We start from the raw sequence: 141,724 nt of genomic DNA, 5'->3' as shown, positions 1-141,724 counted from the left end.
TAGAGCCAGTTATTCCTGCCCCTGTGCTGAGAGGAGGTGTATTCCTTACCTCTTGATAGAAATGATCAATTCCACTGATTTCTTCTTGACATTTGATAAATAAGCAACAATGATCAATTCTGCACAAAGAGAATCAGCTGGACAACTCATCTCTGCAAATGTAAGAGCAGCTTAAATGCTCATTTTCACACTCTGGTTAGTTGCAATTTTTCTGGGATACATCCTTGTCGGAACAACCAACCATTAGCCGGGAAGGGGAAAGGAGCAGATGTCATGATCATCGGTTAGAATTACCGACTTTCCTTACCTCTGAACAGGTAACTCCCTCTTTTTTATTGCTTTATTCAGTACAGCAACTTCTTGTGCCCTTTCGAGAGGTGACGATTTCATCCATTACATTTCTTCCACCTGAAAGTATGACCAGAACCATTGACTGTTAGGGCAATGGCGTGTTTTATTTTTTACCTCCTTAAAAGGCTGGATCTGCTAATTCCTTCCTGTATCCTACAGCCATTTGTCATCCTTGCATCTCAAAATATGACCTGCCTCAAAGATCAATGTTTGACAGAGTATTTTTGTCAGGCAACAAATGTCAATGATTAGTCCTTGGATTCGTTTTGTAACGGTGAGTAAAATGCACACCCTCTGTGGAATGAATGGCTGTATTGGTTTATCTTGTTTCTCTACATACAATCAGCTGTTTTGTTACACATCTAGTAGGTATAAGTGGTTTCCTTATTTTTGACTAGAAGAAGTAGATATTTCTGTAACCTCTCAGAAGCTTTGGTTCTGTATATTGCTTTATTCTGACGAAACTGCTGGTAGCCTTTGACAGCAAAGGATAGATTCACTTCCTTCACCTGAAAGTACGTTCAGATTGGTTAGTTTCCACTCCATTGCTAGGAGAAGGTGCATCCCTTACCTCTTGATAGGAACAGTTTCTCTGATTACTAAAGTGGTACAATAAGAACTTCTGACAGACAAGCTGCAATGATTCAATCAACGGAAGCCGGACCAAGTGCAGTGTCGTCTCTTGAAAGGTGAGAACCAAGCTGATGCCACCTCTCAGCTATGGCCACTTGTACCCTTTCCTTTCTGAATTGTACAAATGCCTCCATTATTACCCCTAGTCATTACACCTGGCTACTTTGCCTACGTCTTGACAAAGGCAATCAGGATTCTACCTCAAGATAAAAAAATCCGTCTAGGTTCTTACTCCCATCCACTTCCTCTGTCCTTCTCCTTTCTCTTGTCTTGCAGCCTCTTTGCCCATTCCTTTTCCATGTGTGTCTCTCTCTCCTCTCCCAGTCCCCTTCCCTCTTTCTTCTCTGTCCCTTCCTCAGTTCCCTGGTGTTTTTCTCACTAACATCTTCATTTCCCCCTGCCCCCTCCGCCATCTGATGCCTCATTTCCCTTTCCCCCCAGTCTTTTCCCTGCCTTGTTTCCTTCCTCCTTACAAGAATTCTTTCCTTCATCCTTCTGTGTGTCACGTTCCCTTCTTTAGCAATGGAAGCAGGTTGGTCCCACAAGGCTCTGCTCCAACACCCTGGTCCCTGTACTCAGACACAGAGGCACAAGCCATGTAATCTGGGCGACATCCTGGTGTGAAATGCTGCAGCCCGTGGTGGCTGACCCAACAATCACTGCATCACAAGAGAGTCACGGGTCATCGTCACCACCTCCTCATCTGGGCAAAGAGACCTACCCCACGTCCCGCTAGGGGAGCTGTAGGGGGAAGGCTCTGGCTGGCTCTGAACTCTCAAATGAGTCAAATTACACTTCAGATCTAGAGTCACCAGCTCTGGCCAATCTGCCCTGGAGGAAAATTCCTTCCTGACCCCAAACAGGGCGATCAGTTTCACCCCGTGCATGCGAGCCAGGACCACAGTGGGGAAAGGACCCACTGGGCACTAAGGTTAAACACCCTGTCCCAAGCCCCTCCAGGGGATTGTCTGTGTCCCAGTACTAACCAGTGGCTAGTGCTTTCTTCTTTGCTTCCATCCCAGCAGATGGGACCAGTCGCTCCCCTTAGCCCAAGAGGTGACGCCAGGCACCTTTTGAACATTATTTCTTGAACACTGACCACACTGGCTGTGTTTCCCTCATCTGAAAGTCTAACCAAAGCCACTGACAAGCAGGTTCATCATCTCCTAATAAAGATGAATCCCCTGAGGTCTGCCATGCCCCTGAGCTACTCTTAGATCCTGAGATGTGTGATCAGCTGTAACAAAACCTTTGACGCAACAGAAGTTAACAATTTTGTAGAATTGATTATATGCTCATTTGGTAGACTTACCAAATGCTTCTTACCTCTCCTCAGAGCCAATTCTGTTGCTTTATTGAATGAAGGGTCTTTTTCATGGTCTCATATCTTATGAGATCTAATTGTCCTTTCAGGTGTTGGATCTGTTCAGCTCCATTCCTATTCCTTTGTGCTCAAATCCTGAGTGTCTGTAACTCTTCTCCTGAAAAGACAAATCAGCTTCACAAACTAGTTCCTGCAAAGCACAGCTGTGGCTGTAGAGATCAGCATTTGACAGGTAACTTGTTTGCTTATTATCAGTTTTACAGGCCCATAAATATACACGATGGATCATGATCTCCTCCATTAGGCAATAAGAAAATCCTAAGTTCTCACCTCTGTCAGTGACGGTCTCCTGCATTGTGGGTTTGTAACTTGACGGTGTTAAGGGATTGTCTTCCCATTCTAGTCAAGGAAGGCAACTTTTTCCCCTCTCTGCAGGTCTGGGAACATGTGTTCCTGTATTCTTCAGTAACATGACTGCTTACAGTCTTCAACCCCTCGGAGATCAGATCAGCTGCATTTCTTTCACCTGAAGGGAAACCAGATCCATTAATTTCTCCATTATGAGGTGAGTTCCTTACCTCTTGGCAGCAGTGATGAGTTTCACTGGTTTCCTTCCTGTAGATATCTCAGATCTTCTCGCAACTTCCTGAAGTTTTCACACCCTCAAAGTTCAAATCAGCTGCATTTCTCTCATCTGAAAGTATAACAGGATCTATTCATTTCCACTTGAATGATAAAGAAATCTGCTTTTTTCCTTCTCAACTCACATGCCTGGTTCAGCAAGTTGCATTTGCATTAATCCCTACAAGAGCACAACAGCCCTCTGGTCTTCTTCCCTCTGGAGATGTGCAATGTGTGACCTATTTATTTGGTCTGTAAGTGTTGCTTTAGCATGAGATTCATTTGACAACCAGGGAAACTTCAATGCTTACCTCCATGTCTGTGTTCTGCTGACTTCCTTCATGTTCAGATTTGCAACTAGCTGAACTATTTGAAGTGACTGTTTGTTTTCTGTTTGTTGTTCCTTGAAATAACAGCATCTTCTCATTGGAGTCCTCCATGGATTGAGCAGCTGGCAAGTCCATGTTGCTTTGTCTTGACTCTGCTTTTCACACTCTCCCCGTGACATGTAAGGTCCACCACAGTTCTTCTCCCTGAAAGAAAACTCCACACCACTTGATATACACATGGATGTTTGGAGACTGGTATTGCTTACCTCCTTGCCCGGGACAGCCACTTACCCTCACTTCTCCCTGGTAGGAATGGCCACCTGGTCTGTTCAAATCTCCAATTAGCAAAACCTGACGATTATTTATTATTATTACTCATTACTAGTTATGAAGAGTCATCAATAGAAATGGTTCCTTACCATCCAGATCATGAGGCTTCTACAGACTTTTTCGTGCTCACCTACTTGTCAATGATATTTCACCAAAAAGCTTTGATTCTTCGAGGTACAGCCAGCTACACTGGTTACAACTTGAAGCATATAATTGGCTGCTTTCCTCTTTCTCAACTAGAAGAAAAGATGCTTTTCTTCCCCCTGGCCAGATATCGTTACCTGTCTGACTATTATTAAATTCAGCAGCCTCTTATCTTCCCCCGCCCCCTTAATGGTCAGACCTTCATTTCACCTGAAAATAGAAAAAGATCCAGTTATTCCTGCCCCTGTGCTGAGAGGAGGTACGTTCCTTACCTCTTAATAGAAATGATCAATTCCACTGATTTCTTCTTGACATTTGATAAATAAGCAACAATGATCAATTCTGCACAAAGAGAATCAGCTGGACAACTCATCTCTGCAAATATAAGAGCAGCTTAAATGCTCATCTTCACACGCTGGTTAGTTGCACTTTTTCTGTGATACATCCTTGTCGGAACAACCAACCATTAGCCGGGAAGGGGAAAGGAGCAGATGTCATGATCATCGGTTAGAATTACCGACTTTCCTTACCTCTGAACAGGTAACTCCCTCTTTTTTATTGCTTTATTCAGTACAGCAACTTCTTGTGCCCTTTCGAGAGGTGACGATTTCATCCATTACATTTCTTCCACCTGAAAGTATGACCAGAACCATTGACTGTTATGGCAATGGCATATTGTATTTCTTACCTCCTTAAAAGGATGGATCTGCTAATTCCTTCCTGTATCCTACAGCCATCTGTCATCCTTGCATCTCAAAATATGACCTGCTGCAAAGATCAATGTTTGACAGAGTATTTTTGTCAGGCAACAAATGTCAATGATTTCTCACTGGATTCGTTTTGTAACGGTGAGTATAAATGCACACCTTCTGTGGGATGAATGGCTGTATTGGTTTATCTTGTTTCTCTACATACAATCAGCTATTTTGTTACAAATCTAGTAGGTATAAGTGGTTTCCTTATTTTTGACTAGAAGAAGTATATATTTCTGTAACCTCTCAGAAGCTTTGGTTCTGTATATTGCTTTATTCTGATGAAACTGCTTGTAGCCTTTGACAGCGAAGGATAGATTCACTTCCTTCACCTGAAAGTACACTCAGATTGGTTAGTTTCCACTCCATTGCTAGGAGAAGGTGCATCCCTTACCTCTTGATAGGAACAGTTACTCTGATTACTAAAGTGGTACACACAAGAACTTGTGACAGACAAGCTGCAGTGATCTAATCAACGGAAGCCGGACCAAGTGCAATGTCGTCTCTTGAAAGGTGAGAACCAAGCTGATGACACCTCTCAGCTATGGCCACTTGTACCCTTTCCTTTCTGAATTGCACAAATGCCTCCATTATTACCCTTAGTCATTACACCTGGCTGCTTTGCCTTTGTCAAGATGTAAGCAAACAGGATTCTACCTGAAGCTAAAGAAATCAGTCCAGGTTCTTACCCCCATCCACTTCTGTGCTTCTCCTTTCTCTTCTCTTGTAGCCTTTGCCCACTCCTTTTTCATCTCTCTCCTCTCCCAGTCCCCTTCCCTCTTTCTTCTCTGTCCCTTCCTCAGTTCCCTGATGTTTTTCTCACTTACTTCTTCATTTCCCCCCTCTCCTTCCTTATCAATACCTCATTTCCCCCTGCCTGCCTTGTTACCTTCCTCCTTACAATAATTCTTTCCTTCATCCTTCTGTGTCTCATGTTCCCTTTAGCAATGGAAGCAGGTTGGTCCCACAAGGCTCTGCTCCAACACCCTGGTCCCTGTACTCAGACACAGAGGCACAAGCCATGTGATCTGGGCGACATCCTGGTGTGAAATGCTGCAGCCCCTGGTGGCCGACCCAACAATCACTGCATCACACCTGAGTAGCGGGTCATTGTCACCACCTCCTTATCTAGGCAAAGTGACCCGTCCCATGTCCTCCCAGGGGATCTGTAGGGGGAAGGCTCTGGCTGGCTCTGAACTCTGAGTCAATTTACACTTCAGATCTAGAATCACCAGCTGGGGCTCTGTCTGTGACAGTGAGTTCCAGGGTCACAAACGGCTCCTTTCCCTGTGACTTGGATGGAGTGGGGCTTACGCAGCCCTCACCTATGAAAGCTTACGTCATAGTTCCCTTCCCCTGCCTGTCTCCACCTCTGGGTTTGTCTCGGTCACCACCCCTCCGGTGAAATGTTCCACTCCCATCACAGTGGGCCAATGCTGAGCAGGGCTGAGTTCCTGCATCTCCCTCAGGAACCAGTGGGAGCTGCAGGTGCCCAGCCCCTCTCAGGACTAACCCTGTTGGCTGCATTTCATGGCACTGTGCTGTGCCCTCCACCAGGGGACTGACAGCCAGCGCCTCCTGTACAGGGGAATCCAGGCAGGGGTTTCAGTGTTAGCTGGAGATGGGCAGATACCAGACCCATCACTCCACCCTTCCATGATCGCTGGGGGCTCTGATAAAAGGACACCTGTTATTGGCTGTGTGGGCCCATACCTTGTCCTGGCTCTGTCCAGGTAGCTGGCCCAGCAGACTTCAGTCAAACTGCCCGAAAGACCACAGACTCGTTTGGTGGCAAAGGCGCTTGGCCATCTTTGTCAACAAAGCACTTGTACTCGCACCCCATAGACTCTGCGTGGACACTGGGACACGGACGCCCATGAGAATGGACCAGCTCAGTCAGCAGTGGGACTTTCCACTGCCCCCTTGGCCAGATGTGCCTTCCGTGACCCCTCTTTTATACACTGATACAGACAAGTTGTGTATTATCCCTCTGATGTGGTTAGTTACCATCCTGTAGCTGTGAGTTTGAACCCTAGGAGGGGTCAGTGTGTCCCTGTAACATCTTTGGGGAGTGTATTTATTCTATAACTCTGTAGCGGGGTATTCTTGTTCTACCCTTCTGGAATGTTTTTCGTTAATAACTAGTGCATAGTATTTATTCAGCGTGTCTCTGTTTTAGCAACACCAGCCACATCCTTACCAAGTTCATGTACTGGACAGTGAAGGTGTAAGCAGGCATGTGCTTTGTAGCAGGGCCTGACTCTTGTTCATAGTCTGACTGGCTGATTTTTGGTTCAGGCCTCATCTTGTACCAGGCCCTGTGTTTCAGGCTCTTTCTGCTACAACACCCATATCTAAACCATCCCAGGTTTGGCTTTGGTTATCCCAGCAGATAAGTTTGCAAAACCCAAGACCCAAACAATCTCTCCCTTTGTTCTTTAGTGTTAGGGCCTCTCCAGCCTCGTTTGTGAGTGAACCTCCCTGTAACTTCGGTTGCCTGGAACTCCCAGATCTTGACACCTTGACCCCCCAGGGCAGGAGCAACCCCCATTGATTTCCACTTGGAGATACTCTTACCCTCCAGTCAGCATCAAGCCCCAGCATTGCTGGTCTGAAGCTTTCAGAAGTTTGGGCTTATAGAGTTTGCGAGTGAGCAAAGAGTCAGCTCTGGAAGTGAATTCCACCACAACCATTTGTACTTCACTGTGTGGTTTGGGTTCAGTCTGATGATCTAAGGACAATGTTTGTGAGAACTAGAGATCTGTCAGCAGGAAGTGGAGATGAAACAGAGTTGTTCAGGTGTATTGTATAGGGAAGGTGAATGAGAGCTAGAACTGAAGGGGGGGGAGTGGGAAAGACAGATCTCTCCATGGCCTCTGATTGTCTCACTCAGAAACATAACTCCATAAAACACAAGCAGGAAAGAAGACAGAAGTGGCATTTTGCTTACTTGGTTTAGGTTGGATATTAGGAAAAGCTTTTTCACTCAGAGGGTGGTGAAACACTGGAATGCGTTACCTAGGGAGGTGGTAGAATCTCCTTCCTTAGAGGTTTTTAAGGTCAGGCTTGACAAAGCCCTGGCTGGGATGATTTAATTGGGGATTGGTCCTGCTTTGAGCAGGGGGTTGGACTAGATGACCTTCTGGGGTCCCTTCCAACCCTGATATTCTATGATTCTATGATTCTACCAGTTCAGGATGTGCCGCAGTGTTCCTTATGACCGATTTATGGAAATATTGGACACTATGAGGTTGATGCATGGGGCATATTTATAGCGTTACTAGTTTTTCAGTGTGAAGGATTTTGGTAACTGGAAGACCTGATGACTTTGAAACAAAGCTAACCATTATGGATAAGGCCTTTCGACCTAATTAGGGCCCTGGTTACCCCACGGCCAGCTGGGTCTGTGTTCAGGGGCCTATTCTATATCCTTGTGCTCTGCGTGGGTATAGCAGGCTGGAAATTTTTGCAGCAGCTTCATTCACCTTGTTAACAATATTTTGACTGAACTGAATATGAAGAAAGATCATATATATAACCGTACTTAAAACAAAGATACATTAGATTTATTTTACTAGTGTTTTTACACCCATTTTACTTTTAGACCCAAACCCTATAAGTTAAGCAGACTCTGCCTTTCTCAGAGGAATTAGTCTCCCCCCCGCCAGCAATCTGAAGTTCAAGTTATTCCACAAGAGACAGGCCAACCTGGGCCCAACCTCTCCCTGATTCAGTACCTTCCTTTCCAAGCTCTGTCATGTTCTCACTGCTCTGCGCTTGGGCTCCTCCCTAGCCCTGCTGGGTTACTCACCTGCCTCCATGGTCCCAGCTTTCACCCACTTCTCCGTCATGCACCAAAACCCCCACCCCCTTTTCGGAGTTTACTCTCCTCCTTCTGAGGCCAGCCTGATTTCTGCCTGCTGCCAGCAGCTCTGCCAGGATTAGTAGCTGAGCAATCGCCTTACCATGATGAGAGGAGGTGCAGAGCAGACAGCAATCATGGATGGTGGGTGCGCTTCACTAGGTCCAGTAAGGGTTTCATATCATTGCACGTTTCCCAGCTTTCTAGGATACGTAACCCGGCCTGCTGGAAGGATCAGGAGAAGGAGAGGAACAGGCTCCCACTGCTTCATGTAGTGACCCAAGCCCCGCTCTGCTCACCCCAAGTATCAACCCTGCTCTGTACAATACCAAATTGTCATTCTTGGCCCCACTAAAGAGAGAGGGAGAGACGCCCCTCAGGTGGCACGTCTGGTACGTGACACGACACCAGGTCCCTCAACAGCTTCTGGCCATTCACCAGCCGGCATCGCTCCTGCACTCGAGCACCTGCTCCAGCGTCCCTGAAGGGAAGGCGCCTCCAGCGTGAGCCCTGAGATGGAGCCCAGCTCCAGCCTTGTTGGTTGATGCCCCATTTCCCGCTTCACTGAGCGGGACGCAAAGCCCAGCTGCCCCAGATACCAACTGAAGCTCCAGCAGCTCCCAGCTTCCCCATTCCAGACCCCGTCCTCGAACCCTGACCATCCCCACAGAGCCAGCCCAGGGTTGCCATGGTTACCTCTGATGGCCCCTCCTGGATTGTTCTGCTTCTTCCAATGCTGCTTCCTGCTGGCCAGATTCCATCGCGGGAAATAATGAACTTGAACTGTTGGAGCCCCTAGACAGTAGTGGCATAAGCAAAAAATCACCCAACTAGGGGTTAAAGAACTGCAAGAGACTCCAGAGTTTTGACCCTGCCCTCGGCAGAGTTCAGGGTGCTTAGTTTCTCCCGCATGCTCCACTCAACTCCAACCCCACTTCGTGTTCCAGCCGCTGTTGCTTCTGGGCTCCATGGGTCTCTTTTGGGTGTGTCCCATCCACCCTACTGGGTCTGTGTGCAGAGGGGGCGCATTTGCAATTTAAACTCTCAATGCCTTTGCTCAAATCCCGATTCACAAATGAACGGATCCGCCACACAGAGAACCACAGCTCCAAGGCGCACCGGGGTCCCCCGAAGCCTTTGCAAAGATTCCAGACAAAGCCTTGAGCCAGATCCTCAACGTAGCTCTGCTGAATCCAATCTTATACCAGTTTACAGCACATGAAGAGGTGACTCTGAGTCTTAATTGTCTTGACCAAACGGCATCTCCCAATACTCTTGGCCCTCCCAAATTATTTGTGTGGCAGGAATTTCCGAAAATAGAGCCCTGAATATTGGCTAAAAGCCTCTGTAAATGATCAGGTTCTAGGGCAGAGGTGGACAAACTATGGCCTGTGGGCCACATCCGGCCCGCGGTACCCTCCTGCCCAGACCCTGAGATCCTGACCCGGGGGTCTAGCCGCCAGCCCCGCCCCTGCTGTTCCCCTACCCCCGCAGCCTCAGCTCAGGGTGCCGCCGACGCAATGCTCTGGGCAGCGGGGCTGCGAGCTCCTGCCAGGCAGCGCAGCTGCAGAGCCTGGCCGGACCCGGTGCTCTGGCTGCGCGGTGCGTGGCTGGCTCCAGCCGGGCGGCGCAGCTGCCTGTCGTGGCACTCTGGGCGGCATGGCTGTAGTGCTGCCAGCCACCGGTGCTCCAGGCAGTGCGGAAAGGGGGCAGGGAGAAGGGGGGGGTTGGATAGAGGGCAGGGGAGTTTGGGGGGGTAGTCAGGGGGTGGGGGTGTGGATGGGGTCAGGGCGGTCAGAAGGCAGGGAACAGGGGGGTTGGATGGGGCAACGGGAGGCAGTCAGGGGCAGAGGTTCCCGGGGTGGTCAGGGAGAAGGGGTGGTTGGATGGGGCACGGGTCCCCAGGGGGCAGTCAGGAATGAGAGGAGGGGTTGGATGGGGCAGAGGGAGGCAGTCAGGGGCAGGGGTCCAGGGGCGGTCAGGGGACAGGGAGGGGTGAATGGGGCAGAGGTCCAGGAGGGCCATCAGGGGACAGGGGAGTTGGATGGGGCAGGAGTCCCGGAGGGGCCATCGGGGGAGAGAAGTGGGGGGAGGGTCCCCCCAGGGGGAGGGGGCGGGCCATGCCTGGCTGTTTGGGGAGGCACAGCCTCCCCTAACCGGCCCTCCATACAATTTTGGAAACTCGATGTGGCCCTCGGGCCAAAAAATTTGCCCGCCCCTGTTCTAGGGTCTGACCCAGTTTCAGGGTAACTGCACCTGTGTTCCTCCTCTATGATCCACGAAGGGGCCCCACTTAGTGATTTCTAGCTCCTCAGCCATCATCCTTCTTGGCCAGAGTCTGGCGTCTCTCTTCCTCCTGACCGGAGCGTTCGGGCGGCACAGCTCCTGGCTGGGGTGATATCCCCAGCGTGCCAGACTGCCTAAAGGCCAGCACCTGGGGCACTGATTTCTTTCCTGAGGCTATGCCCACCATTGTAAGTTACCACACAGCTCTTTCTAAGCGAGCACATTTATTCTTAAGGGGAAAGCAGTACAGAGAAACCACATTAAAGCAAAGAAGAACCTATACGAATGCTAAGACACTTACCAGAGATCATCCCAAATCCAGCCTCTGGCTCTGGAATGTGTCAGTCCTTCAAAACCCACAAGTGGGTTTCTCCCGTAGTTACAGATTCACAACCATCTCAGATTCAGAACCGGAACTGAGCCTGAGCAGATCAGCCTGTTTCTTTATACTCTGATTCTGTAGAGTAGGTGACCTGTGCTAAACCAGGAACAAAATATCTAACCCTATCTGTGCATCTGTTATGCTCATCACTGTGGAATCCAGGCACCATGTACACAGATAAGTTATATCTATTTCTGTCTGCAAGAGGACCTGGCACAATGTGTTGCAATACAAACAAGACAGCCAAGTGCCTGCATTAAATGATTAACTATTCGATGTTTACTCATTTGTAACCACTATGCCCATGTAGGAACTTCCTGGGTATCATTTTGCTACTAATTACATCCCCTCAGAACTTCCTCTTGGGTGAGAACACAGTTCTCCCTGCAACAAAAGCACAGGCACATAATACATGAGCCAAAGGAAACGCTCCACTAACTATGAGCAATATAGGGTCGGTGATACACAGCTGAGCAGTTCAGATGCCATCCAGGAGAAGGCAATGGTGCAAATGAACCGTGACCAGTTCCTTAGAACAGTCCATTCCAAAACAAAATAACAACTTAGCACTTAAGTCGCACTTCACATTTTCAAGGCACTGCACGCATATGTGCTATGACTTAATTACCTAAATATAAGGACTAATGTACAATTAACCTGACCAAACCATGTCTACAAGAGACACAAGTTACAAAAGCTTGCCATCCTGAGTTAGATGTAAGCGGAGTGCATCTGCGCCCACCTTACCGCCCCTTCAACGACAGGAGCTGGGGAAAGTGTTGATTTTTCAGCCCCACCTGTGTCTGGAAAGCGCCCCGATTCGCCTTTCACTCCCCATAGTGTACATCAGGGCACATGTGATCAGATATTGTTTGCATTTAGGAGAGTGTTCAGAACGTAGTTACTCGTGTGAAACTGCAGGAAGGGGGAGTAGATCGGAGACTCTTACAAACAGAATTCCAGTGGATCTGAAATCCTGTCAGTGACCTTGGTGAAGAAAATGAGAAATAAGTATGCACAGACATAGCCACGAGAGGGAGCCCACATAGCAGAAACACTGTCAGAGGCTGGTGAAACATTTAGGTTTTGTCTACACTAGCGGTTTTGTCAGCAAAACTTTTGTCAGTGCGGGGCGTGAAAAAACAAACACCTGGACCAACATCCATTTCACCGACAAAAGGGCCAGTGTGGACAGCGCTGTGTCAGCAGGAGAGCTCGTTGGGAGTAGTTTAATTAGGCCAGAGCGTTCTCCTCCCAGCACAGAGCAGCTACACAGAAGACTTTACAGCGGCACAGATGTGCTGCTGTAAGGTCCATAGTGTAGATACACCCTAAGCAGGAAAAGAAAGTTTCTTTTCTAACGCATTGCAAAGCAAGAGCAATGTAAATCTGACTCCATGTCAGTCAGGAGACGACCCATTTAGTGGCTCTGCATTATTAAAATTACCACTTAAGAGCATGCACTATAGTGAGAGGATCTGTGTCAGAGGGTGAAGTTCCAGTATTTGGAGAAAATCCCAGATTTTACCATCAGATTTGCTCTAGTATGGATAGAAATGGCAGCACCTGTCAGAGAGGGCTGAAAATCACGACTAGGAAATCAAAGTGAGCTAGGCCCAAATCAGTACCCTGGATCCCAATACACAGAAGTGTGTGTGTGTGTGTGTGTGTGTGTGAATGAGAGAGAGAGAAGAAGTGTGGTAAGTGTGTGTGTAAAAATCCAAACCCAGATCTGTTCCACAATCTCACATTTAGGTGATCCCTATCTTCATAATGAACCAAATTAAAACCCCAGATTGACACGGCCCTGAGGGACTTGGGGGTGTTTGAAAACTGGACGCAAAGTAACTTTAAGCTTAATGCTAAGGCTCATACAACTGGCTAGCTCTCTCCTCCAGGGTCCAATACCAGTCCCGCCTTCTCGCGCTGAAGGTAAGGACAACAAGCAGCCAAGAAGAGGAACAGGTCTGTTGATGGCAGTCAAGGAGAGGAATGTATCTGCCACACAGGGAGCCAGAAGAAGACAATGTACAACCAGTGCTGGGATGGGGATACAGGGAGTGGGTTACCTTTTCAATGGTAAAAGCATCCAGCAGTGTTTGCCCGTTCAAATCTCTGCATGCACAATTGCTCCCTTGACGGGGCAGTTAGATACATAACCCATATCAGGCCTGATCCTAGATGCACTGAGCATCTGAAGCCCCCCACTGACTTCAGTGGCAATTGCTGGGCTATGGCTCCTCTCAGAAGCGGCCCAAGGGGTGCCCAGATGCAGGTTTTCAAGCAGACAAACTCAGGTACCTGTAAATATTTGCAGAAGCATTTTTAGGGCCCAGGAAAATGTTGGCCGTAAAGAAGAACATTTTCTAAAAAGCAGAAAGTGTTTTTTTAAATGGTGACGAAGGAATAAGATTTAACTAATGGAATTAAGCAACAGGGGAACAGGGTCGGAGAAACAAGTTAGTAACTGTTATGATTAAAAACCGACACTCAATTCTTGCTGCTTAACTCAGTAATTAGTTGATATTAAAATCTCATTTTGGTAACAGTGCATAGTGAATATTAATAGATCCCCTATTAATAATGCATTTTAATGGTGCAAGAAGGGTTATGTTAACTATAAATATGCAGAGTAACTAGCTTTCACACTAAAGATCTTGCCTGCTGAATAAATCACAGAGGCTGATTCAGAAGGAGCTAATTTGCCTCTTTCATGGATCAGAGTCTAACTAAGAAGACACTGAGCATAAAACAAGCTTGGTAAGGAGGTATCCGTGATCTGTGTTCCACCATTGAACTCAGGGACCTAAAAGGCAGCTACTCAGAAGATCCAGAAACAGAAAGTTGTATGAGAAAGCATGATGTAGTGATTAGAGCAGGAAGTCAGTGCTTCAGTTCAGGGTTGTAATAAAGGTGCCAGACACAGGAGTGCTGCGGGGAGAGTGTGGAGAAGGGGGTCCCAGTCACTGACATGGGCCAGGGTTACAAAAGGGTAATACCACCATCAGATGGCAAAGCTCAATATCCAGTAACTCCAGGTGTCTCTCTCCTTCTTGGGTCTCCAACCGAATGGCCTCACCTGGTTCATTGGAATGACAATGGGCCTTTTCCAAGTGATGTTGCCTGAGTCACAGCACTCCGGACATTTCTGCAAGCCTAGCTAGACATTTGCAGTGCCCTTGATCCCGCTGGGATGTACTGTCGATCGGCAGTGATTCCAGGCCTGGGGCAGTCTCGATCCTTTGCCCCTCTCGGATTTCTCTACCATGACCTTTGCCTCCAGGAGAGTCTGGAACGCTGCCGCCCCCTGCTCAGCTCTCTGCCGGGTTCCCTTCCAGATTGGGATTCAGGAGCCTCATTTGTTCCATTTTTGCTCCGAGGTGCACCACATCGTAGAGTGCCCATAAGGGATTGGTCTATTTCCTGGCCGCAGTCATGTGACACAAATGTTCACGTCAGTTACGGTCTTCACTGGCTGCTGTGGCTACTGTTTCCCAGACCGCTCTTCAGACTCTGCGCTCCCCAGCCCCAGCGAGGTGCAGAGCTAATTCTGTACACCCACCGCATTGTCTGAGCTGCACCACAAACCACCGTCTCACAAGTGCTCCTTCCACGTCTGCATGGCACTTGCTTAGACAGAAAGGAAGGTATTTCTTCCTCCTGTGGCCGTGCTTAAAGCATCGGAGCTTAGATCACCATAGCGTCTAGTCCGCCACTTTTCACAGCTGTCAGAGTGCAACCTGGTGGTTGCTGGGCTTTATTCAAACCTCATGCAGCAGTGTCTTCTTCCAACTGGAGGTCACTCCTGTGAGATGTTGGCTTCAGACTAAGGGACAGGTCAGCTGCTGGTGAGTCAGTAAAACTCTGACAATTTACATTCCCTGGGGGTCTGTCTCTAAGCCCCTAATTCTCTCCTGTTACACCAAGCCTACACTTGGTTAACTCTGTAGAGTCACACAGCTGTAAAGCTGGTAACAACACAGCAGAGGATCAGACCTAAATTATTATCTGCCATAAGATAACAGAGTTTTAAGTGTACAAGAAAATAGAGGGGAAATAAGACAAAGGATTCGGGGCCAAATCCTCAGGAAATGTAAACTGGCATGGTTCCATGGAGAGACATCAGTTCACACTAGCTGAGGATCTGGCCCATGCTCTCAAGCTCTGGCATTGAAGGGCTGGGAAACACAGCTCCAGGGCATTGAGGCATAGCACTGGAAGACTCCCCAGACCAGAGTCTGGCAACCTGCACTTGACCTGTGACCACATCGTAAAATGCCTGAGCTTTGACCCATGTCATGGTGGGACTCTGGCTCTGACCCACCTGCCCTAGCAAGGTCTGCAAGCGGGGTACAGAGCAGTTCCCCAAGCCAGACTGATTTCTGGATGGATGGAAGCAGAGTTTCGGCTGAAGCCTGCGTCAGAGCCCAGGCTTACTGTGCTGTGCAGCCAGACCCAAAGAACCCACCTCAGAAAATTCGACATGAGTAATCTGGCACACACTGGTCAGTCAAGGGTTCCTGAAAGGTTACGTTACAATGAAAGGTCCAGCAGAGATTCCAGGCATGGAATCCTAATGCTGCAGCGGTCATGTGCATTACAGGCGATGCCAGCTTGTCTCCTGGTGAGCCTCAGACAGGACACACGTTAAATTTGTGAACGCATTAAATCGTTCACTTACAAGGGGGTAAATGTGGAGTACTGCCGCCTACTTCAGGAGCGTGACTCCAGAATTATGCCACAACTGAGAGCAGCCTTAACTGCTCCTCTTATAACAGGAGCCTTCAGGATTTCTGTTCCCAGCATGCAACGTTCCATCTTCATCCACGTTCTGTTGAGAGGAACCTGGAGCACTGCCTGCTGGGAATGGTCGTCTCTGTAGGCTGCAACTCCAAAATGAAGCATTATGCCAATAACCTGCCTCCTTCAGGCTTCTACCAAATTGCCAATGTAGCCCTCCTGCTGGGCCAACTTCGAGCCTGCCCTTAAAGCTATTTGCAGAATGGCTCGTTCTCCATTGACTCACCCCCCCCCCCAATCCCATGCAGCATCTGAACCAGGGGGACCTTTCTCTTGCGAGCCCTGTCATGCATCTAAAGGAACGATTTGATTTCAAAAGACGAAGAGCAGTTAGAAGTGAGTTTGCCCGTGTCACCTCATTACAGAGACTCTCGAACCTGTCCCTCATTATTATTTATAGTATCATAGTGTGTAAAGGTCTTAGCTGTGATCAGGTTGTGCTATCTGCTGGATCACAGCCCAATTCCTCAACTGCAACCCCAAACTACCCCCCCCCCCGCTTCTTGTTAGCAGAGCTCACAGAGGTTCTCTTCTTTAGTTAAGTCTTTGCTCACCAGATGAGGCGTCTCACGCAGAGAGAGTCTAACAGCCGCCAAACTATTTTGGTGGAGATTGGCCTTGGAGGCTATATATAAAGATACACACTCGCTGCTAGACGCATGTGGACAACTGTCACCTGGCTCCTTCATGGCAGAAAGGCAGAGCGAGACATGCTCCAGAACAAGTCACAGCCTTTGAAGTAGCTCTGTTGTATTAAGGACACTCCAGCCCAGAAGGAGCAAAAAATAATTCTCATATAATAACGCATCTGGTTCTCTTAATCCCCGACCCCAGAGAAAGGAACTGGTGAAGAGAACTGAGAGTTTGGCACTGTAAAACTGAAAACTCCCCCAGAACCCTCTTTCAACAGAGAACCTGCTGAGGAGACAGCTCACAGCCAGGATGAACGAGGTGTCTGTCCTGGAGAGAACAATCTTCCTACTAGGACTGCTTTGCCTTTGTACAGGTAAGAGGACTGCACCGTTCTCCTTATCAGGACTTCAGTTTAGCCATCCCAGTCTAGTTATAGGGGGTTTGCTCTGGGTCTGACAACTCTGGAGACTGGAATCTTCTGTTTATCCACAGAGCAGGGGACAGCAGTGCAAACTTCCCCACTCCAGCCACGTGCATTAACCCTGCTGTGGAGGGACCTCCCTCTAGCAATGCCAAGGTAGTTCAGCCTCTTCGCCCCATTCATTCCATGGTCCTCTGCTACCTTTAGCTTTCAGCATCTTCCCTTCCCATCCCTCAGTCACTTTACTGTGAAAGGACCCATCCACATTTACAGCCCTGGACAGTGCAAAGGACTTTGATCTCAGCCAGAACCAGGGATGATATTTTAAGGTACCAAAGTGAACACTAGCTGCTGAGCAATATTAGTGGCACATACTGTACAAACGTAGACACGCAGCTGCAGGGGTGACTTTCCTGAAACGGCACCTCTAAACAATCCCCCATAGCATTGCACTGATGTAGTTGCCCCATGCATTTAATTTTGTGTTCCCCGTGTTTTCCTTCCCCTATGCCCCAAACAAACATCAGCTCATGAAGTTGCTGTGATAGACGCAGTACTAAAAACACAGCTAGACTAGAAATCTCTAACTTTCACTCTCCCCCTACCAGTGCACCAGAACAAATTCATCCCACGCTGCAATCAGCTGCACGCTTGCTAGTGACACACCCATCGCTGCCCCAGTTAGGGGGTCCAGCTCCTGAGCTCATAACTAGAATCAGATTTAGAAAAACCTCGGCGGGCTTGGAAGATAAAGTGTTTCAGGACATTATTTTAAATGATTATTTTCTCTTCCTCTTCTAGGCTCTGCAAATGCTGCTGCCCCAGGCATGTATCAGTCCCCGCCCTGCATCTTTGCAGTCATGGGGTCGGAGCCCATTATAGAGTCCAGGTTCCCTCCCATGGAGGCAAGTGGAATAGCTTTTATCTCATGGTACAAAGAGGAGAGGAGACTGATTCCCTCAGACAGGCGCTTTGAGTGGTTTAAAAACTTCACAGCAGGGTCTGGTTCTCTCTGGATACCCCATGTGCAGGCTCAGGATGCTGGAGTCTATACCTGTGAGGTGGGGAACAACCCCTACAACTTTAAAGGGAATGGAACGAAACTGGAAGTTCACGGTAAGCGGGTCCCGGCCCGAGCCGTGAGTTTCCTTTACTCATTTCTCCTTGCCAGCTGACGAGCTGCAGCGTGGGAGTAGAGGGGGCATTGCAGGGAGGTAACGTGGGATGGCCTGATGGATGAACTATGGATGGGGAGAGAGGGAATATTGAGGGGATGGGGATGAAGGGTGCATGGTGGGGGTCAGACAGGCAAGCTAAGGAGAGGCACTGGCTGAGGGAACCACCTGCTCGGACAGATGTCAAGTGACAGCTGTCAGAGATCATAGCCCAAACCTCAATCAGTCCATGGTGCCCAAGTGTGGACATAATAGCAAACCTTATCCCAGCTGAGGGTGTGGACAGACCCAGTGGCTGATGCAACGTCATTGTTTGAAGCACAACTGATTGACTGCTCTAGTGTAGACTCTTAGTGTTGATTCAGTCTCACTTAGGGGAACTGGATGGTCAATTCAGTGGCTAATATGAGTTACCCAATGTAGAAAATTCGGCCCAAAGTGGCAAATGGAGGATCTGGGGGCGCACAGAGGGAGTAGGGCTCATTCTGTGCCAGTTAGGAAGGCTGGAAACAAGACCCGAGCCAAATCCTCCTCAGCTGGGAGAAGAGACCCGCCTGCAGATCAAAGGTAAAACCCGCAAACCATGCTTGAGATCTTAATTCTTGGAATGGGCAAAGGTAATTAAAGCTAATTCCAAATGCTGGCTAGTGGGAAGAGCCCCTGAGAGCTGAGGGGTGTGTGTCCCACCTGCTTTTCGCATGGTTGTTATGGCCTTATTTCTAAACCAACCCTCATAAGACCCAGCAGAAGCTCTTGGCCCCATTGAGGGCTCTTTCGAAGGCAATGTTTTGATTCTGCAAAACTGGGGCTATTCACACGAGCGGGGCTCTGAGCTTGACCATGTCAAAAGAAGCCTTTTGAATTATCTGAGGGCCAAGAGAAGCAGCTAAGAGGTGCTTTAGCTGGTAGCACACACCTTCCTCTCTCCCTAAAGCTCAGGTAAGCCCAGAACCCACCATTCACTGTTAGGGGCTAGGAAGAAACGTCCCTCTGCACAGGTGTGAAGGGGTTACTTACTGGCCAGCATGCTCCCTTGTGACCAGTGCAGCAGGCTCTTCACATCTGGTGCCCCTGTTCATGGCCCCTCTAGCCCTGCGGTTGTTTGCCCCATCTCACAGCTCAGCCCTCCAGCCAGGACACGGATAGTCCCATCCCTTCCAGGGTAGTAAAAAGTCCAGCCAAACAAGAGTGTAATGACTTATGCCAGGCCTTCAGCCCCACCTAGGGCTTAGGGTCCTTGTCCCCCTTGCACCAGAGGGGCTTATACATCCCTTTCCTTGGGAGGTGGGGGGTCAGTAGAAGAATGCAGGCCAGCCCCGGGACCCTGTATTATGCAGCTAAGGTCTGCTGCTACCTCAGACTCACTGCTACTGTCCTGGGCTACTTCCTATCTTCATCTGCCTCCAGACCTTTCACAGAGCAGCTCCCCCCACTCCTTGGGCTGCTTCCTGCCAGTTTGTGACTGTAGCAGAGCCCACCAAGATTCCTTTGAAAATCCCAGCATCCAAAGTGAGACTCTCTGTGTTGCTGATTTATGTTCTAGGTTCAGGTCAGAAACCAGAGAATCAAACTGCAGCAGAAGGGTGTGTTCTTTTTACTGAGCACCAGGAAGGTAATCACTGCTGGGGGGACCCAGGTTGCGGGAGGGGGCAGGATATTTCATTATCCATAACCTATTTCATCATCGAAGATGATCAGTTTTAGAAAACTAGAAACAAAATAGTGACACAAACAGATTTTCAGCCATATCAGGTGTCTAATTTGATCTTGCTCAACCAGATTACTTTGTGCACACAGTTATCCCTTTTGCATGTGCAGTTGTGATAACTGCACACAGACACAATCACATGCACGTTTTTCAGGTGCAATCGCACAGCAGGCCCTGAGGCTACACTTTTAAAGATGAGCTGGATTAACTGTATCGAACAAACCACCCTCCCTTCACTGAACACAATTAAACACAGGCCCAAGGTCAGCTCCACAGCTAGTGTAAACTGATGCTGTTCCACGGATGTCACTAAAGCGACATCAATGTGTAGCAGCTGAGAGTCTGGCATGTGAAATCGGTTCTTCCCTCCATCCTTTGAACCCCAAGCTCCTCCACCTCCAGAAACCTGAAATAAACCACCAAGAGTGGAATGTTTGGAGTCAGCGCTGAAAATTCTCTCTTCATTAGTAGTTGCCCCAGTATTAGTCATTCAGTTACCACAAGGCCGGATGGATGAACTCTTTCTGTAGAATACTCACAGAAAACAACCCCGACCAAGGGCGTAAACATAGTCAGAGCAAATTAAAAATGTAAACCCGTAGTTACAGAAATTATTTTGCAGTATTTAGCCAGCTCTTGAAATGACAGCCTGTGCACTTAAACTCACCCTGCATTTTGTGTAGTGTTTTTATGCACGGTAAGACAGCTGCTGCATTCCACCTCAGAGGTGGCTGCATTTCAGTCATGCGCAAAGCTACTCCTATATTTACAGTGTATAATTTGAGCAGTCAGCCAGAAAAGCACGTTAGGTTCCATTTGGATGCTAGATGCTACATAAGTGAAAGAGCTTTTAATCCTGTGGAATTTCCCTAGTAAACATGAACCTTCGCGCTAAGCCTGGCCTTGTCTACACTACAAAGTGAGGTTGACATAAGCCGCTTTATGTCAGTCTAATTGTGGATGTGTCTGCGTTTAAATTGGTCTCCCACAGCTGTAAGTGCCCCATCACGCTGATCTAGCAGCAGCACCTGCCCGAGCGGTCTTGAGCCAAAGTCAACGTACAGAGGTTGATGCAGTACAAGTGTAGACACTGTGTTACTTATGGTGATCCTACCAGTCTTCCAGCAGGTGTCCCACAATGCCTGATGCTGATCGCTCTGGTTACAATGGTCAGCTCCACTGCGCAGGGGTCATGTAGACTGGAAACCCCTCCCCCACTTTAAAGCCCTTGTGAATTTTTGAAATGACTTTTCCTGGTTGCCTAGCTTGGTGGACACACCTCTATCCGCTCTCTGCTGCTGTGTACAACTGATCATGGCAGAGGCACGCTTCAGCCACGCTCCTCCCTGGAGTAGACAGGAGGTATAGGGGCTCCTAGGCCTGTAGGGAGAAGAGGCTGTGTAGGCAGAGCTCCGAACCTGCTATAGAAACATCGACATCTACCAGCAGATTGCTTGGGGAATGCAGGAGGAGGGTACCATGGGGATCAGCAGCAGTGCAGGGTGAAAGCCAAGGAGCTGCAGGCCGCGTACCAGAAGACCAGAGGCCAACGATCAACCTTGTGCCAAGCTGCAGACCCGCTGCTTTTACAGCAAGGTGCATGCCATCCTCAGCAGAGGCATCCCCCGCCCAGCACCAGATACCTCCAAGGAGCCCAAGTCATAGGCTCCTGCTGTGAACAGTGGAGGAGGTAGAGAAGCGGCGTATGGGGGACGGGCAACTGGGAGAGCCAGCTGTGCAGAGAGCCAGGACACGTTTTTGACTCCACCACAGTGCAGCCAGTCGAGCACAAGTGAGCCCGATGCAGGGGAAGGAACCTCGGGTAAGTGTGTAAAAAAGTTCTCCATTACTGGGAAGCAGTAAAATAGCAGGACACAGCTTTGGACTGTCATTAATTTTCTTGTGCTAGAAGAGGCAGTGGTTCATCCAAGAGAAGTAGAGTTGCTATCTGCTTTTTGTTCACTTTGTGAACTTCTAGAGTTCTGAGGGGGGCAGGGCATGCAGAGCAGTTTGTTTACGTACACAAGGATGTCCCTTGAACCCTTTTGAGAGATCTTCATGAAGCTTCCATGGAGGTTCTCTGCAGTCCTCTGCTGAAGGTTTCTGGGGAGGGCAGCCTTATTTCTTCCTCTGTGGTATGACACCTTCCCACACCAGTCTGTGATAACTTTGGCCGGCACTATTGCAGCACACAGACTAGCAGTATATGGGCCTGGGGGGCTTTGGGACCCCAGCAGCAGCTGTGCTCTCTCTGTGCCTTTGTTACTCTCAGAGGTGAGATATCAGCTAAAATCACTACCACCTGTGGAAAATGGTGCCTGTCTTCAGTGCCTTTTCCTTATACTCAGTTTCATGCAACTGAGCAATTTTCTCCTCGTTTCCTTCACCCTTGGCAGGTCATACTCACCATAGCTGGTGCTGCCAGTGGCACCAGGGTTCAGGAACTCCAAAGCACAAGCATCAATAAGCTTGTCTTAACACTTTAGGAGAGCAAGGGAGGCGGGCAGGGAGTTCTGAGTCTTAAGTTTCACTTTCCGTTCCTACTCTCCTGACAATGGTACCTCTGTGTGTTTTATGTGGCCTCAAGGGGTTCTTCCTCCACACCAGTGGAATGACTTTTTTTCTCCTCCTTATCTGGGACAGAGGATGCAGGAGGCCATGTTCTGTGAGAGCCTTCAAGACCTTGAACAGGGGGCCTGGAGTGTGAATACTGCAGACTGTACAGAGAAGGAAAGAGGGGGCAGGAGAAAGGCACAGGAGATGCTCCAGGACATGATGGAGCTTCTCTGACAGCAAACTCAGAAGCTGCAGGCTTTTGTTGACCTCCGGTTCAACAATCCTGGGCTCAACTCCCATTGCAGTCAGTGGAGAACTGCAGCATAGCTTCTCCCTACACCACCCTCAGCTTTCCTCATGGCCTCAGGGCCTAACCCTACCACTCCACGCTGGGGGAAAACCATGGACAGCCACAGCTTCATCTATATTGACCTGTGACAGCCACAGTTGATGTAGGTGTAGCTACAATGGACATCAATACTCCTTCCTCTTGTTCAATTACTAAGGTTCCTCCATTTTTAAAGGTAAAAAATATTTGCCTTGAAGTTGTTCAGATTATTTTTTGGAGCTGTTTTTGTTAGTGAATAAAAAGCTTTATTTTTAAAAATAATGCATTGTTATCGGTTTACACAACAGAGTATATAATACCTGCTGGCAGTGAAAAGAGTGGTCTTGTACACTCACAACCCAATGAATCAGTACTGAACACTACAGCGGTCATAAATGTACAGCAGACTCTGCAACATTAATAGATAATGGGGCTGTTATATGCACAGATGTGCAGTAAGCACCACACAGTTGCTAACAGGCCCCCAGCCTGCCACCCCAGGTTGAGCAGAATATACCAAAGCACATTACTGTGGCTTCCTGTTAATGTGCTCTTTCAAAGCCTCCATAAGCCGTATAGCTCTTTGCTGAGCTCATCTGATAGCCCTTGTGTCTGGCTGTTCAAACTCAGCAGACAGCCATTCCACCTCCACTGCTGCAACCAGTTTTCCCCCTTCACTTCACAAATATTATGCAGGACACAACAGGCAGCTATAAGCATTGGGATATTTTTCATGCTGAGATCCAATCTGGTGGTCGAACAGCGCCAGCACCCTTTCAATCTACCAAGAGCACATTCAGCTGTCATTCTGCACCTGCTGAGCCGCTAGTTGAATCACTCCTTGCTGCTGTCAAGGTGGCCAGTGTGTGGCTTCATGAACCAGGGAAGTAAGAGGTTAGCTGGGTCCCCCAGGTCATTATTGGCATTTCAACATCGCCAATGGTAATCTGCCGGTCGGGAAAGAAGGTCCCTGCTTGGAGTTTTCTTAACAGTACAGTGTTCTTAAAGATGCAACTGTCATGCACCAACAGTGATGTCAGAGAAGCATCCCCAGTGATCCACCAGCACTTGCATAGCCATGGAAAAGTAGGTCAGTGCAGTTCTCATTTTGGTGTCCCTGCGCTGGAACTCAGTGCAGAGGATCCAGGAATGTGACCTTGTGCATCCAAAAATTCTGCAGCCACTGCTCTTCATCCCAAATCTGCATTATGATGTGATCTCACCGGTCAGTGCTCATTTCTTGGGCCTAGAAGTGGCACTCCACTGTTTGCAGCTGCTCTGTGAACAACCACCACCACCTTGAATTGGTTCTCGCTATGTCCAACATTAAACTGACTGCCAGAAAATCATCACATTCCCCATGAGTCTTCTTCTGGCTCTGAAAATACAGGAGGATCCTCCATCCTGTGTTTGCAACACTCATGACAACAGTGCAGAGCTGTGCAGGTTCCAGGCTTTTGTCAGAGATAGTGGACAGCGACACGTCCTATGCGGATTCATGGAAAATCGAAAATAGGTGTGAAAATGATGGGATAGAGATATTAGGGATGGACAACATTGCATTGTGGGAAGTTGACCTTTTGCTCCCAGCCACCACTGTATAAGTCATTTCTGCCCCACCATGCATTCCCAAAAGACACTGCATTGGATGGTGGCAGGTTGTACACTGTGCCTCAACACAAGCACTCTTGGTGAGTATACACTTCACCAACACAAGGAAACAAGTGTGCACGGGCATAAGTGATGTACTCTCTGCAGCAGCTGTATGCTGACTTAACCTGTAGCAGCAAAACTTGGTAATGTAGACATGGCCTATTTGTCATTAGTAGAGTTGATCAGAGAGAAATGGAAATAAAATCATTGAAAAATGTTATGATTTTTTCCCTTTCTGGGGAGATTTGGTTGGTTGGTTGGTTGGTTGGGGTTTGGTTTAATTTTATTTTCCATCTGAAATTTGAAAAGAAATTGACCAAATATAACTAGACCAAAAACGTGGGAGAAAATGTTGGCAAAAATTGTTCAAATATTTTTCCTTTAAGAAAAAGGTGAAAATTTTCAAGCAGTTTTGTTTTATTTTGATGACTGTTGTGCGTTATTACAAGCCCAACCATGAAATAATTTTACCTTGTTTAGTTATTTGTTCTCACTTCGTCAATGTGTTCTTGACATGAATACCGTCTCTCATCTCTGCCCAACACAGCACCTATGGTTTTGATAGTGGGTCTGCCTCTTCTGTTCCTGCTGACACTGAGCGTGCTCATCATCTGCTCCTTCAAACGGCCAAAATGTGAGTTTGCTCATCCAAGCAAAATGCACCCTATCCAATGAGAGCAACATGCGCACTTCAAATCTTCATCTTAGACAAGGTCCAGAGACTGCAGGTAACACAGACCACAGACTTTACAGCCAACATCAGAAATTGCTTTGCCAACAAAACTTACAGCAAGAAATCCACAATATCTGAGCAAACAAAATAAAACCCTTACAGAGGACCCTACCAGCAAGGGCACAGGGGCTTATTTACACACACAGATTGCACCAGTTTAACTTAAATCACTTCATTATTATTATTTATCTATATGAATTTGTCGTTGCTATTCTGTGCTCCAGGACACTCAGGCTCCCCATTGTCTGTTTTTAGGGTTCCCAGCTGAGGAAAGCTTGAGGAGCCAATTGGATATGCACACAGAGATGTCAACACAACAAGGCAAGAACTCACAAGAAACTGATCCAATTTTTGTCCTCTTGAGGCCAGAGGACTTCACTGTGGCCTCTTCTCTAGATGTGCTCAAGCAGTCAGGTGACACACATAGGAGTCAGGTATAGAGAATAATCCTGTGCTAATGATCCCAAGTGGTCACTTCCAGCCCTATCGTCAATGATTCCAGACAAAGCCAGTGATCCACAGAGGCTAAGGACCCGGTTTCAGCAAATCAGTTCCCTCAGCCCTGGACTCAGGGAGAGTTAAGGGGAGTCACAGGTGCTCAGCTCGTTTGAAAACCAGGCCCTACATCGCTGTTCTACAAGATGCTGAATGCTTCCCTTCAGGATCTGGCCCTACACATTAACCCAGATCTGTATCTCTGCGGTGGGGGCAAGGTTTCCCCGTGAAAAGGCTACAGTCACCATTCTGTGTAACTTACATACTAATTAGTGTTTATTTGTTTTAAGAAGTAACTGCAGGAGTACCCCCCGAGTTGTATTGCATGCCAAAAAGCACCACTAGACAGGCACAACAGAAGGAAAGACAACTGCAACCTCAGGTACAAAGCTGCTTTTCCCATCCCACAGAGCATTACAACAACATCAAGTACCCTGCTCAGTTTCCCTCCCCAAAGCAACCGTCCTGTGATCAAGGCTTTTCATGATCACTTTCAGGCGGCTGGGATGTAACAGAACGTGTCCCAGGAAGAGGAATCTGCAAGGGCGGTAGGTTGCTCTGGATTTGCAGTAGGGCTTTGTTAGGTTTAGTCTGTTATTTTCTAACACAGAAACGCTCTAACTTGCATTTAAAGGTGGGTTAAAGCTGGAGGAGGCCTGGATCAATCAAAATTAAGTGCCCCCCAAAACTAAGTGATACGGGCTGGTGGACAAAACTCATCTCAATGTTCAAAACGTGGGAGGGGAAACGGTAGGTAGTCACTATCTTGGGAATGCAAAACGTGTCTTCAGGGGTGCGCTGAGACTGACTGATCGACTCCTTGGATAGTCAAGGCCTTTCTGTATTTGCTAAGCAGGAGCGGGATCATATTTACCTGGCTAACGGACAGAAGTGACGTGTAAGGGAGGTAACTGCATATCAGTAAGCAGGGGTGAGTTGCATGGAGAGGTAAATTACTCACTGAAGGGTGCTGGAAGATGGTATTAGTCACACTGAGGGCTTGTCTACACTACCACGCGGGGTCGATCTAAGATACGCAACTTCAGCTACATGAATAGTGTAGCTGAAGTCAACGTACTTAGATCTACTTACAGCGGTGTCTTGACTGCAGTAAGTCGACAGCTGACGTTCTCCCGTCGACTCAGCTTGAGCTCCTCATTCTGGTGGAGTACCGGAGTCGACAGGAAAGCGATCAGCGGTTGATTTATTGCTATACTAGATGCGAAAAATCGACCCCCGGGGGGTGTAGACAAGCCCTGATATAGACACAAACTACATTCTGAATTGCCCTCATGTCCTTCACCCCATCCAAAATGAATACTGTGTGAAGCATTCATGCCTCCCATTCTATTCCGTCTGAGAAATAATGACAAATAAGGTTTCAGAGTAACAGCCGTGTTAGTCTGTATTCGCAAAAAGAAAAGGAGTACTTGTGGCACCTTAGAGACTAACCAATTTATTTGAGCATGAGCTTTCGTGAGCTACAGCTCACTTCATCGGATGCATACCGTGGGAACTGCAGCAGACATTATATACACACAGAGATCATGAAACAATACCTCCTCCCACCCCACTGTCCTGCTGGTAATAGCTTATCTAAAGTGATCATCAAGTTGGGCCATTTCCAGCACAAATCCAGGTTTTCTCACCCTCCACCCCCCCCACATACAAACTCACTCTCCTGCTGGTAATAGCCCATCCAAAGTGACAACTCTCTACACAATGTGCATGGTAATCAAGGTGGGCCATTTCCTGCACAAATCCAGGTTCTCTCACCCCCTCACCCCCCTCCAAAAACCACACACACAAACTCACTCTCCTGCTGGTAATAGCTCATCCAAAGTGACCACTCTCCCTACAATGTGCATGGTAATCAAGGTGGGCCACGTCCAGCACAAATCCAGACTCTCTCACCCCCCCCCTTTTTTTTTTCCCGGGGACACACACACACACACAAACTCACTCTCCTGCTGGCAATAGCTCATCCAAACTGACCACTCTCCAAGTTTAAATCCAAGTTTAACCAGAACGTCTCGGGGGGGGTAGGAAAAAACAAGGGGAAATAGGCTACCTTGCATAATAACTTAGCCACTCCCAGTCTCTATTTAAGCCTAAATTAATAGTATCCAATTTGCAAATGAATTCCAATTCAGCAGTTTCTCGCTGGAGTCTGGATTTGAAGTTTTTTTGTTTTAAGATAGCGACCTTCATGTCTGTGATTGTGTGACCAGAGAGATTGAAGTGTTCTCCGACTGGTTTATGAATGTTATAATTCTTGACATCTGATTTGTGTCCATTTATTCTTTTACGTAGAGACTGTCCAGTTTGACCAATGTACATGGCAGAGGGGCATTGCTGGCACATGATGGCATATATCACATTGGTGGATGTGCAGGTGAACGAGCCTCTGATGGTGTGGCTGATGTTATTAGGCCCTGTGATGGTGTCCCCTGAATAGATATGTGGGCACAATTGGCAACGGGCTTTGTTGCAAGGATAAGTTCCTGGGTTAGTGGTTCTGTTGTGTGGTATGTGGTTGTTGGTGAGTATTTGCTTCAGGTTGCGGGGCTGTCTGTAGGCAAGGACTGGCCTGTCTCCCAAGATTTGTGAGAGTGTTGGGTCATCCTTTAGGATAGGTTGTAGATCCTTAATAATGCGTTGGAGGGGTTTTAGTTGGGGGCTGAAGGTGACGGCTAGTGGCGTTCTGTTATTTTCTTTGTTAGGCCTGTCCTGTAGTAGGTGACTTCTGGGAACTCTTCTGGCTCTATCAATCTGTTTCTTCACTTCCGCAGGTGGGTATTGTAGTTGTAAGAAAGCTTGACAGAGATCTTGTAGGTGTTTGTCTCTGTCTGAGGGGTTGGAGCAAATGCGGTTGTATCGCAGAGCTTGGCTGTAGACGATGGATCGTGTGGTGTGGTCAGGGTGAAAGCTGGAGGCATGTAGGTAGGAATAGCGGTCAGTAGGTTTCCGGTATAGGGTGGTGTTTATGTGACCATTGTTTATTAGCACTGTAGTGTCCAGGAAGTGGATCTCTTGTGTGGACTGGACCAGGCTGAGGTTGATGGTGGGATGGAAGTTGTTGAAATCATGGTGGAATTCCTCAAGGGCTTCTTTTCCATGGGTCCAGATGATGAAGATGTCATCAATATAGCGCAAGTAGAGTAGGGGCTTTAGGGGACGAGAGCTGAGGAAGCGTTGTTCTAAATCAGCCATAAAAATGTTGGCATACTGTGGGGCCATGCGGGTACCCATAGCAGTGCCGCTGATCTGAAGGTATACATTGTCCCCAAATGTAAAATAGTTATGGGTAAGGACAAAGTCACAAAGTTCAGCCACCAGGTTAGCCGTGACATTATCGGGGATAGTGTTCTTGACGGCTTGTAGTCCATCTTTGTGTGGAATGTTGGTGTAGAGGGCTTCTACATCCATAGTGGCCAGGATGGTGTTATCAGGAAGATCACCGATGGATTGAAGTTTCCTCAGGAAGTCAGTGGTGTCTCGAAGGTAGCTGGGAGTGCTGGTAGCGTAGGACCTGAGGAGGGAGTCTACATAACCAGACAATCCTGCTGTCAGGGTGCCAATGCCTGAGATGATGGGGCGCCCAGGATTTCCAGGTTTATGGCCGATCCATCGTCTACAGCCAAGCTCTGCGATACAACCGCATTTGCTCCAACCCCTCAGACAGAGACAAACACCTACAAGATCTCTGTCAAGCTTTCTTACAACTACAATACCCACCTGCGGAAGTGAAGAAACAGATTGATAGAACCAGAAGAGTTCCCAGAAGTCACCTACTACAGGACAGGCCTAACAAAGAAAATAACAGAACGCCACTAGCCGTCACCTTCAGCCCCCAACTAAAACCCCTCCAACGCATTATTAAAGATCTACAACCTATCCTAAAGGATGACCCAACACTCTCACAAATCTTGGGAGACAGGCCAGTCCTTGCCTACAGACAGCCCCGCAACCTGAAGCAAATACTCACCAACAACCACATACCACACAACAGAACCACTAACCCAGGAACTTATCCTTGCAACAAAGCCCGTTGCCAACTGTGCCCACATATCTATTCAGGGGACACCATCACAGGGCCTAATAACATCAGCCACACTATCAGAGGCTCGTTCACCTGCACATCCACCAATGTGATATATGCCATCATGTGCCAGCAATGCCCCTCTGCCATGTACATTGGTCAAACTGGACAGTCTCTACGTAAAAGAATAAATGGACACAAATCAGATGTCAAGAATTATAACATTCATAAACCAGTCGGAGAACACTTCAATCTCTCTGGTCACACAATCACAGACATGAAGGTCGCTATCTTAAAACAAAAAAACTTCAAATCCAGACTCCAGCGAGAAACTGCTGAATTGGAATTCATTTGCAAATTGGATACTATTAATTTAGGCTTAAATAGAGACTGGGAGTGGCTAAGTCATTATGCAAGGTATTTCCCCTTGTTTTTTCCTACCGCCCCCCGAGACGTTCTGGTTAAACTTGGATTTAAACTTGGAGAGTGGTCAGTTTGGATGAGCTATTGCCAGCAGGAGAGTGAGTGTGTGTGTGTGTGTGTGTCCCCGGGGGAAAAAAAAAAGGGGGGGGGGGGTGAGAAAGCCTGGATTTGTGCTGGACGTGGCCCACCTTGATTACCATGCACATTGTAGGGAAAGTGGTCACTTTGGATGAGCTATTACCAGCAGGAGAGTGAGTTTGTGTATGTATGGGGGTGAGAAAGCCTGGATTTGTGCTGGAAATGGCCCACCTTGATTATCATGCACATTGTAGGGAGAGTGGTCACTTTGGATGAGCTATTACCAGCAGGAGAGTGAGTTTGTGTGTGTGGTTTTTGGAGGGGGGTGAGGGGGTGAGAGAACCTGGATTTGTGCAGGAAATGGCCCACCTTGATTACCATGCACATTGTGTAGAGAGTTGTCACTTTGGATGGGCTATTAACAGCAGGAGAGTGAGTTTGTGTGTGCGGGGGTGGAGGGTGAGAAAACCTGGATTTGTGCTGGAAATGGCCCAACTTGATGATCACTTTAGATAAGCTATTACCAGCAGGACAGTGGGGTGGGAGGAGGTATTGTTTCATGATCTCTGTGTGTATATAATGTCTGCTGCAGTTTCCACGGCATGCATCCGATGAAGTGAGCTGTAGCTCACGAAAGCTCATGCTCAAATAAATTGGTTAGTCTCTAAGGTGCCACAAGTACTCCTTTTCTTTTTGCAATGACAAATAAGTGACTCAAGATCCACATGAAAGCTAAAACCAGCTCTTAATTCTTGTCAGAGCCCCCGGCAGACTGCAGACTGCCAGACATGAAACTGCCTGACTTCTGGCTCAGCCTTTCTCTCCTGGCTTTGGTGGTCTTTCACAAACCAAAGACCCAAAGTTATGTTGATTCCCTCGCACATCTCTTCTGCTAAGAGTCCATTGTAAACAAACCTTATTAAAATGTCTCCTGCAGGGCTTGGAGTGTATCAGTGAAGCAGAGCTTGGTTCTTTGCTCTTGAGAGTGATCTCAAGGGGTTATCGATGATGACAAAGGCAGAGCGAGTGCTATGTTGGCCTAGATGATTCCAACATTCCCACAGTGATTTAAAGCTGATCTCAGAGATAATGCAGTGGGTTTTGTGTTCTGCCCCAAGAGCTGGGAAGGAGCCTCTAATTCAGACATTATGGTTCAGTCCTGAAGGAAAGAACCATCAGCTTTACTGAAACATATCCATCGCAGATGGCCACCTCCCTAGTGCTGGGCTGGATTCTTCCAGAGATGCTTCTGCTTCATGAAATCTGATCTCGGGGTTCCGGATCAGGAATTTGGAATGAATGGAGTCTTAACTCATTGGGGCTGGAGGAGAAGGGGTGGATAAAAAAAGCAGGTCTCAGTTATTCTTTCCTGGTTCTATAATAGTGAAGACCACCATTATCCCACCCTGTTATTCTGAGCTGCCATTTTCCTCTCCTTTATTTCTCCAGCTCCTCCCTGCTAAAATTGAGCCATCTACATTTCAGGGCCCCATCCTGAAAAGTGCTGAGCGCCTCCTGCAAGGTGTGGAGCATCCTCAGCTCCCATTGAGGTCAATGTGTGTTCAGTGCCTCTCAAGAGGCTTTGATTTCAATTGATTCCTATTGACTTCCCTGGGAGTCAGGTGTCTAAATACCTTTCAGGAGCTGGGCCTGAGCGCGCCGCAGTACTGGGCTCTCCACGTCCAACCTGCTTTGGGGCTCAGCTCTTTTTTAAAAGGCCAAGTCCTGAGAAACTGCTTTGATCTTTCTAATGCAATACCTAGCCTTTTAAAAAGCCATGGCCTGCTTTTGTGTTGAAGACAGCGTCACAAAACTACACACGCAGGCATGCTGCTTTAGGCACCAGGTAAACCAGCATCTGCAGGGACAAAGCATCCTCTTATCGCAGCTCCTTCTCTGCGGTAGAAGCAAAGGAAAATTTGCTAAGGGGCAGATTATAAACTCAAACAGCCCTTCATCCAGGACCACGGCCTCTAACAAATCTCATGAGAAAAAGCGTTTCAAGAAGGCTTTTCCTAATGAGATCTGAGGAGACTTTGTCTGATCAGCAGCCCTTTCTAACTGACCTTTGCTTAAAGAACATTGGTGGAAGATAGACTCAGAGGCAAAGGCCAGTTCTGTATTTGGTGTCTTCATTCAATGAGATCCTCAGACCACGGTCATGTATGTGTTTTGTTCTGAATGTCCCAGACTCCCGCGAACCCAATCGAAGACGGCCTGAATTATAGCTCTCTGCACTTCAGCCAGGAATATCCAGAGGCTGCACACATGGATGAAGAGAGAACACTGTATGCACCAGTGAAGAAAAAGGAAAGGTCAACCTCTGATGCAGTGTATGCCCTGTCATTAGACTAATCAGCGTGGTCCAAGTCACGCTGGATGGCTTATCCCATTGGCAGACAAGCCCCAGTTTTGTCCGGTCCGCGCTTCAGATCTCACTTGAAATAAAAGTGCTCTGCCTTCCATTAGACCCAGTCGCAATCCTCTGAGCAGAAACACGGGTTGCAACGGGACAGTTGCCTTTCTCGCTCGGATAATTCGTTGACACAGAAGCGTACCCACAGTCTAATGACTTTTGAATCTCTGTCCATAGATGCATAACTATTTTCAAGCTTAATGTTCCTACTGTCTGAGGCTGAAGACGTGTGTGCAAGTTTTTTTACACTCGTCACAGCCACCAATAAAAAACAATTGCCAAGATTTCACTTTAATTGGTGAGTGAAGTCCAGCTGTGTTCATATTCCATTCGCAGAACTATTAGTAGGAGGAGTGGAATTATAAGAACACCCACAGGCACTGCTGATATCAGGGCCTCATTAATTATGTGCATGTACAGCCCCTAGCACAGAGATACTCCTTGCCCCAAAGACCTTACCAGCTACGGGGAGCAGGAAGCAAGCCATGGAAAGATTAAGGAATCTGCTCAAGCTCACAGATGTTAAGGGGACATTCGCTCACCAAACACCAAAAGGACACTGCCCAACGCACTGTGGGGTCAGGTTTGCTTATGGTCACATGCTTTTGAATATCGTTGTGGTGTTTTCCCAGATTAATGCTGGGTTCCCTTTCCCCTTTTTGATAAAGGTCCTCTTTTGCTATACACTGACTCAGTGCTTGTGAGTGGGGGAAGTACGGCCCCCTAGAGGTGCCAAGGGGGGTGTTGGGTTTTCCCAGGTTACTGGATGGGGGCCTGAGCCGATTCTGTTTTATATTGTTAATAGGAACCCCTAAATACTGAGCCCAGCCCTTGTTGCTGCCAACTCCACCTGGCAGAAGGGTTACATTTTGGGGTTCACGGAGGTGTGTTCACCTCCCACCCTAGGGAGGGGTAGGGAGAGGCATTGAGAAATGCCTCTGCAACTAGCTCATAGCTGCCATCGCTTCTCTGCCATCTCTCTTCCGCTGCTGCTTCTCTGCCACCACCACTGGCCACCGTCTCTCTTCTACTGCTCCTCTGCCCCGGCTGGCCACTGCTGCGGCTGCTTCTGTGCAGCCACTAGCCCCTGCTGCCACCGGCCACTGTCTCTGCTGCCACCATGTCATGTTCTGCAGTTCCACTACTTCACCCAGCTTGTAACGATCTGAGCTCTGTGATTTCAGCAGGGAGTGGGGAACCTCACCGCCAGTGCAATCTCTAGGTTGTCTTTCACTGTCCCCACGCGAGGTCAAAGGCTTCGCTCCTAGACCAGCTCAGCAGTGCAGTCAGCACTAGGAATCACGAACCGGAAACAATTGACTCTAATCTGCTCTGTCATTGAACACTGGAGAGGAGCAAGTCAAATGGTGTCTAGGCAGAGTCCACCCCACCAGGTAGGAAGCAAAACTTACCCGTGACATCTACTTTCTGAGCAAACGCAAGAAAACAAAACATCGTGCCCAGAGCTCTGACCATCTATAACCCTCTGACCACTACATATAATTCCCAATATGCTGAAGAGCTCTGCAGAAGGACTTCAGAAAAACTGAGGAACCACTTACTGCACCTCACATACTCCAGGAGGGACCCTCTCCAACAAGAAATTATCACATGCTCCCACACACTGAAAGAAAAAAAAATAACCAGAAAAGTTACCTGGAAATCATGGAAGAAATCCAGACCAATGATAAAACATAAATCCTACTGACAGACATCCACCCCAAAAATAAAAAGGGGAACCAACTACAACTTCTTCACAACCCAGAGACCACCACCTCCAGGAGAACCCATGGCTCCTGTACCCACCACATGGTGACAACACAACACCTCATCATCATCAATTCATTAAAACTAACTGGAGATGAATTATCTGTACTCGCTAAGGGACCGTGTGACAGGATCCCTGGGGTGCAACCAGGGACTGTGGGGCCACTGTGCCCCCTTAACTCGCTAATCTGGGCTGTCTCTCACAATGCCATCGGGTGAAAAGCAGCAAACCCCTCCAGACGCTGTTACCACTCAGTACAGATGCATGTGGAGCCCCACACCCAGTTAGATTGTACGAATGCTCCCAGAGGCACTCACAAATCACACAGAGCAAGGCGCCAGCCAAATCCCCCTTGCTCCCAGCCTTGTACCTCAGGAATATACTGTCTTGCACCGCTCAAGGCCCTTTCTTGAGCAATGCACGTTTATTAATTGGTTCAGCACGTCAGCAATGGAAAGTGGACATGCCCCGGCCTTTGTGACGTGATCAGATTTACCAAGCACTTCAGTCAAACTTACCGGTAAAGATAAACCATAAAACAAGTTTATGGATTACAAAAAATAGATTTTAAGTGATTATAACTGCTAGGCAAAAAGTCAGAGTGGTTGCCGAAAAAAGTAAAATATAAGCACACAGTCTAAACTCTCAACCTATAGACTGGGCAATATCTAGATTAAGCAGTTTTTCTCACCCCATGGGATATTAGTCTTTCATATGCTGGCTTTCCCTCTTAGCCTCAGGATCAGTCTCTTCAGCTCCAGCATTCTTGTTGCCTTCAGCGTAGGTGGGGGGAAGAGAAAGGACCAAGCATGGGGCCACTGGGTTCTGTTTTATACCCTTAGTCCATGTGCTTGGAGAACATAAGTCCAGGCATATCTGGTGGGCATTGCTGAGTCACCAGGTAAGCTTGAGCAATTCCCCTAGTGTGGCCTTATCCAAGAGGTCATTTAATTGTAACTCCCTTGCTGGACAATGGCTGTTGATGGTTGTTCGACACCCGCCCAGGCATTGGTTACTTTCCTTGTTCTCGTCTCTGGGAATCGAATATCTGTGTGATTCCCCAATTCACAACATGTATTAATGACAACCATACCACACAATCTCATAACTTCATATGCACTAATGATATACACATTTAGATAAAACAATGGCTTTCGGTAGATCATAACTTTTCCCATAATACCTTACATGGCATGCTTTATATGAAATATCACAATTATATATAAATAATGAATATGGGGGTTACAGGGCCCTCCCTGAGGTATAGAGTGTCACAGACTCAACTTCTGCCCACCACAGAGCCAGGCACCATACTAACTCGTGAAGAACTAGAAGAATTCTTCCACCGACTTTGCCTCACGTAATTATTTCACAACAAAGATGACACAACTCACAATTACCACCGAGAATCATAAAAAAGAAGAATCATCTAATTCAGGGGTGGGAAAACTACGGCCCATGGGCCACATCTGGCTCACCAGCTGATTTAATCCAGCCCTCGAGCTCCCGCTGCGGAGTGGGGTCTGGGGCTTGCCCCGCCCCCGTGCTCCAGCCGAGGAGTGGGGTCAGGGGCTGCTCTGCGTGGCTCCCGGAAGCAGCGGCATGTCCCCACTCCAGCTCCTACGTTTAGGGCCAGCCAGGGGGCTCCACGCACTGACCCTGCCCCAAGCGCTGCCCCTGCAGCTCCCATTGGCCGGGAACCATGGCCAGTGAGAGCTGCAGGGGTGGCACCTGTGGACGGGGCAGTGCACAGAGCCGCCTGGCCATACCTCTGCACAGGAGCTGAAGGGGGACATGCCATTGCTTCTGAGAGCTGCTTGAGGTAAGCGCCGCCCAGAGCCGATACCCCTGAGCCCCTCCCATGCCCCAACCCCCTGCTCCAGCCCTGATCCCCCTCCTAACCTCCAAACCCCTCATCCCCAGAGCCTGCACCCCAAGCCGGAGTCCCCAATCCCCCCTGTGACCCAGCCCTGATCCCCCTCCTGCCCTCCAAACCCCTCGATCCCAGCCTGGAGCACCCTCCTACATCCCAAACCCCTCATCCCCAACCCACCCCAGAGCCCACACACCTCCAGCTGGAGACCTCCGCGCCACACTCCAACCGCCCGTGAGCATTCATGGCCCACCATACAATTTCCATACCCAGATGTGGCCCTCGGGCCACAAAGTTTGCCCACCCCTGATCTAATCAGACACCAAAATGAAGATGAAACCACACTCTTGAACATTACACTGATTGCTTGAGGGGAAAAAATCGACTGTGAAATCCTCAACAACAAAAAAAATCACATCACCACAATCTCTCCAACGCCAAAAGGATGGTGGTACAGTCCCTGAAATCTAACCACCAGATAGTGATCAAACCAGCAGACATACGGGGCACTATGATATCAACCACGATACATACGTTAACGAGGTCAATCAACAACTCTCTGACACCACCTACTATAAAGAACTCCAGTTTGTCCAAGAATTTAAGGATATCATCAAATCCTTCCCCAAACCACTCCAAGAGAAACTCTACAAACTAATCCCACACAAACCTCCCCCAGGATCTTCTACATGTTTCTCAAGATACAAAAACAAGGGAACCCAAGGGAGACACATCATATCTGTCCACAGCACTCTTACAGAAGGAATATTGAGATTCATAGAAACCATCCTCAAACCACTCACCACACCAAGGGCCAGGTGCCTCCAGGACACAAATGACTTCCTCCACAAACTCTGCAATATTAACAGCCTCCCTCAAAACACCATCCTCGCCACCATGGATGTCACGTCCCTATACACCAACATCCCTCAAAATGACAGCATTGCTGTCTGCCTCAAATATTTACATGACAATGAACAACCCTCAGATATCCACCCCAAACACATCGCTGAACTCATCCATTTCATCCTCACCCATAACAATTTTACATTCAAACACTTTGTCCAAACCATGGGAACAACCATGGGTACTAGAATGGCTCCCCAATATGCCAGCCTCTTCATGGGCCACCTTGAAGAAGAATTTCTGGGCAAATGTACCACAAAAACAATGATATACCTGAGATACATCAATGATATTTTCATCCTCTGGACAGACGACAATCTCTCTCAGATTTTTCACCACAACTTCAACCACCACCACCAGTCCACTACATTCTCTCTGGAACACTCTCACACTAGCATCAACTTCCTGGACACCATCATCAGCTTCAGACAACCCTGGACAACAAACCCACAGATCACCACACCTACCTTCGTAAACCCAGTAACCACCCCAAACAACCAAAGAAAATCTGTTATCTACTGTCAAGCGCTCAGATACCACAGAATATGCTCTGAGGACAAAGTCTGGAATATACACCATAATACACCCAAAACCACCTTCACAAGCAAGGACACTCCACCAGAGAGGTAGCTCACATCATGGAATGGGACTCCCAAATACCCAGAGAGAACATGTTTGAATACAGAAATGAACCCCCCTGTGACAGCACACCACTAGTTGTCACCTACCACCCCACACTGGAACCAGTACAGGGTATCTTCAAACTACAACCCATACTCGACAGGGACCCCATTCTGAAAAAAATCCTTCCTGAACCCATTTCTGACCTTCAGACACCTCTCCAAGCTCATCATCCGAAGTAATCTCCCCATAGACCAGGACACACCAACTCAAAGAGGCACCAGACCCTGCCATAACAAATGCAAAACCTGCATCCACTTCTGGACACCACACTTTAGGAAAGGTTGGACAAATGGGAGAGAGTATGCGGGAGAGCAATAACACAGATAAAAGGTTTCAAAAACTTGACCTATGAGGAAAGGTTAGAAAAACAGGGATGTTTAGCCTTGATAGAAGTCTGAGGGGGAACCTGATAACTAGAGTCTATAACAGGGTTCGCTCACCATTCTGATGCCTCCTGCTAGCCGTCCTGGGGATTAGCTCTGCATGTTAGCGTGCCCTCTTCGGGTGGTACCTGGCCACCGAAACTCCTGCTCTAGGACCCACTTCTCTCCAAGGACCGCAGCATCCTCTTCAGCAACACAGCTCTCTGGCCTTGCTCACTCTGTGCTCCCCTCTTCCGGGAGACCTGCAGTCTGCTGTTCAGCCACTTCCCTTAGTGGCTACTGCACAGAATTGTCTGGCCACTTCCTCATGTCCCCAGCATCCTCTTTGCCCTTGCCTAAGGGCCTCAGCCTGCAAATCCCAGCAGCCAGCCTGGAGCTGTCTCTTACTCCCCTGGTCCCTGCTAGCAGCACTGCTCTGTCCAGCATGCTGGTAGTTCTCTCAGCCCTGCAGAGAGACAGTCCTTCACCCCTGAGCTCCCAGCAGAGAACTGAACTTCTCTGTCCTGCAGCTCCCTTTTTATATGGCTGATTGGCTGCCTCCTGAGCAGCCTCCCTAGGGCTCTATTAACTGCTTAGAGCCCAGGGTGGGGCAGGTGCTCCATCAGAGGGTCCTACCAAATTCACAGTTCATTCTGATCCATTTCATGACCAGAGGGTTTTTTAATTGGTCAATTTCACATTTTCAGATGTTTACGTCTGAAATTTCAGGATGTTGTAACCATCGGGGTCCCAACTGAAAAGGTACCCGGAGGGGGGTCTGATCTTCCCCCTGAGAGCAGCCGGGCAGGTAAAGAGGAAGTCCTGTCCCTCCCCAGCCCAGCTGGGACTAGCAGCTAGGAGCCCCCTGCTGCGGAGCTCCCAGCAGCACGGGAGAGATCAGACGCATCTTCACCCCCAACAACCTCCTCCAGCTGTAGGAAGCTCCATGCTGCTGCCTTCAGAGTCCCTTAGTCATCTCTTTTCCAAGCTGAATAGTCCCAATCTCTTTAACCTTTCCCCATATGCTGTTCCATACCCTTAATCTTTTTTGTTGCCCCTCTCTGTACCTTTTCCAATTCAAATACATCTTTTTTGAGATGGGGCAACCAGACCTGCCCACAGTATGCAAGGTGTGGGCGTACCATGGATTTATATGGTGGCACTGTGATATTTATGGTCTTATTATCTATCTCTTTCCTAATGGTTCCTAACATAGTTAGCTTTGACTGCCGCTACATATTGAGCAGATGTTTTCAGAGAACTATCCACAATGACTCCAAGATCTCTTTCTTGAGTGTAGCAGCTAATTTAGATCGCATCATTCTGTATGTAGAGTTGGGATGTTTTTCAAAGTGTATTACCTTGCATTTATCAACATTGAATTTCCTCTGCCATTTTGTTGCCCAGTCACCCAGTTTGCAAGCTCCTGTTACTACTCTTCAGAGTCTGCTTTGGACTTAACTATCTTGAGAGACAAGGTGGGTGAGGTAATATCTTTCTTCGTACCAACTTCTGGTGGTGAGAGATACAAGCTTTCAAGCTTACACAAAGCTCTTCTTCAGGTCGAAAGCTTCTCTCTCTCACCAACAGAAGTTGGACCAACAAAAGATGTTACCTCACCCACCGTGTCTCTCTAATGTCCTGGGAGCAACAGAGCTACAACGCTGCATTAACTATCTTGAGTAATTTTGTACCACCTGCAAACTTTGCCACCTTACTATTTACCTCTTTTTCCAAATCATTTAACACCCCTCGAGATCCTTTCCAGCCCTACATTTCTATGATTATTGTCATCACAAAGGCATAAATGTGCTTTTGCCATTATAATTTATATCACTGGGGGAACAGATATAACCTATACCACAGCAGAAAAGCACTCTTTCGGCAGAGTAAGCTGTGTCTATCCTGGCAAACCGTACTAGTGTAAACCTGGCTCAAGTCACTTTTGAAAACAACACAAGTTTCAACACAGAGGCGTTTGAGAATTTTACTCCAGACCAGAAAATGCCATCAGTGCAAACAAACAAACAATCTAGTTTGTTGTTTCTTTCTGTTTATTTACCACCCCTCTGAGCCCCATCACAATTTATTGATTTTTACCTCTCAAACTATCAACATAAATATTATTGTACACAGCTACAGATATCCTCATTCTATTAGAAAATTCAAGCCTGTTACAAACCTGTCTTCGGTCTATAGCTGAAGCCGGATGTAACCTTTTTAAAACCAGAACACATGCACAGCATGCCATTAACCAGCACATAAAAAAACCCTAGAGAGTTTTATTTGTAAACACAAGGTTTTATTTACACCGGCTTCGTCTACGTGCATTTCAGCTTTTGCTGTAGAACAGTTTAAAAAAACCAAACCAAACACACCATGACAGGGCTCTTACTCTCTCTTCAGCCCTCCAAAACCAGCTTTATTTAAATATTGCACAGACATCGTAACACGCAAACACCTGACCTGTTACTATTCACACCAGTTGCCTTTAACCAAGTATCATTTTTTGATCATCAAGCATTCTTCCACATAAATATTTTACATGCAGCCAGTCTCCATTTTATTTCTCTGTAAGGCCCCGTTCTTGCACACACAGGCCCATGCATTGCAGCGCTGGGGTCTAACTTTGTACAGGCTCTTTGTGCTGTAGGGAGGGTGCGCATCATTTAAACAATGGCTGGGATACCATCAGTATATCAGGGCATGTCCTGCCACGGGATGTTCACGTGACATGGGGTCCTGGCAGCGCATCTATACAAAATAAACCTACCATGCCCACCCCCATACACTTCATACAGCCATTTTCAACTAATATTTGAACACCAGCTTTTACTTTTCACCTGCACCTTGGTCCTTTATCAGCCTCTAACTCAGTGATTCTCAACCTATTTACCATTGTGGGTCTCATCTGCAGCTCTCTCTCTCTTTGTTATGTGGGCCACATCCACACAATATATATACTACCTGTGTGGCCCTGAGGATGTCACATGGGCCTTAGCTATGTGCTGATTGGGCTGCGGGTTGGGAACCACTGCTCTAGCCGAATCCTTTCAATTCTCTTACAAAACAGTGCTTTTCTGAAAGAAGGTTTAGTAATTTACTAGCAATGAAGATGGACAACATGCAGCATTGAGCATTTACATGGATTCAGTCCTTGAGTTAAATGTTTGAGTTAAACACAAACTCTGAAACGCACGTCCTATAAGGAGCAGCTGCTGTTGTGTTAGAATGTAGCGTGTGACCGCAAACAAAAGGTTGTCCTCCATCGTGGAAGGTGGAGCTCCAGCCTCTAGGGGGCAGATCAGACAATGGCAGGCTCTGATTACGGTATTACTTGAATAAAAAGAATTGTTAAATACAAGTTGCCCTTGCCTCAGTAAGAACTTATACCTCAGTGCAATAAACACTGTTAAAACACTCTCTGTGCAAAACACTTGGCACAGATATTCCTGACATCATGACAGGTTTCAGAGTAGCAGCCGTGTTAGTCTGTATTCGCAAAAAGAAAAGGAGTACTTGTGGCACCTTAGAGACTAACCAATTTATTTGAGCATAAGCTTTCGTGAGCTACAGCTCACTTCATCGGATGCTGATTCACATCATCTGAAGTCCAGCTGACAGAGTTATGGCCTGTCAATCATCAGTCCTCAATCATCTTCCCCTTTTCTCATTGTTTTATGCAGTCATATGTGGTGTGACAAAGCTCTGTCCTTGTCTCCATGGATCCTGCGTTTCCTGGTGTATTTCGCTAGCCTCAGAGGCTCACTGTGACCCTCCACGTAGCCCTTCTCTCTCTAGAGGCAAAGCTCACAGCCTACTGAGCCATTTTCATCATAAGCCAGCAAGGGAGGTGAGGAGAAGCAACCCCCCTTTGCACAGTCTCTGTTGTCTCCCAGTATCAGGGATTAATCAGGGGGACAAAGTTGGGGAGCCTGGGCCCGCCGACTACTCCGGGCTCCAGCACAGAGACTCTAATAGTATCAGCTACGGTAGCTGACCTTTTAGAAACAGGATGTGTACAATTCCCTAGGCTACTTCCCCACAGCAGCCTCCACTTCACCCTTACCTCAGGGCCTCCTTCCTTGTGTCTGATGTGGTGTGTACTGCTCAGTCTCTCCAACAGCACAGCTTCCTCCCACAGCTCCTGACATGCCTGCCCACCTGACTAACTGGGAGGCTTTTAACTAGTTTCAGCCAGCCCCTGATAGGCTTCAGGTGTCCCAATCAACCTAGCTGTCCTCCTGCCTTCCGGAAAGATCTTAATTGGCCCCAAGTGTCTTGATTAACCTGGAGCAACTGCCATTTGGTTACCATGGTAACAGAGGTTTGTTTAGCCTGGGGCTAACATACCTGTTTCTCACTACTTTCCTATAGCCATCTGGCCTTGCTCTGTCACAGTGGAAACTCATACAGTTTTAGTTACAGACTCACACCTGGGCTCAGCTCAATGTCAAGTGCCTTCTTTAAAGTTAGATTTATCCTTCTCAGCAGAATTAGCACTGCCCTCTCTTAGACCTTGTCTACACTACCGAGGAAAGTCAACCTAAGTTACACTACTCCAGTTACATGAATAAAGGGCAACAAAAACGATTAGGGGTATGGAATGGCTTCCACATGAGGAGAGATTAATAAGACTGGTTTCAGAGGACTTTTCACTTGGAAAAGAGATGACTAAAGGGGGATACAATAGAGGTCTATAAAATCATGACTGGTGTGGAGAAAGTGAATAAGGAAGCATTATTTACTTCTCATAACATAAGAACTGGGGGTCACCAAATGAAATTAATAGAAAGCAGGTTTAAAAACAAACAAAAGGAAGTATTTCTTCACACAACGCACAGTCAACCTGTGGAATTGTTTGCCACAGGATGTTGTGAAGGCCAAGACTATAACAGGGTTCTAAAAAGAACTAGATAAGTTCATGGAGGATCAATGGCTATTAGCCAGGATGGGCAAGGACAGTGTCTCTAGCCTCTGTTTGCCAAAAGCGGGAAATGGGCGACAGGGGATGGATCACTTGATGATTCCCTGCTCTGTTCATTCCCTCTGGGACACCTGGCATTGGCCACTGTCGGACACTGGGTTAGATGGACCTTTGGTCTGACCCAGCATGGCCGTTCTTATGTTGACTTACTGCAGTGTCTACACCAGATTGCATCAACGGGAGATGCTCTCCCATCGACTTACCTTATCCTCTCGTTCCGTTGGAGTACCGCAGTGCACTCTGTGGTTGAGTTAGGGCTCTTCACTAGACCCACTATTTTGAGCCCCGCTGCATCTATCGCAGAATTGTCGATCACCAATAAGTGTAGACATGGGCATAGTGTCTTGTTGAGGAATCAGGTCTGAGCGAAAGCCACACAGGCCCAGTCCATTTGTGTATGCAAGACTGATGGTGTCCAGAGGGTCCAAGGCCCCTGAAGAGCTGTCATTCAGCACGGACAACGCATGGAAAGTGTGGCTATCCTCCACAAATAGAAAATCAAATAGTCACCGAATTGTGACTGCGGTGAGGTACAAACTACATGACATCACAGACAACTGCCCCATTCACACTTACGGTGGTGGCATAAGGGGGATCTGCCTTGCTATCCCAGAAGCATTAGAATGGCTTTCAAATCTCAAGATTCAATTATAACCGTAGCCTGTTGCGTTTCAAATGCCATATGAAAGAAGAAGATTCAGCTGCTAAGAGATTTAGAATAGAGAACTCTCATAAATTACATTGGTTTAGTGTTACTATGGCTGGCTGTGGTCATAGGCACCCCAAACACTTAAACACATTTTATGCGCAGGTTGCCTACAGCTCAGCACCCTGCACCCTGACGTTGGGTTAGTTTAATAGCAGCTCCACATGCTCATAGGTGGTCTCCCTTTCCAACAGTTCAGGCAATGGAAGGATTTCCTCTTCCTCTGTTTCTGGGCCTGCTCCAGGAAAGAAGGCATCATTCTCACTCATGTCTCCTGATCAGGTTCTGGAATCTCAAAGGTAGGACAAGAGGTTGGCCTTTCACTCCTCCTCTGAAGAGTAGCTGATGTTGCATTTTCTTTGCAGGGCCCTAACTATCAATGGAAGTGAAGCAAACTCCACATTTCTCATAAGGCATAGAATCCATGCTGTCTCTCAGTTACTGGTTTTCATAAATGTAGCTATCAAACAAAATTATCCCATGAGGGGCTCTACTGAACAGCCACTAGTTAAGTGGTTGGTTCACTGCGAGGTTTCCCAACTACTACCTGCCCTGGGGTGTTGTGAGGGTAAATACATTAAAGACTCTGAGGTGCTCAGTTACTATCATAATGGGGGGCCAGATAAGTACATTACATAGACTGCTTCTGAATCCTTCCCCGTAGCCATAAATAACCAACTCGCTTGGACCACTGGATGGGTCTACAAGACCCCAGATCAAAACTGATGGAGGGAGGAAAATATGGGCAGTCCACAGAGGTTGCTTTCATTTCTGTCCTAGCCTTCGGTCAGTGTGCCGAAAGGGTGGGTGTACTCCAGGGAGCACCACCCACCACGAGATTGGATTTAGGGGTCTTCAGATAAGGGATGGGATAGCCGGTGCTGACTGGTCTAGGGGCAGGGCTAAGGACAGAGCCTATGGCCTAGGACAGATGCTAATCAGTCAGGGGGTGGAACTAGGAGGCCACCATCTATGAAAACAAATCTACAGTGTAGAGTACCCCTCTTCCCTCCAGTAATGCTCCCTGGCACAGTAAATTCCCATTTCTGTGAGCCTCATACACAGCAATAATGGAAAATATGTTTTATATTAGAAATTGTGACTGTTATAAGATCAACAATGGTTATGTGAACTCAGAGGCCCCTGAAGTATCAGAAATTACATTTAGTTTTTTAAAAACTGACTAGATTCCAAATTGACTGGGCCCCTGTAACTGAAGTATCCAAACCCCATATTTTATTTAATCCTGACTGGCTGCCATGTCCACACGGAGACCAGATTCATTTGAGAAACCATCTTTACACGTAGGACTTTTCACATGGAAACATCTAGCATCTAGGCAAATATCTAGTCTCTGAGAGGGACCAGCTAACTCTTTTAATCACCAAAAAGCATAAAACTCCCATAACACTCCCAGAAATGCAATATTACTCCATAGAGAATATTTGGTACTGCCCCAAATGCTGATCAGCTTTATGCCTGGAAGCTTGGGGGCTGAAAGCACTTGTGATTTTCAGTCACCTGTGCAAGATGAAGCAATCCAAAAGGCCATTCAAAGAGCTCCTTTCCAGTTTCAAACTATTTTTTATAAGCTCTGTATTTGTTCAAAGATACTTTTAGAAACCAAACAAAAAACAGTTACCAACATCTGAAAGAGCCCCCGTTATGGATCCCCCATGAAAAGGAACTCTGTTCTCCTTTAAACTCGGAGGATACGACAAGCCGCAATGGACTTAAATTGCAGCAAAGGTGGTTTAGGTTGGACATTAGGAAAAACTTCCTGTCAGGGTAGTTAAGTACTGGAATAAATTACCTAGGGAGGTTGTGGAATCACCATCACTGGGGATTTTTAAGAGCAGGTTAGACAAACACTTGTCAGGGATGGTCTAGATAATACTTAGTCCTGCCATGAGTGCAGGGGACTGAACTAGATGACCTTGCGAGGTCCCTTCGAGTCCTACGATTCTAGGAGGAAAAGCCCAGGAGATGCTCCTGCTGAAACACTGTCACGTCAAAAAATACTGCTGTCTAGATGAGCAGCACAGAGGGGACTAACCAACCTTTCGCTCTACAAACTGCTTCAAAAATAAACCTCTTGGCTTTGCCAGGACATTTCTCCGCGGCAGCAGGCCAATTCAGAGTCACTTCACACGAAAGCCTCACGAGTAGCTCCACCACTTCTATATTTGAGGAAGCAAGACTAAGATATACGGAACCATTACGTGGTGACCTAAACAGATGACTCTTTAAATGGGTCTAGTGGGCTATTCTCCACGTAGTTACTGAAGGAGTTTTAAGAAGATGTTTTAAATCAATCTACAGCCATTTTTGAAAAGTAAGAGCCAGATTCCCCCCTGTTGAGTTCGTCTTATGGGAGGACTACCCCCAACACAGAGGGATCCTCTGGCAGCATGAAGCGGATATCATAGCTCCTAATGCACCCGCACCCCCTTCCCTAGTCAGTATAGTGGGCACTTGCCTTGCAGTTTGTGTAAGTTAGCTCACATCTCACTTCAGAGAACCAGCTCAGCACACAGCCACACAATCATAGCATATCAGGGTTAGAAGGGACCACAGGAGGTCATCTAGTCCAACCCCCTACTCGCAGCAGGACCAATCCCCAATTTTTGCCCCAGATCCCTAAATGGCCCCCTCAAGGATTGAACTCACAACCCTGGGTTTAGCAGGCCAATGCTCAAACCCCTGAGCTATCCCTCCCCGACAAGATCAGGGATGCCTCAAAGCACTGTTTGTGTCTTGGCCACACAGGCTCTAACCCCCACAAAATTATAAAGCACTATCACTTTAAAAGAAAATACCTTGTGGAATATGGGGGGATAGAGGCTTTTCTCTCCTTTCCTCAGCCTATGAAGACCTAGGAGAGTTTTTAGGTTGTTGCGATTTTCCTTGCATTTACCTAACTTGCCTGGAGTTGCTATAGTGCTCGTGACAGAACCATTTCTTCAGCAGTAGAGCTTGGAAACTGTTCCAGGAAGCCCCTTAGAGTCCACATGCCCTTTGCCAGCTGGCAGCCTAGGCAACTGTCATGGTGTTTAGTCACTTGAGAGGCTGTTGTATTACCTCAATCTTTTGTATTTACCTCTGGCATCTAGCTGGGACCCACACTGAATAGCACATAGCTCACATCATGGCCTATACTCACAAATCAAGTGTAGGGACGCTTCCCTTATCACCAGGGTTCACATCCTCTCATGCTTCCTGCTGATAGGTGACTAATTCTCTATCTGTATTCCTCCAGCTGCAAACCTGACTTCACTCTTCCTCCTACCCCAAAATTATGAGACAGCCTCCTTTTGAAATGCATGAATAGATGTTCAGTGAAGAAAATTTTGTATTTCTTCTTGAAGTCTTGATTCTGTTCTTTCCTGCATTGAGTATAATGAAATATGTGCATGTGTAATTTTTGCTGGAACAGTTACTGTAGGAGGATGACTACCAAGGTGTGCTCAGTGTTTCTGCTTACAAGTAGCTCAAGCAGGCAGAACAGAGCCAAGCCAACAAGAATCAGCTGAGAGTCAATGAACAGATTTAAACCATATTTAAAGCTCCACTAAGACCAATTTTTAACAAATGCTTTATTTGTGGTCACAGCCTTTAAAAACAGAACAGCCCTTAATCCTAACCCACTACATGAGTTTATTTCAAGTCAGTGCAGGGTAATGACAAGAAGGTGAAGTTGGATCCTGCACTTAAGTGGCTCTAAATAGGATGATATCTTTATACACAAAAGAGCTGATATGAGTGTGTGAGGCGGGAAACGAAGGAAAATAAACGTGGTGAACAACACGGAAGTTCTCAGGAATGGCTCCCTTGTCCTGAAGCTGCAGGGAGGGGAGGTTAGCTACAGCCCTGAAAATCTTTCCCACTGTAACACCGGGTAGGTAAATAAATACTAAAGCACTGTCAAAGGTCAACTTCTCTCAGGGATGGGAAGGAGGTGGTGGCACATAGCGCCCCAACGTTAGGATAATTCAGTAGTTATTGCTATAGACCTTTGTAGGTAACAATCTTCTTTTTAATTAGTATAAGATATTCACTAGCATTAACCCTTATGTTCCCAGTGCTTATTGGATGGAAGAAGGGGCAGCAAGGCAGAGACTCCATATATAATCCACTTTCTACCTAACAAGCTGGACTATTCTCAAACTGCTTGAACGAAGCTTTTACCTTTTCATGGAAGGCGAGAGGGCAGGAAAAGGAGAGAAAGTTTATCACTAGCAGCTTCCCAGGATACTTGGAAATGTTTGCTACTATCCTGTTTGCTAAACTCTGCAAGGGACTTTCACAGGATTCTCTTTGCTAACAGTTCCTACAAATTCCTTTTTGTACATCACATGGAATGACAAACCAGCTCCACGTTTTAATAAACTAAGCCCCCAAAGAGAGCAGGAAATAGGTGTCATCTCAAGAGACTTGAGCAAAAACTAAGCTAACTCCCCAGGAATAAATATGGCAAAGAGTGGTCTGAACTGAGCTCAAAGAGGCATTGGCTGGGGTTCCAGGTACACTCAGACAAGATCAGCCTGGCATCTGATTCCCATTGTACATACCCCTTCTGCCAACAGCACATACTCTGACGGCCAGCGCCTCTCAGTCTTCAGCCAATAAATCTGAAAAACCTAACATTCCATTAACAAGTCTGTATTATGTACATGATAGGAGACCAGACATCACTGCAAATGATCAATTACCCAAAAGTTAATTAAGTCTATTGAGATCACATTTTTAGTTCACATCAGCTCCACGTGCCCTCAACATCCCAACCCACCCCCATAAAGAAGCATTTCCTGGAGAGGGAAATTTAAGGAGATGGGAGGGGAGAGGGGCTCATGTAAGCTCTGAAGCCAGTGTGCTATGGAACTGCTGTGCACCAATGGTGTCTCTGTAACATCCTCCTCTTAGGCATCATGAAGATTGTTCTCAGCCAGGAGTATCTTCTCTCCGGGTTTAAAGGCTGGCATCCCCATGTAGGGGCAGCTGGCACAGCGGAATGCATCCCCCAGGTAACACTGCCAAGACAGAGAGGAGACAAAAACATCAGCTTGTTACCAAGGGCAGACAAAAACAAAGGGCAGGGTTTCCTGGTTTAAGTTCTCTTCCCAATGGGAAGTATTTTGCCCTACACAGAGGTACAATCTGCCCACCAGAGAATAAACCAGCATCGAAAGAATCTGCTTTCAGCCTCTAGCAATCGGCACAAACCTGGTTAGGTCAGGACTGAAGTCTGAAGTAGCCCGGGATTGAACAAACAAAGAATGAGTTTTTCCTGACCACACAAGAATGCAGTCTCTTCAGATTAGGGCTAAAGCCTAGCTGCTGTAACATCCAACTCTTGGGGCTCTCAGTTTCTCCAAACCATTCAGAAAATCCTGTTTCACTTTGAACACAGGTGGCTTCAGGGAGAGGAGATATCTTAGTAAATACTGAGCAGCTCAATGGATTCAAATTCAGCTCAGGTAGGTCATGAATGAGAATCATAACTATATGGAATGGGGAGACTTCAGTCTAGCTCTTCCTAGAGAGGTATCCATATCATAACAAGACGTGAATGTGCGCAGAGCAAGAAGTGGCTGCAAATACAACGGAAGTTACCACAGACCCATCAAAGCCAAATATTACAAAAGCTGATAGCCCTGCAGAGACAGAACGATTGCTTCTAGGCCACAAATACTGGTGAGTAAAGTCAACCCATAGGGAACAATCAGTAACTCAATAGAAAGTACTGTTTTTTTAAACTAGTTCTCAGATAAGAATACACTCTTTCCCTGTCTGTCTATACCACAGGATAGCTGGGAAGGATATTTACATTTCCACAAGCAGATCTGGGCTGCAGGCTCTCTCTCTTCTCCTGCTCCAGGTCCTCCGCAAGGCCACACGTGCTGCAGAAGAAATAGGATTCATCCTAAACCAGTTTGCAATGGCGTTAGCCACTGACTCTACCCACTCCACCCTCTGACATTTCTTCCTCAGTCCTCCACCCACGAGATTACAGCCGCAACATATCATTCCACCCAACGGGCTTTAGAGCATGCGCAGTCACTTACGCATCCACACACGCACCCCCGCTTTATTATCCTCTCTAATGTCATAGCCCATAGCCGTGGTTCTCAACTTATTCACCATTGTGGGCCACATATGCAGCTCTGTGTGTGTTATATTTATTGTGAGGATGTGGCCCACATACTACCTGTATGGCCCTGAGAATGTCACATGGGCTGTAGCTGTGTGCCGATTCGGCTGAAAGTGGCCCGTGGGCCGCTGGCTGAGAACCGAACCACTGGCCCATGTCGAGTGTCGAGTGTCCCAGTTGCTTGAACTTTCCTCTCTCCACCTAGCACATGCGGAAATGCTATCAAATACCAAGCTCTTATTTTAAAATCTACATGCAGTATTTCTCTGGAAGAAAACTGAGGAAGAGTCGTGGTTTTAAAAAGAGCCTGCATGAATCCTGTGGTTGCCCCCAAGTGAGTCCGTGTGTTGGGGGAGAACTATTCATCTCACAGGGGAACATTTACGCCTGGGATATAAGTAAACGGATTTTAAAACTCTCTAGTTACACCAGCATACACCCTTAATGTAGATTCACTTAAAAATAGTTTAAATCTTCTTTAAAAATCAAGTTAGCTTATTTTTAAAAAAATTATCTAGTTATACTATTGCAATTTTAATACACAGAAACCCTTGACAAAATTTAGGAGATTTATGCACTAGAATCTAATTTTTGAAAAATTCTACAAAAGGAAATTCACTTGGCTAACAGATTTCTGAATGTGTTTCTTAAACTAAATACCAAAATACACTAAGGGTTAAAAAAAAGTAAAGATACCAATGAATAATTCTTTGGAAAAACAGCACCATACCCTGCTCTTTTTTAAAGGGCAATGGTTAAATCTGATTTGAAGTCAGCACATTCACCAACACATCAAGTCTTGTACTCACCAGTTCTTGCAGGCTTTCTTTTTACCCAATTCCTTACAGGATGGAGCTTTGAGAGAAGATGGATCTGGTTTCTTCAGATCCTCAGAATCTAGCAACTCATCTGAGTCCAGGAGATCCTGAAAGAGACAACATGGAGGAAGAAACAACAAACGAAGGAAATTGGCTTAACAGGGACACTGCCAATGTTAGATTCAAAGAAATGACAACACCTGGCATAGCTTGTACCTATGCGTCAGAATTATGCTCCATGCAATAAACCTCTCACCATGTAATATTTTTAGGAGTGGTGGGTGAAATTCTGTGGCCTGCATTGTGCAGGAGGTCAGACTAGATGATCATAATGGTCCCTTCTGGCCTAAATATCTATGAATCTATGAATATTAGAGGAATTTTTCCATATGGCTCTCACTCCACCCTCTCCTCTGTAAAGCCCTACTGAGTACTGTGGGTTAAAGTTCATGAAACTTCTAAGTTTTGTGTGGAAAACTAAAACAGAACTTACCATTCCCTCATCATCCATATCATTAGCAGAGAGAGTCCACAGCTTTGCAGCAGCGGGGTCCACAGCAGGCTTGCCTGGAGCCAAAACAAGAGAGACATAGACCATGATCACACATAGCATGAATCAGACCTGCTCCCAGCAAGGAAATGGTTCCAATATCACTCTTGAAAAACTCACTCCCTGCGCAGTAGTGCCTTTTATCATACTGCACCCTACCTGTGGAACACTCTCACTGTTCTCAGAAGCCAACCACCGGCTCTCTCGCTCAAATCCATCTTCAAACCTGATTTGTGCAAGGAATCCTCTGTCCACTTCTCCTCATCCTTCATCAAAGGTCAGTTATGAAAAAAAGAAGTGACAATATCCTCCCCGGCCCACCCATTTTTGACAGCAAAATGAAATGTCATTTATAGATGCTGCATCTCTTCACAATATGATCACCCCTTTTATTTCTTGTTTTGTTTGAAATGCAGAGAAATAGTTAGCTGACATTAGAGCAGGCATTGCTGCTGGGAGCCAAGACAGCTCCAGTAATCTGATCACCATTCATATCCTTCAAAGATCTTGCATAGACCCATTTGCACAAAGGAAGGAAGGAAGGAAGGGACTGGGTAGTAATGGTGTTTCTAATAAGGTTAAAAACAAAACAAAACCTATAGAAAATCCTTTATGCAGCTCTCTGTATGCATTACAAAGCAACAGGAAAGGGCACAGGTTTCCCTCCTCCTTTGCTTTGCAGTTAACCTTTGAAACAGAAATGGAAGCTTCCAACAGATACAAAATGGTTGTTAACCAAGATTATAGAGAACCATGTTTTCATTAAGCATTCAAAATTATTATGTTCTCCATTGTACAACGTAAGGAGTTCATACGCTCCCAGCACATATACCAGCCTTCTCTTCGCTCTTACCTGATGAAGCAGACTTCTTAGCAAAGGAAAGTTTGAGCTGACTTGAGGATCCCACTTCAAAGTTGGGTTTCTTGCCTTCCATTTGAACAGACAAAAGGTCATTGCCTTGGTAACTCAGATGCTCTTGGACTGACTGGGTTTCCTCAGGGGTCAAAGGCTCCTTCTGCAGCTGGAATGCAAGACACAGTGAGTGTTAATCCTTGTACAGAACTGCCATATTCCAATGCCCTGTGTGGTAACATCAGACCATACAGAGAAGGGTTTCGCCCCTATCCCATGATGTTGAATTATACCTCAAACTGGCTCATTCTCCCAGCTTGCACAAAGTGGATCACGGCTCTGGTGCTTGCTCAGCTGGTGATATTACACAGCTTACTGCCACTATTCATTTGAAGATAAACGGATTTTTTTTTTTTAAATTGCAAAGAAAACTCTTATTCATGCAGTACTAAAAGCACAGTTTTCGTTGCTGGTTGTGCTGTTGCATATTTAAAGGCACACTAACATGGCAATACGGTGAATAACTAGCATCCCTTTTGGAAGCCTCTACTCTACATTATACAGTCCTGAAATGGGTGCTCTCAGGAGGTAGTTAGTGCATATACACATACCTCCTTGACTTCCACCAGTCCAGAAAGCGTCAGAGCCGTGGGGAGCCTGGCTGCTGTCTTGATTCTGCTGTTGTTACCTGGGAAACATGACAGGGAAGGCAAAACAAAGCTCATTATTAAGAACTAGATGTGTTGCTTCTAATGTGAAAGGACTGACAGTGCTTTAGAAGGCAGCATTCCAGCTAATCCCTTTGTTTACATGTTTCTTTCCTAATCACTCTGGGCACATCTGGGAAATCAGCCATTCAAACAGGCTCTTCAACTCTGAGACTATTAATTAGTTCAAAATTATGCTCTTGACAACTACATTAAGCTCACGAAGGATTCTCCAGCATCCAAGAAAAAAAATCATCTCCACCTACTAAAGAGAAAAATGGGAGCTCCCACTTTGACAGGCTCATGGAAGTCCTCAAAAATATAAAGTCCTAAAAAATATGAAGTTCAGAAATATACATTAAAGAGCTCATTCCAGAAGGCATCAGGTCTTACACCGACTGATTTAATTAACAGCTTTGGTCCATCTGTTCTCCATTGGGTAGCTGGCATTACCTACTAGAAAGGCTCTATTCACATTTTTTGTAAATTGTGATAGTACAAGATGCACCGTCTCTCTCCTAAACTTCACTTTATCTTTTTTAGATTATGCAAGTACCTAACGGCCCCAGTCAAGATCCAAGCCCTGTTGTGCTACAGGGTAAAAGACGGTCCCAGCCACTAACAGCTCATGATCTAATTTTACTTTCACAGAGGCCCAGAAACCTGACTTAAGTCACTACAAACTCTAGCATCAGCTCTGTGCATCTGCTAATCATAGCGGTATGCTTACAAGAGTAAGTCTTTCTCTGCTCTTACATTTTTGATACAAGATGGTCACCAGCAGAGATTCCACCATGACAGTGATAAGCTCAGACACAAGATCACGCCTTGCTGCTTACGTTAATGAATCACAGCCACAGAACTACTCTTTATGTTGACTACCATCCACAGCTCTTGGCCCTTTAGCTTTGGCCTAATCCTCCATGAAAGTATGTTTGGTTGCCTCAGATCCAGGGGCAAGAACATAGCAGACTCGCTCTTACCTATTTGTGCAGCCACTGGTTCTTTCAGAAGGACACGACCCCCTGGCTTGAGTATCCGAGCTATTTCTGCCAGCACCTCTGCATTGTGCAGTGTCATACTGCCTGGTACCATGCCTGACAGAACCACATCAAAGCTGGACTCCGCATGAGCCGCTGAAAAGAAGGAAAGATGAAGAGAGAAAAAACAGACAAGTGTATCTTACCAGCTAGCTCCTCTCTGATCTCCTTCGTACACATGCACGTGACAATCATACCACATGGCGTCCATTAATAAGGCTACGATTTTGTCATGGAGGTCATGGAAGTCACGGAATCCGTGACTTCCAAAGACTTCCGTGACTTCAGGCCTGGCGGCTGGGAGCTGTAGGGTCCTGCTGCCTCCCGCAGTGGTAGGGAGCTGTGAGGTATGTCTGCTGCCCTCAAGCTCTCAACTGCTGTGGGCAGGAGAACCCCTACAGTTCCCAGCTGCCACAAGGGGGAGGGGGTTCAGGGGGATCCCCGCAGCTTCCCAGCCCCCATGGCAGGGCAGGGGGACGCCACAGCTCCCTGCTGCTGGGGAGGGAGCAGGGGGACCCTGTAGCTCCCCTCCGCCATGGGTGGTGGGGGCCCTGGAGCTCCCAGCCAGCCCGCAGCTGGCCAGTCCCTTCACATTTTATCATGGATATTTTTAGTAAAAGTCAGGGACAGGTCACAGGCTTCAGTGAATTTTTCATTCTTGCCCATGACCTGCCCCTGACTTTTACTAAAAATATCCATGGCAAAATCGTAGCCTTATCCATTAACAATCATCAGTGATGAAACAAACATGACTAGGGTGTATAGTTTTCTTGTATACTACTAGCAGTAGAAGTCACAAAAGGATTTCTACCTTTATACTTAAAGATGCCCTAGGTTACAAATCAAGGAAAATGCTAGCTCACATCCATTAACATACCCACAGAGCATGACACTGCCCTTACACCAAAATGTGTGGCAAAAATTATATCCCCATTCTTACAATGGGACAGTTGGTCAATATTTTCCACGGATACGCGGCTCTCAGGTCCCACCAATGCCTGAATCTTAGCCACCAGATTCTTCAGTCCTTCAACAGGCGAGGAGCTATCCCAGATCACTGCCACACGCTGGCCAACTGAGATTCCATACGCTGCCATATCGCTGGACCTGAAAGTGCCAGATTGAGAAAGGAAGAAATCAGTGCCAAGGCCACCATGAAGAAAGTGGATTTTCACTTAATCCAGAGGGTTACCCTCTTAAGAATTAGGATAATTCCTTGGGCACTGAAAACAGAGTTCCCATATCTGTATGTTTACATAGCATGAAGAAATACCATCTCTCTGTCTAAGAGTATAATTCAATTTCTCTCAAGTTGTGATGCTTGCTTCCTCCAGGAGGATCTGCCAGGCGCAGTGCAAACCAAGTTAAAGGGAAGTGGGAAAGATGGGATTATATAATCCCAAGATAGAAATGAATCGGCAATATTAAGCGCTCAACAGCCACTTCTGCTTGTGACAGTGACCCAGCAAAGAAGTAGTTAATATATCCCCCTTGTACATGAGGAGAACATACATCTTAGTTTCAGCATCCCCAATCATCCAAATTAAGGCCCTTTGCTCTCCTCCTGACATTTCTTTTTTGAAGAAGTGCTCACATTTGGGGAAACTCAAGTATGGTGAGGGCAGCAATAGTGAAAGTTTGAGAAATCCTGTCCTGCGGCCCACAATGTGTAACAACTTGACAACCATTTCTCTAGTTGTTTTCATCAGGTGGAACTATTACTAATTAGGAACTGGTTTACTACACTCAGAGATTGCTTAACTCACCATATTTTCTTCTCATTCCTTAAATATCTCCAATTTTAAAATTAGTTTTACATTATCCTTGCCTATTGTACCACTGTGACACACTGTACCCCATTTAACATTCTGTAAACCCATAGTCACCACTTTTATACAGTCATATGTTGTACAAAGTATGCCTTGTGAGGTACCATTTGAAAATTCATAATCTACTGAGCATCACTATCCTGTGGAAATATGTGTAGTGACACTATGTGTAAAGTTTCAGAGTAGCAGCCATGTTAGTCTGTATTCGCAAAAAGAAAAGGAGTGCTTGTGGCACCTTAGAGACTAACCAATTTATTTGAGCATAAGTTTTCGTGAGCTACAGCTCACTTCATCGGATGCATCTTATGCTCAAATAAATTTTAGTCTCTAAGGTGCTCACTATGTGTAAAGTTATAAGTAGGGCTGTCCAGTGGTTAAAAAATTAATCGCAATTAATCGCATTGTTAAACAATAATAGAATAGTATTTATATAAATATTTTTGGATGTTTTCTACATTTTCAAATATATTGATTTCAATTACAACACAGAATACAAAGTGTACAGTGCTCACTATATTTATTTTTGATTACAAATATTTGCACTGTAAAAACAAAATAGTATTTTTCAATTCACCTAATACAAGTACTGTACTGCAATGTCTTTACCATGAAAGTTGAGCTTACAAATGTAGAATTATGTGGTAAAGATTCATATGTCCCTTCATGCTTCAACCACCGTTCTAGAGGACATGCATCCATGCCGATTGACAGGTTCTACTTGATAACTATCCAAAGAAGAGCGGACTAACACATGTTCATTTTCATCATCTGGGTCAGATGCCACCAGCAGAAAGCTGATTTTCTTTTTTGGTGGTTTGGGTTCTGTAGTTTCCGCATCTGAGTGTTCCTCTTTTAAGACTTCTGAAAGCATGTGCCACACCTGTCCCTCTCAGATTCTGGACAACACTTCAGATTCTTAAACCTTGAGTTGAGTGCTGTAGCTATTTTTAGAAATCTCACATTGGTACCTTCTTTGCGTTTTGTCAAATCTGCTGTGAAAGCGTTCTTAAAATAAACGTGCTGGGTCGTCATCCGAGACTGCTAGAACATGAAACAGATGGCAGAATGTGGGTAAAACAGAACAGGAGACATGCAATTCTCCCCCAAGGAATTTAGTCACAAATTTAATTAATGCTTTTTTTTTTAAAACTAGCATCATCAGCATGGAAGCATGTCCTCTGGAACGGTGGCCTAAGCATGAAGGGGCATACGAAGGTTTAGCATATCTGGCAGGTAAATACCTTGTACTGTCAGCTACAAAAGTGCCAAGCGAATGCCTGTTCTCACTTTCAGGTGACATTATAAATAAGAAGCAGGCAGCAGTATCTTCCGTAAATGTAAACAAACTTGTTTTGTCTTAGCGATTGCCTGAACAAGAAGTAGGACTGAGTGGATGTGTAGGCTCTAAAGTTTTACATTGTTTTGCTTTTGAGTACAGTTATGTAACAAAAAAAACCTCTACATTTGTAAGTTACACTTTCAGGATAAAGAAATCACACGACAGTACTTGTATGAGGTGAATTGAAAAATACTGTTTCTTTTGTTTATCATTTTTACAGTGCAAATATTTGTAAGAAGAAATAATAATATAAAGTGAGCACTGTACACTTTGTATTCTGTGTTGTAAAAGAAATCAATATATTTGAAAATGTAGAAAAATATCCAAAATATTTAATAAATTTCAATTGGTATTCTATTGTTTAACAGGATGATTAATCGCGATTACTTTTTTTAATTGCAATTAATTTTTTTGAGTTAATTGCGCAAGTTAACTGCAATTAATCAACAGCCCTAGTTATAAGTTTTACTGTATGATGTTACTGAAGTACGTTATAACTCTGGAGAATGCCCACAGGCGAGCTCTTCAGACACAAAGGAGTGTCTAACACCCAGCCAGGTGTTAAAGAGACATTGTCCAGCAGGGAGAAAGGAAACAAGAAATATACGTTGCATAGAGGGACATTTCAAATCTCAAGTACACAACAGACTGTTGGTCACCTGCACCCCAGCTGGGGGTCAACATGAAAGAGAGGAGGCGGGTATAAAATAAGACAATGACTTCCTCATTACCTCTCCACTCTCCCATCTCTACTCACAGAGCAAGATTGTTTGAAAGACAAAGAAGTAGAGACCTGCAAATCTGCAGATATCTGTGGACCATTTTTGTGGATTGGATGCCAATACAAATTTTGTATCCATGCAGGGCTCTACAAAGAAGCATCACTGAACTAGACGAGTGGTCCCAGGCTGTAGGGGGATCCAGCCTGCAAACTAAGAACTGTGAACTATGAACTACCTGCAGCATTTGGTGGGGTAAGAAAGTTCCTTGCTTCAAATTTTATTTAGCTTGGTAAAGTTTAAGAATTAGACTGCGATTTTATCATTTTATTTCTTTTTGTAACCAATTCTGACTTTTTACCACTCTATCATTTATAATCACTTAAAATCTATCTTTCTATATTTAATAAACTTGTTTTAATATTTCATCTAAACCATTGAGCTTCGACTGGTGTGGCTGGGGAATCTGCTCAGGTTAACAAGGGCTGGTGCATATACATTTCTTTGATAAAATGATGGACTTATGAGCTTGCACTGTCCAAGGGGATCTTGAGCTGTGTAAGATGCACATTTCTGGGGTGCAAGGCTGGGGGGATTTGCGGGTGTTTCCCTGTATACAGTTCATGAATGCTCTCCCATCCACTCATGTAACTTTGTTGGGTGTGTTTTCACATGCTAATGGCTGTGCGTGAGCAATGCCTGGAGGGGCTACTTTTCACTAGCAGAGCAGTGTGTGAGGTATCCTGAGCTAGAGAGTTAAGGGGGCACAGATTCCACAGTCCAGCTTGTACCCGGGGGGATGTGACAACCAAACATTTGACTATGTCAAAACGAGTAAAAGTACAAAAGATGGCTGGTCATTTGCCTTTACAACAAAAATGGAAGGTTCTTTTCAGTTACAATAAGGTTTCTGTTGCGCTACACCAGGCATCTCAGATAGGCGGCCACAGGACTACAATTCAGGGTGGAAAGCACTCTACCCTACTTCTTGGGTCTTATCTCAGTCTCACATACATTTTAATCAACTGGTCTCTGAACTCAAGATTGTTCCCTCCCAAAAATGGGCAAGAAAAGAATCCTGAATTTAAAGAGCAGCAAAGCTACAAACCTCCAACAACTGAGGAATTCTTCAGCAGTCAGTGAAAGCTGGACACACAGGTGCACTGCTCACTTTCCCTGAGTCAAGGCAGCTGAGTTACACATATTGAAATATGCAACACATTTATGAACCTTCCCTCTTTACGGAGAAGAGTTCAAAGCAGTTTCCCTAGATTTCTACATAAAACTTCTGGAGGAGAATCATTTTTCCATCTTCCCAAAATTCATTGCATTGTTGTCCTCATTCAACTGAGCCTGAGCACGTATGCGAGTAATGCACTTTAACTTTCATCTCATAGGCTTGAGTCACTTGTACGTGTTCAAATTGGAGGCCTGCCCTTTCTTTTTTTCCTGGAAAAATAAGTTGAAACATTTAGATGTAACTAAAATCAGGTGAAAATTAAAGGTCCACTTTTTGTTAATATTTTCATATATGGGTTCTAATCCATCCAACTTTGAAAAAGTTTCTATTACTGAAGCTTGTTAAAATCACTTAGGGAGGTTACTATAAAATTATATCAGAATTCATTATTTCAAGAATTACAGAAGCATGGGACTTATAATTGAGGTGAAAGATTTCTTATTCTAAAGGCATGGTCTACATTTAAAAACAATTATACTGGCATAACTGGCAGTCAGGGGTGTGAATCCCCAGAGTAGATGCCTTGTTGTTCGCAGAGGTGGTGTTCCCACACCGGCACAAAAACTCTGTCGTGTACACTGCGTCTATACTAGGGGGTTATGCTGACATAGGCACTGGAGTACAGTAGAATTAGACTCAGGCTACATCTGTAAGAGATGGGTGTGATTCCCAAACTCGTGCTAGCTCTCATCTCAAGTAGCGTGCTAAGTAGCGTAGTGCAGCTGCGATAACATGGGCAGTAGCAGCTCACGCTAGCCCCCCAGAGTCTGTACCACCCATGGGGTTTGGGCAGGTTTGTACTCAGGGCAGCTAGCACATGTCATTGCGCCTACCACAGTCACCCCTCCTATTTTTAGCGTGCTAGGTCAGATAAGAGCTAACACAAGTATGTTTACATGAGCACGGGATCACACCCCTAGCTGGTAATGTAGACGCAGCCGTATTCTCTGTGGATCAAACCCAGCTCAGGTAAGTAGTGAGCAAAGTCACTGCTAAGTAGTGACTCTTTGGTAACCTTTGTGAAATCAATTAGTAGTCTCAGTTCAATTCCTAGCAGACATGTATATGCAACACCAAAACCACTGCCACAATGGTCACCATTTTAAGCAACCTCAGAAGAGAGGCCAAGGATGGACGGACACTAGACGGTGTTCTCATCCCTTCTGGGGGGCTCTCTAAACTAGGAAGAAGCATATTAGCAGAGCAAAGCAGAGTGTTCTGGACTGCTTTTGCCCATGCTGCAGATAGAGGATTTCACTTTAAATACTATCATTTTGCATCAGTCACAACCTAAACAAAGTTCCATTTTTCACAAACCCTTACACATACACTACAGAATTCCAAATTAAATTTCCTAGAGTACAAAAATGTGGAGTATCAAACCATGGAGCTCCCAGTGGCCTAGAACTAAGCATCACTGCAGTGCTCCAAGCTATTACTGCTGTTGGTGAGCATTTTAAGTACGTTCCCTCATGCAGATCTTGTTAACAAGAACACAGGAAAGGGAGGATTAAACCTCTTGGAGGAGCAGAGCCAGGCAAGTGCTTACAGGGATTAGGAAACAGCCACATGGAGCAGTTTCACAGCTGGGATGCAAAAGCCGGTATTAATGTAATTGGGAATAAAACCATTTTCTCGAGGGATGCTGGAAATTTTCCAGTTCACTCAGAAAACCGGGAAGATCTGGTCGGTGGAGAAGTTACTGGCGTTATTCCTTCTCTGAGAGTCTGATGAGCAATTAACATGTATAGGAGTCACACATGCACATCAACAGGACAGACACTACAGGGAGACTCTGTATTTTGTGGCATTAGCCACAGAAATTCCGTGCCAGAAAACAGGTCTTGGGACACCGCTCTTCCCAAAAAGCTTCTTTATTCACCGAGTCTCTGTTCAGTTTTTACCTCTACTTCAGACAGATGCACAAAACCTTTGATCTTAAGCTACTTTTTCTTACCAACCTAAGACTTACTGTCTGACTACACATCAGAAGGACTGCTGAGAGAAATCCACTGGGAACAGCACAGCTTTCTTTGAAGCTTTCTTTTTACTATCCACATTACACAATACTAAACTTAAAGTTTTATTACATGAATGCTGGTTATGTCAGCAATTAGCAAGAGGCGAACACACCTCTCGCTCCTGTGCTTCTCTTTCAAACTAAGGAGGCAACATTACGCTCAGGGAAAGAGAGATGATTAATAAAGATTACAGCACCTGAGAAAGTGGGACATGCCCACAGTTCACCACACAAAATTGTTTCAAGTTGGTAATAGATCTGGCACTTGGAAACGTTCAAACAAAACACAGAAAAACTCCTTCCCACAACAATAAAATAGCCCCCATCAGCAATTAAGTTGCCCAAGCCACACTTCTTTCTACAAATACAGACAGAGTGGGAGGAGAGCAATACAGCAGTGCACAGACAATCCAGGAAGCTTTTAGAAAGTGTAGGGGACAATTTCCTGGTGCAAGTGCTGGAGGAATCAACCAGGGCCAGAGCTCTTCTTGACCTGCCGCTCACAAACAGGGAAGAATTAGTAGGGGAAGCAAAAGTGGATGGGAACCTCGAAGGCAGTGATCATGAGATGGTCAAGTACAGGATGCTGACACAAGGAAGAAAGGAGAGCAGCAGAATACGGACCCTGGACTTCAGAAAAGCAGACTTTGACTCCCTCAGGGAACTGATGGGCAAGATCCCCTGGGAGAATAACATGAGGGGGAAAGGAGTCCAGGAGAGCTGGCTGTGTTTTAAAGAATCCTTATTGACGTTCAAGGAACAAACCATCTCGATGTGTAGAAAGAACAGTAAATATGGCAGGGGCTTGGCTTAACAGTGAAATCCTTGCTGATCTTAAACACAAAAAAGAAGCTGACAAGAAGTGGAATATTGGACAGATGTCCAGGGAGGAGCATAAAAATATTGCTCAGGCATACAGGAGTGAAATCAGGAAGGCCAAATCACACTTGGAGTTGTAACTAGCAAGAGATGTTAAGAGTAACAAGAAGGGTTTCTTCAGGTGTGTTAGCAACAAGAAGAAAGTCAAGGAAAGTGTGGGCCCCTTACTGAATGAGGGAGGCAACCTAGTGACAGAGGATGTGGAAAAAGCCAATGTACTCTATGCTTTTTTGCCTCTGTCTTCACAAACAAGGTCAGCTCCCAGACTACTGCACTGGGCAGCATAATATGGGGAGGAGGTGACCAGCCCTCTGTGGAGAAAGAAATGGTTCAGACTATTCAGGAAAGCTGGACGAGCACAAGTCCATGGGGCCAGATGCACTGCATCTGAGGGTGCTAAAGGAATGGGCGGATGTCATTGAAGAGCCGTTGGCCGTTCTCTTTGAAAACTCATGGCGATTGAGGGAAGTCCTGGACGACTGGAAAAAGGCTAATGTAGTGCCCATGTTTAAAAAAAGGGAAGGAGGAGGATCTGGGGAACTACAGGCCAGTCAGCCTCACCTCAGTCCCTGGAAAAATCATGGAGCAGGTCCTCAAGGAATCAATATTGAAGTACTTAGAGGAGAGGAAAGTGATCAGGAACAGTCAGCATGGATTCACCAAGGGCAAGTCATGCCTGACTAATCTAATTGCCTTCTATGACGAGATAACTGGCTCTGTGGATGAAGGGAAAGCGGTGGACGTGTTGTTCCTTGACTTTAGCAAAGCTTTTCACACTGTCTCCCACAGTATTCTTGCCAGCAAGTTCAAGAAGTATGGGCTGGATGAATGGACTATATGGTGGATAGAAAGTTGGGTAGATTGTCGGGCTAAACGGGTAGTGATCAATGGCTCCATGTCTAGCTGGCAGACGGTATCAAGTGGAGTGCCCCAAGGGTCGGTCCTGGGGCCGGTTTTGTTCACTATCTTCATAAATGATCTGGAGGATGGTGTGGATTGCACCCTCAGCAAGTCTGCAGATGACACTAAAGTGGGGGGAGTGGTAGATACGCTGGAGGATAGGGATAGGATACAGAGGGACATAGACAACTTAGAGGATTGGGCCAAAAGAGATCTGATGAGGTTCAACAAGTGCAGAGTCCTGCACTTAGGAAGGAAGAATCCCATGCACCGCTACAGACTAGGGACCGAGTGGCTAGGCAGCAGTTCTGTAGCAAAGGACCTAGGGGTTACAGTGGACGAGAAGCTGGATACGAGTCAACAGTGTGCCCTTGTTGCCAAGAAGGCTAACAGCATTTTGGGATGTATAAGTAGGGGCATTGCCAGCAGATCGAGGGACATGATCGTTTCCCTCTATTTGACATTGGTGAGGCCTCATCTGGAGTACTGTGTCCTGTTTTGGGCCCCACACTGCAAGAAGGATGTGGAAAAATTGGAAAACGTCCAGCGGAAGGCAACAAAAATGATTCGGGGACTGCAACACATGACTTATGAGGAGAGGCTGAGGGAACTGGGATTGTTTAGTCTGCAGAAGAGAAGAATGAGGACGGATTTGATAGCTGCTTTCAACTATCTGAAAGGGGGTTCCAAAGAGGATGGATCTAGACTGTTCTCAGTGGTAGCAGATGACAGAACAAGGAGTAATGGTCTCAAGTTGCAGTAGGGGAGGTTTACGTTGGATATTAGGAAAAACTTTTTCACTAGGAGCGTGGTTAAGCACTGGAATGGATTACCTAGTGAGGTAGTGGAATCTCCTTCCTTAGAGGTTTTTAAGGTCAGGCTTGACAAAGCCCTGGCTGGGATGATTTAATTGGGGATTGGTCCTGCTTTGAGCAGGGGGTTGGACTAGATGACCTCCTGAGGTCCCTTCCAACCCTGATATTCTATGATTCTCTGAGGCCTTTAATAAGGCTTCCAGATATCTGGGGGTGGAGGGGAGAGATGGGAGAAGCATGCTGGCAAATCAAAGCAACATGATTTTTTAGGTGCTTCAGAGCAATTCAGACAGTCAACGGCAGTAGAGGTAGCAAGTCAAAAAATACCCAAGAATCAGATCTCCAATGCCAAGTACAATAAGGTTTTCAGAAGGGCTGTCGATTAATTGCAGTTAACTCATGCAATTAACTCAAAAAATTGAGTTAATGATTAATTTTTTATCGTGATTAATCGTACTGTTAAACAATATAATATCAATTGAAATTTATTAAATATTTTAAGAATTTTTTCTACATTTTCAAATATGTTGATTTCTATTACAACACAGAATACAAAGTGTACAGTTCCCACTTTACATTATTTTTATTACAAATATTTGCACTGTAAAAATGATAAAAGAAACAGTATTTTTCAATTGACCGCATACAAGTATTGTAGTGCAATCTCTTTATCATGACAGTGTAACTTACAAATGTAGATTTTTTTTTGTTACATAACCACTCAAAAACAAAACAATGTAAAATTTCAAAGCCTACAAGTCCACTCAGTCCTACTTGTTCAGCCAACCGCTAAGACAAACAAGTTTGTTTACATTTACGGAAGATAATACTGCCCAATTATTACAAGGTCACCTGAAAGTGAGAACAGGCATTCGCATGGCACTTTTGTAGCCAGCACTGCGAAGTATTTACACTTCAGATATGTTAAACATTTGCATGCCCCTTTATGCTTTGGCCGCCATTCCAGAGGACATGCTTCCATGTTGATGATGCTCATTAAAAAAAAACCAAACATTAATTAAATTTGTGACTGAACTCCTTGGGGGAGAATTCTACGTCTCCTGCTCTGTTTTACCCACATTCTGCCATATACTTCATGTTATAGCAGTCTCGGATGATGACCCAGCACACGTTCATTTTAAGAACACTTTCACAGCAGATTTGACAAAACGCAAAGAAGGTACCAATGTGAGATTTCTAAAAATAGCTACAGCACTTGACTCAAGGTTTAAGAATCTGAAATGTTGTCCAAAATCTGTGGGACAAGGTGTGGAGCATGCTTTCAAAAGTCTTAAAAGAGCAACATTCAGATGCAGAAACTACAGAACCTGAACCACCAAAAAAGAAAATCAACCTTCTGCTAGTGGCATCTGACTCAGATGATGAAAATGAACAAGTATCGGTCCGCTCTGCTTTCGATCATTATCGAGCAGAACCCATCATCAGCAAGGACGCATGTCCTCCGGAATGGTGGTTGAAGCCTGAAGGGACATATGCATTTTTATCGCTTCTAGCATGTAAATATCTTGCAATGCCGGCTACCAAGAGTGCCATGCAAACGTCTTTTCTCACTATCAGGTGACATTGTAAACAAGAAGCAGGCAGCATTATCTCCTGCAAATTGTAACCAAACTTGTTTGTCTGAGTGATTGGCTGAAGTAGGACTGAGTGAACAGGTAGGCTCTAAAGCAGGGGTCTGCAACCAATGGCACACGAGCCGATTTTTAATGGTACGCTGCTGCCTGCTGGGTCCCAGACACCGGCCCCGCTCAGCCCACTGCCGAACCAGGCAGGGACCCCGGCAGGCAGCAGCGTGCCACTAAAAATCCCCGCCAGCCCCCCCCGGCCCACTCTTCGCCGCCCCCCCAGGCGGGATGAAGAAGCTTGATCCTGCTGGCTGCTGCAGGGCAGGCAAGCTCCCCCCTCCCCCGCCTCTTCCCCCAGTGTGCTGAGTTCCTGCCCCTCCTCCTCTCCCTGCCCACGATCAGCTGATGGCCCTTGCACGGGAGGGGGAGAAGTGGAGCCGCAGCAAACCGCTGCTCCAGAGAGGAGGCGGAGAAGAGGTGGGGACAGGGCCTTGGGAAAGGGGGCTGGAATCAGGGCATATCCCCTCCAGCCCCCTGCGGTGAGCCGCTCTGAGCAAGGGGCTGGGAGCACCCCCCACGCCCCAGCCCCCTGCCCTGACCCCTGCACTCCCCTCACACCCCAGCCTCCTGCCCTGACCCCTGCACCACCCCACGACCCCAGCCCTGACTCCTGCACCCCCCACACACTCCATGTCCTGACTCTTGCACCCCCCACACATACCCAGCCCCACCCTGAGCACCAAACAGGAGCTCCTGCACCCCTCGCACCAAATGGGAGCTGCCCAGGTAAGCATCCACACCCAAACCTCTTGCCCCAACCCTGACCCCCCTCCCTCATTCTAGCTACTGGCCAGACCTGCACCCCCAACCCCCAGCCTGCTCCTTCACCCCCAGCCCTGTGCTCAGTGCACTCCCACCCTCAGCTCAGTGCAGAGAGAGAGGAAGAGAATGGGCTAGAACCAGGGAGAAGGTAGGTACCCACTCTATGTGGGCAGGGCTGGGATCCCAGACCGGCAGTGGGCTGAGCAGGGCTGGCAGCCGGGACCCTGGTTGGCAGGAGCCGGCGGACTGAACCCCAGGCCAGCAGCGGGCTGAATGGCAGCAGACTGAGCCGCTCAGCACACTGCCAGTCTGGGGTCCCGGCCGCCAGCCCCGCTCAGCCCACCGCCAGTCTGGGGTTCCGGCTGCCAGCCCCTTGCCAGCCGGGGTCCCGGCCGCAGGCCCCGCTCAGCCTGCTTCTGGCCAAGGTGAACGAACCCCAGGCTGGCAGTGGGCTGAGCAGGCCAGTGGCATAAGATCTGCATTTTAATTTAATTTTAAATGAAGCTTCTTATACATTTTGAAAACCTTGTCAATAGTTTAGTTATATAATATATAGACTTATAGAGAGAGACCTTCTAAAAAACGTTAACATGTATTACTGGCACGCGAAACCTTAAATTAAAGTGAATAAATGAAGACTCGCACACCATTTCTGAAAGGTTGCCGAACCCTGCTCTAAAGCTTTACACTGTTTTATTTTTGAATGCAGTTATTTTTTGTACATAATTCTACATTTGTAAGTTCAACTTTCATGATAAAGAGATTGCACCCTATTTGTAATGGGGGAATTGAAAAATACTATTTCTCTTGCCTTTACAGTGCAAATATTTTTAATAAAAAAATATAAAGTGAGCACTGTACACTTTGTATTCTGTGTTGTAATTGAAATCAATATATTTGAAAATGTAGAAAATGTCCAAAAAAATTTAAATAAATGTATTCTATTATTGTTTAACAGTGTGATGATCACCATTAATTTTTTAATCGCGTGATTAATCACAATTTTTTAAATTGTTTGACAGCCTTAGTTTTTAGCTTTTGTTGTCCTAGGCAGTCATCCAGCCTCTGCCTACATGACCAGGGCATGGCAGCTGTTAATCATGATGTTATACAATGGGGGTAAAGAAGGGGGCATTGGCCTAGGAGCATATTAAGGTGGAGATGCTGCAGTGAGAGCAGGCGTGGTATGCTGGTGTCCTACAGACACACACCAGGAGAAGAAACAGATGGGAAGCAGCATCAAACTAATACCAGTGTAATGCCGGTGGCAGAACAATGGAGGAGAAATAAGAATAAAAAGGGTCTTTCCCCAAAGATAATTAAGTTGGAGAGGCCAAGATCACACTGAAGGCCCTGCGCCAGCAAGCAAGATATGACTAAGGAAGATCAGCCTAGCACCAGGCAATGACTTACGCCAGGCTGCTAGCTGAGGGGAGGGGGAAAGCCCTCATGCCAGGCAATGCCCAGGTGAGAAGGTGCCCTCATGCAAGAGAAGAGGGACAAGGAATCTCGCTCCCCCTGACTCTGGGGGTGGCAGGGTGCCATAGCCATCCATTGCCCCTGAATGAAGGTATTTGCAGCCCAGCAGGGCTCATGGGGGGAGGGCCCAAAGGCATCACTGGGGCAGGGGACAGAGAGAGGGAACAGGGAGAAGGTGCCCAAAGGAGTCACTGTTGGGAAAGGACAAAGAGAGGGAACGGGGGAGAGGAGGGGACCCCCAAAGGAGTCACTGGGGGAAGGGGAACAGAGAGAGGGAATAGGGGGAGGGGAGGGGACCCCCAAAGGAGTCACTGGGGGAGAAAGGACAGGGGGGAGGGGAACAGAGAGGGAATGGGGGAGGGGACAGAGGGGTAAGGGGGCCCCCAAAGGAGTCACTGGGGGGAGGAGAAGAGAGGGGGCCCCCAAAGGAGTCACAGGGGGGAGGGGAAGAGAGGGGGGGTCCCCAAAGGAGTCACTGGTGGGGAGGGGAACAGAACAGGGAAGGGGGACCCCAAAGGGGTCACTGGTGGGGAGGGGAACAGAGGGGGGGAAGGGGGCCCCCAAAGGAGTCACTGGGGGAAGGGGAACAGAGAGAGGGAATAGGGGGAGGGGAGGGGACCCCCAAAGGAGTCACTGGGGGGGAAAGGACGGGGGGAGGGGAACAGAGAGGGAATAGGGGGAGGGGACAGAGGGGGCCCCCAAAGGACTCACTGGGGGGAGGAATAGGCCCCCCAAGCTATCTCCGAGCGAAGGGGGAGACCCACAGGGGCTGCCCCGGCTCCGCACCGCCCCTCTCACCTCTCCGCCGCGGCCGCGCCGCCCGCCTACGCCGCCCGGCCCGGCCTTCCCCGCCCCGTCATCGGCCCGCGCCCGCCGCCCCCACGGGGCGCCGCGCTGACGGCTCCGGCCCGGCCCGGCCTTGCCCGCTTCCAAGATGGCGGCGGTGGCGGCGGCTGCGGGGAGCCTGCGGCGCGCGGGCTGGGGGCTGCTGCGCTGCCGGCCGGGTGAGGGGCCAGCGCGGGGCCCGCCCGAGGGCGGGGTGGGGGCGGGGAGGCGAGGGGCACCGAGGGGGCCCGCCTGGCTCCGGGCCTGGTGACCGGGGGGCTGGGGCCGGCTGGGCCGCTGTTCTCAGCTGTGTGTCCCGGCGGGCTGGGGCAGGCGGGCCGGGGGAGAGCGGGGCGGGTGTCGGGTGCCAGCGGGGGGGAGGGCGCTGGAGGGAGCGGGGCGGGGCGGGTGCTGGGGGAGGGCGCCGGGGGTGGCGCTGAGGAGAGCGTGGTGGGTGCCGGGTGCCAGCGGGGTGGGTGCTGGGGAGAGCGTGGTGGGTGCTGGGTGGCTGCAGGGTGGCGCTGGGGAGAGCGTGGTGGGTGCTGGGTGCCAGTGGGGTGGGTGCTGGGGAGAGCGTGGTGGGTGCTGGGTGGCTGCAGGGTGCTCTGGGGAGAGTGGGGTGGATGCTGGGTGCCAGCGGGGTGGGTGCTGGGGAGAGCGTGGTGGGTGCTGGGTGCCAGTGGGGTGGGTGCTGGGGAGAGCGTGGTGGGTGCTGGGTGGCTGCAGGGTGTGCTGGGGAGAGTGGGGTGAGGATGCTGGGTGCCTGCGGGGTGGGTGCTGGGTGGCTGCAGGGTGGCGCTGGGGAGAGTAGGGTGGGTGCTGGGTGCCTGCGGGGTGGGTGCTGGGTGCGCTGGGGAGAGAGGGGTGGGTGCTGGGTGCCAGCGGGGTGGGTGCTGGGTGGCTGCAGGGTGGCGCTGGGGAGAGTGGGGTGAGGATGCTGGGTGCCAGCGGGGTGGGTGCAGGGTGGCGCTGGGGGGAGAGGGGTGGGTGCTGGGTGCCAGCGGGGTGGGTGCTGGGTGGCTGCAGGGTGGCGCTGGGGAGAGTGGGGTGAGGATGCTGGGTGCCAGCGGGGTGGGTGCAGGGTGGCGCTGGGGAGAGAGGGGTGGGTGCTGGGTGCCAGTGGGGTGGCGCTGGGGAGAGTGGGGTGGGTGCTGGGTGCCAGTGGGGTGGGTGCTGGGTGGCTGCAGGGTGGCGCTGGGGAGATTGGGGTGGGCGCTGGGTGCCAGTGGGGTGGGTGCTGGGTGCCAGTGGGGTGGGTGCTGGGTGCCAGTGGGGTGGGTGCTGGGTGCCAGCGGGGTGGCGCTGGGGAGAGTGGGGTGGGTGCTGGGTGCCAGTGGGGTGGGTGCCGGGTGGCTGCAGGGTGGTGCTGGGGAGAGTGGGGTGGGTGCTGGGTGCCAGTGGGGTGGGTGCTGGGGAGAGTGTGGTGGATGCTGGGTGCCAGCGGGGTGGGTGCTGGGGAGAGTGTGGTGGGTGCTGGGTGCCAGCGGGGTGGGTGCTGGGTGGCTGCAGGGTGGCGCTGGGGAGAGTGGGGTGGGTGCTGGGTGCCAGTGGGGTGGGTGCTGGGTGGCTGCAGGGTGGTGCTGGGGAGAGTGGGGTGGGTGCTGGGGAGAGCGTGGTGGGTGCCGGGTGCCAGCGGGATGGGTGCTGGGGAGAGCGTGGTGGGTGCCGGGTGCCAGCGGGGTGGGTGCCGGGTGGCTGCAGGGTGGCGCTGGGGAGAGTGGGGTGGATGCTGGGTGCCAGCGGGGTGGCATTGTGGAGCCCCATTTACAGACACACCTGGCTGGCATTGGTGCCCTGCAGTGTGCCCTGGGGGGGGGTGCTGCCAGCTGCGTGGTTAAGGCTGCGTAGAAGTTTTCCATTTAACTAGACTCCTATTTATTTACCAAGCACCAAGATGGCCCGTGACGCTGCACAGATTAAAAGCGATGGCTTCTGCCCCTAGGAGCTTGCAAACCAAATCACAGGCTGCCAGTAGAGCTCAGACGCATCAGCTAGGTAGGCGGAAGCTCTGATGTGGTTGTGTTTAAGTGGTTATCTGTGAGTGCTAGTGACACAGTGCTAGAATCTGGGTCCATTTGGTACTGGGCCAGGAGCCGGACATTCACTTGGCTTTGGTATATTCTGGGTATCAGGGCAGAGTAGGGGGTCAAATGGCATTGAGAGGTTATGAGTGTTAAGGAGAAGCAGATGCATAACTGACAAGGCGCTACTCCACATGCTAGAGTTCTCAAACTGGGGGGGTCGCGAGGTTATTAGTCGGGGGTTGTGAGCTGTCAGCCGCCACCCCAGCCCCCGCTTTGCCTCCAGCATTTATAATGGTGTTAAATATATAATAAAGGGTTTTTAATTTATGGGGGGGGGAGTCACACTCAGAGGCTTGCTGTGTAAAAGGGGTCACCAGTATAAAAGTTTGAGAACCTCTGGGCTAGAGTGAATTAGATGTTTAACTGGTATTCCGGTATCCTGAGCCCTGCCTGTAACCGAACCACTAAGAGGAGCACAGCAAGATTAGCACTGTGTCTGTGGAGTGGCATAGAGGCCTCACTGCAGTGTCTCATGCTGACACCAGAAGTCTTACGTGCCGTGTACCCTTCGTGTTGGCTTTAGTGTTAGGGTGCAAGATCCTCTTAGCTTTACTCAAACCGTAGTATGCACGGCTGGCGGTGTCATTGGGACACAGGGCACAGTAAGGGTGAAGAACACCAGCAGGTCACATGCTGTAAGGAAGAGAAATTGGTGTCTCTAATACAATGAAGCCAGACCTATTGCAAGTTTTGGGTTAACTGGAGTCGAGTGGCTCAGACAGTGGTGATGAAGTGGTATGAACAATAAGGAAGCCCTGTTTGACTGCAGTTTATGTACAACTGTTTGCCAGTTCTAGACATAACAAGTCGTACAGCGTGAGACTGGGAGGTGTGGGGGGTGGAAATGATGGTTGATAAGAGCCTGTTATGGAAGAGGAAGTGCTGGGTGAAGGATATTGAAAGGAGTATTCTGCTATTAAAACTTCTTGGCTCTTGGGACATAAAGAAAATCTCCTTTAGAGTTATCAGATCATCCCATTAATCTCTTTCTGCCCCTCCCCCCAAAAAAGGGAATGGGTAAAATTGTCCCAGATTGTGTATTTTCACTTAAGGGAGAGCTTAGAGGGTGTCTGAACTATGCAGCCAGTGGCTTGTCTATGCACGTGCTTTACGGCAACTTGGGTTTAAATCTACCCCACGCTAGCCTGCTGCGTACCAAGTGTCCATGCAGACCCTGCTGACACACACTAACAGCTCCTTATTTTCCTTTGATTCATTCCCATTTCAAAATGAGGAAGATAAGAGCACACTAGGGAACTGTTAGTGCATGTCAGCAGGATCCACAGGGACAGTTAGTGCGCAGCTGGCGACTGTGTGGTAGATTTACACCCCAGCTTGCTGCAAACTAATGATTTGTGTAGACAAGCCCTATGGAATTGGTTCTTTCTAAGCCAAAGACGGGCAACTGTGTTAATGTACTAACCTGTAAACCCCATTCTGGTCAAGACAAAATTTAATTAGTGTCCAGTGGAAAAGCCTTAAATAAAAGCCTGCACTTAAATATCTTAGTAGTGAGGCTGAAAATGAAAACTAGTCTCCTTAATAACTTTCCTTGGCCAGTTCCTCCCCAGGCATATACATAATAAGCCATCCACATTCTTTCCAAAGTGCAATTTGGGGCATGACTATGATCAGACCCAGAAAGGAATTTAGCAAAGTAGCTGGCCAACTCATTCATATCATCTGTCACTGGGTGACATTTACCGGGGGGGAAGCCAGTTTTTATTTACAATCTCAAGTCAGATGAGCTGCCTAGTCAATGAACCCAGATTTTTTAAAGTGCAGTCTGTGTCAGATCAGCAGCATGCCCCTTTGGGAAGAACACAGAATATACATATACACGCATTAAATTTTTAAAAAATAACTCTGTTTGGCTAAAGAAAAACAATTATTATGTGATAGCCAAATTACAGTAGCATTTTGTCTTTGAACAGGTCACTTTAAAATTAAATGCCCTAGTCTAAGTGTAGCATTGTTAGGATTTGGTTAGTCTGTCTGTCATAAGCACTACCTAGTCGAGCTCTTTATTGTAAGTTCACTGGCTCTTTACTTTCTTTTCCTTACTGGTTTCAGCATGGAAAGAAAGAGGAGGCAAGTCATGCTGTGGTGGCCTCCAGTCAGTGTTTGTTTGGCTTCCAGTGCAAGGTTGTGAAATCCTCTGCTGTTTGGAAGAAGATCACAAACTGCAGGATTTTTTTCCTACAACAGAACATCTTCCCTTTATTTCAAGCGCACAAATATGGACACTTTTTCTGGAGGAAAAAACTAGTTGCTCCAATCTCTGTTTCTGTTCTCATTCACCCCTGGTTCCTCCTCACTCTCCTTTAACGGAGACCAATGACTCTTGTGGTTTCCATTTCAGTGGTCACATGCCCATTGTACCCAGCCCAGCGTGCCTTCCATGCCTCAGCTCTGCTGAGGAGAGTCTCAGATGAACAGAAACAGGAGCCGCCACCATCTTCCTCCCAGCAACGTTTTGAATCACACCCACCAGGTGACCAGCCTGACCAGGAGCCCCAGCGCTCACACCACAGGTAACCTACATAGCCAGTACCAGTACCTGCTGATAAAGGGATTAGAGAAATGGAGAACCCATTCAAAAATCATGAATTCCAGGTTTAATCCAGAACTTGATACTTCTGAGTTTGGCGTTCTGTTTTGCTCTGACAAAATGCAAGTTCTCTTGGCCATCAGAGAGGCAGAATAGGAACTGCTTCCAAGCAGGAATTTCTCTTGTTTGCATAGCACATGCATCAGTTTTAGATTTTTGTAAACTTGGCAGTTATGGTTGCCTTATATGCTAAATACAAGGCCTGTGACAAAACAATTTACAGTTACACAAGCAATATTCAAAACTGGGCAGTCACCAGGTACCCATCTAGGTCCAGCCCTCCTTTTCTCCTCTTGCCCCTACATGAACTGTGGTTAATTTAAGGATCATTTTCCCCAGAGACAGGAAGGATTTTAGAGAGACGGGGGGATTTGTATTAAAAGAGCAGAACCATAAAGCAAAGGACAACCCAGTGTGTATCTGACTCAAGAGATTACCTGCCAGTGGTGAAACAAGAATAGGATGATGTGTCCTGGTTTGTGATATGTGAGGGTAGAATTCCCTCACTATAATGACACCTTCTTGTAGTTACACTGATCAGGGTGGTGCGGAATCTGAGGACTATGAGAGTGAAGAGCAGCTGCAGCACCGAATCCTGACAGCGTCGCTGGAGTTTGTGCCTACTCACGGGTGGACAGCAGATGCCATTGCAGAGGGAGCCAAGGTATGTGGCAGGAGAGACCGAGAGCATGTAAGAAATTAGAGAGAGATGCAGTTCAAAGAGACCCAGAGCCAAACTCTTCCCTTACACTTGAGCAACCTTATGGAAATCCATAGGGTTGGTCCTGTCTATAAAGCAGGGCAGAACTGACCCACTTTATACACTCACTAGAAGGTAATGTCAACGTTAGATGCAGTGTGGAGCAACAGGGGCACAGAAGGGTCTAGGAAGAGGTTGGTACAGGAAGAACTTTATAAAGTAACTTCATTCTGTTTTGAATTCATGTGATGTCTTGTACCAAATCAAATATCAAACAGCATTCCCTACGTGGTGGCTGTTCAGCAATTAGTGACCGACTAAGTCTTTCTCCTTCCATCCCACAGTCTCTGGGCCTCTCTGTTGCTGCAGCAGGGATGTTTCACAATGACGGCAGTGAGCTGATACTACACTTTGTGTCCCAGTGCAACTCTGAGCTCTCTAATTTGTTGGAGGAACAGCAAAAACTGGTGCAGCTGGGCCAGGCAGAGTGAGTATCATGTGTTGTAGTTACTAACTATATGCGGAAACATATGTCTTCCTAGGTGCACAGGCACCAGGGGATAGGACAAAAGTACTGTCGAGTGACATAGGTGCTTCAGAAGAAAAATTATTCATGTACAAATGAATCCAGCCATACAGACATGTGCTTGTATAGATGAGCCAGAGTTAGGAGACGGGAAGGATGCACCTCATCTGCTAAGTTTGGATGGAGGTTAAAATTTTAAAAATGAAAATTCAAAGTTGAATCTTTAGCAGATAGGTGTATGGTTTTTCTTCTTCCAGGAAGAAGACGACAGACCAGTTCCTGAGAGATGCTGTGGAAGCCAGACTGAGGATGCTTATCCCATACATTGAGAAATGGCCCCAGGTACAAAATGGACCTGCAGATTCTCTTTTTAAATATGTCCCTGAAGTCTCTGGATTCCCTAGCATATGTGAAACCCACACTAAATAGTTCCTTCAGGACCTAGGGGGATGTCCTTGGAGGGTAACAGCTGGCAGCAGAGATTGATGGTGTCTTTTCTTGCAATCCCAAAATGGCAAACATCTCATGATGCACCCCTTCCGTTCTGGAGCTCCAAGGGGAGTTCAGTCTCTGTGCTGGATTGCTCCTGCACTCAAATTGCAAGATAGGTTCCCTGTAGAACTGGTCCTGGGGTCTGTTGCATTCTGCTCATCTGATGCTTGGAAATGGTGAAGTGAAGTGGTGCTTATTTCACTATATTGCATCTCCAACGTGCTAACGATAAACCTTCAAAAACACAAACTAAGGTAGATTGATGAGCTTGTTGGAACTTGATGCTGCTTTGCTGAACATCCAAGCTTAATTCTTAGATTTAGCCTCTTCCCTCCTTGGGCTAGAAAACTAGGAGGTGTTTTAAGGTGAGGTGCTCACTTCCAGTGGGGGTGAGCATAGCTTCAGTAGCTACCAGCTGATCTAGAAGCATCACTGCTGGATTGGATAGCTTCATCCAGTTTTTCCCAACAGCGAGAAGGCAGATAATAGTGTTAATATATTAGTTGTGTTGTGAAGGAAGATGGAGGCCTCCCACAGGAGGGTGGAAGTGTTTCTTTCTTGCAAGAAAGAGAGTACCAATAGGATTCATAATGGCCCTGTTACTCAAGGAGAGTGACATAAAAGAGACCATTGCTAGCTGAATGGGACTGGGAATGCCTCTTGCTCGAGGTGGAGACAGAACCATAGCAACATGGGGGAAAAAAATCAATGCATGCAAAAGATTGTGTGTTGGTTTGTTTTAATGCTGTGTGCTTCTCTCCACTTGTTTGTCTCCTTCCTTCTCAGGCTGTAAGCATTCTGCTGCTTCCACACAACATCCCTTCCAGCCTAAACCTCCTCACTAGCATGGTGGACGATATGTGGCACTATGCAGGAGATCAGTCCACCGATGTAAGTCCTGGCGCCTCGCAAACAGACTAGTCATACCTTTTAGCATTGCATAGCAACATGAAGGATTGAAGTGTGCATTGCAATCATGTCTGTTTCAGAGCAAAGCCTTTATCCTTGTTGTAGAATTGAGTAAGGACAAAATTTTCAGAACGCTTAAGTTCCCATTTTCAACAGTGACTTAGGAGCCTAAGTTCTGCTGAAAGTCTGTGGGACTTAGGCACCTAGTGGGATTTTTCAAAAGCCTACCTGCATCTCAAGGTTCATAGAATCATAGAATAGAATATCAGGGTTGGAAGGGACCTCAGGAGGTCATCTAGTCCAACCCCCTGCTCAAAGCAGGACCAATCTCCCATTTTTGTCCCAGATCCCTAAATGGCCCCCTCAAGGATTGAACTCACAACCCTGGGTTTAGCAGGCCAATGCTCAAAACACTGAGCTATCCCTCCCCCAGGTTCCTAAATACCTTTACAATCTGGCTCTTCAGCCCATTGACTTTCAGTGAAACTTAGGCTTTTAAGTCACTGTTGAAAATGGAACATCATCTACTCCTGGAGGCATTCTGCACCAAAACTTAAAAATTGTGCACACAATATTTAAAAGTTCTGCAAAATTCTGCAAATTTTATTTGTCAAAACAACACTACATAATCACACCAATTTCAAGTTATTTTTGGTAACTTATTTCAAAATACCTGCCAGCAAGTATGTCTGTAATAATACAGACATACACACACATTCCCCCAGGAGTAGAGTTAAAGAAACCCCTATGACAACCCAGTTCCTGTTTCTCTACCCCCTTCCCCTCCAGAGCCCAGCTGGGGGGCCAGACACACACAAGCCCTCCCCCACTCTCCCTGTGGAGCTCCTCCCCTAGCCAATACACCCTCCCCTTTTCCCCTGCAGTGTCTTCTATGTGTGAGCTGGGCTTTGCTGGGTCCAGTGGCCCCTAGTGGCGGCCAGAAGCATTGCAGCCCATTTCTGTGGGGGAAAGGAAATTCTGTGCGCACAACATTAATTTCTGCAAAATTCTGCATTGCGCAGTGGCGCAGAATTCTCCCAGGAGTAATCGTCTCTTATGTAATTTGTGCTTTTGAAAATTGTACCCTGTGTCTTTATAACTGGCTGTAATTAGGCATAGACTAAAAGGTGTCACTCTCTTAGACTTTGTTATAACAATGTTCTTTTTTTTTTTTTTAGACCCAAACACAATTTGAGATTTTATATGAGTGTAACTCAGGGACAGAAAAGTTGATCCAAATGTTCACCAGCTTAAAAGAAATGTTTCTGTTCAGGCTACTGTCTCCACCATTGATGATAGCATGTGCAGATTCTCCTCAAAACCCTTCAAAGCAGCTAAACATAAAATACCAGTAGCTTATTAAAGCCTTCATCTTTCTGGCAGGAAATAAAAGCAAAGTAAATTATAGCTTTAATTAAAGCAATTAATAAATTATTTTAATTCATGTAGACATCAGTGGGGAAAGCTAAATGAGCCATCTTAACAAACTACTTTAATAAACTTCAGTTACGTATAAAATAGCTACTGCAATGGAAAATAAATAAGATGACAGAAAAATTAAAGAAATAAACCAGAAAGCAGCTGAAAGGAGTTGATCACACCCGGAAATCTAAGTGCCTTATGGAGTCTGAAAGTCATTGATGATATTTCAGAGGCTGGGCCTAAACTGAGCTGTTTCTGAAAGTCTCCCCGGCACCTTTGAAATGGAAGAACCTCTCTTTCACATTCTCTATCTATTCATCACTACTTCTGAGGGAGTCACCAAGTTGTCTGCGGGGACCTGGGAAGCTGATCCCATTCCCTGTTTCCCTAGGAAGGCGTTAGCTCAGTCACTTGCAGTAAGGCCATCTTGAACATGGAGCTCTCCGTCACCTACCTTTGCATAGAGGACTCCTGTGTTGCATGCTTTGACGCAGCAGAGGAACAAGGGCAAAGAATGGGATGCGTCTGAGACAAACTGGTTTGCAAGTGGCTATGTGGAGAGTAAAGGTTTGCAAGTTTCTGGTGTAGCTGATAGGACATTCTATCCAACCAATATTTTGCCAATTTCTAACCATGTTTTTGCAACTCAAGTCCGCTGTTTTCTCTTGTGCTTTTAATTGTGAATGGAGCAACCATCACTGCTCCTATCTCTGCTGCAACTTGGGGTTTTTAATCATGAAAGCAAACAAAGTTGAAAAGTAAGAGTCCCTTTACAATTTTTTTTTGCTTGGCATGGGAATTATTCAAGTGGGGTTAGACAAACTGGAGAGTTTCAGGTATAGCCCATTGTAATGCATCTTACGGCATTGCTAGCGCAATGTAATGATTCAGCGTGTGGTATCAGTACTCTTTATACATGTCTGAATCCCTAGCAGCTCACAGCTGGGGATTGGTTCTGAATATAGGATTTGTTATGCTGCATCAGGCTATTAACTTCACTTTGGCTGATACAAATGCCTTACGGAAAGGTGAAGTCTTCCACAATGCATCTTGCTGACTGGGCAGCGCAGAATAGGGTGAGGCTGGATTCCTTCCTAACCCCTGCAGCAACCTATTTGCACTCTGAAGCGGGTAGTGGTGGTGTAACTTTTGGTCAGCAATTTTCTACACGCTGCTTTTTCTCCCTCTCTCTTGCTCAGAACCAGGTGGTCACTGTAATTGTGATATCAGTTTGGTGCCAGGAGAGCAGCTGCAGTGTCAGAGGGTGGTGGCCTACTGCATAAGCACAATTTGTGCATTCATAATAGTTTAAGGCCCAGAGCCACAAAGGTATTTAGGGTTCTAACTTCCATTGATTTCAATCTATCTTGTCTGCTAAGCTGTCCCTTCACCTTGGATCAATCACTGCCCAGCTGATAACTTGGGAGAGATTACCTCTATTCTACCTCTTCCCTTCCCAGGTCAGCTTATGAGATCTGCATTTTACTGGACAGTGCTTAACCTTGTGTCTCATGATTAAAGCTATGATTATGTCACGGAGATCACGGAATCCGTGACTTCCAGAGACCTCTGTGACATTTTCTGCCCTGGGGCTGGAACTCCCAGCCAGCCCCCTTGCAGCTCCCAGCCCCCGCCCTGGTGGGGGGACCCCTCCAAAAGTCAGGGACAGGTCACAAGCTTCTGTGAATTTTTGTTTATTGCCTGTGACCTGTCCATGACTTTTACTAAAAATATCTCTGACAAAACCTTAGCCTTACTCATGATTCATGTCCTTGCAGATTAATTGGTACACTCGTCGGACAGTGCTAGCTGGCATCTACAACACCACTGAGGTGGTGATGATGCAGGACTCGTCTCCTGACTTTGAAGAGACTTGGCGCTTCCTGGAAAACAGAATAGCTGATGCCATGAAGATGGGTCATACAGCTAAACAGGTAACACTATATAGTTTAGGGAACATAGGGCCTGTCGATACTGCATTCATGGGTTTGTTGCAGCTTGAGCAGACATACCCAAGCTATCTGTACTCTAGCTAGCTTGGGTAGTGGACCGTGAAGCTGCAGCAGCATGGGTTTAAGTGCACACTAGCTGCCTGAGTAAATACCCAGGGTTCCACACAGGCTTGTATAGCCCATGCTGCCTCGGCCTCTCAAGCTGTAATCACACCCCATGATTTCAGTGCAGACGTACACATAGCCTTACGTAACTGATGTGTGTGCAGCTGGACATGGTTCAGTGCTAATGCACAACAAGCACCTAGGCACAAACCAGCCAGTACACACACACAGAAAATATACTGACGGGTGAGCCATGTGCACTGTTAGTACAATAACAATAAATGTGTATAAATCACATAGACAGTGAATTACATGTGTATGCCTCTCCATGTAAATCCAGCAAAATAGTTACATTTAGTCACTTTGATGCTAGACTGGCCCACTTAGATAACGTTACTGGGAGAATTCCAGACGAGTCCCTCCTCTGCTTTTGAACCATTCCTGTGTTATGGTTTTAGTATATTAGTCCGTGTGTGTCACCACTTGGCCTATGTACTGGTTGTGCATGTCGGCTCCCTTGTGCTCCACTCTGAACCTGTGCTTGGATGTCACTTTTCTGCATCACTGGGTGCATACAAACACCTCCATCACGGCAACACATGCTTGCAAAGAGCTACGTGTGTGTAAACCTCTCCTATGAGCCTATACAAGTTTAAAATCAGCAGAAAGCAACAGTGTGTTCTTGTATTGCCTAGGTACAGTCAACAGGAGAAGCACTCGTCCAGGGCCTAATGGGAGCTGCAGTCACTGTAAGTAGTGTTGAAAGCAGAGCATCTAAAGAGGGTTATTTCTATTCCTCATCCAGACTTGATACTAGTTTCTTCTTCATCCCAAGTTTAGAACCCAGCTGAGAGAGTGCCTCTTGAGGTATTTCTATCAAGGAGATAGTAGCTTCTTTACTGGTGGAGCTTCAAGTCAGGAGCATCTTGAAATGTTTTTTCTGGGGAAGAAGTATTTAAATGGTCTGCTCATTTCCCTATGAAAGAACTCACAATACAGTGCCAAAATACAGGTTGGATGTTTGAGGATTAGGGGCCAGGAAGAAGGAGAGGAAGAGGTGTCAGAATAAAGAATTTATCAGTCTTTTTCCCTTGTAATGTCTTTCCTGGTCAGTGACCAAATTAGGGACTTCTAGGAAAACCCAGGTGCTGCCTGTAATAGTATTTGGTTAAACAGTAGGGGGTGCATTTCCCTCTGAGTCAGTCCTGAACCCCTGCTCCAGTTTTATGGTAGGAGATACTGTGCTGCTGAAGAGGTCTGTGCTCAGCTGAGATGTAAAACCAAGTTCCTGACCACTTGTGATGACTAAATAGCCGATGGTGCACTTATTATGAGAATCAAGGTGCTTGTGCCAGGGTCCTGACCAAACTGCTAGTCGGGGGTTTATGTTCTGGATTAAATGACTTCCACAATTTCATTAGGATACAGTATCCTCTTCTTTCACTAAAAAGAAGCTGTGTTCCACCACAGAGGTGGTAGCCGGTCTGTGACATATGAAGTGTTTCCCCTGTGCCTGGTTATAACTGATAAACTGCTTTGATTTCCTTTGGGATGAAAGGGTGCTAAATAAATAGATAGTATACCGTTATTTTAGCAAGCAAATCCTGTCAGCACTGTGTTTCTGTACTGAATTTCTCTACAACACAGATTACACATGCAACAAAACTACCTTCCCACTAATAGAAATAAGCTTTTCTTCATGTTTAAGACTGGAGCATTACTTGGGAACAATTTTTACTGTTGTTGCAGTTAAGGATTAATCCCACCCTCCTAGACTGGTCACCTGTCGCCTCAGACCGTTAGGGTTTTTCCTGCCATTTGTTGAAAGGACTCTAGGATCCTCAGCCACAAGAAATCTGCATGCTATATGAGAGTTACTGCTGCCACACTGCGAATCTCATCACTGTAGATTAACCCTGCTGGCACCAGCTGTCAAGGCACATCCCATTGTTGAAGATTTAGTGTATCGGGGCATCATTTTACCGTCCGTTACATTACTCACAAAGAGGGAGAGATTAAAGGAGGTTAAAGGGGTCATTTAAAAGGAAAAGGACAAGTTCAGTAGTTCAAAAGCAGCACATGTCAACGATGGGAGGAGTCCAAGTCCAGGTGCTGCGATGATTGTTCGTCCCAAGGCTGGAATTGCTCCACAGGGGCACTAAGACCCTGGAGAGTTAGGAAAAGGGGTTTGTATTGCTTTCCAAGGACACCTCTAGCCAATTCAGGAAGTGATGCTGATTGTGCTGTAGAGGGAGCCACACGCAGCCCTCATTGGCTGGAGAGAAGGCTGACACCAGGGCAAGAGAGGAGACGATGGATGTAATTCCAGAGAACAGTTAGGTTAGATTGCTCTGGTGGTGAGCATGCAATATCTGGGAGTTTTTTCTGTAATCTCGGTCTGCCTGATATCTGCCTAGTCCCTTCCCACAGAGACAGATTCCCAAACATTTGGAAGGAACAGCTACATGTAGCCACACTGAACATTCATGTACCACTGGTGTTAATTACTTTCATCTTCTTGTCATTTCTGTTCCATTCGCGTGGTGTGCAACAGATAAAGAACCTGGCGGGACTGAACCAGCGGCGGTGAAGAGGAAGAGACGGAACTGAAAGTCTGTGCCATGCCCTTTGCCTGTAAGAAGATTGAAGGCAGAATCCCAGTGCGCACAAGAACATGGAGCCATCACAACAATGAACATCCTGAGCACTGTTAAAATTTTCCCCACCGCAGAAGCCTGTCTAGCAGAATGGCACAAGCATCTGTATTTACTGGGATTTGTAAATAACTTAAGACCAGGCTTCCTGTTTGTGTTCCCTATTTTGATTAGACTTTCCTAGTAGCCCTGGTGTAGTAAAAACACGGATTAGTGCATTATTAGACAATTGTGACGAAAGGTTGATTGAACTGAATTAGGCCAGACCCCAGTGACATCTTTCACTTGCACTGCCCCAGTCCTCCATAACACATAGACCATGTGTGCCTTGAACCCCGCGTGGACATCATGTTTTCACGTCACTGCTGGAAATGACACTGTCAGGAAGAGACCTCACAGCAGGGGCCAGTTGGCGTTATTAGATGGTGCTCTTTGGAAGGCTGTCGCTGGGATAGCCTTTCACGGTTTTTACCTGTGTGAATGCATCCCTGGATTTCTTTCTTAGGGGAGTAATGCAATCAAACATGGTAATAAGGGGTTTGGAGGTTGGGCATACCGACAGCCCCCCAACCAGCCATTTGCGGATACCCGCTAGTGCCTGTAGCCGTAAAGCCTGTTTCTGAATGTGTGATGCACCCTGCTGCTGGGCTCCGGCCATGGCAGCCGGCTGACTCGCTTGTAAATTAGTTAGAAACGAGTCTGTAAAGAATTAAAAAAGTCCTGCTTAAAGTGGGTTCCTGTGTGGTGTTACTCTAGGGCTCCTTCACTGCGCGCCCGGCTTGGCCAGCTCCAGCACCGGGGGCTGGTCCCAGGGTCGGGGGTGAGCAGCAGGGAGGGGGAGGTGTTTGTACAGCGCCTAGCACGGCGGGGAGGGGGGCCCAGATGCTGTGATCACAGGCGGGGGGGGGGCGGGGGTTGGGTGGCTGGTGCAGCCTCCTGCTCCCCGTCGGGCACTGGGGGCGGCCCCGCACAGCCGCGGAGCGGGGCGTGTCTGCTGGCGCGGGTCCTCCCGGGGCGCAGGGCGGCGGGCGGCCGCCGGGGGGCAGGCGCGGGCCGGGCGCGGCGGCGGCGGGGGCGGGGGCGGGGACGGGGACGGGGAGGGAGCGGAGCAGGCCGCGGCCCGGGGCCCGCCATGCCGTACGCCAACCAGCCCACGGTGCGCATCACCGAGCTCAGCGACGAGAACGTCAAGTTCATCATCGAGAACACGGACCTGGCGTGAGCGGGGGGGCTATGAGGAGTGGGGGGTTGCGGGGGGGCTCGGCAGATGGTTGGGGGGAGCGGGGGGGCTGTGGGGAGTGGGGGGCTACGGGGAGTGGGGCACTCAGGGAATGGTTGGGCGGCTGCGGGGAGCAGGGGGGCTCGGAATGGTGGGGGGGCTGCAGGGAGTGGGGGGCTCAGGGAATGATTGGGGGCTGCAGGGAGTGGGGGGCTCAGGGAATGGTTGGGGGGCTGCGGGGAGCAGGGAGGCTCAGGGAATGGTTGGGGGGCTGCAGGGAATGGTTGGGGAGTTGCAGGGAGCGGGGGGGCTATGGGGAGTGGGGCACTCGGAATGGTGGGGGGGTTGCAGGGAGTGGGGGGCTTAGGGAATGATTGGGGGCTGCAGGGAACAGGGGGGCTGCGGGGAGCAGGGGGGCTCAGGGAATGGTTGGGGGGCTGCAGGGAATGGTGGGGGGGTTGCAGGGAGCAGGGGGGCTTGGAATGGTGGGGGGTTGTAGGGAGTGGGGGGCTCAGGGAATGATTGGGGGGCTGCAGGGAGCAGGGGGGCTCAGGGAATGATTGGGGGGCTGCAGGGAGCAGGGGGGCTACGGGGAGGGGGGCTCAGGGAATGGTTGGGGGCTGCGGGGAGCAGGGGGGCTCAGGGAATGGTTGGGGGCTGCGGGGAGCAGGGGGGCTCAGGGAATGATTGGGGGGCTGCAGGGAGTGGGGGGGCGGCTGCAGGGAATGGTTGGGGAGTTGCAGGGAGCGGGGGGACTACGGGGAGTGGGGCACTCAGGGAATGGTTGGGGGGCTGTGGGGAGCAGGGAGGTTCGGAATGGTGGGGGGGTTGCAGGGAGTGGGGGGCTCAGGAAATGGTTGGGGGGCTGCGGGGAGCAGGGGGGCTCGAAATCATGGGGGGGTTGTGGGGAGTAGGGGGCTCAGGGAATGATTGGGGGGCTGCAGGGAGTGGGGGTGGCTGCGGGGAATGGTTGGGGAGCTGCAGGGAGCTGGGAGGAGCTCTGCTGCACAGAGTTGCCAGGCTCTTGGGGGGGGGGGCACATTCCTCCCTTGGGGAGGATCCTGCTCCCCTTGCCCCACAGCTGTGAGGGGCCTGGGCCACATCCCACACTTTGCCCCACTCCATTCCTCCTGGGGCGAACAGGGCAAAGGGCTTCACTGCACCTTGAGGCTCCATCTCTTCTTCCTCTCCCCCCCCCATTCCCCTCACCGAGCTTTTCCCTGCCCACCTTCAAGCCTTGGGATCCTGTCCTCCCCTGGCTCTAAGATGCCTGAGGGGTGCCCCACTGGGTGGGAAAAGGAGACCCCCTAGTGCATGGTGCCCTCTTCCCCTCAGTGCGTTGCGGGGTGGTAGGATGGTGCCGGGGCACAGACGGGGCTGCTGGGGCCCTGGGGGCAGGTGATCAGGCTGAAGGACTGGTGGAGGCTGGGGGGGAACGCAACAAGGAGAAATGCCACCCACACTGGGATGATCCAGGCATCACAATTCCCACTCTCCAACTCCATAGATTGGCCCCGCTACTTTGGTCTTGACCTTTATGTCCCTTGGCTGGGGGAAGACAAATTTCTCCCCGTAAACAAACCCTGTCCCCCCCAGCTATCTGTGTCCTGGCTCTAAAGGTTCGTTCACAAGTATGTTTCATCTTTACATTGTTGTGTTTAGCATGATCCTTGGCTAAGTATATTCAGGGCTCTGTGCACTCCTCATTTTTGCCACAGAATTGTACTCCAGAGTCTGTTTTCCTTTTAAAAAATAACATTTCTAGTTTTGTTTGTGAAAAATCCCTTAAAAACATGAACAAAATGTGACCCAAGCCCTTACTGTGTGCGTGAATCTGCAAACAGCCTGAAATCATACCCCTGAGAGGTGGGAACTGCCCTATTTATTTCAGTGGAGCTGGTAATCCACAGTTCAGAATTTAAGTGTCAGCATTGTCTACCATTTGCTGCTGATTGTTTTAGCAGAAACAGATAATGTGCTTATCCTACAAACCCAGACGACCTCCCAGGATCCCAAAAGGGCCAACTATCCTTACCTGGCTGCCAAAACCTCTAGCCTCTCTCCCCTCCAGATAAAGAAAAGTCTGTGGTAGGGTGAAAACATAGGGAAAAGGTAAAATAAATGGCCTCCACACATAAATAGGAGCTAGGATGCAGATTATATTTTCATATTGAATTTATTACTCTCCATTTTCAATTTAAAATTAAACTAATCTTCAGCCTGCCACACTAGAGTCCCACGCAATCCAGGGACCTTGCTGCAGAATCAGGGGCCAATGTTCTGCCGAGCACAAGGGGCCGTGACTGTATTACTGTGGACACTTTAGTTTATGGCATTGTGACCTCTGTAAGAATTTCACAGATAATCATTAGCAAGTCTTGCTTTTCCACTAGGGCCTCTCTCCTCAGCAGGAATTGCCAGTCATTAACCTGGGGGTGGCTTGTTATGGGGAGACTGTAGAGAGTATGATTGACCCTCTTATCATGAGTGGTCAGATCAGGGATGAAGGCTCAGGGCTCTGTTTATAGACTGCCCGCTATTAACGAAGGGCAGTAGCATTAGGAGCAGGGTGCTGAAAGCTGCAGAGAGCCCCATTGGGTTTACTCTATCAATAAAGCTTTGCTGGGGGAGCAAACAAATAGAGCTGTGGTTGAATGAGGAATGAAGAGGATCCAGGAAGCAGGTATTGGCAGGCTGCACTTTGGCCAGGTCTGTTTGGAGCAAACCTTGTACCTTAAGACACTCGGGCCTGGTCTATGCGTAAAAGTTAAGTCAGTATAGCCCACGCCCCTTATCGGTGTAGCTATGCCAACCTAACTCTTAGTGTAGATGCAGGTAGGCCATCAAATACATCAACGTGACTATCATCGTTCAGAGAAGTGGCGGAGCTGTGTAGACCACAGTGTTCCCTCCACAGTGTAGACCAGGGGCGGGCAAACTTTTTGGCCTGAGGGCCGCCATCGGGTTTTTGAAATTGTATGGAGGGCCAGTTAGGGGAGGGGGTCATGCCCCTGCCCCCTTGGCCCCCCAGGACCCCTGCCCCATCCAACCACCCCTTCTCCCTTGATCACCCATGGAACCCCTGCCCCTGACTGTCCCCTGCCACCCCATCCAACCCCCCCTCTCCTTCCTGAATGCACCCCCCCGGGACCCCTGCCTCATCCAACCACCCCTTCTCCCTGACCCCTGACTGCCCCCCACTGCACCATCCAACCCCCCTCCTTCCTGACTGCCCCCCCCAGGACCCCTACCCCCATTCAACCCCCCTGTTCCCCGCCCTCTGACTGCCCGACCCCTATCCACACCCCCGAACTCCCCTGCCCTCTATCCAACCCCCCTCTCCCTGCCCCCTTACCGCACTGCCTGGAGCACCAGTGACTGGCGGCACTACAGCCATGCCACCCGGGTGGAGCCGGGCCATGCGGCCGCCACCCTGCAGCACAGAGCACCGGGTCAGGCCGGGTGCTCTGCAGCCGCGCCGCCCCGAGCATGGTGCCGGCGGCGAGGTGAGGCTGTGGGGGAGGGGCTGGGGACTAGCCTCCCAGGCCAGGAGCTCAGGGGCCGGGCAGGAGGGTCCTGCGGGCCGTAGTTTGCCCACCTCTGGTGTAGACAGTACAGCCTCCCTCGGATACTATGATGGTGGATGTGGTATCGGACTAGAGAGAGAGAGACGCCCTGAATGTCCCTGTCCTCATACTGAGCTCTCCTTTGTGTAGAGTTCATGTTAGCTGAGGTCAGGGTAACTCCTCATGTCTGTCTCTCTCTCACATGGGATAAAATGCATTTTGAAGTTCATTACTTGTGTTTCTCAGTGCTGGTTTTCTCCTCTGTTACAGGGTAGCGAATTCCATCCGAAGAGTGTTTATAGCTGAAGTTCCCATAATAGGTATTTTCTCCACCTTTAGTCTTGTCTTGTCTGTTCATGAAGAAGATCCCGTAGGGGTACATCTGCACAGCAGTTAAGAGGGGGATTCCTAGCTTGGGTGCACAGGCCTGTGCTAGGTCTGCTTGAGTGATCACACTGAAGATAGCAGCGGGGACACAGTGGCACAGGCCATGGCTTGGGCTAGCCAGCTGCGTGCAGTCCCGTGCACCCTCTTGGGTAGCTAGCCTGGGTGGTCACCTGCGCTGCCGTGACCACACTGTGATTTTTAGCCCAGTAGCTCAAGCACGGCTAGAACGTGTACTACCTGAGCTGGGAATCACCCACAAAACTGCCATGTAGGCATCTGCTGCCATTGTCACTGGTCCTTCGGTTCCCAGCCATCCTCTCACCTGTGCCAGACTTCCCTCTGCCCCTCATCTTTGGGGAAAGGTATGCAAATGGTGTTAAGGTTCCTGAGCCTTTAACATTTAGTTAGTCATTAGGTTTTGCACATGGGAGCTAAGACCATCTAAACTTTTCAGCCTCTCTGAAACCATGTATCATCCTGGGGGTACATGCCCCAGGAACTCAGTGTCTTTCCGCCTCCAAGAGATTTCATTACTTGTTTCTGTTCTGTTTACAGCCATAGACTGGGTCCAGATAGATGCTAACTCCTCTGTGCTCCATGACGAGTTCATTGCACACAGATTGGGTGAGTAACCAACATCTTAAAGAAAGGAGGAAAATTATTCTGGACCTAAGTATGTCTAGAATGTATTGTAGGGAACAATCCTAGAATCATAGGGCTGAAAGGGACCTCATGAGGTCATTTAGTCGAGCCCCTTGTGCAGAGGCAGGGCCAAGTAAACCTAGACCATCCCTGACAAGTGTTTGTGAGCCTGTTCTTAAAAACTTCCTTTGGTAACCTATTCCAGTCCTTAGACTTTCTAACTAGAAGGATAGTTAATATTTAATCTAAATCTCCCTTGCTGCAAACTGAGCTGATTACCTCTTATCCTACCCTCCGTAGTTATGGAGAACAGTAGATTGCCATCTTCTTAATAACAGTCCTTGACATATTGGAAGACTTATGTCCCCCACCCCCTTAGTCTTCTCTTGACTGATCATGCCCAGTTCTTTCAACCTCTCCTCACAGGTCAGGTTTTCTAAACCTGTTTTTTCATTGTTGTTGCTCTTGTCTGGACCCACTCCAATTTGTCCACAACGTTCTTGAAGTGTAGAGCCCCAAACTGGACACAGCGCTGAGCAGAGTGGAGCCGTTACCTCCCATGTCTCACATCCAATTCTCTGTGAATACATCCCCGTATGACATTTGTCTTTTTTGCAGCAGCACCATACTGTTGACTCATTCATGATCTACTGACAGGTTTCAGAGTAGCAGCCGGGTTAGTCTGTATCCGCAAAAAGAAGAGGAGGTCTTGTGGCACCTTAGAGACTAACAAATTTATTTGAGCATAAGCTGAAGTGAGCTGTAGCTCACGAAAGCTTATGCTCAAATAAATTTGTTAGTCTCTAAGGTGCCACAAGTCCTCCTGTTCATGATCTACTATAACCCCCAGATCCTTTTGTGCAGTACTGCTGCCCAGCCAGTTAGCCCCCGTTTTGTGTTTGTGCATTTGATTTTTTCCTCCTGCGTGCAGAGCACTGCACTGATCTGTGTTGAATTTCTCATGGTGATTTCAGTGCAGATCTCCAATTTATGAAGATCATTCTGAATTCTAATCCTGTCTCCCAAAGTACTTGCAACAAGCAGATTTTATAAGTATGCTCTCTGCTCCATTAAAGACATGAATGAAAATATTGACCAGTACTGGACCCAGGACAAACACCCAGGGGGCCCCTCCATCCCCTTGATAGGTCCTCCCAGTTTGACATTGAACCATTGATAACTATTCTGAGTACAGTCTTTCAACCAGTCATGCACCCACCTTACAGCAATTTTATCTACACCGTATTTTACACTCTTACACTGGCCCACAAGATGTGTGGAAACTGACCCTATTGGTCTTTTCTGTCTCTAACTGCTGATGGGACCTTCTGTGATGGTGAGATGCCAGGAGCTTTGTCCCTCTCTGATGGTCCCACCTGGAGGGATGTTAGGTCCCTTGGTATCACTTAGACGTATTTCATGGTGTTTTCTGCACTCTCCCTAACTATCATCTCTCCTCAGGTTTGATCCCACTCACCAGCGATGACATTGTGGATAAGCTGCAGTACTCCAGGGTGAGTTCAGAGATATGCCAATATCTCGTTGAGAGGGCTGTGGGGGGAGAATGGCCTGATCTGACATGGGATGCTATACATTCTCATTGGCAGAGAATAGTGGTCCTGACCTGTTTCTTACCCCCTCTCCCTAGGATTGTACATGTGATGAGTTCTGTCCAGAGTGTTCTGTGGAGTTTACCCTTGATGTCCGGTGCAATGAAGACCAGACTCGTCACGTGACATCCCGTGATCTCATCTCCAACAACCCTCGGGTCATACCGGTCAGTATAAGATCAAGTCAGTCAGTAAGGTCTCTTCCCTACCCTTTCTCTAAGCAGAAACATCAAGGCTCCTGTTTGATAGCTATGACGTCCTTACATTTTAGGCATCCTAGCTAGGCATTCTGTCTGTCTTCCCCTCCACAGTCCAAGTATGCACTCTTAGATCATCCATCGCCAAGTTCTTCCTAGACAGCCTCAGTGTTACATCACCTAGACTTGTGTTCTAAATCATGATGGCTGGGGGGCTCTTTGGAAGAGCTCTCAGAACCTTCAAAGGCCTGGCAGAAATTCTGCTGCCTGCAAGTTTGCTTGTTGGCCCTCAGCAGTGCTAGGTGGCAGCGGTATCTCAAATGAGGCATCGGAGCCATGTGGCTCTTGACAGGCCTCGGAGAAGGATGTTAAGAGAGCCCCAGGAGAATGGATTCAAAGGGATTTGGTGGGGCAAGTCTTTAAAATACCGCTAAATCAGGGATACCTAGCCACAGGTGAGTAGTCTGAAGGCTGCCCCTCGTTTTCGCAAAGTGGAGCAGATCGCAGATGGTTTTCTTTTTAAAAAATACTGTGCCGAACATTCCTTGGAGTAGCCAGACCACTTTGATTATGGTGGGGCCCTGCGTGCTGGGTCTGTTATCTGCAGGCCAAGCCTCCATATTAAAGATAGAGCCGCTCTGTGCAGCGGCATGGAACCACAGGGGTCACATTCGGCCCACAGACTGCACCACTCGGTCACCCTATAATATGGGAACGCTGGTTGGAAAGATGTATAGGCTGGCTCTTCCTCCCTATACAATCACCAACCCAGGTGTGTGGGGCTGGAAGGGACCAAGAGAAGTCAGCTAATCAACCCCCCTGTGCTGAGGCAGGACCAAGTAAACCTAGACCAACCCTGACAGGTTTTTGTCCAACCTGTCCTAAATATCCTCCAACGATGGGAGCTTCACAACCTCCTTTGGAAGCCAATTCAAGAGTTTCAACTATCCCTATAGTTAGAAAGTTTTTCCTGAGATCTAGGTTAGATATTCCTTGCTACAGATTAAGCCCATTATTTCTTGTCCTGCCTTCAATAATTCGCTACGGGCTAAGTCTGTTTGCAATGACGGTCCTCTTAGTTTAGTGGGTGAGCCAGGGTTCAAAGTCGGGAGAAAGGGGTTGGTCCCCACAGTGACCTCATCTGTGGCTCGTTCTGTGCAGGTGACTTCCCGGAGCAGAGACAATGACCCCAATGACTACGTGGAGCAGGATGGTAAGTGAGTCACTGTATAAAAGAGCTGCAGAGAGAAACAGATTTTCCTCTTGGGCTCTTTGCCCCACACCCCAAATTACTAGTCAGTTAACCCTGGGGCACTTGCAGATGTGGTGCTGACAGCCAAAGCTGGCACTGTGGAAATGCCAGTGTGCACAGGGTTAACTTTTTGCTCCAGTAAACAGATGTGACCCCTGCATTTACTGCTACTTCGGAGTTAGAGTGTTTGGGAGGTAAAGGAGATCATCTCTCTTTCTGTTATAACTGGATGTTACAGCAAAGATGCAAAACCAGCTTTTCCTCATCTGCTGTGGTCTAAGGGCCAAATCATGCCCTCATCCACATGTACAGCTCCCATTTTTCCATCAGTGGGAGTTGCATGGCTGATATCAGGGAATGAATAAGCCCTTCTAAGACTGTAAATGAGCTCTGCTTTCTAAGGAGATTTCCCTATGCACGAATAGTTCCCCACTCACTCATCACTCAAATGCAAGCATGCTACCATGCGAGGATTTCTCCTTTGCAGCCACTCTCCCACCCCGATTTGACTCAGTGTTTGTGCTTCTCAGACATCCTCATTGTCAAGTTACGGAAAGGCCAAGAGCTGAGATTGCGAGCCTATGCCAAGAAGGGGTTTGGCAAGGAGCATGCCAAGTGGAACCCTACAGCAGGAGTAGCCTTTGAGTATGATCCAGACAATGCGTTGAGGCACACAGTCTACCCCAAGCCGGAGGAATGGTATGTTCTGGGTTGCAAATAGCATTGGTTGAGTGGCATGTGTGATCACAACCAAGAGAAAATATTCTGTATTCAGTACAAGAGACTACATTAATGCAACACTAGCTGAGAAATTAAAACTACAAGTTATGAGATTACTTAAAGTTAGGGTTCCCATAGCATCTGTATTGTTCCTCCAGTAAAGGTGGTCATCTGGGTGGGTCATCTGGGTGGTTAATGCTACTTTCAGCTTGAGATATTCCTGTAGTATTAGGCATGGGTGATCCTTACTTTGACAGCCTTAGTGTCTCCCATTCTAAATATTCTTAGTCAAACGTGTTCACTACAAACTCAATTTAATTTCCTTTCACATCATTTCCAATAGCTGGTCGAGTTCTAACCCCAGAAGTAATTTGTTAGAATTTGGTAAGCAACTGAAAATAGGGGGTTTGGAATGAAAATGCCGCCTCGCCCTTAGGCAGAGCGACTCCTGTGTGTGTGCATTTGAGTGTATTTGACTATAACAGTGGTTCCCAGTTATTTTCTTGGAGCTTCCCATGGTGTGAATTGGGCAATCCATCTCCCCTCCCCTCCTCCCCCCCACACCTCTCTCCTGGTTCTAACGCCATGTGCTGACACAGTTGCTGCTGTCTCTCCATTTTTCTGTTGCTTTTATCTTAGTATTCCACGCCCCCCCCCCCCCCATATTCTTTGCCGACATTTTCCCCTGCTTCCCTTCCTGACGCCCTCCTACACACCACCACACCAGAAGGCTACCTGCTCCTGCAGGTGAGGAGTGACCATTGGGGCCATCCAAGGCGCAGCTGAGTGCCAGGGGAGCAGAGAAGAGGCACTTGAGCTGGCAGGCTGCTGCCGGCAGCCCTGTACTTGTAAGCTGCCCCCACGGATGCGCAGGGAAGATTGGGTGGCTTTTAATGAGACGTCTGTTAGTTCACTTGCAAACATGGTAGCTTGTTTGCAGCCTGAGTGTCGGAGGCAGGAGGTGGAGCTGGGTCCTTTCCCCATCCTCTTTGATTCTCTCCTGTGCCAAGCCCTGAACTAGCCTGGCATGCCCTTCTCCAACAGCGGGCCTGTCCCTCGGTTGGGAAACACGCATACGTCTTTAGCTAAGATCAAGTATAGCAGTGGTTCTCAACCAGGGGTACGTGTACTCCTGGGGGTATGCAGAGATCTTCCAGGGGATACGTCAGCTCATCTAGAGATTTGCCTAGTTTTACAACAGGCTACATAAAAAGCACTAGTGAAGTCAGTACCAACTAAAATTTCATACAGACAGTGAATTGGCTATACTGCACATTGAAATGTAAGTACAGTAGTTATATTCCAACTGATTTTATAATAGTAAAAATAAAAGTAAGTAATTTTTCAGTAGTCGCATGCTATGACACTTGTATTTTTATGTCTGATTTTGTGAGCAAGTAGATTCATAGATATTTAGGTCAGAAGGGACCATTATGATCATCTAGTCTGACCTCCTGCACAATGCAGGCCACAGAATTTCACCCACCACTCCTGCAAAAAACCTCACACCTATATCTGTGCTATTGAAGTCCTCAAATTGTAGTTTAAAGACTTCAAGGAGCAGAGAATCCTCCAGGAAGTGACCCGTGCCCATGCTACAGAGGAAGGCGAAAAACCTCCAGGGCCTCTTCCAGTCTGCCCTGGAGGAAAATTCCTTCCCGACCCCAAATATGGCGATCAGCTAAACCCTGAGCATATGGGCAAGATTCATCAGCCAGATACTACAGAAAATTCTTTCCTGGGTAACTCGGATCCCACCCCATCTAATATCCCATCACAGGCCATTGGGCCTATTTACCATGAATATTTAATTACCAAAACCATGTTATCCCATCATACCATCTCCTCCATAAACTTATTGAGTTTAATCTTAAAGCCAGATAGATCTTTTGCCCCCACTGCTTCCCTTGGAAAGCTATTCCAAAACTTCACTCCTCTGATGGTTAGAAACCTTCGTCTAATTTCTAGTCTAAATTTCCTGGTGGCCAGTTTATATCCATTTGTTCTTGTGTCCACATTGAGCTTAAATAATGCCTCTCCCTCTCCGGTATTTATCCCTCTGATATATTTATAGAGAGGAATCATATCTCCCCTCAACCTTCTTTTAGTTAAGCTAAACAAGCCAAGCTCCTTGAGTCTCCTTTCATAAGACAAGTTTTCCATTCCTCGGATCATCCTAGTAGCCCTTCTCTGTACCTATTCCAGTTTGAATTCATCCTTCTTAAACATGGAAAACCAGAACTGCACTCAGTATTCCAGGTGAGGTCTCACCAATGACTTGTATAACGGTACTAAAATCTCCTTATCCCTACTGGAAATACCTCTCCTGATGCATCCCAAGACCGCATTAGCTTTTTTCACGGCCATATCACATTGGCGGCTCATAGTCATCCTATGATCAACCAATACTCCAAGGTCCTTTTCCTCCTCCGTTACTTCTAATTGATGCGTCCCTAGTTTATAACTAAAATTCTTGTTATTAATTCCTAAATGCATGACCTTACACTTCTCACTATTAAATTTCATCCTATTACTATTACTCCAGTTTACAAGGTCATCCAGATCCTCCTGTAGGGTATCCCTGTCCTTCTCTAAATTGGCAATGCCTCCCAGCTTTGTATCATCCGCAGACTTTATTAGCACACTCCCACTTTTTGTGCCAAGGTCAGTAATAAAAAGATTAAATAAGACTGGTCCCAAAACAGATCCTTGAGGAACTCCACTGGTAACCTCCCTCCAGCCTGACAGTTCACCTTTCAGTAGGACCCGTTGTAGTCTCCCCTTTAACCAATTCCTTATCCACCTTTCAATTTTCCTATTGATCCCCATCTTATCCAATTTAACTAATAATTCCCCGTGTGGCACGGTATCAAATGCCTTACTGCAATCTAGGTAAATTAGATCACTGCGTTTCCTTTGTCTAAAAAATCTGTTACTTTCTCAGAGAAGGAGATCAGGTTGGTTTGGCACGATCTACCTTTTGTAAAACCATGTTGTATTTTGTCCCATTTACCATTGACTTCAATGTCATTAACTACCTTCTCCTTCAAAATTTTTTCCAAGACCTTGCATACTACAGATGTCAAACTAACAGGCCTATAATTACCCGGATCACTTTTTTTCCCTTTCTTAAAAATAGGAACTATGTTAGAATTCTCCAATCATACGGTACAACCCCTAAGTTTACAGATTCATTAAAAATTCTTGCTAATGGGCTTGCAATTTCATGTGCCAATTCCTTTAATATTCTTGGGTGAAGATTATCTGGGCCCCCCGATTTAGTCCCATTAAGCTGTTTGAGTTTCGCTTCTACCTCAAATATGGTAATGTCTACCTCCATATCCTCATTCCCATTTGTCATGCTACCATTATCCCTAAGATCCTCTTTAGTCTTATTAAAGACTGAGGCAAAGTATTTGTTTAGATATTGGGCCATGCCTAGATTATCCTTGACCTCCACTCCATCCTCAGTGTTTAGCGGTCCCACTTCTTCTTTCTTTGTTCTTATTTATATGGCTATAGAACCTTTTACTATTGGTTTTAATTCCCTTTGCAAGGTCCAACTCTACCTGACTTTTAGCCTGTCTCACTTTATCCCTACATGTTCTGACCTCAGTAAGGTAGCTTTCCTTGCTGATCCCTCCCTTCCTCCACTCCCTGTATGCTTTCTGCTTTTTCTTTATCACCTCTCTGAGATGCTTGCTCATCCAGCTTGGTCTACAACTCCTGCCTATGAATTTTTTCCCCTTTCTTGGGATGCAGGCTTCTGATAGCTTCTGCAGCTTTGATTTAAAATAATCCCAGGCCTCCTCTACCTTTAGATCTATAAATTCTTCAGTCCAATATACTTCCCTAACTAATTTCCTTAATTTTTGAAAGTCAGCCCTTTTGAAATCAAAAATCCTAGTTGCAGATTTATTTTTGTTAATCCTTCCGTTCAGTTTGAACTGAATTAGCTTATGATCACTTGAGTAGTTTTGAAGTGAGGTGAAACTTGGGGATACGCAAGACACATCAGACTTCTGAAAGGGGTACAGTCGTGCTGGCTAATGTCTGTTGGCAGACTGTATTGTGCTTTGGCCATTGGACTCTTCCATCTCTGTAATCTTAAATACACGAATGCCATCCTCCTGCCCCAGTTCATTCATATGCTGAATGTTGTCCACTCGTGGGACCAAACTGCTGCCCAGGGTGAGAAGGAGCCAGTGGGGAGGTGGGTTCCAGCACTAACCTTAATTGCTGTATTTGATCCTAGGCCAAAGAGCGAATACTCCGAAATTGACGAGGATGAGGCCCAGGCTCCCTATGATCCCAATGGAAAGCCAGAGCGGTAAGGAGCAGTGCATGGGGAAGGAGGGCATTTCCCAACGCCACCTGGAAGCGCCTCAGCGCATTGTCTGGGCCTTTAGTGGTGGGGTTCAGTGACTTTGCAGAACGATTTGCCAGCCTCAGGAGCTGGTGTTTCCTGGGGAGTAGGTTGGGGCCCATTGGTGGCGCAGTGAAATGGGAACCAGGACTGGCTGGCTGCTCCCTCCAAGAGAACTTGCCCTATCAGAGAATGGGAATCCATTCAGTGGGGCAGTGCAGGACTCAGGGTGCCTCTCCTCTCAGATAAGAGTGCTTCTTCCATGCTGCAAAGCTGGTTGGGACCACCAAGCTTTGGGGCTCATGACAAATCACTGCATGGTCTCCAAGAGGGGGCAAACCAGCAGAGGTTTGTTGAGGGCTCTCATCTCCTGGGGGAGGAGGAGTATCACTGCAGTAATCCCCTTTAGACCACAAGCCTGTCCCAGGTAGAACAACAAACACAGTAGCTCCAGGTAACAAAGTAAACACACTAGTCCTGCCCCAGGCCTACCTTCCCACAGAGAGGCTCCAGTGTGTGGTTGTATCCTGGTCCTCAGCTGGGCTGTTTTTCAGGAGCTACCGCAAGAGATCTGCCTCTTTCCTAACCTCCGCTGAGCTGAGCTGAGCTGACTCTCCTTTTAACTGCCCCCTCCATGTCTGACTGCTCCTGCAGAGAGGGCAGGGCAGGGCAGATTAAGCCTACAGAAGCTCATTAACCCTTCCCCAGACAGGGCGGGGTGCACGAAGCCTCATTTACACTGTGCTGGGTTATACACATCTAATGGCTGACCCTGATGTCATCAAAGGCTTGCTGGGGAGTTGTGTGAGTGGTACAGAGATGTCTCATTCCTGACATTTGTTCCTCTTGCACTGGCTTCTCTGCACTGGCACGTGCATACCATGCTGCATCTTTGTCTACGATGAATATGTTTGAAGCTGGGCAGGTGAGCTGAGATTCTGGGACATACTGGTATCCCCATTTCCAGTGCTGAAATGACTGTTAACAATTTGTATTGCAGTAGTGGCCAAAGCGGCCACCCAGTCAGATCCAAGCCCGTTGTGCTCGGCGCTGCGTGATGGGTTGCATGGCAATTGTGAGCAGAGACAGAAATTCCTCGAGAAAGCTTTCTGAGCAATATGCAGTAGCCTGTAAACTTACAAACCGTCATTTTGGATCTACGGCTGCTGGTGGAAGATGGGTGGAAAGGAGGGGCTAACAAGGTTCCCAGGAGCTGGGAATGAGATCTCCTTGCAGTGAAATACAATAGGGTGGAAACACATTGCAGAGAGAAATCTCCAGTTCTTTGCATTCCTATATAAGAATTTTAATTTCCTCCAATACCCTCAGGTTTTATTACAACGTGGAGTCCTGCGGCTCCCTGCGGCCGGAGACCATCGTTCTATCGGCACTGTCCGGTCTGAAGAAGAAACTGAGCGACCTCCAGACCCAGCTAAGTCACGAGATCCAGAGTGATGTCCTGACTATAAACTGAGCCCTGCCCCTTCCTGCAGAATCTCCCGTTGTGACCAAGTCTCACTGATGTGCCACACTGTTCATGGAGCCACCTGCTTTTTACCTGGGGTGCGGCTAATCGGAGCCAAGTGAACATGGAGCCCTGCTCCCTGTGTGCTGAACCTTCAGTCTCAGCGCCTTCAGGCCTTTCTGGCACTGAACTGGTGGGGATGTGATGTGTATTGAGACGGCTTCCAATCAGTCGCCCTTCAGAGCATGGAAGCTGCTCTGGGGGAGCAGGGGTGAGATTTCCAGAATAGTGCGGGGATGCTCCCAGCTGTCGCCAGTGAGACCCAGGTGTGGTATATTATTATTGTTGTGTGGGGATGTGAATCTGTGTAAACGACCCTAGCTCTTGCCTGTTGACACTGGACTCTGGCCATCCGTCGGCTGGGCTTTGGAAGCATGTATCTCAGCTCAGTTGCACTACCATATCCTGTTTGTTACCATGCTGAATAAAGCCTTTTTCCTATGTTCAGCCATCCCAGAAAGCTTGTCTGAGGCTGCAGGAGGAGGGTCCTAGCCATCCGTTCTCTCCTCCAGACATGCACGGAATGAGGTCTGCTTTGCAGGGCTGGCTGCTCTTTTTGCTGCTCCAGACATTCTCTCCTACAGAAACCAGCCCCCAGCCCTGGCACTTGTATATAGTGTGGCATCTGTGGCTAAGGTGAGTCTGTCTGAAGCTGGGCCGGGGAGCTGAGCTGCTGCAGAAGGCAGTGCTCCAAGAGGGACCCTATGTGCCAAGGAGGCTTAGCTGGATTTAGATGCCTCGGGGGTACTCTGTATGGGGTACAGGGTAGCTGGGTGCCTGTCACTGATAACCCCTCTGATTCAGTCAGCGTCAGACCCGTACAGTGCCGGGAGTTCAGCACCTATCAAACCGTCACCGCAATTGCGGTGGCTGAAATTCCCCCAGACACTCCTGGCCTCCCCCCACCACTGTCACCCAGCAGGACTTTAAAGATGAGCTCCTAAAGAAATGCCAATAGCTTTCTGTGGGCAGCCTGGAGCGAGAGAGTGATCTGGGTTCGTAATTACTCCAGTCACGGAGGAGGGGCATTCCCAGTGCAGCATCCATGATAAATGGAGAAGGAAAAAAGGCAGAGAGCAACTTGCTCTGGTCACACCACAAATGTGTGGTGCAGGGGTCTTGGCTGGGCAACACTGCCTCCATGTCTAGGGCTGAAATGTAGCTTTCCCCTGATGCTTTGCTGCTTCTGATCTGCTGTGGCATGCCCTGGATAACCAAGTCATGGTGGGGGATACTTAGGAGCTGTTTGCCCAGTATAGTGGGGTGTGGGGAGTTCTGGACCCAGCCTGTAGGGTTCAGAGCCTACAAGGTGCTTGAAAATCCATCCATTGCCTTAACCATGCTGGGATTCCGCTCCTTTCCTTGCTTGCGAACAGCCCAGCCTGGGCGCTTGCCAGACTGTTCGATGAAGTGAGCTCCTAACGGGTTTAGGAACACAAGTACTGACATCTTTCTGTGGGACTTGTGCTCTTGAGTCCCTCAAGTACTTCTGAAAACTTCCCCCATGGTGTCTGTTCTGAAGAGCCATGAGGGCCTCAGCCGGTTTTGGAGAGAGCATGGCTTTGCAGGCCGCAGAACACCTGGGAGCAGTATTCACCCTGTTTGGGTCAGGCTGGGGAGGGGCTGAGAATCACTCCAGTGGTGGACAGAGGATTACAGAGCTCCTTTTTCTTTAACCTTTATGTGCAGATCACTCAATCTGGAAAAGACACACACACACACACCCCATACTGCTTTAAAGCTTCATTGAAGCTCCCTAGAAATAGCCTGTGTAATGACCCTTTACACACTGCAGCCTTGGATCTAATTCAGTCTTGAGCATTTCAGATGTTCGGAAGCCTTCCCTGATAATCAGGACCTTTGTCTTCACTGCACCATTATCACTCTGTATCCCTTGCACCCTGTACCGTGTTTGGAGTTAGTAGGCAAACAGGAAGGGTGAGTAAAGTTTATTGATTGAGCAGTTCCTTTAAAAAACACAACATTTTTGGCAATAACTGCTATGTCCTGTCTTGCCTGGCTTAACGCATCTGTGCATCAAATTCCTGAGGCAGCCTAGCTCCTGCTAGAGCTTTCACCTGTCCCAGCATTTAGCAGCTCCATGCCTCCAAACCTCAGGGCAGGGCCTGTCATCATGGGATGGCCCAGCACTTGGGCTCCAGCCTTACAAACCCTTTTCAAAGTTGACAGTGTCTCTGCAGCGATGTTTTAAAGGCATGGGGCCAGAGAATCAGCTGGTACAACTCTGTGTACTTCCATTAGAACCACAGCTGAGGACTTGGTCCGCTCCTGTAGCCTGAACCAAAGCATTTTACCCTAGTGCCTAAAACAAGAGTGAATAGCCAGGGCACCCAGATAGGTGTTTAGGCTAGGAAATGACAGCAGCTTACACCTCATCTGTGAGGCTGTACATCCATTAAGCTCCTCTGATCCACAGAGTTATGTGGTCTAGACTTGAACCTGGCTGGTTCCTGTCGCTCCAGATAAGTGTTGTGGGGAAAGGGCACTGAATTTAGTGGGCCTTGCAACAGGGCAGTTTGGACAGTCGCTGGTCTTGTGTGCCAGGACTTCTCCAGCAGATCTGTCTGAAAGGTCTTCATCGTCTTACACATCACCTACACACACACACACACAACCAGAAAACAAGAGTATTTACAGGTGATAGTCCACAGGGTCTCCCCATCCCCAAGAGACAGTACCTTATGCTTTAAAAACAAACCAACCAACCCAAAGTGAGGAAACCCCAATGTTGGTACTGCAATAAAAAGATAGCCCTTCTGAAAGGTATTCAATAAATAGCAGAACTAGAAAATCAATTGCTTTGATTTGATTTCAGCATATTAAAACCAACTTCCACCTGCCCAGGGGTTCACTAATTATTCTCAGGAAGTGACCCACGGGGGGAGGGAAGAGCTACAAAGGAGATTGAAAAGGGCCTGGGGCTGCACACCAACCCTCTGGCAGCATTGGCTCCTTGAGACTGCAGGGCATCTAGTGGAAATGAAACCTGGGTCCCCCACCATCAGCTAGAAGCACAATGTCCCTTACAAGGAGGAAGCAGGGAAGAGGTTGTGTGACCAACTGATTGTCTCTGGCTAGCCTCCTGTCAATGGGCTTTGCTGCAGGTGAGAGCACCCCAGAGGAAACGGGAGCCATGGGCCGACCCGGGAGGTAAAAGAAAGGGAACTTCTCAAAACGGATGCATCCCAACAAGGCTGGCTCTGCCAAACAGGTAGATTGGGCAGGTTGCTACCTTAGCTTAGAGGCAACGAAGTATTTAGTGGCTGTGTATTAAGGGTGGGAGGGGTGTAGCCCTCCAGCCTGTGCTAAAACGAGGCAGCCCTGTATATACCCCATCCCTTGCAACTAAACTGCCGTGATCTGGAGAGAAGGGCTTGGTTTGGAAGGGAAATCCATGCTGCAGCCACATAGCTGCTAGAATCTGAACCGAGGAGACACAGCTAATGGAGTGAAACCCCGCTCAGCCGGTCCCCAGCCCACTGAGAACACCTCCCTCCGGAAGCTGGGGGAGTTTGTCCAGAAGTTACAGTTCGGAAAGAAAACCAGTTTCTCCTGAGATGTCAGAAAGTTCCATGGTGTGTGTACTAGTATCTTCAAGAAGTGCAAAGTGAGCGTAGACTTGCAAGTCCCCATTCCTCCCTCTCCAAGGGAAAGCGCTACTGTATTCAGGAGGGAGCATCCATTTGCAACCTATGGGACCCTCCGGCCCTAAAGGAACAGGCCGGATTGGCAGCAGCCTCTCAAAAACGTTCACTTCAGTTGCCCTGCTTCGAGTATCACTTCATTGTTCCCACCGGCTGCCAACAATAACCGCAACCCGTCGGCCACTTGAGAAAACTCAGTCCTTCCACTCTTGAGCCTTGCTGAGGGGATCCTGGGGAATTTCCCTTCCCAGCAGAGGTGGTGGGGCGTCTGCTCCAACGGGCTGGGTTTCCCTCACAATGCCACCCTAAGAAAAAAAGAAAGATCCATCCACCCAAGAATTAAAAATCTCTGGTGTCTCATCTTCCCAGTGTCTGTTCAGTGGCTAAAAAACTTGCATTCGTGTGAGAAGGAAAGTCTCTTAATATAGAATATGTATAAGCAATAGATATTTAAAATCGTTTAACAACATAGAGCTAGACATCATCTTCCCTATCGTAAGCTCCTCATGCTTAATCTAGCATGGCCAGGGCTAGAGTTTGGGGCCATCTCCAGCCTCCTTCCCAGAACAGGGGACCCAGTCTCACACTCTCTCCCTGCAGGCAGGAGCTCTGATAACTTCTCCAAACAGGGGAGGGTTCCCAGAACTTCAGCACCCTCAGGAAAGGAGGGGAGCGGGGCGCTGGAAAACAAATGTCTCCTGCACTTAACGCGCCCTTTCTCCAGCATGCCCTGGCCCCTGGGCAGGGCTGGGGGCTCTCTCCACTCAGAGCACGGTCACTGAGAAGCAGACTTGGACTCTTTGCTGTCGCTCTTGCCGCTTTTTGCAGGCTTTGGCTTCAGTAAGATGAACCTGTTCAGGAGGTCTGTGTCCGAGCTGGCCTGGGCTCCGGAGTACACTTCACCTGCGGACAAAGCAGAATTTTGTATTGTTTCCTGGTCCTCATAGTACTGAAAGGTGAAGGAACCGCAATCGTGTCCTTCAGTGCCTCCTGCTGGGACTGGGCTATTAGGGAGCTGCCACAGCCAGTGCTCCTGCAGGAATCTCTACACCACCTCCTGCTGGAAGGGGCTGGGACTGGCGTAGCAGCGAGCTCCTGCACAGCAGCCCACTGGCTTCAGGGACGAGAAGCTGGGATGGGAAGCACAGAAAGTTTCACTAGCCCTATACAAAGCCTATGGAGCAGCAAACCAGCCCCTTCAGTAGAGGCGGGTAGAGAAGCTCCTGGATGGAATGATCCCACGGCGCACAGGAGGAATTCTGGAGACACTCACCGGCATAGCTGGAGGACTCGGCAATGTTCTGTGAGCCGGTGATGTGGTGCCAATAGGCGCTCCGGGGTAGCATGGTGGTGGGCGTGCAGGGATAGGAGTAGTGCTCTGTGCCCTTGTTCAGCAGCTGGAGCAGAGAGACAGAAAGTGGTGGGGACTATTTTAAACATCAGCCAGGACAATCCAGTTGCTTTCAGCTCCACCAAGTTAAATACAATTATTGTCTGGCCAAGGCGGCATGAGCGGTCAGGCCCGAGAACCCTCTGACAGCAGCCACTGGAGACAGCAGATTCTGACCTCTGTCATGTGATGAGGCATCGTCTTTCGTAACCCCATATGTGGCGGGTGACTGGGATCAGGAAAGATCCACTTCTCCATGTGTCGCCTTTGTCACTTGGGCTCAGAAACCTTGGGCAAAACAATGGAGCACACAAAGCCCCTTGGATCTCTCAGCGTGGAAGGCAACACGGCCGAGAATTGGAATGAGAGCTGCAGCACTCCCAGATTCTCCTGGGAACAAGTGGCATGGCAAAGAAAGGGGGAAATCCTCCATGGGGCCGGCCCAGGAGCACTGGAGGGCTATAACACGGCCTAGTGGGAGCACATGGCTAGACAAAGTCACGCAGCATCCCTTGGGAAAGGCGCCTTGTCCTTACAAGGAGTGCAGTCAGCCCACTGACCTTCCTGTTGCAACGAAACGAAGCCATGGGAATTTGAAGAGTTTGCAGATGGACTAATTAGAGACTCAGAATGGATAACGAGGTTCAAAGAAGGTTACAGCAAGGAATGGACTATATTTACAGAGGACTGGGGAGACTATTCCAAGAACAAGCAGCGAGAGAACTGAAAAGCAGCTGATTAAAAAGGCAGAGCAAGGCTCCCGTAAGGCAAGGGTTAATTCCGTAGGGCCCATCACCTACTTTACTTCACGAAAGCTGCTAAACCCGGTCAGCCAATCAGGTCCCTCATTTTGGCTAGACTTTCATAGCAGCCGCCTGTTTTTGTGAATGGAGATGTCCCCTCCCGTTGGGAAAGAGCCCATGGACTGTACCAATCTCATGGGGGGCGGGGGGGGGAATGGATGGACTGTTTTTCTTATTGAAAAATGAAATATAAACCAACATGCGAGTGCTTTTTAACCGGTTCACAGAGCTTCCTTTTCCTTTCTAGGCTTTTCTGCGGTGCTTGTCACTTTGGTATCTGACAGAGCTGCTCGTGTCTGGTACTAGGAAGTGGTTTTGCTCCCTGGCTGGGTTTTACCTGCAGTTTGTGGAGCTGTGCTGGGTATTAGCCAGTCAGCTCCTAAGAGTTCCCTGTAGTTCCAAACAGAGGAGACAGGGAAGCGGCCCTGGAAAGACGTTTAAGCACTGCGCATTGCAACGTGCACATCAGGAAAAGAAAACGACAGTCCTCACCGTGGTCCCGAGCCATCGCAGGACATGAATAAAAATGTTAAGCATTTGGTTTCGTTTCAGTGACTTCATGCTTAGTGCTTTGCTGGACCAGGGCCTATACTCACCCTCATGTATTTGTGATCTCTAGGTGCACTGATCATGTGCAGTGATCTACATCAGTAGTTTTCAAATTGTGGGTCGCAGCAGCTCTGGTCAGCACCGCCGACTGGGCCATTAAAAGCCCCGGCGGCGGTGCTGTCCGGCTAAGACAGGCTAGTCCCTGTCTGTTCTGACACCAGGCTGGGACTCGGAAGTGGCCAGCAGCAGGTCTGGCTCCTAGGTGGGGGGACCACAGGGCTCCGCGGGCTGCCCCCACCTTGAACACTGGCGAGAGCCACGCAACTCCACCTAGGAGCCAGACCTGCTGTTGGCCGCTTCTGGGGTGCAGTGCCAGGACAGGCACGAAGCCTGCCTTAGTACCCCCGCTGCACCGCTGACCACGAGCTGACCAAGGTAAGCCCACGCCCTGAGCCCCCCCCCAAACCCGGAGCCCCTTCCTGCAGCCAAGCCCCTCATCCCCGGCCCCAGCCCAGAGCCCCTCCTGCACCCCAAGCATCTGCCCCAGCCCTGAGCCCCCCCAACTCAGAGCCCCCTCCTGCACCCCAAAGCCCTCATCCCCAGAGCCTGCACCCCTCCTGCACCCAAACTCCCTGCCCCAGCCCAGAGCCCCCTCCCACACCCTGAACCCTTCATTCCCAGCCCCACCCTGCAGCCCTCACCCCTGCACCCCAACCCTCAGCCCCAGCCCAGAGGTGCCTCCCACACTCCAAACCCCTCATCCCCAGCTCTGTTGGATCATGGGAATCAACAATTTTCTTCAGCTGGATCACCAGAACAAAAAGTTTGAAAACCACTGATCTACATAGCACGCACAAGGTAAGGTAATGTTACACCTTCACCTTCTTTATTGTCCAAGCTTTGTGCACTGAATGTGTAGCTAGTCACATGATCGACTAACTAATGTATGGGTGCTAGATTAGATTTGAAGTTATAGGTTTAAGGGGTAAAGAGTAAGTAGGACCACACGACAGGGATGTAGGACTGATGAGTGTGTGTATTAAGTATATAAGATAAGGCGGTCCTGCAAGGCCTACAAGCTTTAGGTCTGTAAGAGAGGTGGCTTGGCCATAGAAGCCTCAGGCCTGAAACAGGCTGACAGAATGAGCTGAGCCAGGGAGAATGCTGGAAAGTGTAAGATTACAGGACGAGATGTTCTGGAAAACATGCCACAGTGTACCAGGTGATACGGCAAAAAGCCGGAGAGCAACATTTCAGGGAATTCTGTACAGTAATAACCTCAAGTTGCTATGGTAACTCACTGACATAGATGTTAATGAGAAGAAGGGGAACTAAGTGGGTAGCCTATGAGAAATGGAGCATCCTAAAATTCATGGGGCGTGGAAGTGCAAATAAGGAAAAGGGGGTGAAACTCCTGCGTATGCAGGAGTGTAGTAGGCATACAAGAAACTCAGGATAACAGGTGTTGCCTAATCTAAGTGGGCAGAGAAGCCCGTCCAGAAACACCGAACGAGATGGCCACCTGCCTGTTCATCTCACCCATATCGGTGTTTCCGTGGGGAGGAGAGTATGAAATCATGAATGCTGGCTAGCTTAGGGTTTCTCTCTCCTCCCTGGGTGCGTTTCAGTGTTTGTGGCTTTGTACATCTGCTTAATAAAATCCTTGCTAACTTGTCAGCATATTACTTGGGGGTCACCCTTCCTCGTGTGTGCCAAGCGTCTCCAATTCTAGTGATCTTCCCAAGAGTGAGTCTCACCCGGCTAATTCTGACACGATTGTCATTCGGGAGCTCGAACCCTTGGCAAAGGTCACTGTGGGCTGAGATACCACTGTGATACCAAGCCATCCGTGTTATAAAGGCTACAAAGCTGTATATTTCCACTGAACAACGGGCTCTGCTAACATGACTCCCCATCCCATGCCCGGATTTCCTCCCCCATACGCTGCTGTGCTCGGGGAGCTGGTTCACTAAGGGGCCCCAGGCCCAGGTACTCACCCTGACGTTCTTCTCCATCTCCAGCAGGACCCTCTTGTGCTGTTCTGCGATAGCCAAGGTGGCGCTGTGCACCCGCTGGTAAATCTGCTCTCCCTCCTGGGTCTGGAAGGTGTAGAGCCCTTCCCCTGCGTCACACATCCTGCTGAGCGAGAGGATAGCAATGTACAGCGTCACCCGGAGGATGGTGTTCTCCCACGGCACGCAGACAGGCTGTGCATGCTACCCCCCTGCACACACTAAGAGAAGGCACACCCCATGCACGCTGGCCGCCTCTCACACGCTCCCCCTACACACACACTACTCCTACACCTCACACACGTGCACGCTATGCACACATGCCCCCAGCTTGCACATCCTGTGCATTCACACTCACACGCCTCCGGCCCCTCATCCCGACCCGCCCCCCTGCAAACGTTATTTAGGCTGCTGCAGCAGTTTCGCTGAAGGGCACTCCTCCAAAAGCAACGCCGACTCGGGTTGGTTTAACAAAATGACGTGGCTACGTCCTGGCACGGGGTTATAGTGTAGGCCTTAGCCTACGGGAGCAACACTGGTTTCGCTCTGTGAACCCAAAGGAGCCGGTTTTCTACAGCATCTGAAACGAGTTTCCGTGGGGCAGCCTTTTACGGCACTCTAAGCCAGCAACAGATATCCCTCCGCCTCCTACACCAACAGGACATGCAAGAACCAATAGGCTCCCTGCTTCCAGTGAGAAAACTAGATGCCAGTAATTCAACAGGGAATGAAGTCCTTCCCCACCTTTACAAATAAATAAATCACCAAACAGATTTCAGTTCAACTTTGGTAAAAATACACGAAAACGGGAAGTGGTCGAAATTATTTTAAAATTTTTGCAGGATTTTTTCCCCCCCTTTTTGCTGTTTTTTTTTCTGGCTCTAATAAAAAGCTACTAAAATGCTCAGTTGTCAAGAGTATTTTTATGGCACCCGTCACCTGGGAATAGCCGTGCCCATAATTACTGACTGCTCCATACTAAGCCATCTGCTTGGACTGGCGAGGTTGCTTTTGGCGTTTCACATTGGACAAAAGTTACCAGGTGGGGTGCTGAGAGTCAGATCCTGGTATTTACTCCTCTCTCACCCAGAACATGGAACCGGGAGTGCATCAAGGAGGGATGCGAGAGGCACCACAGTGTGGGAACATCAAAGCCAAGTTTCCATCGGTCAGTTCCCCCCATTGCTCCTCAAGATGGGCAGCTTGAGTCTAGCAGAAGCAGGCTTTGAATGCACAAGACCAGCTTCCCCATCCTAAGCCAGGCTCTTGGGCCAGAGCAGATACTGATTCGGCATGTCCGGCTAGAAACACGGTGGGTCTGATTTCCAGAGGGGCACAGCCTTCCAGCTCTTGTTCAGTTGGGGAAGTAGATGCCTAGCACTAGTGGAAGCCAGGCCTACATTTCCAACGGTAGCTAGTGATTTGGGGTTCCCAGTTTGCGACATCTTAAAGGGGCCTGTTTTTCAGAGATGGGAGGATCAGCATTTTCTGAAAATCAGGTCCCTCTATGGCAGTGGTCCCCAAACTTTTTACCTCACACCGCCTCTTACTCCTGTCCGCATCCGTCTGTCCCTCCCCCCTTCCCCTGGAGCGGGGATGTGGCTCCTACAGGGCAGGACTCGAACAGGGGTAAAGGGGCCAAGGCTGGAGTCTGCAGCCACGGCGGGGAGTGGGACCCTAGGTGCGGGGCTGGGGTCAGGAGCAGAGCTGGGTGGCGCTCCCTCCCCGCCTCCCGTGGGGGCTGGCCCAGACCCCAGCTGCGCCCCCCCTTAACATTCCTCTGCACCCCCCTAGGAGAACACACCCCACAGTTTGGGGACCTCTGCTCTATGGCTTCTCAGGTTGGCCCTCCCCATAGTCACAGCCCCTTAGCGAGATTCTCGTTCCCCAGGTACCTCTGATCCCTAAAGCCCAGAGAAATCCTGATCTGGTGACCCCCTTTTTAAACTAGTCCTGGTATAACATTGAAGCCAATTTTACCAACTGGCCCACAAAACTCCATTCAGCCTTCGGCCCCCTGTGTGCTCTGGGCTGACGCAATACCACAGCTGATGGGTACTGGTGTAAGTCTCCAAATTAATAATCCGTTCCCTCTCAGTTCCAAGGAATTGGGATCCACCCATGCTAGGGGACTAAGCGAGGTGCCCTGGAATAGCGCTGTCTTATTCACAAAGCGGATGGGATGTTCCCCGAAGAATCACTGCCAGATTCTGCTGCCAAAGAAATAAGCAGCTTTTTTCTTGCAGGTGCCAGTTCAAAAGCTCCAGGGCAGGGCAGACTGGAGAGGATGAGGGTTTTTCTCTCTCTGTAAAAGCCATGTGGTGAGTCAGCGGATGGGAAGGTCGAGTATGAAAGGAAAGCTCATGTTTCTTTCCTCTCTAGCAGGTAATTATCTGGAGTCCCTAATATAGTCAGGCCTGGCTGAGGCAAGTCATTTTGCAAACAAAGTTGGCACAAATCTTCAAGGGGGAGGAACGTGGGTGGTCAGGCAACTGCGCTTAGACGTCCGGAGACCCTGGTTCAAATCCTGCCACAAGCTGGAATTGACCAGCGTTCTTGTCACTAGTCCCTAATGCAAAAACCACCACTGCGGGATTCATTCTCCTTCCCGTTCCGGAGAGGCCCACGGCTGGAACCGAGGTGCATCAGCAGAGCAGTGTGCGGGAATCCTAGCCCAGTGCCCGACTCTCACCCTCCCTCACTTCCACAAGCACAATTATTGCTCATATTCACCCAGCGTGTCTCTAGGGAGGTCTCCAGGGGCTTAGGATCCTGGCCTGTCAGAGCTCGCTTCCCCCTCCCCCCCGTCCGCAGTCAGACCGCACGGCCCCGGCGCAGCGTGCTGAAGGAGAGAGGAGTGTCCTACCGGCCGGCCTCGAAGGTGAACCTGGTGGCATCACGCCCGTAGCGGCGCAGCGAGCACAGGGGCCAGGAGATGAGCTTGACCCGGGGGTTGTGCATGTCCCAGAGGTAGATATTTTCATGGGTGATCTGCAGTTTACACTCCCCGTACACGTCCAGGTTCGGGCAGGGCAGCAGGAACACGTTGAACCGATCTGCGGTGGGAGATGGGCAGCTGAAACCAAGGAAAGCACCATCCCTACACCCCCACCCTCTCAAGGGGGACAAGCCAGGCCCCACATCCCGTCCCCAAGGGGGGGCGTGCTCAGGCCCCCCCATCCCGGTGTGGACCCTCCACATGCAACCCCCACCCCCGAAGTGGGACAAACCCAAGTGCCCTCCCAATGCCCCCAGGTACTCCCAAAGGAAAGGGGAGCCCAACCCTCTCCGGGTGTTCCCCATCCCGGCTGCCTCCTGTTCCCCCGGGGCAGCGTGCCGGGCACTGCCAGCACTCTCACCTGTCTGCTCACACTGCACCCCGGGAGCCAGGAGGTCGGGCTCCCCCAGGCTGATGTCGTTGAGACGTGCTCCTAGGCACTCGATGGACAGGGTCTTGTACCACTCCTCGGCCTCCAGCTCTGTGGGGAGCCAAGAGCCGCCCGTCAGCCCCTGCCCCCACCGCGTCCCTCGGCTCCCCCAGCACAAGCCAGCTGGGGAACGCCACATTACACAGGATCCCCCTCCCCGAACAGAAGACGTGCCCTGTGCTCCCGTTTCCCTGGGCTACGGTCACACCTTGCAGCCTGTGTCCTGCTGGCTGGAGCCACATGGCGGCTGCAGAAATGCACCGCTGGGACTTCCCAGCTTGTAAGGCCCATGTGATCATCCAGTCTGGCCTGTATAACCAGGACCCCTGGACTTCCCTGAATTAATTCCTGGTTGATCTAGAGCATCTGTTAGAAAACCAGCCAATCTTGACGACCCCTGGTGAGCTATTAATTATCCTCCCTGTTAAAATGCGGCACTTTACGTCTGAATTTGTCTAGTTAACTTCCACCCCATCGGGTCTTGTTATACCTTTGTCTGCTAGATCAATGGGCCACCTATTATCAAATCTGTTCACCCTGGAGCACCCCCAACCCAACCCAGGGCTCAAACCAGCACCGTTGAGCCCCATGCTCTAGCCCCGTTCATCACAAAAGATCCCAAGTGCCGTAGGATGGGCCAATTCCCGGAGTCCATGCTTAGGAGACTCTTCCTTTGTCCCCAAGGGCACTTGGTGCCCAGTGGGCATTTTGCCACAGGAAGGGCTAATAGTTAAGTGAGGGAGTCCGGATTGTGGCCCAGTCCATATGGTAAAGAGATCACTCACCCGCCAGTGAAATGCAGCCACCTCTGGGGTGGAACACAGCAGACATTCCGCACCAGCCGTACTACAGAGCAGTTTTTAGCCAGGGTAGTGGAAAACGCCTTCTCCAGTGAAAATCCAGGGGAGATTTTGGGTTGGCAGAAACTACTCCGGTTTGAATTTGAGGGCGACCCCAGAGTTAAATTTGACGGTGACCCCTCCTCGTGCAATCTCCAATAACGACAAGTGCTCAGCACCGGGGGCTTTACACCTTATTCCCAACACAGTGCCCCATGGCGAAGGCTACAATTTTTTCACGGACATTTTCAATCAATGTCATGGCAGAGGTCCAGGAAACAAGCCCATGTCACAGAAAGGGGGGGAGCAAGGGGCTGGGGGGAGGGGAAGGGGAGGGCTGGAGAGCGATCCCACCCCACGCTAACTCCGCAGCAGCAGCTCCTGTCCTGTGGGGGGCGCCAGCTCCCTGCTGTGAATGTTGTGACCTGGGCACACAGCACCTCTCGGCCCCCTCCGGAGATGGAGCTGGAGGGCCACATTTGATTGGCGTTGCCACCTAGCGCCTGGGGTCGCCACGCCACTGGGGTTTGGCAGGGGCCACCACCACAGGGGCCAGGTCGCAACGCCCAGAGGGGAGAGGAGCTGCCCTCGCGGGGCTCACGGACTTCAGTCACAGTCACTCTTACCGGGAACAGCGTGACCTCCCGTGCCAGGGCGTCGGCTCAGCACTGACTCAGAGGGAAGAGCACCACCTACCCCGCCGCCAGCACCTGGGAGTGTCCCAACCGGCTCCGGCCCAGGCCCAACCCTGCCTTGCCTGGGGGAGCGAACAGGCTCCCAGCAGCCGCGGTGGAGCTGTAAGCCAGAGAAGGCACAATGCCCCCGAAGGAGCTCTCCCTCCTTCCCCCGGCCAGGCCAGGCCAGGATCTCAAAGCGCTTCACCCACATTGACTAATGAACCTCCACAGTCCCCAGACGAGGGGCGGGCTGATCTCCCTCAAGCCCCCTCATGCACCCCAGCGGGCTGGCTCTCAGTCCTGCAGGCAGCTTCCTAGATTGTGTGGCAGCCTGGAACTCCTGAGCCAGCTTCCCTGGCATTCAGAAGGAAGGGCGTTAATTAACGAAGGAGAATTAATCCTGCAATCAGCACGGTCGCCCCTGGGTTATTTCTGCTGAGCTCCGATTCTGTCCTTATGTTGCCCCCATGTTTTCACTGCGCACCAGATTTTGGATTAGCGGCGTTAGAGAAATCGCCCAGGGGAAGCAGGCGGTTTCGGCAGCTGGCTAGGGACGGTTGGGCCCCCAGAAAGGTGTGGGTGCGGATTAGGTCTGTGGGGTAAACGTATTAGATGGGTATTGTTGCAAAAAATGACCAGTTAACAACGTAGCTATTTAAATGGTCATCTTTAGCCTGTGGAGGTGACTTTGAGCCCCAAAGAGGAGGTGAGGAGATTGCACCTAGCCAGCGGCGAGTTCAGGCTCTCTGCAGACTCAGGCAGACGCCAGCCACTCAGGAGAAAGAACGAGGAGGACTTGTGCCACCTTAGAGACTAACAAATTTATTTGGGCATAAGCTTTCATGGGCTAAAGCCCACTTCATCGGATGCATGCAGTGGAAAATACAGTAGGAAGATGAGATATATATCAGAGAACCTGAAAAAATATATATCTTCCTACTGTATTTTCCACTGCATGCATCTGATGAAGTGGGTTTAGCCCACGAAAGCTTATGCCCAAATAAATTTGTTAGTCTCTAAAGTGCCACAAGTACTCCTCGTTCTTTTTGCTGATACAGGCTAACACGGCTGCCACTCTGAAACCAGCCAGTCAGGCACATTTTAAAGCTGACTAAGCAACCACAAGGACTGGGAACGTTGTGTTCATCAGTGAAAGCGGCAATTCTAGACCACATTGCCCTGGCAGTCAAAGGGGCCACGCTGCACAGACAGGGTGACAGGGACCGTGGGCCACATTCTCCAAAGGGCTCCACACCCTTCTGAAAGGGTGGGGTGAGATGGAGTGACCTGTCCATGGTTTCAGAGGGGATCAGAGGCAGAGCTGGGAGTAGAACCCAGGCATTCTGGCTGCCAATCCCAATCTCTAAGCATGCTTCCCCTGGCCTTTTCCCAGCCCAGCAGCTCGCGACCTTGCCAGCTCCAAGCTGAAACCGACAGACGTCCTCCTACCTGAGTCGCAGGTGAAAGTCCTGGCCGATTCGTCGGTGAAGATGATGGCCACGGCCTGCCTCTTGGTCTCTTTCGGCAACCGCGTGATGCACTTCACGTTGCTGATCTCCGTGACCTGCAGAGGGAGACCTTTGTTCCTGAGCGGCCGCCATCTGCATTCTGCACCCCCCCTTTTCTGCACCGAGTAATGGGGGTCCCTCAAAGTCTCCCCTCCTCCGCCTGGCTCCTCTTGGTTTCTCCACTGCTCGGCACTAGGTATTCAGGGGGAGCCTCTACCTTCCCCAGGGAGAGCCGCAGGGGCTCTCAGCATGGGGGGGCATAGAAAGCCACGTGAGTACCTGTATTTCAAGGGGAGAGTCCCAAAGCTAACGGAGATCAATTGCAGCAAGAAAACATCTGGCCAGAAAACTGTTCTCTTGAAAAACGCAAGCTGGGGAAGGAGGAGCGCAGCAGCAAAGGTTTGTCAGCTCATCGGGACACAGGCAGGTAAAGGGCCATGACACTTGGATCCTGCATACCAGTGTTCAACAATCACCCTGGGCAAGGAATTCTTCACTGCAACGTACTTTTGGCCAGGCCCCGGAAGAATCACCACGACAAATGGGGAGGGAGCGCTGGCTATGGGGGAGCGCCCAGCTGTTCCGGTCCCACCCAGCAGGAGTCGCTGTGGGGAATGGGGTAAGAGCGCTGGCTGGGGGTGGGAGCTCTGCCTCAGTGATTTGTTCAGCTGCGTCAGAGCAAAGGGGCAGCAGATAAGCAGACTCTCTCCAACCTTTGGGCATCCACACAGGCACACTGACTTCTCGTCCGGATACTTCTCTAGCCGCTGGGGCCCTTTACTGGAGGATTTCCTGAACACCAGCCAGCATCTCCGATAGATCTGCCGGAGAGACACCAACACAGAGGCTGCAGCATGCACCGAGCACCCCTGCAATTGCACAGGGACATCTCGCAGGGGAGCATTTTACCCAGCGATCAAACGCCCCCGGACTGGGGTTTCTGTCACCACCAGCCCACTCACAGCATCCAACATGGAACAAAGTACGCGACACTCAGCACCTCCCTGCCTGGGGAACTGCTACATCCCCGAAGATGGGGCAGCATCGGGTTATGGTTAACCCTTAAACTTGAGCAATGACCAAACCTCATTTATAGCAAAATCCAGGGAAAACCTCTTGCAGTGAATCCCCGTTTGCTCCCTACCACTGATCAGTCCAGCTTCTTCGAGGCCAAGGAGAGCCGAAGAGCTGTGCGCGTTATGGCCACATCTGTGTGAATCTGAACAAGTACACTGGGCTCAGAAACGGCAGGGACTGGGCCCCTAGACAAGACAGTCGGATGGATCAATCGCTCCAACGAGAAAGGACCAGACACCACTTTACAGCAGCCTGTGTGATGCAGACTGGACCCTAGACTGTAGGGAACAGCCCTGCAGAGATTTGGGGATGGACCAAGGCAGGAGCAGCAGAAGGTCCCTCCAAGTGGGGGAGCCAACAGTGCCCGAACCATGGCCCCGCCCCTTCTCCCTGAGGCCCCGCCCTCGCACCACCCCTTCTCCCCAAGACCCCGCCCCCTGCTCACTCCTCTCTGCCCCTACCTCCCATCACTCACCCTTATGGTCGGTAAAAAGTGGGAAGGCCAGGAGAGGGTCGGGCACTCGGTTGCTTTCGCAGGCCGAGCTGTACGCCCAGTATGACAGCCACGGCCTGTGATAGATGCAGGCAGCAGCAGGGGACGCCAGAGAGGTTTCCCTCCCTGCCGCGTCAAACCGGCGCTCTGTGGGCCTGACGCTCCTCCTGCTCACGCCCGTGGAAATCCGCCTTCTCCCGGTTGCTCACTTTCACCAACATCGCCGCTAACGCCCAGAACGTGCCCCCCACGTTCAAAAGTGACCACGTTACAGACAAAGACAGACAGACAAACCAGCAGGTTGAGCCTCGACTGGATGACGATCTAGGCTGGACTTTAGCAACAGGTTCCCCCGCTCAGAGAGTCCCCTGCGGATAGGTTTGCTCGACAGGGGGCGAGCTCCCTTGAAAGGAGAGTCTGCCCCACATGCTGGCTATGGAAATCACCTACTGTAGACTGGCAGGTCTCAAACTTTAGCAACCCCAGGACCCCGATTTTGATTTACAATTTTTCAGGGACCCCCAAGTTCCTCCGCTCAGCCCTTGCCCCACCTGCTTTCCTGAGGCCCCACCCCTTCCCTGAGGCCCTGCCCCCCACTCACTCCATCCCCCCTCCCTCCGTCCCTCGCTCTCCCCCACCCTCACTTTCACTAGGCTAGGGCAGGGTCTTTGGGTGCAGAAGGGGGTGAGAGGTGCGGGCTCTGGAAGGGAGTTTGGGTGCGGGCTCGGGGCTGGGGCAGGGGTGCGGGAGGGGGTGAGGGGTTCAAGCTCCGGCCGGGTGGCGCTTACTTCAGGCGGCTTCCAAAAGTAACTGGCACATCCCTCTGGCAGCAGCTCCTAGGCGGGGGGGAGGGGTCTCCACATGCTGCTCCAGCTCGCAGGCACCGCCCCTGCAGCTCCCATTGGCTGCAGTTCCCAGCCAATGGGAGCTGCGGAGTCGGCGCTTGGGGTGGGGGCAGTGCGTGGAGACCCCTGATTGCCCCCTAGAGGCCACAGGGATGTGCTGGCTACTTCCGGGAGCAGCGCGGAGCCAAGGCAGGTAGGAAACCTGCCTTAGCCCCACTGCGCCGCCCGACTTTTCGCATTCAGGAGGCGCTGGGGGGGAGGGGTTGAGGGAAGGAGGGGGAGGAGTTGATCAGTGGGGCCTGCAGACCCCAGGGGTTTGCGGACCCCAGTTTGAGAAATGCTGCTGTAGACAGTAGCTAGGGCCTTACCAAATTCATAGTCCATTTTGGTCAATTTCACGGTCAGAGGATTTTAAAAATTGTATAGTTCACGGTTTCAGATACTTAAATCTGAAATGTCCCGGTGTTGTAACTGTGGGGGTCCCAACCCAAAGGAGGGCCAAGGGGGGGTCACAAGGCTATTGTAGGGGGCATGGTAGTACCACCCCCACTTCTGTGCTGCCTTCAGAACTGGGCTCTCAGCCAGCAGCGGTGGAGCTCCTTGCAGCCGGGGGAGGTTGCCAGAGATGGGACTGACCCAGCCCCAGGAGTGGCCCCTGCAGGGGAAGAGGAAGTCCTGTCCCTCCCCAGCCCAGCTGGGACTAGTATCTGGAACGCTGCACACAGTAAAGAGCCCCTAGCCCTGCCCCTCCCCTTCACGAGCCAGATTTCACCAGGGAGAACAGATTTCAGGGTCTGTGACGTGGTTTTCTCAGCCGTGAATTTGATAAGCCCTAACAGAAGCACATGGCCCCCTTTCACCCCATTTGGGAGCTGCCGTGAAACACCTTCTCAGGAGAGATCAGAGCCGCCGGCCCACTGTCATACAGCGTTCATGCAGAAAGACAGGAAGCTCCTCAACCCCAACCCAGAGGCTCTCTCTTAAGCTTTAACACCAGCCCCCTCCTTTCCTATCCCTTCTTGGCATGCAACTGACACTCTGGTACACCGAGAATCTCTCCCCAGCTCAAGGCAGCAGGACTGAGTGGTTACAGCAGGAGTCTGGGAGCCAGGCCATTCCAGGTCCCAGTCCCGACTCAGGTCACTAACTTACTATGTCAACTTCCACTAGTTATTAGAGCCTGACTTTGACGCTTCCATCGATCTCAGCAGGTGCTCAATAGCTTAGAAAATTCAGGTTCCAGAGTAGCAGCTGTGTTAGTCTGTATCCGCAAAAAGAACAGGAGGACTTGGGGCACCTTAGAGACTAACCAATTTGTTTGAGCATAAGCTTTCGTGAGCTACATACATCGGATGCATCCGATGAAGTGAGCTGTAGCCCACGGAAGCTTATGCTCAAATAAATTGGTTAGTCTCTAAGGTGCCCCAAGTCCTCCTGCACTTTTTAGAAAATTCAGGCTCTTTGGGCCTCAGTTGCCCCATCTTTCAAATGGGGATAGCACCACCCACTTTTGCAAAGCCCTTGAAGATGGAAGGCAGCAGGCTCATTGTTAAGCCACACCCACCCCTAGCGTTTCACGTACGGACTGAACCCCGGCTCCGAGACGATTCCCTCGGATTTCATTGCACAGCCCATTACACCACCACCGCTATTGGTCCTGTTCGTGCAGCACCTGGGCACGGTAATGCAATTTGCCTTCTTGGCTCTCTTCTCATTCCAAGGAATCCTGGAACCTTTTTCTTCTCACTCCAGGCTTTCAAACAAGAGAAATCACAGCAGTTGGACGGCAAGGCCCTTGGAGCTGAATTACTGCATAGGTCAGGTCTATAGGCACTCATTGTAGAAGCCAGCAGCCGGGAGGACTTGGTTACTCGCTTGAGTCTACACAGAACAGGGGTATCTGTCTTGCTCCAGGATTCGTAGCTCAGCCTGCCAGAGTCATATCAGCGACAGGACACTGTACCAAGGGCCTGACCCAAAGCTGGACTCAAAGAGGTTTGGATCCAGGCCCCAAAACCCCAGCCTGGCCACGAGGTGGGGTAATGCTGGGCACAGCCCAGGGAAGGGAGAGTGGGCAGCGCTGGGGCAGCAGCTGGGTAGGGTCAAGATGGCATGGTACTCTCGGCTTGGTTAGGGAGAGATCAAGGAGGTGATTGTCAGGCTGGTCTGGCAGGAGGTTGTGGCTGGGAACAGAACAGAAAGCAGAGGCAGCGCCAGCCAGCTGATGCCCGGATGGAGGATGGCATGGCGGTGGTGCAAGGTGTAACAAAGCCACAGCAACCTCGAACCCGCCCCGTGTCACTCTCCTGCCCCCCACGAGGTTCTGCTAAGCGGCTGTGGGTGAAGAGAGGGCAGAACGAACTCCAGGAGGATCTCCACTAGCTGTTAGCAGTACGTGGCCTATGAAACAGAGGAGCAGTTCTGGTCCATCCAGCAGGGGGCAGTGGTGCACACGGTCCCCAGCACAAAGCCTAGGCAGCTCCAGCCAGGGGGTCCCCAGGCCAGCATGCCGAGGCACCAAGCAATGGCAAGGTAAGGACAGGATGGGCATTGCTCGGCCGCACCCCCTCCTGGCATCCTGGATGCCAAGTGAGCCCACGCCCCTTTATTTCCCATCTGCTCACACCGCATGCAGAGTCTCCTGCCTACGCTCTCCCGCAGCGTCCCCCTCCTGCAACCTCCTCTCATCTCTGCAGCCCCACTGGATCACCCCCTTCGTCTCCCTGCCACCCCTTGTGAGCGTGCTGGGCTGCCAATCCTCAGGGCAATTGATCCATTTGCACCTGCAGCCAGGGCAGCCCTTTACCAGTCCCAGTGCATGGCCCTGACCTGATAAAGCATCGTGTGCCCCAAGCACCGCGGCCCAGCCCAGGAGCCGCACCCCAGGGTCACACCCAGGGTCCATCTCACCCCAAACCCACCAGAGCTGAAAGGCCGAGCAAGGTGGGGACAACTCGGCAGGCGACAGGCCCCCACTGCGTTGCAGACACTGTTGTTCCCGGCCCCGCCTGTCACCCACAAACCGGAAACCCCCCCCGATGCCTCGCTCCGATCCTGGGGCTGCTGCCTGGCCAGCCCTGGGGGAAGTGGGTGCAGAGCAGCCCGCTCCTGTTCCAGGCGCTCTGGATGAACGCAGCGAGACGCGGTCAGGCTTCTTGAGCGCGGGTCCCGGGCCAGGGCTGCGGCAGGGTACACACACGCACGCCAAGAATGAGGGCCAAGCGCCAGCCCCGGACTGCAAAGGGCAGAGCCAGCAGCTGGCACATGGCGCTCAGTGTTTGCAAAGTAACCACTGCGCCAGCGAGGAATCGCCCTGCACAGCGCCCAGAGGAAGGACCTGGTGTCAGTGCGCCGGGAACCACCACTTTATAGCTCCACAGCACAGTCTGTCGGGCCAGGCCCAGCGCCCTTTACCGGCTAGGAGCCGGAGGCTGCTCTCCCGGACCCAGCTTACACCCCTGAGCGTAACCACCCCGACCCCTACAGAGTTACTCCCGACTTACACCCCGGCACGTAACCGCCCTGGCCCCTACAGAGTTACTCCTGATTTGCACCGTGGTGTATAACTGGCCTGGCCCCTACAGACTTACTCCCGACTTACACCCCTGTGCGTAACCGCCCTGGCCTTACGTAGTTACTCCCGACTTACACCCCTGTGCGTAACCGCCCCGGCCCTTACGGACTTACTCCTGACTCACACCCCAGCACGTAACCGCCCCGGCCCCTATGGAGTTACTCCAGACTTACACCTCGGTGTGTAACTGCCCTGGCCCCTATGGAGTTACTCCTGATTTGCACCGTGGTGTGTAACTGCCCTGGCCCCTCTGCAGTTACTCCCGATTTGCACCGTGGTGTGTAACTGCCCTGGCCCCTCTGCAGTTACTCCCGATTTAAAATCGGAACCAGGCCCAAAATCCACAAGGGTCACTTCAAGAGCCACTTTAAACATCCTGAACTCTCGATTTACACCGGCTGAGGATCTGGCCCGGCAGCTGTTCAATGGCTCAGAGCAATGCTTCACTGCAGTTCAGGATGGGAAGGGAAACAGGACCAGGAGCCCACTTCTCCACCCCCCTCCCCTGACGCCATCATGGCAGGTCGCGCGGGTGCAAACCACCCCCAGTCAGGCTGCAGGGCCGGGGGGACTGGAAAGCCTGACGCCTGCAGCCCCGGGAGGCTGCTTAAGCAGAGGGATGGCACAGAAACCAAAGCAGCCACCACCGCTCACGGTGCTCGTATAAACGCGGGGGACATTCCAAAATATTTATCGGCTCGTTAAACCAGAGGGCCTGCACCGCGGCCAGCCCAGAGTTTACACGGGCCCCGGGACTCCTGGAGCTGGCAGCGGAGGCTGATGGCGGCTGGCAGAGGTGCCAACTCAACCATAAGCTGCCTGGGAACACCCCTGTTAAAATTCAGCCACCAAACCGGGCTGCGGGTGGGGCAGGTTTCCGTGCCTTTGGCGGAGTGGTTCCCCTGGGCAGTACCACGTCCTCCCGCCAGGAAGGGCTCAGCCCTGGGACCCCCTTCCCCCCCCAGAAGCTGCTGATGGTTTTCATCCTTGCAGTGGATTAAATTACACTTTTGCTGAAGTGGGAGGGGAAGGCAGGAAAGGAAGTATTTAAAATTCCCAGGAAGGCTCTCCCACACATCCCTCCTCACCCTGTTCCAAAAGACAACAGTAAGGAATCCCTCGGCACTTCCCAAAGGAGGCAGGATTAGCGCCCCCCATTTTACAGATGGGGAAACTGAGGCAAGGGGAGGCAAAGCAACTTGCCTGAGGTCCCCGAATAGAACCCAGCTCATCCAAGCCCCACGCAGCTCGTGTTTTAGCCCGGACCATAAACCCGCTTAAAATCCCGGCACCACAGCACTGAACCAGCCCACAGTAGCGTGCCCCAGCCGTCTCCAACAGGGCGACAGGGCAAAGCTCATCCCTTGCTGTGCCCCACGGGTCCCTCCCAAAGCGCCGCAGCCAACGTCCGGAGCAGCCGGCCAACGGAAAGCTGACAGCAGGCTGGCACGGGAGGATGGGGCAGGGAGCGCCAGGCTCGGCACCAGCTCAGCAGCGAAAGGGTTAACGCCAGGGGCACTTCGAAGGGGCTTTCCCAGCCCATTGAGAGGAATGGGCAAGGCTCCCTTGTTCCCAGCTGCCACCCGTGAGGGTTTCTCTCCCCGCCGTCAGCCAGCACCCCCACCCCGCCACAGCAGATCTCAACGCGCGGAACGACCATGAGGGACGCCAGCGAGGAGACATCATTAGCCTCAGCTCACAGAGGGGAAACTGAGCCACAGCAAGGGGCATAGACGCACGCCAGGAGCCGAGAACAGAACCCAGGAGTCCTGGGCCACAAAGGTTGGCGGGGTTTATGACACATTCTCTGCGACGCACAAGGAGGAGGGAGATCCTCGCCATGCCCACGAACGCCTGTTGTCTCAGCTTGGAACGGACATTCCTCCGCCCCGCTATTGTTGTTTTCCCATCGCGCTGCACCCTCGCCTGCTTCCCGCCGGGCGGAACCACGCACAGCAGCCAAGCCGGGCTCTAACCGGCCACGGCAGCTCAGAGCCGCCTGCTCCACCTTTCTGCTGCAGCCGGACACGGCGCACTTCGAGGCGATTCCAGTCCCAAGTCTTCACTTCCTGGCCTGCACTGTTGTGGGGTGATCAGCGATCTCAGCCTGGGACCAAGGAATCAGCAACGCCCAAGCCGTGGGCTCTGCTCTGACCCGCCCGTGCCTCAGTTTCCCTGGGAGATAACAGCACTTGGCGGGGAGGGGGGATTTAACTCATTAGTGTCTGTCGAGCACTCTGGGCAGGAGGTGCTAGAGAAGGGCCTGGCTACAACAGGAATCCAGTTAGTCCAGATGCCAGGGACTGGGGGTGACTGACGGGCTAACGTGGTCTGGCTCCTCTCTCGGGGGGAGGGCGGAAGAATAAATGGGCAGCAGGTACCTCCCCGCCTGCACCAGCGTCTGCCCGATCCCTGCAGAGTCCCAGGATTCGCCTTGAGGCGAAACCTAGATCTGGGGACAGCAGAGGCTGGCTGGGTTTTACAGCTTCTCCTGCTCCCCCCACCCCCACCCCCGCTTCCCTGGGGTGCTCAAGGCCCCTCCGGTCACTCTGCCAGCGTTAATTGCAGCGCAATCTCACTTAATTAGTGGCAGCCGGAGCAGCGGCCATGTCTGCCTGACTGGCGTATTCCCCCGGGCACTCGCACACACCTGCCCCCTCTGCCACGCACAGGCCCTTCGCTGCTTTACCCCTCAGGCCCCAGAAGCCCCCCACCCCGGTCCTTTCCCTGCAGCAGTTCGACCCCCGCTTCCTCCTTCCAGGCAGTTTTATTCTGGGGGGAGCTGCCCCCTTCCCACCCACCCACCCCCGCCTTCTCCTCTCCCTGACAGCCCTCCGCATCACATCCCTCCCAGCTATTCACCTTCCCTTTCCTGCCCGCCCCCCTTCTTTGTTCTCTGTAATTAGCATGAAATTAACCAGTTCGCTCTCTGCTCAGAACTGGCCCTTCTCTGCTCTACTGCCATTGATGTCTGCTGCTGAGCCAGGAGGTCTGTCTGTCCGCTCACTGAGCTATTGCCTCTAATCCCAGAGATTGCACACTGGCCCCATTGCCTGCTCTCAGCACCGCTGCTGGGCCAAAGCCAGGCCAGACCGCGGCGAGCTTCCCCCACCGCAGTGCCCAGCCAGAGCCAGTCCAGACTGCGGCAAGCTTCCCCCCCACCGCAGTGCCCAGCCGGAGCCAGTCCAGACTGCGGCGAGCTTCCCCCCCACCGCAGTGCCCAGCCGGAGCCAGTCCAGACTGCGGCGAGCTTCCCCCCCACCGCAGTGCCCAGCCGGAGCCAGTCCAGACTGTGGCGAGCTTCCCGCCCCCAGCAGTGCCCAGCCGGAGCCAGGCCAGACTGCGGCGAGCTTGCCCCCACAGCAGAGCCCAGCCGGAGCCAGGCCAGACTGCGGCGAGCTTCCCCCCCACCACAGTGCCCAGCTGGAGCCAGGCCAGACTGCGGCAAGCTTCCCCCTCCACAGTGCCCAGCCAGAGCCAGGCCAGACTGTGGCGAGCTTCCCCCTCCACAGTGCCCAGCCAGAGCCAGGCCAGACTGCGGCGAGCTTCCCCCTCCATAGTGCCCAGCCAGAGCCAGGCCAGACTGCGGCGAGCTTCCCCCCCACCGCAGTGCCCAGCCGGAGCCAGGCCAGACTGCGGCGAGCTTCCCCCCAGCAGTGCCCAGTGAGAGCCAGGCCAGACTGCAGTGAGCTTCCTCCCAGCAGTGCCCCAGGCCAGACTGTGGTGACCACATCTCCTCACGAGTTTGATTTCATATAACTAGACTTGCTCTGCACCCTGTGTGGGAGGGAGCGTGGTGAGCAACCCCTGCATTTGAAGGGTGAAACCCCTGTGCGAAATGACCAGGTTTCTGGACAGCTCAGATGCAGGGAGCCAGAGTGCTGTAGCTTTGCAGACATATAACAAGCCCCCTGAGAGCACAGCGGCTATTTGGCACATAGCACTTCCTCCCAGCCAGGTCCGCCTCCGGCGAATCTCCGGCTGCTTCTAAGAAAACATCTTTACTGAGCTGTCTGGGAGAATTAGCCCCTGATGCAGATTTCAGAGCCCGTGACGCGCACGGCCAGTGAGGCGCCGATAGCCAATTTGCAGAGGGGGCTGGTCCAGGGAACGAGCACTTCCCGCTCCCCCAGCCCTCCCAGTCCCGCAGCCCTCTGCACACAAAGCTCCGGCTTACAGGATCCAGGCCTGATTGTTTCTTGCCTCCAAGGTGGGTGTGTCCCTCACACGCCTCTGTCTGGGGGATGTCTGCAGCACCCGGGGAACTGGAGAAGTACCAACCCCTGACAGGAACAGAAGCTCCTTTCAGGTGGTCCCCCCTAAGCAGCAGATGGGCCTGGCTCAGTGTCAGCAATGGGCTACAGCCCACTCACGTTGAGGCTCCAGAGAAGACAGCGATACCAGAGGCTTCTGTGAGTGGGCTGCTAGTCTAGGTCTGGACACCGCTGGCCCCAGCCCGGCCGTAGCTGAGCGCTTCACAGACACCAATCAATGTGCCCATTTTACAGACGGGGAACCAAGGCCCCGATTTGGTGACAGAGCAAGGAACTGGATCCCACATGTCCCGTGCCGGTCATTTTCCCTGGCCCTGGCTGGAGTCAACCGCATTGTCCTGCCACATCCAACAGGCAGAAAAATAAACCATCAGGAGCAAACTAAAATGAAGGCTCCACAGGAGAGAGCACAGTGTGTGCGTCACGCCACGGCTGCCTCCCAGTCAGCGCACGTAGGAATTTAAAGGGGCAGAACTCGGAAAACAAAGGCCCTGCAGGTGCCTGTGACAGAGGCCCATTGGTGGTTGGCTACTTTGCGTCAGCAACTCTTGTCAGGCCGGGCAACACCTAACACGCTGCGGTCGTGATATATACCCCAAGGGCGGCATGTCATAGATCGTTGGAAAACTAATAACTCACTGATCATTAATATTCTTGCACGACGTCCGTAGGGTAAACCCACAAAGGCCTTTAGAGATACATGCTGCAAAGATGTCCGTAAAATGTATTTGGCCCCCACCACGCCTGTTGCAGACAAGGGGACATGTTCCACTTGCTTGAAAGTGTCTCTGATGTAAAGTAGGCAACATGTGACCAGAGACAAGGAAGGTGCATTTACATAAAAGGTGAAGAAAGCCATCAGCCTGGCGAGGAGGGGAGACAGCCTCAGCTATAAAGACAGGGGCTCTGAACCTCAAATGAGAAGCAATTCATTGTGCACTATGTTACTGTGTTACAGCAGTGTATGGAGTGAGGTCTTTTATACAAGCCTGTGCCACACAGCTGATTAACATCATTGTAAAATGCACTGACACTGTAGGAGGATTTCTGGATGCTCACTGACACACTGTGCTTTAAAGTCTGCGACCAAACAAAAGGAGAAACAGGTTCTCTCCCAGACAGGAGGAGAGGCCGCTGTCTACCTGTCTCCAGTGTCAATTAAGCAGTGTGGAATCAAAACAATGGAAGTCCCTTTGCATACAAATCAGCAGGAGGATGGGATGTCCACAAGAAAAGAAGAGCAGCAGGAAGGCTGAAGAATGAACTTTGGGGTGATATAAGGGGCACAAAAAGACAAAGGGGGCATCCATCACTTGGGGGATTCCACGGGCCAGAGCTCTTGAAATCACAGAGCGTTGGCTCTTTTGCCCAAAGAGGCTGATGTCTCGGGGAGCTGAGTGTAGGTGAGAAACCTGCTCACCAAAGATGGTCTCTTTCTGAAACTACGTTGTGTCTTAGAAGTGTATTTTCACTTAGAATCATAGATTTTAAGGTCAGAAGGGACCATTATAATCATCTAGTCTGACCTCCTGCACAACGCAGGCCACAGAATCTCACCCACCCACTCCTGTAACAAACCCCTGACCTACGTCTGAGCTATTGAAGTCCTCAACTCATGGTTTAAAGACTTCAAGCTGCAGAGAATCCTCCAGCAAGTGACCCGTGCCCCACGCTGCAGAGGAAGGCAAAAAACCCCCAGGGCCTCTGCCAATCTGCCCTGGAGGAAAATTCCTTCCCGAACCCAAATATGGCCATCAGCTGAACCCTGAGCAGGTGGGCAAGACTCACCAGCCAGACACTCAGGAAAGAATCTCTGTAGTAACTCAGATCCCACCCCATCTAACATCCCATTATAGGCCATTGGGCATATTTACCGCTAATAGTCAAAGATCAATTCATTGCCAAAATTAGGCTAGACTTCTGTTTGCTTGTAACCCCCATCTACCTTTATTCCTTATACTTGGCATCACTTAATCCTCTCTCTGTTGGATTAAATAAACTTGTTTTACTTTTGATCCAAACCAACCCAGCGCTGGGATTGGACTGAGGGTGTATGTCAAAGCCCAGTTACATTAACGAACTGCAGTGTATTGACTCTGCAAAGACGCAACGAACTTACCAACGTCTGTGAGTGTCCCAGGAGAGGGCTGGACATGACCCAAGCAGGCGGACTGGGGTAAGTCTAGGGCCAGGGGCAGGGTGTTGGAGTCACTCTGCAAACAGTAACCGGGCAGTGGAAGCCAGGCTGTGACCCACATGCTGGCAGCCGGGATCCGGGCTGTGAGCCAGAGCAGCAGAGCTCTAGAGGCCCCCAGAACTGCAGGGCAGGTGAGGACAGAACCCCCCGCTGGTCTGGGTTGAACCCCAAAACATCACAGTGTCGTTAATGGGCTACGCACTGTGCACGACCCCACAAGAGAGACAGCCCCTGCCCTGAGGAGCTCACAATGTAACGGGACAGATAATGCCCACCAGGAGAGCCAGCGGGTAATGCAGGCCCAGGGCCGCATTGTGTCCTTAGGAGGAGGAGGCACCAGGCGTTAAGAGAGCGCCACAGACGCTCGGCTCTGCCCATCAGCACCCCCACCCGGGCTGGGCCCAGTCCCACAGAGGGCAGCACTCGTGCCAAACAGCCCTAGCACGAGGGGCAGTGCAAGGGCAGGGGACGTATCCCTGCCACACGCACGGCCAGCCGCACAGGCCTGGGGGACACTCCCCCCTCTCCCAGGCTGGCCCCGGGCCTACCCCTCAGAACCGCGCTCTCTCCAGCGCCCGATGCCGGTGGCAGGACTTGGCCGACGCTCGGCGTGCCCCTTAAAGGAGGGCTTGGAATGAGGCGAGCGGAGCCTGGCACACAGGGACGGGGCGCCAGGAGCAGGAACGACGGGAAGGAGGCTGAGGCTGCACCGGCCTGGAAGACAGTCAGACGTTCTCCCTCCATCCAGCAGCGCAGCTCCAGAGGCGGGGGCAGCGTTAGCCGCGCTTGGCCTCCCTGCTCAGACGCACGGCGTCCTCGCAGCTGGGTCTCGCCATCTCGGCTGCCCCCCGGCTCCCTCCCCTGAAGCTGCACCAAACGCTGGAGCAGTGGGGAGAGAATTGCCGACAGCCCCCGGCGTACACAAGGCCCCTGTCAGAGCCCGAGCGTGCAGGGAAAGCTCCAGGAGCGGCCACGGGTTTCGGACCCACCCGGATGCCTCAAGCAGCCGCTTTGGGAAAATGTTGGCCTGTCCCCCTCCCCCCAGTTCTGGGGCTCCACCTCCCCAGCTGCACAAGGGGGCTAGAGACACCCATCTCAGAGGCGAGGCCGAATCCCTGATGTCGGCGAAGGGCAGGGGAATGGCGCTACAAAAGCACTAAGCCACGCCCGAGGGAGGCCCGGCAGTTCGGGGTAGATTCTCGGCCGGCCACGTGAGCAGTCCAGCATCCATTCCTGCCAGAGCAGCTTCCCCGGATACTCAAAGCGGACAGTGAACTGGGCCATAACCCGCAGATTCCTGGGTTCGACCCCTGGAGCTGCCTCCCAGCCCGACCTGGGCTGTGTGCTCTTTTCTCTCACTTTACCACGCCCAGTACAGGCACAGATCTGCCACATGCACCCGGGCGGCTCGGGCCTGGTAGCTCGGCAGAGGGCTGCACCCACTCGGTGCAAGGCCCCAGAAACGGTCAGCAGGGAACGGTGGAGACCCAGCTGGCGCAGGGCCCTGGGGATGACAAACAAGGCCTTTCACCATTAAGTCGCCAGTTCAAATCGGCCCCAAGTCCTTAGTGAGCGACTGGCCTAGGAGACTTAGAGGGTTTGCCACAGGCCATGTTGCAACCAGCCGCCTTGTCAGCAGTAAATGCCAGGGCGCGTGGGGAGGTTAAACTCCTCTCTCACCCCGTACGGCAGGGTGCAGAAGCTGCTCCTTTCCTGTGGACACAGGCTGCTGCCTGCCAGCCAAGACCCACAGGCAGTCCCGCTGGAGGGCTGGAGCTCCGGATCGTGCATGGGGCCACGAGCACAGATGGGGTAACAACCTGCACCCGATGGCTGGGCCCAGGGTTTGCTGCAGTGTGGAGGCTTGGGGAACATCAGAAGGCTTGACAGGCTCCCCACAGCCCCCGTGCCCCATGTGCGGGACCCAGGGCAGCTGGGGCCGGGATGAAGAATGTGCACAGACGGCAGCTGCAGGCGGGTTGGCTGGGTGACATTATCTGGGGGTGATTTAGTGCTGATGGAGCTGGCCCGAGCCCAGGCGCTGGGCACCCCCTGCCCTCAAACAGCTCAGCCAGGCCCAGCTGCCACCCACCAGAGTGGAGATGTGGGTGCCCTGCTATTCCAGCCCTGCCAGTGCCCCGAAATCCCAACCCACCACTCCCCTTTCCATTCCAGTGCTTGGCCCCAAACACCCAGCTCTGCTGATGCCCCTCAATCCTGACCCACAGCCCCCCGCCCCATGCTATTGCAACCCTGGTCCCCCATACCAGAGTCTGTCCATCCTGCCCCGCCCCCCCATGCTGCCCCAGACTCGACTCCATCCCAAGCAGAGATGCCACTCATGGCCAAATAACCCGTGTGATGGTTTATTTCACATCCAGACTGAGATCTCCCATTGGCCCCTGCCACGAACCAGGGTTTGACCTCCTCTTGCCGGGGGGGAAAGGCCCGTGCGCCGCCCCACAGCTCCACGCATCGCTTCCGCGCCAGGCTGGGGGTTTCTTTGTCTCAGCAATTGCAGTTTGGCCCCTTTAAGAACGGATCCTAGTACAGAGCCCTCTCCATTGAAATGCGAAGCACACCGGCTCTCCACCAACTCTGCTTAAAATATGGGTCAAGCCAACCAGCTTGGGAGCCCCGGTCACGTGGGATCACCTGCATCTCGCGTGACAGGCTGGCAGGTGAAAAAATTAACTGCTCTTTGGGGGAGGGGCAGGGTGGAGCAAGAACTTGAACCTCCTCTACCAGCAGCTGCCCCTGCCACCCCCGCTCCTCCCTCGGGCAGCCTCTGCCTGCCGCTGTGACTCCCGTAAGCAGAGGGGCCCAAAGTCCCTGACCAGCCACCCCAGTTCTCTCACTAAGGACCGAATCCTTGGAAATCGCCTCCAGGCCCCATTGCAATCTATGGGAGCGGAGCACGGCCAGCTTTGGGCCCCAAATCAGTGACCTGCTAACACATCCCAGCCCCCGCTCCCACCCCCCTACAGAGGAGTACAGCACCATGTACGCCTCCCCCCGACTTCCACCCACCCACTCCTCCGGCTGCACAACCCACCTCCCCGGTGATGCACAGGCGAGGGACCCAACGGGAGATTTAACTATTCCCTAGCCAGTGCTCACGTCATGCGCAAATGCAGCCAGCGGCATGGAAGGGGCCCGGGGCGACAGAGTGTAAGGATCTAGCTGGATTTGGCCGCTAGGCCTGCCTCGTGGCTTTAAATCTGCCCCTGCCCGCACCGGGCCGCAGCCTGCCCTGTCCGGACAGCACGAGCAGAAACCACAGTGCCAGATTCCCACTGAATTACACAGAAAGCAACAAGTGCAAACCCATCTTCTCTCCTCTCTCCCCTTAGCCTATCAATTACCCATGCGGTCAGATGCTTTTCTCAAAAAAATTATCTATGCACAGCTTGTCTCCTGGGCTGATCCCAATTCAGCAGAGTTTGTCTCTCGAAGGGAGATTGCTGCAGCTGAATTCAAAGGACAATCCCCCTCCCTCCCTCCTCCCCGACTTTTCCGTGGAAATGCCACAGCTGCAACTTTACCCGTCCCCAGAATGACCAGTGACAGCGGCCAGCGCAGCCGCGTACAGCCCCCTACGCACGGCACAGGAGTCCTGGGTGCTCAGAGCCAGCTGCGGTCGGGAAGGATGCTTGGGCATAACCCAGAGACAGGATCTCGAGCGAGGATGCTCTCAACACAAAAGAGGGATGGGGGGGTGGGGGAGGGCGTTCTGCATTTTGCAGCTGCCCTGGTGTTTCAAAAGCGGGGTTGGGGGGAGGACCTTCAAAGCTAACGGTAACGAATCATGCATCACAATCCCCGCGACCACCTCCCCACTTACCCCTAATTTCCTGCTCTTCATTTTCACGTAGCCCTGTTTGACGATGTCGTTAAAATTCGTAGCCATGGCGTAGCCCTCTGCAGCCGGGATCCACTCCCAAGGAGCTCCAGGCTTTTCCCTCGTCCGCTTTCCTTCCGTCTGTCTTTCCCACCCCCCCTCGCTCCTCCTTCTGCGTTCACCTGTTTTCAGATCCTCCCCGGGGTCTGGGTCGGGGTCCTCCTCAGCATTGTTCTAGCAGCCCTCATGCTCTCCTCCTTCCCGGCACTGGCTGTAAAATAAAAATGACAGATAGATTAGAGATAGTGACATCTTCCCCTTGGTTCCCCCCCCCCCCCCCCCGGCCTGCCCACTTTTCTCTTTCTGGCTGAACCATTCGGGAAAAACCAAGGTGCATCATACAGAAGAGGAGAAATGGAACAGTCCAGTGGTTAACCCCTCAATTCTTTCTCGAGATGCACAAGGAACAACTTTCTCCATGCCTGTGAATCTGCTGCAGCTCCAAGAGGGGAACCAAGTCAGGTGTGCGGGGATGAGACTTCACATCAGGGATGTAACCGGGGCTGCAGCAGGCCCTGGAGAAATCATCGCCGATGAAGGCTCTCCAGAGCTTTAATGCACTACAGAGGCAAATCAAAGCAGGAGGTTTGAGCTACTAAATAATGACATCATCTCACAGATCTACAGCCCTTTTCGTCTCCAACAATCCCAAAACACTCCAACCAACTGAAGAAACCAACTGTACCGCAGATCAATCCATCTACCACTGACCCCGGGAGCCAGGAAAGTGATGGCAGAGATGGCACACGTTACGTAGTGACCTAGCAGCCGATCAAGCCTGGACGCTTCTGACAAACAGGGGATCAAGCCCCCAAAACAGTGAGTCGCTTGCTCCTCTCTGACGGATCTTTTTTTTTTAAAATATACCTGCACACCACTTGTATACCTTTTCATGCATCAAAATGCAGCCACTGCTGGGGTGGAACCTGTCTGACAGCATACAGAAAAGGCCCGTCTACATGGCGAGAGCAACGATGTCGTGTCTGAAACACTGTTCCACTACATAGCACAGACGGGACCTAAGCATGCCTCTCAGCCTGCCACGGCCCCGGTATGGAAAGCCATACCTGATGAACACCCAAAATGACAAGCACCTAAACACTGTGTATGTAGAAAACTTAAACTACGTGGGCTTCCCTCCTTTAGCCTCAATCTTTATTTCTGTCAAATAATTCTCTGAGAGCGGGGAATGTAGGCCATTTTAGGATTAAAATGAGAGACATTTCTTAGATACCAACCCAAGCAGATCTGCTCCCACGTCAGTGCCCTGTCCTGCAGGAGGGCTGCAGCAGAAATGGGGTTTAGGTCCCATCGACACGACAAGGCACAACAATACTGGAATTGTGTCAGGACACAAGCAGGATGTAGCCAGGTCCAGTGACCCGGATGATTTTGTATTGTAGCCTGGCCCGTAGGCTGCACACGACAGTTTAGGACAGGAAGTGCAGAATGACACCGCATTGAAGGTGCTGGGGGCGGGAGGGGACTTACGCGAGCCCAAGAGAATTACACTGTTTGGAATAGGACCAGGATGCTGGAGCTAATGCCCCAGCTTTTGGGGAACGCGTTGCGGGGTCTTTCATGGCCACAAAGGGTCAGCGCTAGGAACTCCCATGCAAAAGAATTGCCGACAGTGCAGTGGAGCGTCCGACATACGGTTCGTTGCCCTGAAGCGGAGTTATGGGCGCCAGCATGGAGGGACTGGCACCATGACCGGATTACCAACCCCAGGAGAAAGCAGACAGTGCCAGAATCCCATGGCCAGAGACAGGAGGAAGATGCCAGCACACGGACAGATGGCACAGCACAGTTCCCGGATCTCCCCCCGAGAGGCGCTCGCTTCTATCCAGTGCTGCCAGGCCAGTGCCAGGGTGGCTACGGGCCACTGCTGTGTTACCAGCCCTCAGGGATCTCGTGCACACATGGGGCCAAGCTGCAATCAGCTGACACCCCAGCAGAGCCAAAGGGGCTGCTTGTGTTTGTAAAGTGATCATAACGTGGCCCTGCGGGCGGGGGGCATGGGGGGGGTCTGTTTTCAGGGAGGGACGCCGGTCGTTGAGGTTTGCTGCTCAGAGCTCCCCATGCGTCACAGACACGCCCTGCTTCTTTCCGCTGGGGAGCCCTGCGCCATGCATATCTAGTGCCGGGGTGGCGTAACGGCACGGAGCAGGATCACGTTACCGGCCTCGGGGCGCGTAACCGGTGCCAACATCATATTGCTAGCTCCAGGCTGGCTGGGTTATTGGTGCCAAGGTGGAGTTACCAGCAGCTGGGCGGATTTCCTGGCGCCAGAGCTGCTTTAGTGAATCAGAATCGGGCTCCCAGCACAAGGGTGCAGATCCTGGTTTCCAGGAGTGGGAGAACAGCACCAGGGAGGAGTTCTTGGCATCAGGCATGAATCATCAGAGCTTTTAACACCACGGCAGGGTTCTGGGCGCCAGGTAGACTGGCAAGGCGAGGGTGGGACAGGGACACCAACGTCTGTGCCACGAGTTTCTCTCTGCCAGAGCTGACAGCAGCACAGCATAAATTAATCTCTCCGAGGCCTCGCGTTCCTAATGAGGAACAGATGGGACGGCCTGCTTGGCACATTCAAGCAATGAGAGTGGAAAGGCAAAGAGCTCAAGTGCGGTTCTGCAGATTTCCACCTGGAGCACCTGTCCACCCATCCATCTCTGCACATCTTCTTCCTGTCCAACCATCCACCTCTCTGTTGTCCCTCAAGACCTCTAGCCTGTCTCACTGGCCCCTTAACACCCCTGAATTGCAACCCTCCCTGCTCCGACATTGCCCTCTCCCTTTTCTTTCATCGCCTCCCCCGTTTTTTGCCTTTTCTCTCTCTTCTGAGGCCTGACACTGATATGCTACCTCTGGGGGAGAGGGAAAGTCAGGGACTGAATTGGAAACAAATGTTGTGGTACTCCCCCAAGCTACAGACCAAGTTCCACACCCTGGACACTCAAACTAGACTCCACTCACAGCACGCTCCATAATTTGTGAGACTGTTTCCTTTACTGCATGCCTCGATCAGCAGCGAAACAGTTAACAATGCTGAGAGTTAACCAGCCATTGTTAGGTTTCAGAGTCAACGTCTCATCATATCATAGAATATCAGGGTTGGAAGGGACCTCAGGAGGTCATCTAGTCCAACCCCCTGCTCATCATCTCATTCAGATGAATGGGAAAGTTCAGGCTGCCCAAGGCAGATATCGCTACAGCACTCTCACTCTGGTCCCACTTTGAAAGCTCTTTGCAATCACGAGGGATTTGAGACTTTTTAAAAAGGGAAACTTAGATCCGGGAGAACAAATCCCAGCTCATCAAGCCACTGCCACCCAGCTCGCTTGATCAGGAACACCTGGCATTTGAGATGCCCTCTAAGAAAACACAGTAGAAATGTTTCACAGATAAACCTTCAGTGTTACATCATTATTTTGTGCAGCAATCATAGGGATGGGCAAACTGGCCGGGGTAGAATAAGGACCAGCCCAAAATTACTCATCCCAAACCTTCTTAACTTGCATTTTAAACCATTTTTCCACTGTTGCGCTACCTGATTTTGGCTAGGGCCGGAAGTGAAACGGCTGTTATCCCATAAGAATGGTTTTTCTCTCTCTGTTTTCCAACCCAGCCGCAAGCAGGCAATATCAGATACTCAGCAGCATGCTCAGTGGGCTGCGTACACTGGAAATGGCGATGTCTGTTTTCTGCCTCCTGCACTTTTACATTTCTAAGAAATTCACCTACATGCAGAGGCAGCAGCCATATTGCTCTCAGAGCTGCTGCTGCGGCCTGTTCCAGTGGGGAGGCACACACCACGTTCTTTCTGACGGAGACTTTACTTTTGTTCTTTCTTTGCATTGTTTTTCCTTAATCGAATAAAGGAAACCATTTAAGACAAGAAGTGTGCAGCTGCCCATTCCCACACCGGCGCGCTGGATCTAAAGCTCTCAGGCTTCAGGGACATTTAGATCCAGACCTAAACTCTGTGGTTCAGAAGCATCTCAACAGGAAATCTGCAGTGTTAAGAGCCTCTGAGAACTCTGGGAAGCCCCTGACCACCTGGACACTTATCTGACCAGAATCTATACAGCTTTTGGCAAGAGGAGCGGGCTGGGATGAGGAAGGGGTGAATCCTTCTTTAGCCCAATCCTGGATTGTTGTTGCAAGAGGCCTTGTTATCTTGTGAAACAGACTCCGTTTTACCCCAGCACAATCCTGACTGCAAAACACATTTCTCTTGCATTTAAGACATAAAAGCCTTGGGTGGTTTTTGTTTGTTTTTTAAAGGGGCACTGACAAAGGAGGGGAGGGGGGAAAACATACCACCAATTGCCCCTTTTTTCCTTACACCTGTTGTAATTCCCTAGCTGCCCTATATCCCCAAGACAAAGGCTTCCACGACAATTTCCTGGAACAGGCAAACAGCAGCAAACCACTGAACGCAGCTCAGCATTTATGACCAACCCTACAGCAACAAACGAGGGTGTGCAGCAGCCCATACCTCTGAGCATCCCTACAAACCAGTGTGTGGCACTCTGTCCTTATGTGCAACCCTACAATAACAAACCAGCACACAGAGCCTACGACCAACCTGACTGTCAGAAACCTCTGATGCAGCTCACGGTGGAAGAGCACCCCTACAACAACAAACTAATGCATGCATCTCCCGGTTCACGACTAACCCTACCATAATAAATCCGTGGGGCTCACCTGGGATGAAGTGGGGGGAAAAAACTACAGAGACAAGGAAACAGGGCTCATTTTCCTGCCTCTGAGGGGCGTTCTGCTGTTATGAAACATGCCGTCCCCTACATGTTTTAGAGAGTTGTAAGCAATTATCTTCCAAGTCAGCGTCTGCGAATCTGTGGCCACAACGCTCTGACAGCGTAAGGCCACGTGTGGTTTTCACCGCGTGCTCTGCATAAAGTACTCGCAGTGCCGGGTGAGTTTGCTGAGGGCACCCAGCGCTGGTGAACAGGCACCAGATCCAACAGCCCTAGAGACAAGAGGCCTCCGCGCCCGAGAAAGGCGCCGGGCAGTGCCAGCTTCCCCGGGGGCATTCACTCTGCCCAGTGCTGCTGCTGAGAGCAAAGACACAAGCCGTGATGGCGGAGCGCCGGGGTGCCGATGTTCATTCCCGAGAGGCCGGCCCCGAGAGGTGCCGGGCTCCCCGCACACTCCACAAAGCCCAAAGGGAACAATGACACCCAACTCATTTCCTGTGGGCCCCCAAGTAGCCAGGAGACAGCAACGATATCCCAGTCCTGAAGAAGAGCTCTGTGTAAGCTCAAAAGCTTGTCTCCGTCACCCACAGAAGTTGGTCCAATAAAAGATATCACCTCCCCCACCTTATCTCTCAAGGATTGTATACCCATCACCGTGGTATCTGAGCTATCAAGCCCTGCGGCCAGTCTACCTAAGGCCGTGGCCTTCGGACGCTCCTAAGAAGGCAGGGAGTGTCTCGCTTTCTTCCTAAAGGCAACCGCCATCTACCGCACACACCACCCTGCCTGCACCAGCCCAGCCGGAGCCTCTCCCAGCAAGTCACGGAGTCTGCACGTTAAATAATTCACGCAATTCAAAGCCATCATAAAAACCAACAGAATTACTCAGAAGCCAAACACTGCCGGCCCAGCTTTGTGTCTCCATCCCAGGGTCCACGGCAAGAGAATTCCAAAGCTGATCTCGACCAAAGGGGGAGAAGCCTGGGCCCTATCTGGGACCAGAGCGTGTGACCCGCCAGCGATGCAGTGGGGATCTGCAAACCACGTGGCTCATGCTCAGTTCAGTACCACAGCTGGTAACAACCTGTCTTCACTGCTGGTGGCTGGCACATGATTCCTGTTCATTGGTTCAGGACAATATCTATGCTGCAAAATGACACTAGGGATAACAATATCAAGCTTTTCTATAGGTCAGTATCATTATCCCCATTTTACAGAAGGGGAAACTGAGGCACAGAGCTATAGTATGACCTGCCCACGGTCACCCAGCAGGCCAGTTGCAGAGACAAGACTAGAACCCAGATCCCCCAAAGCCAGATCCCGCGCTCTATCCGCTAGGGCAGCCTGCCTCTCACATGGAGAACTCTGGAAGCCAAACACTAATGACGTGACAGTAATGGTGCCTGAATATCTGAGCAGGCCATTCCTCCCTCTTCTCAGACCTCCCTGTGGCAGAACGTCCCACAGTCCATTGCCCCATGTTGCTGGTGCCATGTGTGTACATCTTCCAGGCATTCTCCCCATTGCTAGGACGCGGTGGGGTAGCTGCCCCGATTTTCCCAGGATGCACGGCTACAAAGAGGAAGCATGGTAGCGGAGGATACACGCTCTAAACAGATACACAGTTGTGTTGTAAAACACAGCTGCCATGTGCCGTGGCGGATTAGCCATTGGGCCAACGAGGCCCGTGCCCAGGGGCCCCAGAAAAATGTATTCCTGACGGGGAGCGGAGGCTTGCCCTGGGGGGGCAGGTGGAATGGGGGAAGCCCGCTGGAGCACAGAAGGTGGGAACCTGGGCGGGGGGGGCGGGGGGGTGGATGCAGGCAGAAGAGGTGGGGAGGGGCCCACACTTGCTCTGGCCAAGGGCCCACAAAACCCTAATCCACCCCTGGCTATGTGGACCCAACTCACCCAAGTTGGTTGGAACCAGGTCAGAGGCGAGAATCCTAAACTGGTTTTGACTGTACTGGAGTGAGGACTTTAAAACTGTGGGCTGCTCTTGCAGCAAGGAGGCTGGAAGGAGCATTAGGGGATCTGAGCAGCAGCGTTAATAGGGTGAAATTAACAGGGAGAAAAGGCTTTATGTCCGGGAAAGCGATCTACTCGGCCTTCACCCTATAACAATTACCATGTCGGGGAGCCCAGTAACGGCCCACAGGGCCTCCTTTATAACACAGCAGTGCCTGGCAACTTGTGAACCAACAGCAGCATCTGGACTGTGCAGCCCCATACCACCAAATCGTGCGGCAGCCCTGGGCTGTATTTCTACACCCATCTGGTTTAGCTACGTTGGGCATTTCCGGGTTGCAACCAGCTCTCCCAGCATGCCTGGCTTTCTAACAGGACCCCAGACTCTGAAAGGGAAGGGGTGGGAACCCCATTGCTCAGCACATTTGACCTGGATCTGGCCACAGCGCTGGTAGCCGTGCAATACAGAATGATCTATAGCAGGGGAAGGAGTCGATGGGACAAATTAGGAGCCCCAGAACAGATACGGCTTGGCCAGGTCTGTTGCTTCCTAAACGTGCACTGGGCCCAGCTGCACATGGACAGGGCGGACCGAAAGCTCCCTGGACACGGTGCTACCGTACCAAGCACTGTGCATCCGTGTTCACTCTCACTGACCCACGGCAGGGTACTGAAGAGGCTGGTCCAGGCTCTCAGGTCCTCAGAATCCTGCCACCCACCCCAGGCAGATGCTCATCTGCATTGGGAGGTGAGGGGAGACTAGAGGAGGCAGGCGGGGGGGGGGGCTCAGTACAAACCTCTCTCACTCCACCCAGAGAGGAGCAGGAGACAAAGCCCGGAGGTGAGCCTGCTAGCTGGATTTCCTTCCCGGGCTCTGGATCAGGATTCAAACAGCCTTAGTCATGTCTATTCCCCTGCTAGAAGTTGGCCTTGACTTCTCTGCCCAGCAAGGCCCCTGCATTTTGGCCCTGACACTGCATGCGACCTACCCTCTCTTTCCCTAGGGGCACATGTCATCATCCAGCAGCAGGCGAAGGAGAGGGATAAACAACGTGGCCAGCAGCCTCTCCTCAGGAAGCCTCCCCCCCCCAGCAATGAGCACAGCTGAGACACCGAAAAGCTGCCCCTCCCAGCGCTGGACAGGAAGACATGGAATAGCTTCCCACCGCAAAACCAGGTCATCATGAGAACAGCAGGGGAGCTGGGAAGGCAGAGTGAGGCCACCTGTCCGGATTCATTCTCCCGCAAGCCCCAGCATCCCCGGCAGCCGCTGCTCTCAAGGGAGGGGAGCCGGAAAAGCCGACCCGCAATCTCGGCTCCGGATGCAAGGAGCCAGAGCAGGGGCTGAGCAAGGGGGCCGACTCCACTGGGCCAGGGCTGCGCTGAGATAAGGAGTTATCTAACCCACTGCCGCAGCAGCTGGAGCAGCCGGGGACCGGTCTGAGCTCGGGGCAGCCAGAAGAGAGGCAGGTGTGGAGGGGCTGTGCAGACAGCAGCATGGGGTGGAAGGAGGCAGAGAACACGAGGACGCTGTATCTGAGGGAAAGGGGGGACGATCGGCTGGGAAATGGAGAGTACAGCACCCCTAAGCTCTAGAGGTCGGGCTAGTGTGGCTGGCGAGCACCTCTCATCACAACCCGTGGTCTGGGGGGCCTCAGAGAAACCGAGCTTCTGAATCTCATCCACTCCCTATTTGTGCAAAGCATTAAACCACCCGACAGGTGCTCAGCATGTGAGATCCACCTGTGCGAGAGCAGATGGCACTGTGTGGGGCCCCGTCTGAACTGAGGGGCATCTGCAGGGGTAAAGGAGGGAAGCCTGGGGCTGGGATAGCAGGGGGGCTGCAGGGCAGGATTGAGGGGCACCGGCAGACCTGGGGGAGGCCCCAGGGCTGGGATAGCAGGGGGGCTGCAGGGCAGGATTGAGGGGCACCGGCAGACCTGGGGGAGGCCCCAGGGCTGGGATAGCAGAGGGGCTGCAGGGCAGGATTGAGGGGCACCGGCAGACCTGGGGGAGGCCCCAGGGCTGGGATAGCAGGGGGGCTGCAGGGCAGGATTGAGGGGCACCGGCAGAGCTGTGTAAGGGAATTTTGCACAGCACTTGTCGGGCCCCCTATACCGGCGTGCAGGCAAATCCATCAGCCCCTTGATTTCACAGCTCCCGGTTAGGGCCTGCTCCTGCTCGCGTGCAGCCGGGAGGGTTCGGCCCCAGACTTACACAAGCGCAGAACTGGAGTCACGACAGCAGAAGGGGCACGCGAGCGACAACTCAGAGGGAAAACCCGCGCAGCGGCACCTCTCCAAGTGGAGACCAGTAGCTTCCAAAAAGCAAGACCTTAACGCCCACGGCACACACGCAGCCAGTCCGAGCTCGTGAGAGCAACACCTGCCAGAGCGGGCTTTAGATTGTAAACGTCTTCTGGCAGGGCCCTGGTCCTGTCTTCTACACCTGGGTGACTTGTAACCGGCTCCTGATGTCGAGAACACCCAGAACGGGAGGGTACAGCAGTCCCCAGGCACTGTCCCCCGGCCCGACACACAAGTGATTTCCCCTTGTTGCACAGGACACCATCACAGTGCTGCTGATGCGGGGGTATAGGGAAGGGGGTATTTTCCCCCTACAGCTTGTTCATGGAGTAAGAGGGAACTGGGGGTAATTTGCCGAAACGATTAGGCAGGGTGTCGCCAAACCAGGAGAAGAGCCTGTCCAGCTGGGACATGGGAAACAGGGGCCTCCCACCCAAAGCCGGCTCATTTGCTGGTCGTTGGGTTTGGCGTGCGGGTGCTGGTGGCCTGTGACGTACAGGAGGTCAGCCTGGAAGATCTGGTTGTCCAGTCTGGCCTGAAACTCTATGACTCCAAAGCCAAATTCTCCGGTTGTGTAGCTCACACTTCACCGATGTGCAGCAGGTTTTGTTACAGGCAACGAGCACAGAATTTCGACGGTGCCCATATACCTCAGCTTGGTTGGACTCCTTGCATGGACAGCTCAATACAGTGAGCTAACAGTCCCCTGGGCCTCTCTGTACCAAAGACGGGCACCGTGTGGAACACCTCCAAGAGCCAGAACCCCTTTGGAGACCAAAGCGTCAGGACTGTGAGGAGGACGACGCGGTTCCTGCTTGCCTACAAAGTCTCCATTCAGCAGGCCTCTGGGTCTTAGCCTTCCTACACTTCCACTCAAGCCTAGGGTTTGAGAAGAGGAGGGGGAATTATCTAATGTGATGCCCGGGGCGTGACTGGGGCTCAGAGGATGGAATTATGAACCCTCACTGAACACGGTTGGATTCAATGGGGATCAAGCTAACTAGGTTCTATGGAAATCGCTCAGCGAGGAGCTCTCGAATTTCCAGAACATTCTGCCTGCTCTGGAATTCCAGAAGTGGTCTGGAGAGAGGGCGTGGTCAGACCAGGGGATCGAAAACTTCTCTTCTTCCATGCGGGAAGGGCAAATGCAGCCGGGCCATCAGGACGAATCCTGGGTCGCGGGCTGCAACGAGCACAGGCGGCAGTCTGCCATGGGAGGGATGGTGGCCCTGGTACAGAGGATTTTTAAAGCTAGACACCACAAAGCACTAAGGACTCTCCCACAGAGAACAATCCTGTACTGGAGAACTGGACAATATTGGGTCTCTCCTGTCTCTATGTTTCACAGGGTTAGTCTCTTACAGGCCTCCAGTCCGGGTCAGCCTACACTGTGGCAGAATCTCAAGCACTCTCTAAAGCCTCCATTCCAGCAGCTGCAGCCGTCTGGTGGGTCACCCCCGGAGACACCCCCTCTGCTGACAGGGGTGTCCTTGGAAGAGACACAAGGGGCTGTTGTTGGAAGCAGCAAGCACTCCCTTCACCATCCTAACCCTGGAGAGGTATCAGACGGCAGATAGTGGGACCTTTCCCCATCACCTGCCTTCCAGCCACTAACTGATGGAGCTTAGGAAGGAGCCTACGGGTCATGGCCACTGCAGGGTTCTGACACCTTCAGAGACAGGCTCCCGGCCTAGACCGAACACTGGCCCCCTGCAGTAGGGCTAGGCTCCTCACCAGCCCCCAGAGAATCCTGTACCCGGGCTCTTCCTGGGTGGATTGTTTTCTAAACAAACACTATTGCCAAGGAATCCAGCAGGTTAACAAATAACCTTGGGAGAGAAAAGAGCTCACAGCAGGGTGATCTTATCTTATCAGAGGCCTTTGGAAATGGCTAGGCAGGGCTCCCGCTGTCTCTGCTGTGGGCCCCCTACCCCCAGCACATTGATCTTATCAGGGTTTCTCCTGCCCTAGGAAAGTAAAAGCTCCGCGGGTTCTGTCCTATCACCAGCCAGGGACCTTCAGCAGGGTTTGTGAAAGCTATGTGCTGACCACACCCTTATTGTCTCCACTGCAGTCACATCCTAAAGCAACGTGACCTTATCAGGGTGTGATGGGGGGCGGTACAAGAGGAGTTACAGGTTTCTTAAGTGCATGCCCTGGGGGGGAAAGGGGGGGCTCAGTCTGTGACCATGCAGCTCTCTGTGATGTGGGACCCCATCTCTCAAGCAAGCCAGATGGAACAACCCCAGGTGGGACGCAGCTCACACGTCCGCAGCCATGGGGAAAGTTGCAATGCAGGCTCCCAGAGGTCCTGGGAAATGCGCCTTCATCCCCCGGCTGCGTCACTGCCTGCAGGAAAAGCACAGATCAACTTCTGCCCGATTCCTTCCTGCCCACTCACGGGCTCTGCCTCACGTTGTGACCTTGGGCAAATCACTAACTTCTCTGTGCCTCAGTTTCTCTGTTTGCACAATGGGGATAATACCACCCAGAGGTGTTGCGCGTCTGAATTCATTCCCGAGTCCGAAGTGCTTTGAGAGCCTAGGATGGACGATGCTATGGAGAGACAGAGCATCACTGCCAGTCTCCTCACCTGGTCCCTCTCTGGGCTGGCTGGTCTTTGCTGAGACAGGGGGAGGTGAAGAGATTCAGGCTCCTGGCCGGACTCCACTGAGCACCGCACATGAGCAGGTGCCCAATCAACTCAGCACCCGAAAAGATCCTCTCTGACACACAGCAAAACAGGAGGGAATCGGACGGTGGGCTAAGTGAATTAGGAACCAATCCGTGATGGGATCGCCAAGGGGTCACAGAGGAATCCCCCCATCTGGAGCACCGTTCTGGAGGAACTTTTCCCACCACTCTGGAGTTGGGGTGGAAGGACTGCTCCAACCCAGGAAAGCTTTAGCGAGGCGTGAAATACAGAGCTCCCCAGGGAGAGGGGTTTCTTTCCTGGGGCTGCTTTAGAAAGAGGAGACAGGCCAACCCCCTGGTGTGAGCCGACAGACCCCTAAGGAGGAGAGAACTTCGTCAGGCCCAGGGTGTTAGACAGAGGGGAAAGGTCCGGGGGGCCACTAGAAGGGGTGTTCAGGACTGTTCCTCCAGCTCTGGGCTCCTTTAAAAAGAAACAGCCCCATGGCCTCTACACCCGGCTGCTGGGATGGAAAAGAGCATCCTGATGCGGATCCCCTATAGCAGGGGATGGGGCGGTGGGTACCCCCAGGGGGGTGCCCTGTTGGGGGTCCCTATAGCAGGGGCAGTGGGTACCCCAGGGGGTGCCCTGATGCGGGTCCCCAGGGGCAGGGGCGGTGGGTACCCCAGGGGGTGCCCTGATGCGGGTCCCATCCTTGGCGCTCCCCCGGGGACTCCCGAGCGCCCGGCTCCTGCGGGCTCGGTGCCCCCCAGCGCGGCGGCGGCGGCGGCGGCTCCTACCTGCCCGGCCCCGGCGCTCCCGGCGGCCCGTCTCCCGAGCCCGCTGCGCCCCGGCTCCATGGACGCCCGTGGCCGGGCCGCGCCGCCCGGGGCTGGGGCGGGGAGCTGGGGCGGCGGCGCTATGGGCCGAGCGCAGCGCCCTGGCCCCGGCTTCCCCGCGGGCTCCGCTCGGTCCCGGGCACAGCCCAGCCCGGCCCCTCCGCCGCCGTATTCCTCCGAGGAGAGGGGCAGCCCACACTTCCCCGGCTCCAGCGGGCTCGGGGGCGCCCCCAGCTCCATGCAAAGGGTGGGCTCCAGCCTGACCCCGCCCCTTTCCGCCCCCTTGCTGGGGGAGCTGCCTCTCCTCGGGAGGATTCTAGGGTGGGGGCCCTGTGGGGCCAGGCCCTGTACAGGACGATACAGACTGAGCCAACCCGTGCCCCCCACGAGCTCTCCGTCTAGACAGAAAGGAAGGGGTGTTATCCCTCCCCATTTTACAGAGGGGAAACTGAGGCCTGGAGCGATTAAATGAGTCTGCATCAGAGCCAGGAACCGAACCCAGATCATTAACTATTCTCTCTATTCCAGGCAGCTCCCAGAGAGCCCAAGTGAGATCTGGGCCCCATTGGGTTAGGTGCTGTACTACAGTCCCCACCCGAGGAGCTTACAGTTAATCTCCTGAGTCCCAGTCTAGTGCCTTAGCCTGGAAAGTGTCTGTTCTCTTCACCTCACTCCTTACCTTGTGGGGTGACTTCCCCACGGAGCAGGAGTAGCTCCCACTGGACCCCCAGGATCTGTGGGCACCTAA

At 50.3% G+C, this 141,724-nt stretch overlaps 4 protein-coding genes and 1 long non-coding RNA gene across 11 annotated transcripts in view; 2 read left to right on the top strand and 3 right to left on the bottom strand.

Annotated features, from left to right (window-relative positions):
• Positions 1–11,154, bottom strand: part of LOC125620644 (uncharacterized) — a 13,387-nt gene extending 2,233 nt beyond the window's left edge. Inside the window, exons 1-7 of one of the 2 annotated variants that reach the window (XR_012664537.1) lie at positions 10,934–11,154; positions 9,043–9,141; positions 8,450–8,571; positions 3,241–4,363; positions 2,639–3,002; positions 2,297–2,465; positions 1–408 (exon numbers count right to left, since the gene is read on the bottom strand). The exon at positions 1–408 is cut by the window's left edge and continues 715 nt beyond it. This is a non-coding gene — a long non-coding RNA (uncharacterized LOC125620644). The remainder of the gene's footprint in view (positions 409–2,296; positions 2,466–2,638; positions 3,003–3,240; positions 4,364–8,449; positions 8,572–9,042; positions 9,142–10,933) is intronic. The other variant, XR_012664536.1, reaches the window with a different exon arrangement.
• Positions 11,155–47,340: 36,186 nt separating this feature from the next.
• Positions 47,341–68,393, bottom strand: CIAPIN1 (cytokine induced apoptosis inhibitor 1). Its single transcript, XM_048816613.2, has 9 exons — positions 68,307–68,393; positions 54,821–54,987; positions 53,824–53,976; positions 52,745–52,821; positions 52,134–52,302; positions 51,224–51,297; positions 50,722–50,837; positions 49,589–49,661; positions 47,341–48,791 (listed from the first exon to the last, which is right to left on the bottom strand). The coding sequence occupies exons 2-9, from the start codon at positions 54,975–54,977 to the stop codon at positions 48,681–48,683; spliced, it is 930 nt and encodes a 309-aa protein (XP_048672570.1). The 5' UTR covers positions 54,978–54,987; positions 68,307–68,393; the 3' UTR covers positions 47,341–48,680.
• COQ9 (coenzyme Q9) lies at positions 68,375–82,517 on the top strand. Of its 2 annotated transcripts, XM_048816611.2 has the most exons (10): positions 68,375–68,512; positions 70,221–70,328; positions 72,780–72,951; positions 73,557–73,692; positions 74,073–74,215; positions 74,512–74,596; positions 75,533–75,637; positions 78,856–79,011; positions 79,830–79,883; positions 81,689–82,517. In XM_048816611.2, exons 1-10 carry the CDS (start codon positions 68,443–68,445, stop codon positions 81,722–81,724), a joined length of 1,065 nt encoding a protein of 354 aa, XP_048672568.1. In that variant the 5' UTR covers positions 68,375–68,442; the 3' UTR covers positions 81,725–82,517. The 2 variants fall into 2 exon arrangements, with proteins under 2 accessions (XP_048672568.1, XP_048672569.1); XM_048816612.2 differs by lacking the exon at positions 70,221–70,328.
• Positions 82,518–82,874: 357 nt separating this feature from the next.
• POLR2C (RNA polymerase II subunit C) lies at positions 82,875–97,719 on the top strand. Its single transcript, XM_048870857.2, has 9 exons — positions 82,875–83,006; positions 86,844–86,893; positions 87,516–87,584; positions 89,064–89,116; positions 89,251–89,379; positions 90,571–90,622; positions 91,192–91,360; positions 95,637–95,711; positions 97,077–97,719. Exons 1-9 carry the CDS (start codon positions 82,921–82,923, stop codon positions 97,219–97,221), a joined length of 828 nt encoding a protein of 275 aa, XP_048726814.1. The 5' UTR covers positions 82,875–82,920; the 3' UTR covers positions 97,222–97,719.
• A 1,487-nt stretch (positions 97,720–99,206) lies between these two features.
• Positions 99,207–141,038, bottom strand: DOK4 (docking protein 4). Of its 5 annotated transcripts, none has more exons than XM_048870854.2 (9): positions 140,938–141,038; positions 128,448–128,715; positions 112,857–112,964; positions 112,085–112,199; positions 109,051–109,170; positions 108,558–108,747; positions 105,677–105,818; positions 102,211–102,334; positions 99,207–101,840 (listed from the first exon to the last, which is right to left on the bottom strand). In XM_048870854.2, the coding sequence occupies exons 2-9, from the start codon at positions 128,511–128,513 to the stop codon at positions 101,713–101,715; spliced, it is 993 nt and encodes a 330-aa protein (XP_048726811.1). In that variant the 5' UTR covers positions 128,514–128,715; positions 140,938–141,038; the 3' UTR covers positions 99,207–101,712. The 5 variants fall into 5 exon arrangements, with proteins under 5 accessions (XP_048726811.1, XP_074974426.1, XP_048726810.1 ...); XM_075118325.1 differs by lacking the exon at positions 140,938–141,038 and adding an exon at positions 128,927–129,066; XM_048870853.2 differs by lacking the exon at positions 140,938–141,038 and having other exon boundaries at positions 128,448–128,768.
• Positions 141,039–141,724: the final 686 nt, after the last annotated feature.

Source organism: Caretta caretta, chromosome 12 (assembly GCF_965140235.1).
Source record: "Caretta caretta isolate rCarCar2 chromosome 12, rCarCar1.hap1, whole genome shotgun sequence".
NCBI lineage: Eukaryota > Metazoa > Chordata > Testudines > Cheloniidae > Caretta > Caretta caretta.
This window is presented reverse-complemented; position numbering and strand designations above follow the sequence as displayed.

Coding starts and splice junctions, on each gene's coding strand:
- POLR2C (XM_048870857.2), top strand. CDS start 82,921: ATGCCGTACGCCAACCAGCCCACGGTGCGCATCACCGAGCTCAGCGAC. Junction 89,117..89,250: donor ATAAGCTGCAGTACTCCAGG/GTGAGTTCAGAG, acceptor CCCTCTCCCTAG/GATTGTACATGTGATGAGTT. Junction 90,623..91,191: donor TGACTACGTGGAGCAGGATG/GTAAGTGAGTCA, acceptor TGTGCTTCTCAG/ACATCCTCATTGTCAAGTTA.
- CIAPIN1 (XM_048816613.2), bottom strand. CDS start 54,977: ATGGCAGCGTATGGAATCTCAGTTGGCCAGCGTGTGGCAGTGATCTGG. Junction 52,303..52,744: donor GACTGGTGGAAGTCAAGGAG/GTATGTGTATAT, acceptor CTTGCATTCCAG/CTGCAGAAGGAGCCTTTGAC. Junction 49,662..50,721: donor AAGAAAGCCTGCAAGAACTG/GTGAGTACAAGA, acceptor TTTCTTCTGCAG/CACGTGTGGCCTTGCGGAGG.
- COQ9 (XM_048816611.2), top strand. CDS start 68,443: ATGGCGGCGGTGGCGGCGGCTGCGGGGAGCCTGCGGCGCGCGGGCTGG. Junction 68,513..70,220: donor GCTGCTGCGCTGCCGGCCGG/GTGAGGGGCCAG, acceptor TTATTTACCAAG/CACCAAGATGGCCCGTGACG. Junction 79,012..79,829: donor TGGGTCATACAGCTAAACAG/GTAACACTATAT, acceptor TGTATTGCCTAG/GTACAGTCAACAGGAGAAGC.
- DOK4 (XM_048870854.2), bottom strand. CDS start 128,513: ATGGCTACGAATTTTAACGACATCGTCAAACAGGGCTACGTGAAAATG. Junction 108,748..109,050: donor GGTGCAGTGTGAGCAGACAG/GTGAGAGTGCTG, acceptor CTCCCACCGCAG/ATCGGTTCAACGTGTTCCTG. Junction 102,335..105,676: donor AGATGGAGAAGAACGTCAGG/GTGAGTACCTGG, acceptor TCTCTGCTCCAG/CTGCTGAACAAGGGCACAGA.